Genomic DNA, 144,179 nt, shown 5'->3' with positions numbered 1-144,179 from the left:
ATTATTGTTGTTGTTGTTGTTGTTGTTGTTGTTGTTGTTGTATTAAATCTGTTGCTGTATTCTGCTGAATGTGCTTGGTGTTTTATTGTTACTTTTCGCTGCTGTGATTAAAGCTGGGTTTTACTGCTTTCATTTCTCAGGGGTAGACAACCTAAGGCCCGGGGGCTGGATGCGGCCCAATCGCCTTCTCAGTCCGGCCTGCGGACGGTCTGGGAATCAGCGTGTTTGTACATGAGTAGAATGTGTCATTTTATTTAAAATGCATCTCTGGGTTGTTTGTGGGGCCTGCCTGGTATTTTTACATGAACAGAATGTGTGCTTTTATTTAAAATGCATCTCAGGGTTATTTGTGGGGCATAGGAATTCGTTCATTTTTTTCCTCAAAATATAGTCTAGCCACCACATAATCTGAGGGACAGTGGACCGGCCCACATCTGAAAAAGGTTGCTGACCCCTGTAATTTCTACTACATTGTCCTCACATTTTCCCTTCTTGAATTATCTTCTCTCCCCTTGAGTTTTCTCTTTCTTCAGCCCAACAAGGCACACTTAATGACAGCAATTATGCCTCAGTCACCACAAAGTCTTTGTGATGATATCACCTTGGAATTAAACCCAGCAGGTGGCAGGGCATCCATGAATGACTGCTTTCTTCCCTGGGTGTCATCCCTTTGTTTTATTAATATCATTGAATGAAACAGGAAACTGTGAAAATGGAGTGCCAGTCCTCAGGGGAATCAAATTCTTCTCTTCTCTTCACTTTAGATGGTTTTGATGCAAGCAGCAAAACAAAACAAAGCTGAAATGTTGACTCCATATAAAAACCACCTGTCAACAGTATAAAGTAAATTTATACTAGGTAGACTATTACCCTCTATAGGCAGTCTAATCATTCAGATTAGTCATAATGCAGTAACATAGAGTTGTTTGTAAAAGCTACTACTGAGCTCCATAGCTCATAAAAGTTTTCAAATGCTTTTGGAGATTTATGGAATGCTGTAAATAAAAGAGTGTTAGCCATTCTTGTTTTGTAGTCTATCCTTACATTTTGAACGATCAACAAAAAGCAGTCTAGAAAATAGGGTTGCACACAGCCCACCCATCCCTGATCTATCCTGTAGCTACAGCCCAGGGGGTTTAACCTGACCTGCGATGACATGTGGACCATTCCTGCCTCTAGATCCTGTTCTAAGTTCCTTCCTGAATAAGACCATGGGTGCTACCACCACTCCACCTGCTTGCTCAACAGGTGTTGAGAGAGGGTGTTCTATGGAGGGGGGGGTGCTCTGCAAAAGCTAAAGGAAAGAAACATGCAGAGCACAACTCACATGCTACAGGATCGCTCCCTCCTCTCAATGGCTGTTGAGTGGACAGAGTGATCCTGTGGGCAGGCAGATATTAGGCAGGAAAGTGAGCACCAGACAGATAATAAGTTAAGCCTATCTTCTCCTGGAAGGTGCAGCTAGCAATCAGAGGTACGTCTCAGCTTTCTCATGGGGTTATTCCACCCTGCCTGCCTCTCTATCCTGTCTGATCCTCCATCGCATAATAGCCACAGATTGCTCTGGGTCATACAACCTGACCTGTAGGCAATCCATGGCTGCCTAAATCCGATTCCTCCTTTGCCCTAAGCACAATTTGTTTCAAGACTCTACTGCAGCAGATGTACAGCTCAACAACTAGCAACCACTACAGCCTTCAAAATACACTTTGTGCTTCCTTCTGCAGGCGGGTAAATCTTGTCTAAAATCAAGAAGATGAAAAGGTACTTTGACATTTGTGATGGACGAAGTTGCTTGCACAGTGATTTTCCAAAATGCTTGAGCTCTGTCACTTGGCCATCTCATGTGGAAGAAATCTGCTATCTTGTTGTACAGTTCTTTCTCAGCAATGATCACAGAGTGAATTGACTCTCAGTTCCAAAAAAAGGAAAGACCAAACTAATGGAAAATCTCCCCTTTGTAGAATGTATTGTGAAAACAGTAAAAGCATACTACTGTGTTGCTTATGACAGCTTTAATTTGTCAGAGAAATAGCATTCACTGCGTAACCCACAAAAGTGGAGTCTACATGCCTGTACATTACACAGGCTTATATAGAGGTATTCTTCATCTTACCTTTACAAACTCTAATGAAAATTCTTCCTTATGTTTAATTGCAATCTCCTTTCTTGTCACTTGAATCCACTGGTTTGGGTTCTACCCTCCAGAGAAGGAGAAAACAAGCTTGCTCCATCTTCCATGTGAAAGCCTTTTGGCTATATGAAGATGGCTATCATATCTCCTCTCAGTCTCCTCTTATCCAGGCTGAACATGCCCAGCTCTCTCCACCATTCCTCAAAAGGCTGGTTTTCCAGAGTCTTTATCATCTTGGTCACCCTTCTCTGCACACATTCCAGCTTGTCAATATCCTTCTTAAACTGTAGTATCCAGAACAGGATGCAGTACTTTAGGTGTGGTCTAACCAAGGCAGAATACAGCAGGACTATAACTTCCCTTGATCAGGACACTAGACTTCTGTTGATGCAGCCTAGAAAAGCATTAGCCCTTTTTTGCTGCTGCAGCAGCATCACACTGTTGACACCAGTTTATGACAGAGCAGGCCCATCACTTTTTAGCTCTTTGCATAAGGTGCAGACCTGCCTTTGCCTCCCTTGGGGTGGTTCAACTATTATACGCACCCCTGAGAAACACTTGGTTTACCCCTTAAAACCAACTACAAATCTATGCTTGCAACTGACTCTCAGTAAGAAAGCTCAGTAAGAGACGCGGGTGGTGCTGTGGACTAAACCACAGAGGCTAGGGCTTGCTGTTCAGAAAGTCAGCAGTTCGAATCCTCACGATGGGGTGAGCTCCCGTTGTTCGGTCCCTGTTCCTGCCCACCTAGCAGTTTGAAAGCATGTAAAAGTGCAAGTAGATAAATAGGTACCGCTCCGGCAGGAGGGTAAACGGCGTTTCTGTGCACTGCTCTGGTTTGCCAGAAGCGGCTTAGTCATGCTGGCCACATGACCCGGAAGCTGTACACCGGCTCCCTCAGCCAATAAAGTGAGATGAGCGCCGCAACCCCAGAGTCGGTCATGACTGGACCTAATGGTCAGGGGTCCTTTGCCTTTACCTTTAAGAAAGCTGAAGAATTTCACTCAAGCTAACCAAAACTCCATTTCCCACATGAAGACACAGATTTGAACATGGCTATCCTTTGATCTGAAGACTGAGATGTACTGGGCCTACCTTGATCCACCCACCTTGAGTGGTTGAACTCCTGCAGAGTCCTTTGGGCAATAAGCAGCATGGAGTCAGAAACAAGCAAAAGAATTGTGAGACTCTGACCAGCAAGCCCTGGTGATGAGGCACTGATAATACCTATATATTGTGACAAGATGAGGAGGAAAATTCATTCAGCAAACAAGGAAATGTCAAAGGCAATAACATCTGTGGGATTTTTTGATGCAGCTCCTGCTGTCTAACACCTGGTTTGTCTGTTTTTCTGATTTCAGGTTCTGTTAAAATCCTCTCAAGGTAAAAAAAAACCAATGCAACTAGTACCATACACTGGGATATCAACATTCACAGGTTTTAAACCAAAGTGTTTTGTTGTAAATCTGAGAAGAGCTTCTGATCATGGCACCTGGAAAGTCTAGAGGTGTTTAAATGCCTCCAGCTGAGTTGAATCGTAGAAGCAAATTAAGATGCAAATCCTACTCCTCAATTGAATTAAGGAAGGAAGGAATATTCATTATGATCACAGACCAAGAAAATTAAATACATGGGCCCATCCAGTCCAGCTTCCTGTTCACACAGTGCCCAACCACATGCCTGTGGGAAAACCACAAGCAGGATTCAAGTGCAAGAGCAACACTCTCCCCTCCTGTGGTTTCCAGCAACTGGTATTCAGAAGTATTGCTGCCTCCATCTGTGGAGGCAGAGCATAGCCTTCAACAGCCCTCTCCTCCATGAATTTGTTTAATTCTGCTTTTTTAAAGCCATCCAAGTTGGTGGCCATCACTGCCTCCTGGGGGAGTGAGTTCCTATTCTGAACCACAAGCCCAAAGGAGGTTGAGTGCAGGGATACCAAAGAAGGTTGTCAAAACATCAGAGTGATCAGTTCCAGTGCTTTATTAAAGAAAGATGTAAAGCAGGGGTCAGCAACCTTTTTCAGCAGGGGGCTGGTCCACTGTCCCTCAGACCTTGGGGGGGCAGGACTATATGGGGGGTGAACGAATTCCTATGCCCCACAAATAACCCTGAGATGCATTTTAAATAAAAGTACACATTCTACTCATGTAAAAACACACTGATCCCTGGACCGTCCGCAGGCCAGATTGAGAAGGCAATTGGGCCAGATCCGGCCCCTGGGCCTTAGTTTGCCTACCCATGGTGTAGACTTACAGCAAATTAGCCTACCCATGGTGTAGACTTACAGCAAATTAGCCTGCCAGTTTGCCTACCCATGGTGTAGACTTACAGCAAATTAGCCTACAGCAAATTAGCCAGCCTTTCCAGATGTGAGATGGACAGCAAGGAGATGACTTGTCCACACCCAAGCAAGTGTGCATGCATTCTTTATACACAAAGCAGCATACATCACTTTGGCCAGGGCTTCCCATAACTCCACCTGGCCAGCTGACGGCATAGGTGGCAAATACCCACATCTTACAGATATTTCTTCTTTCTGAGCTCAGAGCCCCAAGCCCACAGATGAGGATAACATCAAAACAAGTAGGTATAAACATATATGAGCTCATTGCTACAACAACTACCACTTAATCTTGGGGTTATCTTGACTACCAAAATGACAGTTTGTAGAGCTTCCAAAACAGTTCACCTTTGGTTCAACACAGTTCCATAGTTTAAAAATATGCTGTGTGAAGAACTAATTGAAATGGGCACACACACACACACACACACACACACACACACGAAACTGACAGCAAATTTCTCCTCATCTGCACTGATTTCAAATCTAATTTTTGCAATGCTCTCAGTAATGTGGAAATAAATGTGCCTTAATCAAAACAATACCTAATCTATAGTAGACCTTCCCAGGAGACTTTGTTTATTTTTTGTTTGGTTTGGTTTTGGTTTTCAAAAGCTTATTTCTCAATTGGCAAATTAAAATAAAACCAGCAAAACATCAGCATATACATATGCAAATAAGATTAGTAAGATTAGCCACATCCTGCAGCAGACACAGTAAATATAAGGAAGGGTTCTTAATAGCGGGGACATCAAAATCCAGCTGCACTTACTATTTATTTAAACAATTTACGGTATATACCACTTACCTACAATAGTCTCCAGTGGTTTACAATGCAAAAGAACATGATCAACATATTCTGTCACTCCAGCCCCACACAGACACTAATGTTTGTTGTCCAGCTCTTGTTAAATTGTCCATTTATCAATGCAGAAGGCAACACAGAGAGACAAGTGAGCATAACTGCTTTCTAGTGTTTGGAGACCCTTTGGAAACAGTTTCACTGTAGAGTTTACAACTTTATTTAAAAGTAAGTTTAATAAGCACAGTGGAGCTTATTCTGTAGTTAGCTTTCTTCCAGCAGCTTCTGGGGAAATTTCAGTCAAGGGTTGGAAGGCCCCTATTACTGTATTAGCACCACAGGCTGCCGTCAAACTGCAAAATTAAGATTGACAGGCATTCCATTTTGATCACTCCTGTGCACATTACTTGTGAATACCATGGGACTTACCGGTACTGTACATCTAAGCAAACACTAGCTGGATTTTTCTGTGATTTGAGGATCAACTTTCTATTCTGAGGTGTTGCCCACCAACCCAATCTCCAAGCAGTGCTTGGAGGATTCCAGGTGCTTCTCTGGGGTTGTTTCCTTGGAATGAGGGACAGTGGAGAGTGTGGTGTCTTTAGGATATATGGTTAATTTACACACATATACAACTTGAGTCTATGATGAGGAGCTTGCAGGATTAGCAACCAAAAAAGGTCTTGCTTCTCCCATAGTCACAGTCTTGGATTCCAGCAAAAATGAAGCATGGCTATCACTCTCAGGCTTCTACCTGCAGCCTGCTTCTAGCCCAGCTCTCACACAGTACACAAACACACACACACGTGTGTGTGGATTGGGTTGAGTGGGGAAGAATTGTAAACTGTGAGTTGAAAGGGAAATGAGATTCAGTTTTCACTGTGGTTTAAAAACAACCCTTGGATTTCTCCCTCTTCTGCACTGAGTGATCAGAACCACCATCCCTTTTTATCCTCTTGTAGTAAAAAGCATTACTGTAAGTGTCACTCATCATCCTGTAAATGACAGAAGGAACTCAAGCACTTTACTACTAGCAAGCTCCCTCCCACCTCACCCACTTTCCTGCCTATCTCTGATTGGCCAGTCAGTTAAGGCACATGTACCCAGTGATTAGAAGGGATTGTGTGTGTTTGGTGTTCTGCAGGACTAGAGGAAGAGCAGGCAGAACAGGGCGTCCTGCAAGAAGGCACAGTGAGAGATTGGGAAGTAGTTCATCTGCAGAGGAGGGAAAGAGTGCTCAACATTTTCCTTTGGGCCATAGGTTTGGGTGGCTGTGAAAAGCCAGCAGGATCAACCGAAGCAGTTCCCCAAAGGGTGAGTAAAGTGAAAAGGACAAGTAGAATTGTTTTCATTGCCTGTCACCCATGCATCAATATTCCTGTGCTGCTGCAGATTTCCTCGGCTTTTGCACAATTTTGTATTCATGTGTTCGGATGTTTCTGGTGAGTTAAATCAAAAGGATGCGGCTCGACTGCAGAGTTGGTTTGATACTACGTTGAACATGTAACACCAGAAGATAATGTATTGTGGTTTCTGAAGTAGCACAGATCTTGCCTTGAATGTGTAATAAAGACAATAATAGCTGTATTACTACAGTGATACCTCGGGTTAAGAACTTAATTCATTCTGGAGGTCCGTTCTTAACCTGAAACTGTTCTTAACCTGAGGTACCACTTTAGCTAATGGAGCCTCCTGCTGCCGCCGTGCCACCGGAGCACGATTTCTGTTCTCACCCTGAAGCAAAGTTCTTAACCCGAGGTACTATTTCTAGGTTAGCGGAGTCTGTAACCTGAAGCATCTGTAACCCAAGGTACCACTGTACTATTATAGTAGTAGTAGTAAGCACTATTTGAAGGTTCTTTAGACTATACTATGTGTCTAGCTGTGTATGAATTCATTGCGACCCTCTGCAATGAATATATTCTGTTATATTGGGATGCTATCATGGGCATCACCAGAGGGAGAGAAGACAGCAGACACACACACCCAGCAAGGGGCTCCCACACACACTCCCCCCCCCAATTGCTGGACTCCTGCCACAAACATATACCCTTATTTTTCATTCAGAGATCTTAACATGTGGAATACAACTCACCCATCTAGACGTATATCGGTACTTTGCCCCTTCTGTATGCACCCTCAAAAAAAAAAAAATGTCTGGTGCTGCCACTGGACTTCTTTTCTTATAGACACACATTCAAAGGCTGTTTGTGAAATGTATGACTTTCCATGCTTTATATGTTTTAAGGCATTCTTAAAAGTTTTTTAATGTTTCAGAAGCTTAAAATAGTTTCCAAGTGTTTTAAATATTCTTTTGTTTTTGGGTTTTTTATAGTGCTGTTTGGTGTTTGCCACCCTGGGCTCCTTTGGGAGAAAGGGCATGACATAAAAATTGTAATAAATAGTAACATTGCCATTCCATCTCCAGGTTTGCACTGGCAATTCTGAATCAGACTCTTACTCACATTGAAATCTAACTTTTTCTGCTAGACCGCAGTACACTAAAGCTTTCTTTCGGCTTTATTTCTGAGGAGACAAACTGAATGATAATTCTTAGGCATGGAAATATACAGTGGCAAGGCATTTAGTAGACTGAGTACAAAAAAGCCTGTCATATTAATCTTTGCTCTGGTTCCAGTGCTTTCCCTCGACTGGTTTCTGAAGCTGAGTACAAACAGCATTAGCCATGATCCAGAGACATCCTGCCGTGTTTTATAAAATATTGCTGGTTGGTGCACTTTCCCTCAAACCAGCTTCCCTCTGATTTTAAAATGCAAGCCACAATTAAGCTGAGGTATGTACACTTGAGAGAGCTGTTGCATGTGTGCAAATGACAACCTCTGCTTCCCTCTGGGGAAAACTGCCCTTTAGCACTCAATCGGAGCAAACACCAATTGGATTCTCTCTGGATTGACATTTGCACTGATTTTAACACTAAAAAGTGGGTTTTCCCTGGGAAAGGAGCCAGACAAAGGGGAAAACGCTTGGGCCCTTGCTTTCTAGGCACAGGGCAAGCAGAAGTGTGGGTGAGCCCTTAGCTTAATCTACCTCACAGGGTTGTTGTGGGGATTAAATGAGGAGCGCGAGAGAACTGTGCATGCCATCTTGAGTTCCTTGGATAGAAAGGTGGGATATAAATGCACTTGAGCATAGATTGCTTTTGTTTTGTAATATTGAATTTATTCTGTGTTTGCCAGATTGTTGATTTTTGCCGCTTTTGAATTTACTGACGTTCTGCATTTGCCTTTCCCATGCTCTGTGTTTTGAATGTTTGCTGTAAAATGCCTTGGGCACAGCTCATTATGGAAATAAACTCAACCAATAAATCAAAGCCAGACTGAAGTGATCCAGAGAATCTGTTTCTTCCGTAAAGAGGCACTGGCACCCCCTTCTCAAGTACCTTGCCCAATAAGGAGATATTTGTGATTGGGCAGTAGTGGTCAGAACTCCTGGCCCAGGGAGGGCCCCTTCTCACTTAGGAGTCAATGGCCTTGTCCATCTCCCCATTCCATGTGAGACCAGAGCCCTTAGATGAGCACCAGCACTGCAACTAGAATGCTACCCCACCTCACTGGCCCCCAGAATATTCAGGAATCCCTCAAATTCCATAGGTCACTCAATGTCCTCAAGTTTAATTTGGACCTCATTCACCTGGGTTAGCAGTTTCAAACTCAAACATCAAATCAAATATAATTTATTTACAGTAGACAGGCTACAAGTGCAGTATAAAAGTTACAGAATATAGAAGGTTAAGGGGAAGGGCGCAAAAAGCAACAATAGCTTGTCAAAGGTCACATCCGCACCATATATTTCAAATGATATGATACCACTTTAAATACCCATGGGTTCTGGGAGCTGTAGTTTGTCAAGGGTGCAGAGAGACACCTATTAGGAGGCCCCTATTATATAAATAGGGACGGTTGTACTGAGGGAAATAATTCCAGAGCTGGGGCACCAACACAGAGAAGGCCCCTTCTCTGTTCACCATCCATCAGATCTCTAATGGCACAGAGACCTGGGAAAGGGCAGGCTTCTGGGGCAGATGGTCCCTGAAGTATCTGTTGGAAGTGCAACAGCAGCGATCGTTCAGTTTGTAACTTAGTAGTAAATTCTTTTACTGTTACAGTCTGTTAAAGCCAAGAGGTGGGTGGGTGGAGGTCTCACATAGCAACCAGGCAGAGTGGCATGATCTACCCTGAGGTGGCATGCATTCTGATTGGCTCTGTAGTTCTGAGGGAGTTTTTTTAATTTGTGTGTTTGGCTGAATGTCTCTCTGCTATGTACAAGGCCTGAACTAAGAAACACAAAACCTCTCTATTCCTTTCTCTTCACATTACACACTGTCTCTGTTCAGTTTGCTCAGTAAAGTGTTATCTGGACTTTTCTTTCTGGAACTGCATTTGGGTTATTTAAGTGACTTTGCTTACAATATCTGGGTCCAATGTGTTAGTACAGAAGACAGGTACATTGCAATGCTGCAAGATGCAATTTTTTAAAAAGGTGGGCAGGTAATGGCAAAACCAGGTCTAACATGTTATTGGAGGGCCCTGTGTAAAAGGAGCCGCCCCCTCCGGATGCCCAATAACTCTCTGCACCACACATGGGGGTCTTGGTTGATGCAGCTTACTGCGAAAGGGAGAGGCCTTATTGCGAAAGGGAGAGGCACAAGTGGAAAAATAAGTGGGGGTTCTCAACAAAAAAATAAATCACAGTGGAAACTGCTCCTTGAGGATAAACAGTTTGAAAACAAGTCCCAGGCAATTAGATTTTGTATGTGCATAACTTTCAGTTTTAATAATTGTGCAGCGAATAGAGAATGTTATTGCCTTCAGCTGACAAACAATGGCCGGAAGTATTATGTACTGTGCAATCATATGCCTGCCTGCTTTGAAGTAAACTCTGCTATCTTCAATGGGGCTTGTTGCCAGGTAATGATATATAGGATTGCTGCCTTAGGGTAGCTTCACCCAAGACAATTTCCTGCATGAATTATCATTCCTATGTAAGAAAACCACTCACTTGTGCACCATAATGTGTGCATTCCTACCCATGTTTCATTGTATTGCATTGCCAAATTGATTTCCAAGTACCCAGGAACAGCTATGGGCAAGATTCCTGTATTAAAGGGGGTTGGACTAGATGACCCTTGGGGTCACTTCCAACTCTACAATTCTACGATTCTATTCTATGTATGTACACACAGTTGCTTCGTGTTTGTTGCATAGAATCTTACTCTTACTGCTGATTCATGAATGGTAAAAAAAATGTTACCTATAGGTATGCGGTTATTAGTTTTATAACACAATTTAAAACAGATTATGTGAGTATTTTAAAAAATATAACTGGGAAAATTCACAGCAGAAATGCACTTCAACAGACAAAAGGGGTGATTTGCTGAACCAATTTAATGTCTGAACTGTCAGTATTTTGCAGTACTGATTCAAGTACGGTAGATCATTTAAAGTAAATAGGTGCTGTTTTGTGCCAGGATATGCAAATCTACCGTACTTTATTTCTTCTTTGAGAAAAGGACTTTGGTTTGGAAACTGACAGGGAAATTCACAGTAAAACGTGGGATGAATGAATGACTAACATGAAGATGCTTAAAGACACCTCAAGTGAATTAGGATGGATTCCAGACAAATTCTCATTGTCATTGTCATCCCACAAGCAAATCACAATGAATGCTTGATAAAGACCAGATATAATCTAGCCTCTGAGGAAGCTTTGTGCAAGCAGTCAGAATGAATACCCAATAAATAGCTAGTTTGTAAGGGCTCCTGAAGTAGATTTAACACACAAGCCACATATTTAAGACACAAGAAATGTAATCTAGAAACATGCACCTTTTAAATAAGTGGGAATTTTTGTTCCATTCATTTCATAAAAATGTACCAGGCAAAGCCAATAAGGTGCAGTGGTCACTTAAAACATAATTCCTGGTGCCCAAATTTTGGGGTTTGTAGTTAAGTGTGAACCCCATGTTTGATGTATCAATTGCTCAGTTTGTGGGGTGCTACAAGACACAAGGTTTTCACTGCAAAAAAAACCTCCTAAACTTTGGTACAGGTTTGGAGAGGTCTCCCAAATTTAGGGGTTCGTAGTTAATGGGGCTGATTTTCAGCAGTAGTTTGTTAAACTATAGGCCTAAACACACTTACCCCCAGGTAAGTAAGTAAAACCCATTGAGCTTAGTGGGATTTGGATCTGAGCAACCTTGTGTGGGCTTGTACTGTGCCATTGCATCTCCTTCTGGAAAGACATAAAAGCTGACTCTCCAAACATGATTGCTGGCTTTGTCTGCTGTGTTATTTCTGGGTTTTAACTAAATGTTGGTGAGCATTGCCTCCCAATCGTAACAATTTAGGTGGGTGGAAAAGGAAAGCACTGTTCTCCTGGGACTGCAGACTGGAAGGGCAGCACTCTCTGAAGAGCCTCTCGGCCCTATCCACTGGGTAGAGAAGGAACAACTGCAGAGAGCTTGCTTTGTGCCTCTCTGTCAGGAAAAGCACTTTAAAAAATATTATATCCAGGGCTTTTGTTCCCCCAGCCAGAACTCACTGGAACTCAGTTCTGGCACCTCTCAAGTGGGCACCATTGCTATTCTAAAAGAATAAGGGAGGCATTCATGGTGAGTTCTGCTTTTTCTAGAAAAATAGCACGTATTGTACCTGAGAACTGGTGTCTGAGTTTGCCTTTTTTCCCATCTCCAGTCCAACCTCTTTTCCTTTTGTGTTGTGTCTTTTAGATTGTAAACCTGAGGGGCAGGGACTATGGTAGCTTACTACAGATTGATGAAAGCTGCTTCGGAGACTTGGTTCTCCCCACACACCTGAAGGGCCAAGAATTAATGAATGAATAGTATATAAACAACTTTTGAAGGATTATTTGTTCTCCCTTTAGCATCCTGGATTATGAGTACTCTGGTAGACAAAAGGGAGCACAGGTAGTACTTTTTAAAGTTAGGTTTGTTTCTCTATGTCTACATAGCACTACAGTATGATTGCATCTTACACATTTTTAATTTGTGTGGTTTCAAGCTTGTGTAGTCCAATGTGGCCGGTTGAAATTGAGCAAATTGGCACAAAAAGAACTTTTGAGCTCTCTGCCAGGGAGATCTCATGAGGACTTGGATGGCTCCATGATATCTCGTGAGAACATATCAGAGCTGGGGGGGGCCAGAGTTGATGGGCATTATCATTCAAATGGTGTGCATGCACCACATCTTGTGATCAATTATGTGGGGCAGAGCTTGCCAATATTTTATTCAAGTTGGCACCCCTGAAACCCCTGAAACCATGGCAACTGTCTGAACAACCCTAACCACAGAGTTTTAGAAGGGGGGGGTTGCTTACTTTATGGACTTTTGCTTCAGAACTAGGTTGCCTGTTCACTCTGAGCTAGTAATGTTGACTGTTGGGAGGAACATGTTCTGGAAATGGACATTTTATTTTCACAGTCTAGTCACAAGAACTCTTTGTTATCAAACCTTGCTCAGTTTGTACAGAGTTACAATCGTGCCTCATCTGTTCATCTGGCTGCCTGCTGATTGAAAAATGTAATTGAAAGCAAAAGACTAAATAAAGAACCCTTCATTTTATACTGTACTGAAGAAGAACACGGAATGCAGGAAGAAAAGAAAACAGAGGTGAACTTATGGTGCCAGAAGCCAGCTTGTTCCCTGTTTAGGACACTGTTCCAAGCACATCTCTGAATATGTCAGGAGACCTGTTATCAAGGCAATTTGCATAGTCACTTTCTATTGTACAGAAAAGAAAAAATCAAATCTATCAGCATAATGTTAATGTTTTCCCCTGATATCATTCACATGTTCTGCAGGACAATCCCGCTGGGAAGAGAATTATAAAGAAGGGAGGGGAAAATACACATTTTAGAAGAATTGTGCTCCAAAAAAATTGACAAAGCAAATAGGAGGGTAAAGTGCTTTGAAAAAAGGAAGGGGGGAGAACAAAACACTGTAGGGCACTCTCAGAAGTTGGAAGACTGAATGCCTCAATAACGGGTAGCACAAAACAACCCAAGATGACCAATTAAAGCTGCACACCTGATCTTTCTCCATGATTTGTGTGTGCTCTGCCGTATGCCATTTTTCTTTATTTTTGTGCACATATGTGCTGCCCTTCAGCATGCAAAAGAAAAATGAACACACCAGATTTTCCCAGCTCCACTTTTACTGTCCACATTTTTTGTCAAATGACACACTAGTGTGCTACAAAACAGTGTGCTACAAAACATATTTAATGCACCTCAAGACTTCTTTCTACTTGGACATTTAAATGCTGCCTTTGACCTGACAGCTGCTCCCAACCTGAGTTGGCTAAAAAGCTTCCCTCTCTCTCTCTCTCTCTCTCTCTCTCTCTCTCTCTCTCTCTCTCTGCTATTTAGTCCCACTCGCTGGAACAAACGCCTCCTGCTAACTTAGCCTGTCTCCATGCAAGGCTCCAGCTGGCTGGAAGACCACCTCTCTCACATGCTCCTCTTCCCTCTATCCCATTCACCTCACTTCCCATGTCCTCCTCAGGAGTCCAAATGCAATTTTTCTCTGGCCAAGTTTATGTTACTCTACCAAGCCAAGAATGGCACACCCTTCAACTGGACAGAGAGCCAGATCATTGAGTGGGAGAAGTTTGCTAAGCTGGCTAAATACGAGCCAGAGTCGCAGAAGCCCACCATGAAAGCTCTCCTCATTGTGGCCTACACAATCATCATCATCGTATCTCTCTTTGGTAACTTGCTGGTGTGCCATGTGGTGATGAAGAAGAGGAGGAGGAGGAGGAGGATGCATTCAGCCACCAGCCTCTTCATTGCCAACCTGGCCCTGTCTGATATCATGATCACCTTGCTCAACACACCTTTCACTTTGGTAAGTCCTTTGCCAAACTGCCATGCCCCCAGGCCAGAAAGGTAGGAGGTCACTGCCTGGATTAAGTCATTGCCTTGCATTTGCATTTGGTGTGCTGGACACGCAGGGCCTTGTTCACACCATACATTTAAAGCACTGTGATCCCACTTTAAATGTTCATGGGAGAGCTAGAGGAGGTCAGCAAATCCATCTGCCCACCCCTGCCTGGCCGAACTGCTGACCTTGAGGCTCATATTTCATTAAATTGGAAATATTAGTTTATGTTGCAGTGATTTTGCTTGTTTGCCTTATGATAGAATTGTTTGGTTACAGTATTTATTGGTCCTGTTTATATGATTTTGTAATTTTGGTGGACATTTTTCTATGTTTATTTTTATAAACTTTGTTCCCCTTTCTGAGATTCAAAACATTCAATGACAAGTGGACTATAAATACTGTAATCTTTTAAATTAATAAATAAATGGCTCTCCCAAAGAATTCTGGGAGACGTAGTTTGCTAAAGGTGCTGAGAGTTGTTAGGAGAGTTGTTAGCCACCTGGCAAGCTAACAGTCAGAACAAGTAAAAAATTGACAGAAGTCCCTATTTTAATCTTTGCGAACTTTCACAAATGGACAGAGGTCCTCCTGACCCCATGTGCCGATGGAAACCCCATGTGCTTGACTGTACCAAATGAATCCTAGTTGTTAGCCACAAATCTTCTGCTGGCCCCATTATTCTTGTCAGTCTCTTCCGCAGGTTCGGTTCGTGAACAGCACGTGGGTCTTTGGGGAAAGCATGTGCCATGTCAGCCGCTTTGCGCAGTATTGCTCTCTCCACGTCTCCACCCTGACCCTGACAGCTATAGCCCTGGACCGGCATCAGGTATGAAACCCCACCCCATCCCCCACCTCCCCCTGCAAAAGGTATCCTGAAACCAGGGGTGCCAACTTGAATAAAATATGGGGGGAGGAGGTATAATTGATCCCTGTCAATTATCCCTGTCCTGCATAATTGATCACAAGGTGTAGCACATGCACACCATTTGAATTGCACTACTCATCAACTTTGGGGAACCCTGGCCCCCTCAAATATTTTATTGGGGAGTGGCTGAAGGGACCATGGGCCCTAGAGGTTGGCTCCTATGCCTGAAACTAACGCTATTTTGCCTTTAGTCTTGACTACACAAAGTTGTGGAGTGGGCAGTGGGAGAATGGGTGCCCTAAGGACACAAGGAAATTGAAATTGCCCACCATAATAAACAGCCAGTGTATGTATGTATTTGTTAGGAGTGGTCACTTGGGTGTATAAGCAGCTTCTTATACGAAGTCAGGACATTGGTGTATCTAGTTCAATACTGTCTACACTGACTGCCCATGGCTTCCTAGGGTTTCAGACACGAATCTCTCTCCGCACTAAGTGGAGATGCCATTGGAGATTCTACCTGGGACCTCCCTGCATGCAAAGCAGATGGTCTATCACTGAGCTATGGCCCTTTCCCATAATGGTCAGAGAAGGGTACTGCAGCTCATCCATCCAATCTGATCAGGTGAAAAACAGCCCGGGCAGTGGTTATTTTGCGCACGTTTAATTATTGCGTGACCACTGACATGCAGGTCATTTGGACCTGGAAGAGGGCAGGGCATAACAGGGCATGACGGGGTGGGGTGGGCTTGGCTTATGCGTGCTCTGCCAACGCGCAAGAATGCTCAGAAATGGGGGTGCAAAATGGGGGGTTGCCTGTATTACAGAGAAAACCAACTGTCATGATATATAAGTAACTTTATTTCAGAGGGAGAAAGGAATGCAACAAATCACACAAAGAGAGACTTCCAAATAACATTTTTAAAGGCAATCTAATTTAGCTAATTACATTTTGCCTATTTGAGTATTGTCTTGGGTGTCAGAAAACATGCAGAGCTCCTGGAAAGAAGGCAGCCTAGGAAAGTGCTAGTCCCTTGCAGAATATCTCTGGTTTTCATGGTTCCAAAGGAGACAAAGGACTAAAGAATATGTCACACATTTGTTATAGTTTGGGTCCAGAAAAAGCTGCCTGCCTGGACTGTAGTTTGAACCAATGGTGAAATAAGCTCCATCTCTCATGTAAGTGGTTAGGTATCAATCAGAAGCGGTGTCTGGGGTGTTAGGGGAGGGGTTGTACCTCTGGTGGATGACGTGTTGTACATTTTCTGAGGTAGTTTGTCCACCTGGGTCCCCACCCTGCACTCAGCTTTCACCTGTGGGTCCTAGAAGCTGTCAGCATAGGTCAGCGGCTACACCCCAGGAACAGCTTTGACTGGCAAGCTAAACCAGGTGAGGGGCAGCCAATGGGTCTCAAATCCTTGATGAGTTGGGGACTTCCCCTGCATGTGAAAACAGGCTGTTGTGGACTGAGTGGACCCAGTAGACCTCAAGAAGGCAGTTTCTGCATGTGTTGTAGATGGAAGTGAGGGGCAGATGGGACTCATCTACCTGAGAAGGTAGTGCATCCAGGGGAAGGAAAACTCTGACACTAAACCTCTGCTGGACCCAACACAAATCCAGAGTGCAGTCCCTAAGACAGTTGGACAGCGCCTTGTACGCCTCCTTTCAGCAACTCCTGGGATGCCAAACATATTGCTCTGATTTCCTTTGGACCGCATCAGTGACACCAAGGGGTGGGGCGGGTCTTGTCATCCAGGCAGCCCAGGACCTCTATGCACACTGCCTAGACTTGCACCCCAGGGAGGTCAGTTTGGTGTTGCTAACACAGCAGTTTGACTTCACCCCCAAAGGTACACTGCATTGTCTCTCAAGACAGATAGATGCCAACAACCACTAATCAGAAATGTGCCTAGAGGATGGTTCGACTTCCTAATGGTGTTGAACTTCCATTACAAAAGAACTAGTCAATTCAGACCAGTTTGCTATTATAGGAAAGAAAGGATTAAATGAAATGAAACCAAGGATATTGTTTCCATACAGTGTTCTTAGCTCTAGATGGCACTATTGATCTATATTAGAATAAAGAGGTTCAGCATTCACACATACTCATGTACAATAACTGACCGTTGTTTTGCACTTCTTGATAAATGTCCTGCAGCAAAATTACATGGTTTATCAAGGATCTGGTAGATTGTTTACACAGGTGCCATGATTATTAAGGACTCATGGAGTTGGAAAGGACCTAGGACATCATCAAGTGCACCTCCCTCCCCCATCAGGGCAGAATCAGCAATGCAGGATGATAGACTGATAGGCGTTGTGTCACATAGTGGGTATCTGAAGAAGTGTGCATGCACACGAAAGCTCATACCAAGAACTGACTTAGTTGGTCTTTAAGGTGCTACTGGAAGGAATTTGTTTTGTTTTGACTATGGCAGACCAACACGGCTACCTATCTGTATAGTGGGTTTTGTTTAACTCCTGGAGAATATACTCACATAAAGATGAAACAGTTAAAAAAAAAGTTAGAACTAAAGGTTGGAGTGTGTCTTAGGAGCTTCTTTCATTAACTGAGGTACTGTGTTCATCAGTAAGCTAACAATGTGTATTATAATATCAGCTCAGTAGGGAAAATGATTAATAGAACATTGTGACACTAAAATAAGGTAGAAAGAAATTGCAGGCTTAGGAAGTGAATACTGAAATATTCCCCTGAGTGTTCAGAGAAAGTGTTCTATTATTATTGAGGCCATCTCCCTAATAAGTCAAGCACTGGCAGCATTAAAAGCACCAGATTGTCATGTGCTGGTAGCAGTGAGGTAAGCTTTGCAGATTGTTTGCAGCAGGGATGACTGCCTTTCTTCAGCCTGATATTAGCCACTCCTCTGAGTTACATGGCTTTTGCCCACACAGGCAGACCACTAGAAACACAGCACTCCCTTTTATGTGCTGAGCATTAACTGGAAACCACGGACTTGCAGGTAACTCTACTGCCTTTCTTCAGCCAAGTCTGTGCATCTCCCATGGATTGCAAACTTCAGCCAACAGGTTTCCATTAGCAAGAAGCTGATAACGGTGGTTGCTTATGCCAATATTCTTGCATGATCACCCAGCCCTTTTATGTCTGATGCAGTAAGAAGAGGCAGGACTTCAGAACTCAAAGCACTGTCTCTGATTCAAGATTCACACCAGCACGATAATGAAGGTCAAGAGCCTCCATTGTCAAGACTGATTGGATGAGTGGGTCTGAATTGCATCTCCCATGGCTGCCTGGCCCTGGTCACAGAGATGTGGGTTAAATCTCTCCAACCACATAAGTGCAGTAATGGGGTTAAACAGCGCCACGCTCTGCTTGGTAGTGGGAGTGGAAAGTGGGAGGTTTTAAAAACATCCGCACTATATATTTAAAGCAGTATCATGACTGTTTAGACCAGTGGTTCCCAAAGTGGGCAGTACTGCCCCCTAGAGGGCAGTGGAAGTACCTAGCGGATGCTCAGAGGCAAGGGGGCAGTAGCGGTTGTGGGAGGTGCAAATGACTATCGGACTTTGAAAAGCTGGTACCACTGGATCAAGTCCATCACTAACTTAGATGCAGCCATGGTCGCCAACTTAGAATTGTAGAGTTGGAAGGGACCCTGAGGATCATCTAGTCCAACCCACTGCAATGCAGGAATATGCAGGTGTTTCATTTGGAACCTGCAATCATGGTGTTATCAGCACCACGCTCTTACCAATTGAACTATCCGCATCAGCTTTGTTGAATTAATTCAACTAAATAGTTTTAATTGGCTTTTGAATAAATGCCAATTTATTAACTGGTACTGTTTTGATTTTTATGCTGTTCCTATCTTCCTTAGTGGGCTGTGCAAACCACTATTCTGAAAAATGCCCTTTGTAGGGAGCACTGGGGTGAGTTTATGGAATGAGGGGGTGGCCCAAAAAAAGGAGTCACTGCTTTTGGCAGTCATGGTTTTCCCCGAAGAATCATGGGAAGTGGTTTGTCAAGGGTGCTGAGAGTTCTTAGGAGGCCCCTTTATTCCTATCGCAAAGCTGCAATCCCCAGAGTTCCCTGGGAAGACAGACTAGTTGTTAACTGCTTTGGGAAATGTTGGGGGTGGGGGGAGGTGGTCTCCAAACAACTGTGAGAACCCTTAACAAACTATAACTCCCAGTATTCTTTGGGGGGAGCTGTGGCCATTTAAAATGGGGTCACAGTGCTTTAAATGCATGGTGCAGGTAGTGCCCAGCATGGCAATTAAATTTATGGGGAGCTTTTTATGGGTATGGGTGTGGGTATGGCCTGCACTTTACCCACCCCTGGTCTGCAGAGATGAGAATCACTGTGAGGCATCCTTTCTTCCAGGTCATCCTCAACCCACTCAAGCCAAGGATGTCACTGACCAAAGGAGCACTGGCCATTTCCAGCATCTGGATGATGGCAGCCTGCTTTTCATTACCCCATGCTATCTACCAAAAGCTCTTCATTTATAATTATAGGTGAGTATTTTAACCTACTCTTTTCTTTTCTCACCTGTCAAACTATGTGTTACTTTAAAAAATAAAAAATAAAAAGCAAGCTTCACCTCCTACCAAAGATGGCCACAGGAGTGGATTTCCTACATTGGCAGGAGGCTGGACTAGGCAACTTCCATTCTGTAGGTGGAATACAGGAAGGTGTGTTATACTGAGTCAGGCCATGCACCCATCCAGCTAAATACTGCCTACACCAGTGATTCCCAAAGTAGGTGGCAATGTCCCCTGGGAGGTGGGGAGTTGCTAAGGGGCAAAGGGGCAGCAGGGGGCTCTGGAGGTGGGCACCTCTGAGTGCGTTGATCGCTTATTTACAATTAGTCAGACTCCAGCCTAAAGCAGCACACCTTCCTCGCTTCATATTTTAAGTGTTACTGCTTTTGTGGCTTTCAAAGCCATTTCCTTTGGTCATTTGCATTTTTGATTCTGAGTTGCTGCAAGTCACAAGGCAGCCAATTATTGGTAATAACAGCTATCAGTTTTCTTACAAATCAGTTACCGTACAGAGGTGAGTGAATGGGAGAAAGCCCCACCCATTAGCACCGAGGGTCCCATCACACCTAGTTGTAGTTCTTGCAACCCAGCTTATACTTTTGGGGTGCTGATGAGGACACTTGAGTGAGCAGCTAAGGTCATTATCTTACAAAGAAAAGGTCTGACCAGTTTAGCAACTTCCTCCTCTGTTAGATTCCAACCTTCACTGGGCAGGACCCCCCAAATGGGAAAGGACTCACCAAACCCACAACAGTATGTTGCTGTGCTACACAACTCCCATCATCCCCAACCTTGGACTGTGTTGTCTGGGGCTGATGGGAGCTCAGTATGACACCTGGATGGCACCAACTCAGCCACCCCTTCCTTGAGATTAGCCCCCTACCCTTTTTAAATCGAGTAACCAATATTCATATGGCAAGGAACAACAGAATGGGAGCAGTGGTTCTGGGGAATCAATTGTCATTCCATTCTTGCTTCCCACTTTGGGACAACAGCCAGTGTGTGTGAAACTTCCCTTTGCAGCACAGCATCACTGCAGTTCAGGAGGCTGAAAACAGGATATTAAAGATGTGAATCAAGCCATGAAAAAAAAAATGCAGTGACAATATCTGTAAGACAAGAATGGATGAGAAGAGAGGTGAAATGGGAAGAAGGATCTCAGAGTATTCTGAGCTTGCATATTGCATACGGTTTAATTTCAGTGGGACCAAGCAGTGGTTCAAAACACAGGGTTTGGCAGCAACATGGGGGGTGGGGGTGGGGAGGTGAGGCACAAGGAGTTCTGCAAGGGACCTGGCGGAGGTCAGGTGTCAGGAGGCACCTTCGGATGAGCAGAGAGAGTCCAAATAAGGAGAAAGGATGGAGGGGGGAAGGAGCTCCCAGTAAGAAGTCCATAGCATCTCCCTCAGCCACCTACCAGCCTGGCCCCTGAGCTTAAAAACAAGAAGCTCATGGCGTCACTATTACTGAGGAAAGTTCCCAGGCAGGCTGCTTTCTTCAGCGCCTGTTCTTGTGGTTCCCTGCCATCTGCACGAGGCAGCGGAGAGCTGAGGCGGCAGACCAACAAGGAATAATGCAGCAGGAATAATGAGAAAATCGCTGACCAGCTTCACGGTTTTCCCCACATCGTAATTTTGTACGTAGTTCACACACACATTGTGATTCAGGATATATTGCCATGTCAGCTGTTATGAAACCATTACCATGATGTGAACTTCAAACCAGTTTTGGACAATGTATCAATACATCGCCCAGCCCTAGTGCAGAGTGCCTTCTACCAGCTCTGCTTGGTGGCCCAACTGCACCCCTGTCTGGACGAAGATAGCCTGACTTCTGTTGTCTATGCCTCTAGGTTAGATTACTGCAATGCATTATACTTCGGGCTGCATCGAGATGGTTCAAAAATTTCAGCTGGTGCAGAATTTGGCGGCCAGGTTGCTCACCACAACAAGATGGTTTGAGAATATTACACTGATCCTGGTCCGACTGCACTGGCTGCCAGTCAGTTTCTGGGCCCAATACAAAGTGCTGGTTTTGACCTATAAAGCCTTAAATGGCTGCAATACCTCACAGACTACCTCTCCTCATATGAACCGACCCAGAACCTACAATCGTCATTTGAGGCCCTTCTTCATGTGCCTCCTCCACAAGAGGCCTGGGGGGGTGACAACACGTGTATGGGTCTTTTCTGTGGTGGTTCCACATTTGTGGAATGCTCTCCCCATGGAGGCTTGCGTGGCACCTTCCTTACATTTATTCAGGCAGAAAACAGAGGCAGTAAAACCTGGCATAGTTACTGTGGTAAAAGTTCCAAAATTATTCATATAGGAACACAAGAATGGCTTGCAAGAGTCATGCAGTCTGAACTGTAGCAACCAGCTCAAAACTGAGCTTCTCTGGTAGCAATAGGCTTGATTACCCTTTTCCCAAAGTGCGGGTGGGTGAACTAGCTAAGCCTGGCAGGACAGCTAACTCTATAGAATTAACCCCTTAATGCATTAATTAGACTTAAGCATGTTGGTTACAGGATAGGGTTGCCATATTTTAAACAGGAAAAATATGGACAGAAAAGTTATTGAGCTTTTTGGGCAAAATTGCATTTATTATTTTTGTGGCTTTTGAGCTTTTTGAATGGAAAATCAGCAAAAAGTGCACTGCCAACATGAGCTGCCATACAACCGGATTTCCCCCAACATTTTATTGATTTCCACTCACACACTGCTAGAGGCAGCAGTATTCCAGATATGTTGGAGGAAATCCGGATGTATGGCAACGCCAGATGAGGCTCGTTATCCCACAGATTGAAGAGATGTACTTTTGGTATTAATGAAATTCTATCAATCCAGAATTATAAAACGGACTCTATGGCAACAGAGCAACCTCTTAGGATGCAGTAAATAGCACTTAAATTGGCCAGCAAAGGAGCTAAGATTCTAAGCAGGCCCTTGAAGGGACCCACAAATATCATCCAGACTGCATCCCTCCCCCCAACCCCCCCCCATAACAGTATGCTCATCTATTTTAAGCTACATAAAAATTTCCGAAGTTTTCTTGACTACATATCCAGAATAAATGTTTATTTATTTTCAAAGGGAAACTACTATTCGTAGCTTGTGCCTCCCCGATTTTCCTGAGCCAGCAGAGGTGGTGCAGAAATATGTGGACCTTTCCACTTTCCTCCTCCTTTACCTCTTGCCCCTCCTCATCATTTCCGTCACCTACACACGGCTGGCCAAGAAGCTCTGGCTGCGCAATGCCGTGGGGGATGTCACCACGCAGCAGTACATCGTCCATCACAACAACAAGAAGAGAAGCATTAAAATGCTTGTGCTGGTGGTGGTGGTTTTTGCCCTCTGTTGGTTCCCGCTCAACTGCTACGTGCTGCTCATCTCCACCATGAACATCAGAACCAAAAACTCCCTCTATTTCGTCCTTCATTGGTTTGCCATGAGCAGCACTTGCTACAATCCTTTCATCTACTGCTGGCTGAATGACAGCTTCCGTTCCGAGCTCAAGTCCTTGTTCACCATGTTCCTGAAGGCGCAGCAGACGAGAGACAACCTCATTCCAGGGGCAACCTTGCCGTGTGGGGAGGCATGGGTGCAGCAAATCAAATGCAAGCAAAGGTTTTCTTTACAGAGCATCCGCTCAACCACAAACGTGCAGACTTTCAAAACGGATTTGTGAGCTGGGCCCGATCAAGGTGAGTTGACGAAACGTTTGGCAAATATGTAAAATATCTCATTCAGATGATGGCAGGTTTAATACAGGATTGTTCATTTGCTGAAACAGACCTAGCACTGGGTTTCTCATACCTTCCTAGTCTGTTTTTGTTGCTAGTATCATACATAACACTTATGAATTCTTCCAGAAAGAAAAACAATTGCATCCATAACCACTGCCTCAGTCAGTTCCTACTTTCCAGCCTCCAAAGCAGTGGCTCCATACTTTTGGGCCACCAGCCCCTTGGTTCTGGGTGTCACCTTCCCTGTCCTGTAAAAAACATTATTCAGAACAGCAGTCTTCACAACCCACTGAGGAAGGTAGGAGCACCATAAAATTCAAAACTGTAACAATTAATTGCACTTATTCAAAATGCAATTAAAACTATTTAGTTTAATCAATTCAACAAAACTAATAGACTTGATCCACTGGTACCAGCTTTCCAAAGCCTGATAGTCATTTGAACCTTCAACAACTACTACTGCCCCCTGCCTCTTAGCGCCCCCTAAGTAACTGACCACCCTCTAGGGGGCAGGACCACCCACTATGGGAACCACTGGTCTAAACGGTCATGATACTGCTTTAAATATTCATCGTATTTACTCGAATATAATACACACTTTTTTTGCCCAAATAACATTGCAAAAATTAGAGTGTGCATTAGATTTGATTGCACCAGCAAATACCATATTTTTCTGTGTATAAGACAATGCTTTTTGCTTTAAAAAATTAGGCAAAAATTGGGTGTCATCTTATACACGGATAGTGAATGCAGAGGGGGGGTGCGATTAATGGCAGCAGCAAGCAGGAGATTGGCAGTGGTGATTGAGTGGGTGATTGGTGGCTGCTGGCGATTGGATGTAGCTGCAGCAATTGGGCAGGTGCTTAGCGGCTGTGGCGAGGTGGACAGGTGATTAGCAGCTGTGGCAAGGGGGCAGGTGGGCTGTCGGTGGCGGCAAGCAGGCAGACAATTGGTGGCTGTGGCGAGGTGTGCGATCGGCAGTAGCTGTGGCAAGTGATCAGCAGTAGCAGGCTCCCCCCCCCCCCAAAAAAGCTAAACAAGTTAATTTCTTAATTTGGGGTTTAAAAAAATAGGGGGCGTATTATACATGGAGGCACGTTTTGCACAGAAAAATGCAGTACATTTTTGTTTCAAGGTTTTGAAAATATAGGTACGAGTTAGATTTGATGTCGCATAAATATGGTAGTGGTGATGTGTTTTTTAAAAACAAACAAGCAAACAAACTCCCACTACCAAGCAGCAGGTGGCGCTATTTAACCACATCATTGCACTTTTGTTGTTGGAAATATTTATTTTTTCTTTTTAAAACTTTTTTATTCATTTTCCTTTTTCATTCATTACATACATCTCATATTCATAACATTTACTATACATTCCTTCCTCCCTCCCCTCTTGGGCTTCCCCCAACTTCCGCTTCTGATTTGTTTCTTCTTTCACCCTTTTTTGCTACCTCCTAACTCTCATCTTCTGAGAACAATGGAAGATGCAATCCAGTCCTGCTCATCCAATTAGAAAATAGTAACACATTAAAATTAAAAACGGTAACAGTTAAGAACACAATAAAAGTTTAAAACAGTAGCAAATAATTATACAGAATCCAATTAAAACTATTTGGCTTCATTAATTCAACAAAGCTGATCTACTGATACCAGCTTTTCGAAGACTGATAGCAATTTACACCTCCAGCACCACCCCCTTGCATGTTAAGTGTCCCCAAGGTAATCCCATGTCCCCCAGGGGGCACCACCACCCACTCTGGGAAGCATTGCTCCAAAGGATTTGAGGTTCATAGAATTATAGAACTGTAGAGTTGGAAGGGACCCCAAGTATTGTATATTCTACTCCAACCCTCTGCAATGCAGGAATCTCAACTAAAGCATCGATGACCGATGGCCATCCAACCTCTGCTTTAAAATCTCCAAAGAAGGAGAGTCCACCACTTCCTGAGGGACTCTGCTCCACGGTCAGAAACTCTTATTGTCATAAAGTTCTTCCTTCATAGAATCATAGAGTTGGAAGAGACCACAAGGGCCATCGAGTCCAACCCCCTGCCAAGCAGGAAACACCATCAGAGCACTCCTGACATATGGTTGTCAAGCCTCTGCTTAAAGACCTCCAAAGAAGGAGACTCCACCACACTCCTTGGCAGCAAATTCCACTGTCGAACAGCTCTTACTGTCAGGAAGTTCTTCCAAATGTTTAGGTGGAATCTTTTTTCTTGTAGTTTGGAACCATTGCTCCGTGTCCGCTTCTCTGGAGCAGTAGAAAACAACCTTTCTCCCTCCTCTATGTGACATCCTTTTATATATTTGAACATGGCTATCATATCACCCCTTAACCTCCTCTTCTCCAGGCTAAACATGCCCAGCTCCCTTAGCCATTCTTCATAAGGCATCGTTTCCAGGCCTTTGACCATTTTGGTTGCCCTCCTCTGGACACGTTCCAGTTTGTCAGTGTCCTTCTTGAACTGTGGTGCCCAGAACTGGACACAGTACTCCAATCCTTGAACGTATTGGTTTGGGTTCTACCCTCCAGAGCAGGACAAAACAAGCATGCTCCATCTTCCACCTTCCTTACATGCATGAAGCTGGCTGTCTTCTTCTTTGTCTCCCCCTTCCTGAGGGTAAACATACCCAACTCCCTCAACCATTCCTCATAAGGCTTTCCTGACCCTTGATCATCTTGGTCACCCTTCTCCGCACACATCCCCCGCTTGTCAATATTCTTCTTGAACTAAGGTGCCCATGTGGCTCCAGCAGCTCCCTTGTCCTTCATGTCTCTTGGTCCTACATACACTGTGAAACAGTACTCTGGCCATCCCCATCAAAATGCCCTCACAAACACCCCAGTTTACAAGTCCTGGCCATAAGCTCCCAGAGGCTGCAATCGACTCATTAGAACTGCTCCTAGCAGCTAACTCCTCCTGCAACTCACTTCCTCCTCATAGTGTGGAGGTACAGTGTCAGCCCCTGGAATAGATACTTTGTGGTGAAGGGAGGGCAATACTAATAATATTAGTAATCTGCCATATCCAAAGTTAGACCACTAGTCCATCTAACTTACTATTATCTGCACTGACTGGCAGCAGTTCTCCAGGGTTTCAGATGTGGGGGCACACACACAGTCCCAGCCCTACCTGGGACCTTATGCAAGCAAAGCAGTATGGATGCTTCAGCCCATATAGGGGAAGTACTAACAAACCTATGCTTGAATAAGGCATATGTTAGGGACGCGGGTGGCACTGTGGGTTAAACCACAGAGCCTAGGACTTGCCGATCAGAAGGTCAGCGGTTCGAATCCCTGCGACAGGGTGAGCTCCCGTTGCTCGGTCCCTGCTCCTGCCAACCTAGCAGTTCAAAAGCACATCAAAGTGCAAGTAGATAAATAGGTACCGCTCCGGCGGGAAAGTAAACAGCGTTTCCGTGCGCTGCTCTGGTTTGCCAGAAGCGGCTTAGTCATGCTGGCCGCATAACCCGGAAGCTGTACACCAGCTCCCTCGACCAGTAAAGCGAGATGAATGCCACAACCCCAGAGTCGGTCACGACTGGACCTAATGGTCAGGGGTCCCTTTACCTTTTATGGTATTACATACTTCCCAGAGGTTTGGCTCAATACTGAAGCACTGAACCAGGAAGCCTAAGGGCACCTCTACACACTCGTCTTTGGTTGCTCATTTCTTTCATTTTGCAGGTGCCAAGTCAACCAGCAGACTGTGTACAGGATTTCTCTAGAATTCTCATGTTCCAGTGCCATGGCTTTATTACAGGAAAAAGTTGTGCCAGAGTAAGAAAGATGCCCATATCAACTCCAACAAAGATTGTTTTTATTTTGTGTTCACACAGGTAGGGTGAAGTGGACCTAGATGAAGACGTCAGCAGGAACAAGCTAAAACACACATTTGATCACGACAAGGAAGAAAGGGGAGAGAGTCTCTCAAAATTACACCCATTCCGTGGAAAATTATGGAAGTGGAAATTCAAAATGTTTATTTACTTATATTTATATTTAATTAAATTTCTATACCACTTTTCCTCTGAAGATCACAGGGCAGTTTAAAAACGATATAAAAATGCTTTGTATTATTATTAGAGTCCCCAATCAGGTACTAATGACAGCATTCAAAAATGCAGTTTGGCTGTAGGGACTTTCTCCCCCCCCCCCAAAAAAAAATCCATATTTCCCCTGTGTTATACTTGACACTTAATCTGGTATACCTACAGAAAATGTACTTAATAGAAAAAATTACAGGCACACCTTGTGGTAATTGACATAAAAGCTAATTAGGGATGTTAAGACCACTCAAAATCAACTGTGGAAATAATGCTGCATTTTCCAGCTATAGAACCTTCATTCAAGCAGCGTATTAGACTCTCCTGACTGGAGGGTCTAGAACAGGGGTCAGCAAGGTTTATCTTGCCTGGGCCAGATCGGTCCCGTGGAGATCCCTCCATGGGCCAGATTGTGTGTGTGTGTGACTGCGCACGCCCGTGATTTCCAGCATCTGCGCATGCGCAGACGCAATTTCTGGCGCCACAGAAGCAAGTCCCTGTGCCGCACTGCGCCAGTTTAGCACAGCACGCGAGCGGGCAGCTTAGTTCAGGAGCAGCTCGTGGGCCGGTCAAATGATCTCCGCAGGCCGCTTCCAGCCCATGGCCCTTAGGTTGATGACCCCTGGTCTAGAAGAACGGAGAGCAGCTGGCTGGGAGGGAGAGAGAGTGAACCTCTCTTTTGAGATGTGGCTATACCCGTTTCATATGTCCTTGGAAACAGACATTACATTTACATGAATAATGATTTTTCAGCTCTGGGGCATCTCACTTTACATTTGGAGGTTGTGTTATAAGGAAAATTGGGGTTAGCCTTTACAGCCAAAATCCCCATCAAGTGACCTAGTATCCTCAAAGTCCATGATCGGTCAGAGAAGAATGGGTGGAGGCAGAAACCAGTAGAGGAAAGCAAGGGATATCTTTATTTTCTGTTGCAACAGAGTTCCCTCTCCCCTTGCAAGAAGGTGAGGACCTGGGACAAAGGTGTGTAACAACTTCAGAAATTCCCCAACCCCTTAGCCAAAGACCACCCACAAGCATCCTTCAAGCCTAACAAAAGAAGCAATTTATAACAGAAATTTGAGACTATGACTTGTCTCCTGTCTGTCAGGATACCTAATAATGCTTGCTGATTGCCTTTTCCTGGCAACTGGGGCCATTATGTATTCTGAAATTGTAAATACCTTAGTTCTTGAATCCATTGTTACAAAGCTACCCTTATTCATACACAGAATATGCCCTTTTGACAGTTCTGCTCTGCTTTTAACGGATACTTGCCATATCATTTTACCAATTGTGTGAGAAGTTTATCTATTTACAGGATTCAAAAGATTGCACATGAAAAGAACTATTAGAAAAGGTTTTACCAAGATACTTTCTTCCTCTGCAGAGAAGATATTTGGGGTCTTTAAGAGAGTCAAGGTGACTTCCAGATTGCTCTGTGAACTCAAATAGAGTGTATTCCTCCCCCCAAAAAAATATTTCCTAATTTTTAAGGGTGAAGGATTGGTTTTCTGTGAAGTGTGTGTCCACTATGTGTGCCTAAAATCCGTTTAACAGTTGGCCAGCATGGTTCTCTCTTCAAAGGCCCTACTTCGTTGTTCACTGAACAGCTTTCCAGAAACAAAACAATTAACCTCTTGTTCCTCTGCTACCCAAACCAAAATGATGCCAATGGGTGCCTAAGTGAGTCTGAATCTATTCTTCAAGTAATCCCTGCTTTTCCTCCTCTCTCCCTTGTTTCCTGTTATTCTGAAAACAGTCTTCTAGTGTCTGAGGGTGCCACAGAAAGCTATTTTTACCTTTCAAAGGATATCATTTCCTGGTCTTCTTGACCATTTCCTGCACCAGAGTCCTTCCATGCTGAGCCTTGATAGAAAGAGATGCTACAAATAAAAGCATCATTGCTGCTCTGTAAATAATGGCTTTAGCCAAGGATGGGGAACCTCTGGCCAACCAGCAATTGCTGGCCACCAGGCTTTCCAAGGCATGAGGCAAATATCTACAACACCTAGCGTAGGTATTTACAAAGGTATTCAAAAACTCATTTATTACCCCCTCCCTCACTTTCAAAGCCAATACATCCCAGTTTCTTCAACAACCAATTGCTGTTTCAACAGTTGTGACAGGGAGCAATAGGACAGCCCCGTGCAGGGCCAGCCTGAAACATTTTGGCACCTGAGGAAAACTGCAAAATGGCGGTCCCCCTGGGACAAGGGAGGAGTGAAGACCTACATTGGCAAAAAGGGGGAGAATCAAATCAACCGGGTTGAAGTGGGAATCAAAGTCTGTTGCGGGGTTGAAAGGGGGTGAAAGGGGCCCACCCTGAATCATGCCGGTGAGGAGATTTCACCCCTCCCATACCCAAGAATCTCCTGAGAATCTCCTGAGGTCTCTGCTGACTCTACAGAGAGGAGGAGCAATGTACTGCTCTCTACTTAATTAGTCAAGTGAGTGAGTCAGTCTCTCTGTGAGAGAGAGAGTCAGTCAGTGTGTCGGAGAGAGAGCGCAAGAGATCGTGTTTATAGATAAGATTGCTGCTAGGAGCAGCTGCAGGCACTCAGAGTATAGCATTGATGTATGCTCAGAATATTTAGCTCTGTATATAGTTTTGTATTATAGCTGTAGTTACAGAATAAAAGGAAGATATTCTACAGAGCTGCTCTCCGAGTGGTTTATACTCTGCAAGACTCTGCAAAACGCTGCTGCGCAACGGCTGTATTATTGAGACAGAAATATTGTAAAATTAATGAATGTTAGAAAAATGATGGAATGAAGTTATATGGCTTTGGCAGAAATGTTATAAGGAACTAGGTACAGATAGACTGTTAATGTATTAAAGGGAAAAAACAAGGTTAGAATATGTTAAGATTAATTACAGGACAGAAAACAGAGGAAGATGGAAAGGAGTTGCTGAAACAGTTAATAGAAGTGGAATACAAAGAGGGAGGCGTGAGGAAGTCAATGAAACAAGTGAATGAAAGATAAGCTTGAAAATACTGGAAGTGTTTTTAATTGTTCTTGTTTTGTTTTGTTAATTCAATGTTTTATGTAGTGTTTTTGTTTCTGTTTCTGTATTGTATTATATTGATTTGTTTAATTCTTTTTCTTTCTTTTTGTAATTTTTAAACTCTTAATAAATATTATTTTTTAAAAAACACAAAATTTAAGCATCTGATTTTTAAAAATGAATGATCGGGATGAGATGACAGCTTTATGTATGTGTTGCTCCCACTGATCAGCATTGGCCAGGTAAAGAATGGGCAGGCACAGACATTGGCTGTCAATAAGTGCTTTAAAAAACAGGACATCCCCCTTCCAGAATGTGCCTGTTTAGCAATGAATATAGGAAACCATGACTACAGCTCCCTCACAGAAATTAAATATTAATGCATCTTCAAGCAACTTGTGGCAGTGGCACCATGAAAAAGATAGGGTTGCCATACGTCTGATATTTCCTGGACATAGCCGGAATATAGTAGTTGAAAACAGTATCCGGGCAGAAATCGCTTGAGAGTCTGGGAAAATCCAGGCATATGGCATCCCATGTCAGAAGTCTAGATTTTGGTGAATTTCCTTAAAAATAGCACAAAAACTCAAATTTTGGGCAAAACAAAAACAAAACAAACCTCAAACAACTTTGGCAGCAACAACTTTTGTGTCCGGATTTTCACTTTTTGCAGTGCTTTTCCCCCCTAAAAACATTTTTAGGGGTACTCTCATTTTGACTCAATAAAATCACAATTTTATAGTTCAAATTGGCAAAAATAAATACAGTAAATGGACAAAAGTACAAAGATTCACAAAATGTTTAGGGGTATAAGTACCCCCAGAAAAAAGCACTGCCTTTTTGAAATATGACAACCCTAAAATAAACCCTTACTAAAGACACATGAGTTTCTTTTTAGACCAGTGATTCCCAAAGTGGGTGGTACTGCCCTGGGTGCAGTAGGATTACCTACTAACACCCCCTGCTAAGAGACAAGGGGGTGGCAGGGACAGTGGAGGGACGTTGGGGCAGTTGGGAGTCGTTGGGGGTGCAAATGATTATCAGACCTTGAAATCCTGGTATCACTGGTTGAAGTTTACCAGTTTTGTTGACTTGAACTAAATAGTTTTATTTTGATTTTGAATAAACATGCAATTCTGCTACTCTGAATAATTCTTTTTATAGAGTAGAGGGTACTGTGGGTGGGTTTATGGAACCAAGGGTGGGGGTGCCCCAAAAGCTTGGGAACCGCTGTTCTAGGCTGCTTTTCCTGCCCGGTCTTTTGCTTTCTTGACAAATCAGGACCTGTCAAAGAAATGGTTTTAAATTTCATAGTGGTAATGAAATCCTTTTTGTAAACCCCTTCACCACAGACCAGCAAAAGCTGCATCAATTCAAAATGAAAAGCTGGTCTTCACCTTTCTCTCTGCAGCCAACTCAGTGACTTATACACAACCCAATATGCTTGACTGGGGGGCCCAGGTAAGCTCCTCTCCTCATAATCACAGGTCACAGTGCACACACACCATTAGAATAGCAATGCCCTTCAACTTTGAGGTGGCACAGCTCCCTCAAATATTTTATTGTCAGGGGGTTGGACCCCTTAGCCCCTAGGAGTTGGCTCTGTGATGCTTGATAATATTCTCTCAACAGACGCTGATTTTCTCTCTCAGCCAGCTAGTTCCCATTACACTCCTTCCAGCACCTTTCCTATTTCCTTTTTTTTTATTATTATTATGGCTATTTTGTCTGAGAGTGAAGTTGGTGTTGTTCCATTTCCTCAAGTCTCTCTTCATTTGTTGCCACAGGGGCTCGTAATCACGGACGTATCATTTGCTGAGGTTTCTGGTTATTTGAACCCTATGTACCTGATTGTTTTATATTTAATTTTTTAGTAGAAATTTAAACAAAACATATTATCGAAAAGCATGTCATTCTTCGTTTTTTAACCATTTCCCTCCCTCCCCCCACCCTCCCATACAAGACCCACCCCCCACCCCACCTGACTTCCCTCAGTTCCAATCTTTGGTTTCTCTGTGAATGCTATTCTCTGCATGTTACAAAGTTGTATAGATCCGCAAACTATTTAGCTGATTATTATCAATAAAAGGTTTGTGAATGTTTGTTCAAAACCAGCCAAGGAGTCCAGTTCGCTTTGTTGCGTCTTCAAATACTTTGTAAAGGGTTCCCATTCATCTTTAAAGTCACAGTTATCCTTGTCCTGTAGCTTGTGTGTCAGTTTTGCCAGTTCTGCATAGTCCATCAATTTTTCTTGCCATGATTCTTTAGTTGGGGTTTCTTCAGTCTTCCATCCTTGTGCTATTAGAAATCTTGCGGCCGTTGTCGCATACATGAAGATGTTTTTCAACTTTTTTGGCAGGCCTTTCCCTACAATCCCTAACAAAAATGCTTCAGGTTTTTAAACAAATGTTAAGTGGAACATTTTCTTCAATTCATTGTATATCATTTCCCAAAATTTTTTAATTACATTACAATCCCACCACATATGATAAAATGTCCCCTCCTTTTCCTTACACTTCCAACATATATTTGAACTAATTTTGTACATTTTCCCTAACTGCACTGGTGTCATAAACCATCTATACATCCTCTTCATATAATTCTTCTTCAACAGGGAACAGTCTGTAAATTTTTCCGTAACTTTTCCCAATCTTCCATCATAATATTATGGCCTACATCTTGTGCCCATTTAATCATGACTGATTTTACCTCTTCATCTTTCGTCTCCCATTCTAATAGTATGCTGTATGCCGCCTTCAGTAATTTCACTTTCCCTTCAATCACTTCCGTTTGGAACCTAGATCTTGTATAGCTAAATCCTTTCTTACTGTCTTCTTTATACATTTTGTATACAGTGGTACCTCGAGTTACATACGCTTCAGGTTATATACGCTTCAGGTTACAGACTCCGCTAACCCAGAAATAGTACCTTGGGTTAAGAACTTTGCTTCAGGATGAGAACAGAAATCGTGCTCCGGCAGCGCAGCGGCAGCAGGAGGCCCCATTAGCTAAAGTGGTGCTTCAGGTTAAGAACAGTTTCAGGTTAAGAACGGACCTCTGGAACGAATTAAGTACTTAACCCGAGGTACCACTGTAATTGTCAATAGTCCAACCAACTTTGAAAATGATCTTTGATCTCATCGTAATCTCTTAATTTCCATTTTCCGTCATGATCCTTTAATAGATCAACATATGTGAGCCATTATCCTTTCTTTCCGAGTGGTTTGAGCTGTAATGCTTCATATGGTGAAAGCCACCAAGGGGTCTTTTGTTCCAATAAATCTTTATATTTCTCCCATACTCTCATTAATGATTTCCTAATTATATGGTTATAAAAACTTCTGTGGACCTTTCCTTTCCCATACCATAGATATATCCATGCCAGCCAAATCTATTGTCGTGTCCTTCTAATTCTAATGCCTCTTCCTTATCCAACCTCATCTAGTCCCTGACCCATACCAGACAAGCAGATTCGTAATACAGTTTAAGGTCTGGGAGGGCAAACCCGCCTCTATCTTTTATATCTGTAAGTATTTTATGTTTTATCTTTGGCCTTTTGCTCCCCCCCCCCCCCCGATAAATTTTGAGATCTCTTTCTGCCATTTTTTAAAACATTCATCTTTTACGATGACTGGTATTGATTGAAAAAGAAATAGCATTTTTGGCAACACATTCATTTTCATCGCCAATATTTTGCCTAACAGTGAGAGATTCATTCTGCTCCAAATTTCTAGATTTCTTTTTACCTCAAGCCAATTTTTTTCATAGTTATTTTAAAATAGGTTTATATTTCTTGATGTTAACCAAATCCCTAAATACTTAACCTTTTTATGGACTTCAGTCTCAATGTTTTGTTCTAACTCTGCCTAGGTATCTGAATTTAGTGAAGCAGAGTTTTATCTTTGTGATGTTGGTGAATTCCTTTTGGGTATGCAAGACGTGTATGTGTATTGTTATGTATTGAAGTTCTCACCCTGGCCACCAGGAGTATCGTGTAGATAATTTTCACTCAGATCCGTCAGTTATTTTAGGCGGGAAATCCTGGGTTGTTGTTGCTACAATGTTGATAGCCGGCTGCCTATAAAATCAGGCCGGCTGAGCTGTTTGCTGTTCAGTTCTGTTCTGGCCTCTGAATAAACAAGAGCCGTTTGAAGAATAGCTGTGTCATCTGATATGTTCACCCACAACTTAACACTGGAGATGAGGATGGGATGGATGGACATCAGAGCACAGCCAGATGCAGCCACCCTCTGGGCTGAGCTGAATCACTGAGCTGAATCACAGAGCGAAATCACTGGACAGATCCAATTCAGAGCTGACTGTTCTGGCTAGAGCACGGTGTTCCATCCATCGCCTTTCTCGCCGGCATCGGAATCATGGCTTCACTTGTGCCTCTACCGCCGTTTGCGCCAGCCTCTGAATCATGGGACTCCTACCTCGCTCGGTTCAACTGCTACCTCCAAGCCAATGAGCTGACAGATGTATCACAGGAGCGGAAGCAGGGCCTATTCCTCAGCCTCTGTGGGCCTGAGGTGTTTGAGACAGCCCAAGCATTGGTTGCACCTGTAGCAGTCCAGGCAGCACCGTGGGACACGATTCAAGAGAAGCTCCACAACCACTACGCACCAAAGCTGTCCAAGATTGTTGCCCGCCATGCATTCTACCACCGGAACCATGCAAAGGGGAGTTAGACGATGCCCTGATGGATCAAATCGTCTGCGGGGTCCGGGACATCCGTCTGCAATGGCATCTCCTCGCCAAGCCAGACCTCACACTGCAGAAAGCCACTGAGGAGGCCGTGGCCTCAGAAGCTGCTGAACTCTCTGCCCAGGAAATCCGCAAGGCCACCCAGACTCTGGTACTGGCCCTCAGCGATCCAGCAGAGTTTCCAAGCGCCCAACTTATTTAAAGGACTATGTTCACATAATGCTTATGTGCCTTACTGAAACCGCTATGATTGTAACTAATGCCTTATCTCAGTGGGGAGGGGTATTATGTACTGAAGTTCTCACCCTGGCCACCAGGAGTATCGTGTAGATAGTTTTCACTCAGGTCCACGTCAGTTATTTTAGGCGGGAAATCCTGGGTTGCTGCTACAATGCTGACAGCCGGCTGCCTATAAAAGCAGGCCGGCTGAGCTGTTTGCTGTTTAGTTCTGCTCTGGCCTCTGAATAAACAAGAGCTGTTTGAAGAATTGCTGTGTCGTCTGATATGTTCACCCACAACTTAATGTGTGTGTTTTGAAGCACATAGCCTCAGATTTTGCAAAGTTTACTTGTAGGCCCGACAACATTGTGAATATCTTGAGTTCTTTAGTTAGGGTGGTTGCTGTGTTTATGGGGTCTGGGGTTTGTTATTTTAATAAATTTTATTTTTTTGTGTTTTCTATTTTACATAAATGAGTTAAAAACATAAATATATAATCCCCATTGACTTCCCCCACCCTTTTGGATCTTAATATAATGTTTTCCCCCTCTGCATCTCTTTCGTAACTATTCTTATAAATCCTTTTCAATCCTGTTCAAATTTTTACTACAGGTTTTCTGTCAATCCTACCAATGTATGGTATGTATCTGTTTACTATAGTTTTTCCAGTAAATTATAAACTTTCCCCAATCTTTATTAAAGACCTCCTCTTCTTGTTTTCAGTTTCTTCCTATGCCATCTCTGCATAGTTCATCAGTTTTGCCTGCTGTTCTTCTTTGGTCAGAGTTGTACCATCTTTCCATTTCTGGGCTAAGAGAGCCCGTGAAGCAGTGGTCACATGCATAAATAGTTTCGTCTGGTCCTTCAGGATCTCTGGTCCCATAACGCAGGCTAAGACCCTACCTGCCCGCGGACTGTCTTGCGAGAGTAGTGCATGCTCTAGTTATCTCCCGCTTGGACTACTGCAATGCGCTCTACGTGGGGCTACCTTTGAAGGTGACTCGGAAACTACAACTAATCCAGAATGCGGCAGCTAGACTGGTGACGGGGCGGCCGCCGAGACCACATAACACCGGTCTTGAAAGACCTACATTGGCTCCCAGTACGTTTCCGAGCACAATTCAAAGTGCTGGTGTTGACCTTTAAAGCCCTAAACGGCCTCGGCCCAGTATACCTGAAGGAGCGTCTCCACCCCCATCGTTCTGCCCGGACGCTGAGGTCCAGCGCCGAGGGCCTTCTGGCAGTTCCCTCATTGCGAGAAGCAAAACTACAGGGAACCAGGCAGAGGGCCTTCTCGGTAGTGGTGCCCGCCCTGTGGAACACCCTCGCACCAGATGTCAAAACGATAAATAACTACCTGACATTCAGAAGACATCTTAAGGCAGCCCTGTTCAGGGAAGTTTTTAATGTGTGATATTTTAGTGTATTTCTGGTTTCTATGGAAGCCGCCCAGAGTGGCTGGGGAAACCCAGCCAGATGGGCGGGGTACAAATAATAAATTATTATTATTATTATACCTAAAAGAAAAGCTTCTGGTTTCTTAGGAAAAGTTATTTTCAGCATCCCCCCCCCCATTCATTATGGGGTCTGGTGTTGTGAACATCAGGTCATCTGTGATGACCCCTAGTTTATAGGTTTTGATTGATTGATTGATTGATTGACTGACTGACTGAATGTTAGTGACTACCATTTACCCCAGCAGGCCCTGCCATGCCTTATTGTCAACCTATCTGCTGATGGGGGGCTTGTTTCACAGCTGCCCCCTCTCAGGGTCACCTTGGATCTTCTTGGGGTGTATAGGGTTGCCATCTGTCCTGTACAACACAGGCTTGTCCCATACAGTCATACCTCATGTTACGTTTGCTTCATGATACGTTTTTTCAGGCTGCGTCCCGCAGTGACCCAGAAGTACCATAAAGGGTTACTTCCGGGTTTCACTGCTTGCGCATGCACAGAAGCGCCAAATCACGCTTTGTGCATGCACAGAAGCATCAAATCACATCTTGCACCTGTGCAGATATGGTGCTCAGGTTGCAAGCTTTTCATGTTGCGAATGGGCCTCTGGAACAGATCCTGTTCACAACTGTATTTAAATGTAAAATGCTGCATCCTGGATTAATACAGTTTTGTCTTGTATTTCAGGCCTTTCTCTCCCCCCCACCCCCGCCGCCAAATTAGGGGTCCTCTCCAAATGCATGTGTTTGAAAAGGTGTGTGAAAGGTCATGCATTTAAGCTCTGGGTAGCCAAGGGCAGACAGATTTACAAATTCATGCGTATGTGTGTGTGCGCCTGCGCGCGTGACACAATTCAGAGAGGACCTCCTTTTGGGCTGCAATAAATTGTCATGGGTCGCTTTGAAGTCACTTCAGCAGCAAAAACCGTTCCCCAACCGCCCCGCTTTTTGCAGGAACGAAGGTGGCAAACCTCGGTGCGGGGCTCCAAGACCCAAACCCACTCTCATCCCTCCGAGGAGGGGAATTAAGGACCCGGCAAGTAGCCCGTCTAGTACAGTACACTCCTCTTCCATTGCCTAACGGGATGCCTGTGGGAAACCCGCAAGCAGGACTTTGAGCACAGCTTCCAGCAACTGGCATTCAGAAGCATTGCTTGCCTCCGTCGTGACCAGTAGCCGCCGACAACTTATTTATCCCCCGTGAATTTCCCCAACCCTCTTCTAAAGCCATCCAGGTTGGTGGCCATCACTACCTCCTGAGGGAGTTTAGCTGCTTCTTTTTCTCCCCACATTCAGTTTTCTTGAGTGTCCCAGAGATCCAGTGTGAGGAGCGAGGGAAGAAACACTTCCTCTGTCGATTCCCCTCTGTCAACTCTTCTCTGAACCTTTCAATTATATACACGTGTGTATGTTTGTGCTTGTATAACGTGGCAGGGGGAACACTTTGGGTACCCCGCGAGGGCAGTCAGTCCCCTCAGGCGACGAGCAGGACCAGATACCCAACCGCTCTTCTCCCCTCAGGGGCTTCCCGCCCTTTCTGAGCCATTGCTGCGTGCGAGACGTGACCACCGCGCCGCCAGCCTGTGCCCCGGTTCCCCCACCCACTCCGAGATTGACGCGACCCTCTGAGCCAATCCTCGGCGCGGGTGACGCTGCCCGGCCAATCCGGAAGCCGGTGGCAGGCGGGGCTCCAGTCGACGCGCTCCGGTCGCCACAGCGCTAGCTCGTCCTCCCTCCGCCTCTTTCTCTTGCTGCCGGTGAACGAGGAAGAGGTTGCAGTTTGTTTGCTCCTGCTGCGAAAATGTCTCTCTCCAACAAGCTCACCCTGGACAAAGTGGACGTGAAGGGCAAGCGCGTGGTCATGCGGTGAGCTGCTTTCGCTGCTTCTTTTTCGTCGTAGGCCTGCACCGCAGGGCTGGGTGCAAAACTGGGTAGCCTGGGGTGGTGGGCTGGTGGGAGCGGAAGGAAAAGCAATGCATCTTCAAGAGGGTTTGGCTGAGGGGGGGGGAGAGGTTGGCTTACCTGTTCGCATTTATATATGTGCAATGTGTATTGAGGTTTTCAGTTAAGTAGTGGCAAAGCAAGTGATGTAAGAATTAGAACGTAAATGAACATAAACCGTTATGGGTTGAGGGTTTTTTTATGGTAACGTTCACTGAGGCTTTCAATTAAGTACTGGCGAAGCAGATAATGTTAGGGGGAGAAACAAACAGTTGTATTTATATCCCACCTTCCCCAGGCCCCTCCGAAGAGATCTAGGTAGTTTTCTCTAATCTCATTTTATCCCCCCAACACCCCTGCGAGGTAGGTTAGGCCGAGAGGCAGCGACTGGCTCAAGGTCACCCAGTGATCTTTATGGCTGAGCAGGGAGTTCAACTCTGGCCTGCCAGAGGGCCTACCTAGTGCAACACTTCAAACACTACAACACAGTGACTTGCATCTGCTGCTGAACTTTTCAGCCATCACAGAATATTTACATGGCATATCAGTTCCCCCCCATTTGCAATGGCATATATCTACTTTGGGGTCAAAATAGCCTTAAGGCCCATAGTTACCTACGTGGGAAGGAGCAGTATTGTGGAATGATTAGCACAAACCCATTACAGTATAGAAAAGTAGTAAAGCGCTGTCCTTTAGGTGCTAACCATAAAGCCACAGGAACAGAAAACCATAAAAACTCTAGTTTCTGTTTTAATTGAGATGTTACACATCTTATGCTGTGTATTCTGAACATGGTTACTTATAAATAATTGAACACAGTGGGGACAAGATTATGCTGTTTGATTCCAAATCTGGGAGAACTGGACTGTGATTTTGTTTTGTAGGACTTATAAAAGGAAAGTATTAACTTATACTAACAGTGCTTAATAATCAAAGTACAAATCACTATACAAGTTGCTAATACAGGATGCACATAGTTAACCTTTTTCCACTTGCAGGTGCATATTTTATTCATAGCTTGTTGGCTTCTGTGGCTTGTGTCACTAATTTCAATCACGCCCTCAGCAATAAGACTGAGAATTGCAGTGATTCCTATCAGGCACAGGAAAGGAGTTGTAGGTGGTTCCGTTATCCAGAAGTAATACTGAGCTCTCTTATAGTCAATTAAACGAAGGACAACTTCGAAGCAAGATCTTAATTTTTATTTCAGCATCCCTTTGGGTGTTGCAAACTGCATAGAACTATATTTTCATGCATAGTATATTATAATTCCAGAAATGTGCTTTAATTAAGCTGTTTATTTCAACTAATATTAAAGAGGGCTTTTCATTTAGTCCAGCATTTGATTGACAGGGAAGGTTGTAAATGCCAAACTATTCCAAGCCTGGCAAGAGATCATAGGTGGGGGCTGGAGTCTAAAATCCAAGCTAAGGAATTATATGCCTACAGAGCATAATCAAAATTAGAAGAGGGAAAATCAGTTGCATCTAAACTTTGTAGTACTACCTTATTATAAGCAGAAGTCAGTCAAACCAGAATTTTGAACTGGGGGGAAGTACTTTAATTTCAGGTATTGAGTTCTAAGCCTCAGAAAGAGTTTAAACTGCCATGAAAAATTTGTTACGAAATAGTTTGCTGCTCATACCACATGTGTGTGAGTTTTTTGTCTCCAAACCTTGTATATGTGTATTATAAAAGTCTCCAGTATTATTTTTTTTCAAGGTCATTGAGGTTTAGCAAAGGCATTTCATTTTGTTATTCATATTTCAGTTTCTTCCTTGAAGATATTGACAGTTTCTCTCTTAAACTTTTGTGAAACTTTCAGTGGAACACTTTCACTTTTCTACATTTTTTATACGTCTATCCCAAAGACTTGCATTACCAAGTGACCTTAATGTCATGGGCACTTTTTCATTCATACCCTGCTTTTCTAAGCATCTTCCATTATGGTAATAGTTGCCAGCTTGCAGTCTGATCACTGACTCCACCTTTATTCACTGTGAAGACACTTGTGCTGCACACAAACTAAGGAGATTGGTGAGCAGGGTCTCCTACTTGATACCCTGAGTAGAGATGTCCAGTGGCCTGTTTGTGTTTATGCAGGCCAATGGATACAACTATATAGGTGCAAAGTTCAGGCAGGGAAACTCTGGCTTTTATCATTATCTCCATTGGTTCAGTGTTGTGCAATAAATTGCCGCCTGATTTATAGCTGGATGACTAGAGCATCAAAAGCATGGAGCTTTTTATTTATTCAATTTGCATGCCACCCTTCATCCAAAGATATCAGGGCAGTCCACAGCATATAAATACAAAATAAAAACATACAATACATAATAAAAGCTTACCCATTATATGCTGTGGCCATCAGTCCAGTTCTCCCATCTGTCCTCCACATTTACCATCTAACTTAATGATAGCAGAATGTTACATACCAAAGCATGTTATTTATGGAGAAGCCTAGAAAAGAAATGATTTGCTCCTGCATTTCTTTTGTGCCTTTGAAACTTGGGGAATGTTATTCTAAAAATCTTACATTGAGTAGAGTCAGCATGTTTCCTGGCACTACCTTTTCCTGTGTTAATTGCTTAAAACAAAATCTAGTCCTGTTAATCGTAATGTGTTCTGTTCTGCCAGTTGGTATATTATGCAACGAGACTTCCTGTCTCCTTCAGCTTTGGGGCACAGCATTCTTTGTAGAAATGGCTTCTGAGGCTCTTCCTGCTCTTCTGTGTTGGGCAGGCTACATCATGCGGGCCTTTGCTGAGTAATCTCCCTGCGTAGGCATGTGAGATGAGTGTTTCTGGAAGCACCGTTTGCTATTGAATCTACGTTTTTGTACAGTGCTGGCTGAATCAAGCAGGCCTCTTATAAAACCCAAACCTTGTACGTGGTTGCTAAATGCTTGAGACAAATGCTTCCTAAATGTTATGTGCTTGTTTTTGACATCCCAGATGATGAGAGCCCTAAAGTTTTGTTAGAATTATCTTTTTTAATATAAGTTTTATTTTATAATATTTTGCTAGAATTGCCAAGCATCTGTGATCAGGGAGATTGTATACAGCACTTAAAATAGTAGTTTACACAAAAGTGGGGCAGTAGTTAAATAAATAAATAATTAAATGGTAATTGCAACATCCCAGAGTATTTAAGTTGGAGAGAGAAACAGTGGTTGACCCAAGGAAATCATACAAGCTTGAGAAGTGACTTGATCCTAGATTTTCTGTATAAAAGTCCATTGCTTTAGTCACAGCCAAGCCTCTGGTGGTGGTCTTTGATCTGCAAGTACTTCAGATGCAGTATATGCTGCATCCTTCCTGGATCATTATTATTTTACAACAGTATAGCTAAAGCAGTTTGTGAAGGAAAATAAGGAATTATAACAGATATTGAAGATGATTGCACTCTGTGTTTACCTTGCCTGTAAAACTCATATTGTGTCTAGGTGGCTTTTGTGCCTCTCAAACCCCTACCCTTCCTGGTTATGGAATGGGTATTAGAACATTTTTCTCCTATTCACTGCCTTACTCTTTGAATTCAACCTTTGCTTTCTAGTCAAGGGCATCTCTGTTAATACTTTTGATAACTTAGATATTCATAACTGGTCACTTTTATTTTAGGCCAGGGGTGGCCAACCTGTGACATACCCACAGGTATTGTTGGACTGCAGCCTTCATCATCATTGGCCGTGCTGACTGGAGTTGATGGAACTTGGGGCCCAACAACATTCTGGTGTTCTAATTCGCATAGTAATGAATTTCTAAACTTTTGCCTGCCTAGAGGTTGAACAGTGGCAGAAGCCTCCAGCAGGAAATATATCTGGCTTATATAGCCTTGTTCATGAGTGTTGAAGCTGTCTCAGCATGATTTACTCATTTGCAAAATTTCCTTTCTTTCCAAGGAGCTCTTTGTTGTGTACATGGTTCTCCCCCTCATTTTATCCCCAAAACAATCCCGCAATGTGAATTAGACTGAGATTGAGTGACTGGCCCAAGCTCACATAGTGAGTTTCATGGCGAAGTGGAGACTTGAGCCCTGGTCTCCTAGGTCCTAGTCAGACACACTGATGATTATGCCATGCTGGCCCAAGTGGATTAATTCACTCAAGCAGCCTCTGAAACAGGACAGCTCTTGCAAAACCCTTTTGCAAGCTTTCTCCTTTTTTGCAACAGTTTTACCTAAAGTGATTCAGCACAGTTAGGCTTTTCCCTTCGCATGGTCTCTTTGCTCCACCACTGCCCCCTGGTTTTGAAATTTATATTCCTGGTATAGAGAAGGGAGGTTGCATGGATTTGAGAGCCTTTGAGTGCTGTACCAACCAACACAGCAGGGGAAGGGAGTAGTACAGTAATACTATGACAGCTGTCCTTCTGCACTCACCCCACCCAAGTGCAACTTTTGCTGCAGCTCCTTTTTGAGTATCTTGCCTGTTTTGCGACATTAACAACAGCGTCCAGTAATTAATGGTGTTTGTGTGAACAACTACTTGCACTGAAACATTTCTGTCCCTTTTTTTAGGGTTGACTTCAATGTTCCAATGAAGGACAACAAAATAACCAACAACCAAAGGTAAGAGTCCCCGCAAATTTCAAGTAGGACATATGCTTAGTCATTCCTTGCTTAGTGATTCTAGTAGACTGTGACTCAGTAAAAGAAAAAAGTAATTTACTCCTATGAGGTTTCAGGACTGATGCCCTGGCATTTCCAGGTAAGATACTGAGGTACTGATGATGTGAAACATGTCTTGGGCTCATTCTGTCCTGCCAAGCTAGATTTAGGGCCATGGCTCAGTGGTAGAGCATACCGTCTGAACAGTATCTCCAAGTGGGGTTGGGAGAGACTCCCTTCCTACAATCCTGGAGAGTTGCTGCTAGTTAGCATAGACAATACTGAATTAGATGTACCATTTGGCTGGCTTTGTATAAGGCAGCTTTCTATTTGAATCTACTGCTAGTCAAAGTTGATATCAAGATAGCTTCTGATTAAAGGCAGCTCATCATACCAGCTTCATGTTTCCTGCTAATGCTGTGCTAGGCTTGAGGGGGCTTGAGCAGGAGAGGTGTGTTCAAGACCATTGGTCTCCTAGCAGCTCACACTTGCATTGTACTTTAGGAGGAGAGGCCTCTCCGCACACCTTTTTGAATTTGACCACTGCTGGTGTATTGTTTTGACTTCTGTTGGCTGGGAGGAAAGAAAGGGGCAAGACAGGGCCAAACAGGGAGAAAAACTTGAGGCAGGATCTGTACTTAGGAGCTTTGTGACCTGTCTCCCTTGAAGCAGGTCCCCTCTTGCAAGCTGTGGTTCCAGTAGCAAGAAGCCCTCCTGACCTCTGTAACTGTTGGATGTGCCTCTTTTTCTCTGGATAGATATTTTAAAACAGGATTAGAAATTATTTTATTGAGAATGAGGATAAAAAAGACTTATCCACTGCAGAACATTCATTCCAGAGCAGCTAACTAGGCATTGCCACAGCCTTTTCTTTTTAACACAACCACCCAAAAGGGGCTATATATTATTTCGACTTGCATATTCAGCCTTTCTGCATTTTGAGTAGTTATTGCACCAAACGGATAGTCTGTGCACCAAGCAAGTTAATGGCTGCAAAGATTTTAATGGTATCAAACTGATCCATCTTTAACAGGACTAGTGAAACATTTGTTACAGTCCCACACATGGTAAAGTGATAGTGACCAAGGCAGTTTGTATTGTAGGGAACAGTTAGTGTGGTATAGCAGCTGATGAGGGAGAATATTTCTACCTTGGTGAGGTAGGAATGAAGAGGTTAATGGGATCTATTACTTCCTGATTCTAATAACCCTTGATTCTGTAGCTGATGTGCATAATCTCTCCTTTAAAACCATGATCTGTTGATGTAGCTTAGATGCCGCAGGAACTGCTGTGGGAACCTTCTCTTCTTCTATTTTTGTTGCAGAATCAAGGCAGCTGTCCCAAGCATCAAGCATTGCTTAGACAATGGAGCCAAATCTGTGGTGCTGATGAGTCACCTGGGCCGGCCTGATGGGGTTCCTATGCCCGACAAATACTCCTTGAAACCAGTAGCAGCAGAGCTCAAAGCTTTGCTAAGCAGGTATGGCACAATGACATTACAGACTGACTAGAAAGAGGTGCTTTGAATGATAATTTGTTGTGAAGCGTTCTTATAATTGGTAAACTGAGGCTATACATTTATCTGGGAATTGTCTCCAGGGATGTCATGTTCCTGAATGAGTGCGTGGGTGCAGAGGTGGAAGCTGCTTGCGCTAATCCTGCAACTGGCTCAGTCATTCTTCTGGAAAACCTCCGATTCCATGTAGAAGAGGAAGGGAAGGGAAAGGACGCTTCAGGGAACAAGGTGAGACATCTTGTCTTGTGTTCTGCTTTCTCTACTGCATCACTTCTGGGTGCTTAAATTGTGCCACTCTCATGTAGATGTTTCCACAAAGTTACTAATAGTTCATGCTCTCAGATGGCGTTAGAGTTAGAAATTGATACATGCCACCCCAATCTCCCAAGTGGTGAGAGAATCCAGGGGTTCTAGGTGATTCTCCAAGGTTCAATTTTATTGGAATGAAGGCCAGCAGTGACTGTGGTGTCTTTGGGATATATGGTTTTATTTGCACCAATATAGGTATCATTCATTTTATGCAGGGGTTATGTTCAGGGGGTGACATGTATACACCAAAGCATATGTATACCAACCACCCGCTTGGAGTTGCCCCCACACAAGCAATCTATTATCTATTATCTGTAACCCTTTTCCTTGATATGGTTACAAAGACAACTCGGAGCAACTAGCATGAAGAGATGCTCAGCTGAGCATTTAAGCCTGATATGTAAATAATTCACAGGAGATTGATGATATGCATATAAGTATAGAGCAGTGCATGAGTGCTGATTAACCATCTTGTGCCCAGAGAATGAAGGAAGAATGCTGGCTAAATAACTAAAATCACTGTTTAAGGCTGTGGTACCCAAAGCGGGTGGCACTGTGGGTTAAACCACAGAGCCTAGGACTTGCCCATCAGAAGGTCGGCGATTCAAATCCCCGCAATGGGGTGAGCTCCTGTTGCTCAGTCCCTGCTCCTGCCAACCTAGCAGTTCAAAAGCACGTCAAAGTGCAAGTAGATAAATAGGTACTGCTCCAGCGGGAAGGTAAACTACATTTCCGTGCGCTGCTCTGGTTTACCAGAAGCGGCTTAGTCATGCTGGCCACATGACCCAGAAGCTGTACGCTGGCTCCCTTGGCCAATAAAGCGAGATGAGCGCCGCAACCCCAGAGTCTGCCACGACTGGACCTAATGGTCAGGGGTCCCTTTACCTTTACCTTTTACCCAAAGTGGATGGTACTTGGGGTGGGGGTGCTAATAGGCAGTGGACTGCTGGAGGTGTAAATGACTATCAGACTTTGAAAAAACTAGTATCACTGGATCAAGATCATCAATTTGAATTAACTACACTAAATAATTTTAATTGGATTTTGAATACATCTGCAATTAATTGTTACCGTTTTGAATGTTACTGGGTGATTGTCTTCCTTAGTGGGTTGTGCAAACCACTATTTTGAGTACTGCTTTTTATAGGTTAGGGTGGGGAGTTACTGGAACCATAGGGTTGGCGGTCTGAAATGGTTTGGGAAACACAGGTTTAAGGGTATGTTTTTGCAGGAAATATCTTCAGCAAGAGCATGTGAGAAGCATGTTTCCCTTCTCCGCTCAGTTAATGCTGTGATTTGTTCATAGGCTGTTTGAACCCTGTTAACTGGGACTGGCAAAACCTTTGAATCCAGGTGCCACACTCTGCTTGGGCAGCCGCTTGGGTATCCATACCTCTTGACATTTTAATGAAGGTCGCCATGACCATTTGGTTTCTTTTCTTAGCACCTCTGACCCTATTAAGACTTGAGTCTTGGCTCCCTTTCGATGCAGCCACAGTGATATATAGTACAGTGTCCTTTTTTAGGTTGATACAGAACACCACACTGTGCTATAAAAGCACATGCAAATTAACTTCTCAAGATGAAGAGCTTGAATTTAGAGATTCCAGCTTCAGCCTCTTGGCACAATCCTTTCGTCCTCATCTCCAGTCGAAAGTAACTGTCAAGTTACCTTGCATTTACACTTTTAACACTTGTTCCCATGGTCCCATTTTTTTCTTAAGACCCTGGCTTCCCTTTTTGTTGTCTACCTCTCTTCTATTCTTGAAATATTGGGATAGTATTGCCTATATCACTGAAATGTAATTATTTACTTGCAAAATTTTCTATGCTGCCAATATTAAGAAAAAAGATTGTGTTGTGAACAGCATAAAATAAGTTATAGAACTACTTATCGGGAGGAACAATCCTCAGTGAATGTAGAATATTTGGAATTGCCCATTTGGGTACAGTTCATCTTTTGAGAGGATGTCCATCTTAAATTACAGAAAAGCTAAGTATTTGCTCTTGTTGTGCATTTTAAGTATGGCTTGTTTCTCATTGTTTGCCAGCTTTAGTATGTTACCTTGGAGAAGCAACAGGAAAGGTGGCTGCCTCAACAAGCCTGAGCTGAATAAACGGTAGATGCCTTAGAAATGCTGCAGCAAACACTTAAGATGCATTGCGCCTATGTGCTGTGCTGGTGACTTAATCAGGAGCTAAAGGAGAATGGATTGCACATACTTCCTATTCTGCTAGCTGCCAATGGCTGTAGTAGAGGCAGTTAAACTAAGTACATAAAGCTGATCAGCTGAGGAGATGAAGCAGCAATTGATTGTATTAGTTTAAACCAATAATAATAATAGATTTTTTCCCTCCTCAGGGTTAGAGGAATGCTACAGATCTGTACTGCCTATAAGCAACTGTTAGTTGGCAGTGTTTCCTGCTGCTTCCGAGTCTTGAGACAGGATTATTTTTAAGATCCCTACCTCCACTGCCATATGAGCAGAGGCTTTGTCAGGTTGAACTGCACAACTCAGCCAAAACCGTACTAGATAGATATTTAATTATTTATTTCATTTATATCCCACCTTTTTCTCCAAGGAGCTCATTTAATCCCTGCAACAATGCTGTGAGGTACGCTAGGCCTAGTAGGGATTTGAACCCAGGTATCCCAGTTCCTAGTCTAACCACTACACCACACTGCTTCTCAGTGTGTTGCCGGCCAAGAAGGCTGAAGAGAGCTTGCTTATTTATTTATTAAACTAATTGGTTGCTTAACAAGATAACTCAAAAGCATAGTACCTACATTGAGACCAGCATAAAAGAAAAAACCAAGAAAAATCTAAAAGACAATCCTATTTTTAAAAGGCAAGATTAAAACATCCCACTCTCTGAAGGAGGCTATAGTTAATTAAAAGCCAGAAAAGAAAAACTTTCTTTGTGTGAAGCTAGCAGTTCAAAAGCACATCAAAGTGCAAGTATATAAATAGGTACCACTCCGGCGGGAAGGTAAACGGCGTTTCCATGCGCTGCTCTGGTTCACCAGAAGCGGCTTAGTCATGTTGGCCGCATGACCCGGAAGCTATACGCCGGCTCCCTCGGCCAATAAAGCGAGATGAGCACCGCAACCCCAGAGTCAGTCACGACTGGACCTAATGGTCAGGGGTCCCTTTACCTTTTATGTTATGGTGCCGGACAAGTCTCAGGGAGAGCATCCCACAAGCACAGAGCCACCACTGAAAAGGTCTGTTCTCATGTTGCCACCCTCTGAACCTCCTCTGGAGGGGGCACCTAAAAAGGGCTTCAGATTATCATTGCAAGGTCCAAATCGGTTCATGTGGAGAGAGGTGGTCCTTGAGATACTGAGTCACATAAGACTTTAAGAGCTTTGCCCCGTTTTTAATGGGAGAGTTAGCAGGCAGAGTCTGTTTGCCTTTGACTAGTTCAAAATGTGATTGTGGTGTTGTTGTTGTTGTTTAAGTTGCAAATATACTGTGTGCATTCATTCCGGTTCATTAATAAACTTTTTTGCTCTTTCAAGAGGCAGAGGCATCCTTTATTAATTTTTTTATAATGAACATTTATCAGAGTAGAATCTGCACCCCTTCCAGAATGGCTTTCACTAGCGCAGAAAAGAGAAGAGCTCTGATCTTTGCATTGAATGAGAACCACCTTGTGGTGGAAGCAATATGACGAGCTGTTCTGCTGTACATAGTTCAGAAACAGCACAGAAATGTGGCCCATTCTCCTAGTGAACTGTTTTGAGGTTTCATTGCAGTCAACCTGTATAAAGTTTGCTACATAAAATAAATGAAACAACCTGTACAAGAAGTGCTTAATGATGATGGCATTTTAAAGAAGCTTAAAACCCACCTGTCTTCCTTATTTTTTTGTACTTTTCATATGTACTGCATTCACTTTCCATTTTTTAAATACTGCTGTCAAGATGAGAGTTTACATGTGTGCTCAGAGGCATTTAAATCTTATACCAGGAGATCAACTGTTGTGATTACTGGATGAAAAGGTTCCCTACCCTGCCCAGGAAAAGCTCTTAACAATTCTATTTAAACAGTGATTTGGTGGCTTCTAATGCCCATTGATAGAGTAACTAAAACTGGTGAGTTTTTAATTCTCTTTCTCTTCCCAGATCAAGGCTGATCAAGCAAAGGTTGATGCTTTCAGAGTGTCACTTTCTAAACTCGGAGATGTTTACATCAATGATGCTTTCGGAACTGCACACAGAGCTCACAGGTATGTAAGCCTCTGCCTTTTATTTTGTCATGGCTGGGCTTCTGTCTGTTTCAGAGACTGGCTTTTAACAAAACGCACATGCTGCTTGAGTGTTATGAATCCTCAAAGTGCTTTACAAAGAAAAACGCATTAACATTATCAATAAAAGACAGTAAAAACAGGTAAATAATAAACTAAAAACAGATTGAAACACATGTAACTTCTGCAGGACTAGATGGGCTCACCTAAACAAAAATGTTAAGATGAGCTGGAAAGAGTATAGCGAAGGTACCTGCCTGATATGAGTAGGCAGGGAGTACCAGGATATAGGTTTTGCCACACTTAAAAGGTAAATTTCTTACGACAGCAGAACCTTAAAACACAGAATTATGTGGCACCTGTAACAGCACCCATTCCACAGAACTTTAGGTTTGGATTCTCACCATTATCACAGAATCCTTTCGATCTTTTATGAAATACACAGTGATATTTGCTTTATTAACAGTGTAGTATTGTTTGCTTTATGCACTGAAAACAGCTTTATATGGGCTCAGTTTTCCTCAGACTGCTGAGTTGTATATTCTACTAAGCAGCTGCATTACATTGACACCCAGTGGGATGGAAAATTTTGACTGCCATAGGCCTTAGGTAAAGGTAAAGGTACCCCTGCCCGTATGGTCCAGTTGTGTCCGACTCTAGGGTTGTGCGCCCATCTCTGGCGCTGTCCGGAGACACTTCCGGGTCACGTGGCCAGCATGACGAAGCTGCTCTGGCGAGCCTGAACCAGCACAGCACACGGAAATGCCATTTACCTTCCCGCTATAAAGCGGTACCTATTTATCTACTTGCACTTAAGGATGCTTTCGAACTGCTAGGTGGGCAGGAGCTGGGACCAAAAGACGGGAGCTCACCCCGCCGCGGGGATTCGAACCGCCGACCATGCGATCGGCAAGCCCTAGGCGCTGAGGTTTTACCCACAGCGCCACCCGCGTCCCTCGCCATAGGCCTTGGATCCTTAATTTGGTTTTGAAAACTAAGTTTGCCAAGGTATGAGAAGTGTGTTTCTGTCATGCAAATGTTTTAAATCTATATCCTTTGTCAAATTGCAGAAATAACTTTCAGGTTTTGCCATGCAGCCTCTAAAAACCACCCTTCATTTAACAAAGCAAAACTCTGGTGATGGATCTTTTCACTTCCCTTTTCCCAGAATTTCACCCAGTAGCATAAAATAGGTATTCCATATTGAAAATGTTTTTTTTAAAAAAACAGTTCCTTACAGAATCTGCAGGTCATGTGCCTGTTAGATCTTGAAAAAAGATCTGGACTTCTGTTATCTCATAACCTAAAAGTATCTAGATGGAAGAGCTCAACTATTTTTGTGATACAAGCCATGGTTTAATTTCTGAGGTCACACAGTGCCACCAGCATATGCAAATGCATGGCTCATTTAAGACTATATAGAACCTATATTCTCAATAGTGATGGAGCTCACCAGGTGGAGAAGGCTTCTGTGGTGTATCTTTGTGTTTTATGTTTGCACTTTTATTTGTTAACAAATCAATTTTTTTATGTGGACTTCTGAAGTAACATGCCTTTTACACAGTTGTTTATTTGTTGCTAAATATTTGCACAGTTGTGGACTTGAAGGGTTTTGTAGCATCCATACATATAGCATCAAAAACAACAGTGGAACTCATTTTTATTGGCTGATTTGTATATTTTCTCTCCAATGTAACAGTTCCATGGTAGGTGTCAATCTGCCTCACAAAGCTGCTGGTTTCCTGATGAAGAAAGAACTGGAGTATTTTGCAAGAGCTCTAGAGAATCCAGAGCGACCCTTCCTAGCAATCCTGGGAGGGTAAGGACAAAATATATTTGCCTTTATTGTTGTTTGCTTCTACCTTTATGTGAACTTGTAACTAATTGGTTTACTGTGCAAATAGTTTTACCTTCCATATTTTCAACACTATGTCTATTTCAGTAATTCTTTTAAAAAATAATATTTTAAAATTTTATTAAATGTGTAACAAACAAGCCTGAAGTACCCCCAACAATCCAACAAAGGGTGATGGTGGTAAGAAAAAACATTTGAGCATGATTAGGTATAAGATAAGGAGAAAATATTAAAAGAAATTTGTGCAAAAAAGGCAATATGGCAGTATTCCAAGATAAGACACAGCAGATCAGAAACTCATATATTGTAATCAAAAACTACACCACATGAAATCACATTTGGATAAGATTTGCCTGAATGTGTTTTTAAACTACAAAAATGGGCCCACGTCTCCTCCAAGAACCTGAAGTTGGTGGGTCAGTTTCTCTGATGTGGCTATAAATAAGGTATTTTCAAACCAGTTCATAATAGAGTACATAAAAGTGTAGAGTACAGTCAGTGCATATTGTGTCATGGGCCAAATCAGCATGTCTGTGTGTCTGCCTGTGGCTGACCTTTCCACCAAAGTTTAAAGTACAAACATAGTCCTTATTCAGCAGTGCTGTGTGTAAATTGACACTGCCTGTCGTTATGCAACTATGAGGAACTGTAGCTGGATACATGTCAGCTCCTACAGCTTCCAAGAGGCATAGTTTGATGATGTAGATATAGATGTACAGTCTCAGAACATGTGGTCAGATGCCAGAATTCTATATGTTAAGCCTAAAATGCTGTTTTTGTCTGGAATATTCCCCCCCCCCCGGCTTTGCTTAGAAAAATGAAATTGGGGTTTTAAAAAGCATTTTTCAGGGTTTTGTTTTTTTAAGAATGCAGATTGTCACAAATGTAGTTATACAAAATCATAATCCTCATGCAAATCTCAAGGACTGCATTGCAATTAAGATTTCATTCTTATTGTGCACTGCTTTGAATCTTCCTGATTGCCCCAATTACAGCTTTCAAATGTGTATGATAAAGTACAAAGACCTGAGCTGCTTTGATGGCAAAATCTTTCTGTTCCTTTCTTCCCTGCAAAAACAAAGCAAGCTTTTGACGCTGAGTAAAGGCCCCCCTGTGGGGGCAAGCATGCAACCATGAATAATAGGGAACACAGTAGCCTTGCAGCTCTTGACTTGACCTATCTCTGTTCATTTGCTGTGCTGCTGCTACCAGAAGTCCATTAAATTTCTCAGTGGCGTTTCCAAAGGCCAGCCTTCCCTGTTCTGACTGGGAATGACCAGTTTTAAACATGTGCCAACTCAATTCATAATGTTAAAAACAGTAGGTGTGCTGTTTTAATCTCTTACCAAAAACTGCAGTGTGTACTGTTGTACCTTGGCTCCTGAACGCCTTGGGAATCAAACGTTCTGGCTCCCGAATGATCAAAAACAGGAAGTGAGTGGGGGTTTTTTTGGAAGCCGAACATTCAGTGTGGCTTCCGCTATTGTTTCCAGCATGTCTGCACAATCGGAAACCAATCAGAAGCTACGCCTTGGCTTCCGAACATTTTGGAAGTCGAACAGAGGTAGGATTGTAGACACTACATATGGTCAGCCCATTATTGTGGGTGTCAAATGAAACCAGCTGGTGAGAAGATGCGTGATAAATTCAATAATTTATAGAGCACTTGCTTTGCATAATAAAAGTCCAGTCTATTCCCTATCATCTCCAAGTAGGGCTGAGAGAGAACGCTGTTTGAAATCCTGGAGAATTCCTGCCAGTCCTTGGAGAGTATACTTTGCTAGATTGACCAGTGAATATGACTACTCTGACATTAATGAATCCATGCTAATCATTTCCTGTGTTCCTATTAACCAGTGCTACCAGTACAGTTGTACCTTGGTACTTGTTGAACGGCTTGGTACTCTTGCGTTTTGGCTCCTGAACGATCGAAACCTGGAAGTGAGTGTTCCGGGTTTCAAACTTTTTTTGGAAGCCAAACATCCAATGCAGCTTCCACTGTTGTTTCCGACACACCTGCACAATTGGAAGCCAGTAGGAAGCCGCGCCTTGGTTTCTGAATGCTTCGGAAGTCAAATAGACTTTCGGAACACATTCTGTTCGAAAACCAAGGTATGATTGTAGTGCATAATGTCTTTTAGAAATAACTATTTAGAGCATTTTCAGCCAAAAAGGTTCCCAGAGTGGCTTACATACAATCAATAAAAACAAGACAGTGCCTTGTTCAGAATCCGTTTTTTGGGGGGGGGCGAGGGAGCAGCACACTAGAGTGCCCAGCTTTGGAGACCCTGGGTATTTTCCTTCCCACTTTGCTGCAACTTTTCCTGTTTCGCTTTGAGTTAAATTGCTTCATGCTTCTGTAAAATGAGATGAAAGCCTAGTAACATCCAATGCAGTGGAAGAAGTTGGAACAAGAGTCCAACCATACCACATACTTAATAAATGTTGGATACCTCCTGTAGTTCTAGTGTTTATAGATACACATTCAAATCATTAGCCAAACCTCGATTTTTCCCCTGGCAGGGGTGGAGAGTGGGCTTCTAACAGTTGTAACTTTATCCCCTTTTTTGCTTTAAGAGAATTATTAGATTATCATGCATATGTATCAATACATGTGACTTCCTCGTTGATCAATAATTATGTATTTGTTCTCTGTATTTATTTTTCTGTATTAGGTACTGATAACAAAACAAGTGAAACTTGGCAATAGTAGGCTTGTCTACAACCCTGCTAATAAAGTGGTGCATCAACTCACATTTTTTTCTTCTTCCCCTAACCTCTCTCTGTTCATCAGTGCTAAAGTTCAGGATAAGATTCAGCTGATCAAAAACCTGCTGGATCAAGTCAATGAGATGATTATCGGTGGTGGAATGGCTTTTACCTTCCTTAAAGTGCTCAAAAACATGAAGGTATGCAACCTGCAGTGTCTGCTATATATAATTTGGGTGATAAAGATGCTTATTATGTTTCCTTGACTGTTTCTTTATAACCTTTCCCCAAGCTGGTGTCTTCCATGTGTTGTGGACTGCAACTCTCATCCGCCCCAGCATCATATGGCTGTGATGGCTGAGGCTGATGGGAATTGTAGTTTGAAACTTCCAGAGAACACAAGCTTGGGGAAGACTGTTCCATATGTGCAATCTTAATTGACAATAGTTTTTGAACTGCATTCTATGGCTTAAAATTTGCTAAACAGATCTGGATGCAAATTCATCAGCAAAATACCGGTAAATCATGTATAACAGGACATTGGATTTGGGGGCATGCTAGGCTGCTGGTAAAATCTCTGGCTGTAACTTTAACGCTCAGAGGACAAGCTGAAAATGTTTTTCCTGCAGCTTCAGGTAGTTTATCTGGTGTTTTCTTATTTATATATATTTAACATAATAAAGTTATGGGATGCGGGTGGCGCTGTGGGTTAAACCACAGAGTCTAGGAATTGCCAATCAGAAGGTCGGTGGTTCGAATCCCCGCCACGGGGTAAGCTCCCATTGTTCAGTCCCTGCTCCTGCCAACCTAGCAGTTCTAAAGCACGTCAAAAGTGCAAGTAGATAAATAGGTAAGTAGATAAATGTGTTATGGTAGGGGGGATTTTTGTTTTTTTTTCTTATATTTTTAAAGTATTTTGTGGGTTTCATGTTGTAGCTTTATGTTGTGAACCACCCTGAGATTTACAGGTGTCAGTATACAAATTTAATAAATAATAATAGTACTAGGTCCTAGGTTTTAGTTATCAATTTCCTCAGGGTTGATTTTCTTGATATCTTTCCCCCCGCCCCACCCCCTTCTGACAAATAATAATCCTGGCAGCAGTTAAGAGGTTGCATTAATTCTCTGTCCTCTGTTAGTTACAGTTTCTTTAACATACCCATATTATCTGTTGATGTTACTTGGATTTAATAATAAAAAATACCTTGCTTTCGAGATTCTGATTTGCTTTGTAGCAGTCTACGCAAACATCTGTAGATAGCTACATAGTGCATTGTCTTCTGCTTCCAGATTGGCAACTCTCTGTATGATGAAGAAGGATCAAAAATAGTCAAGGACCTGATGGCTAAAGCAGAGAAGAATGGTGTACGCATCACTTTGCCTGTTGACTTCGTCACTGCAGATAAATTTGATGAGAATGCTAACACTGGAGAAGCCACTGTGGCCTCTGGGATACCTGATGGATGGATGGTAGGTTTAACTCTTGATTTCCTGCAGATGTTTTGGATTGCAGCTCCCATCATCTCCAGATAGCATAGGGTTGATGGGAGCTGCAGTCAAAAGCATCAAAGAGACCCACATGGAGAATTCTGGTTTAAAGACTGGGGAGAGGTTGGGGGGGTGGGTTGAGGAGCTCTTCTACTTGTTTGATCTTTCTGGTGCAATGGCTGAACAGCTACCACCCTCCCCTTTTTGATTCTAGGGTTTGGATTGTGGTCCTGAAAGTGTTAAGCTGTTTGTGGAAGCAGTGGGCAGGGCCAAGCTGATTGTATGGAACGGTCCAGTTGGTGTCTTTGAGTGGGACAAGTTTTCTAAAGGAACTAAAGCTGTGATGGATAAAGTTGTGGAAGTTACATCCAAAGGCACCATCACCATCATTGGTAAGAGCCACCATTCGTTGTCTTCTCCAGTTCAAATGAATAGTTTTTCAGTCTTTTGGAATACTTGATTTATTTATTTTCTCTTCATAAGAAGGGCCTTATGCATGGTCATACTCTGGGACCGAGCTTTTAAGCCAGTGGTTCCCAAACATTTTGGGGCCACTGCCCCCTTGGTTTCACAAACTCATCCCCAGTACCCCCTGTCCTACCCTAACTGATTAAACATTATTCAGAAAAGCAGATTCTACAATCCAATAACAAAGATAGTAACAATGGAATTCAAAAAAGTAACAAATAATTGTGCATTTATTCAGAATCCAACTAAAACTATTTAACTGATGAACTTGCTCCAGTGATACCAGCCTTTCAAAGTCTCATAGTCATTTTAATCTCCAGTGACCCCCTTGCCTCTTAGCACACACCCCAGCAATCCCTTTAGTGCAGTGGTTTTCAGCCAGTGTGCCCCTGGGGTGCCTTGAATGATAGTCAGGGGTGCTGCAGGCAGCTCTGGCCTCTGTCCCTCTTTCCTTCCCTCTGATGCCCTCTTGCTTTTATGCCTCCCAAAGGCTTGCACACCTGTTTATTGCAGCAGCCCTGCCCATAAGTTCCACAGGTGAACTTGGCATTTTTGGCAGGCGCCAAAAAGAGTATGGCAATGGCTCCTGCCTGATGTCTATAGGCAGGGAGTTCCAAAGTATAGGTCCTGCCACACTAAAATACCAGTTTCTTACAAATGCAAAAAGTATTATGTGGCACCTATCACCATGCCAGTGTATGGGGTAAGGCGACCTCGCAGTTAAGCTTCCAAATTATGCTTCCAAAACCATTTTCAGGTTCCTTGACTGTGTTTTCTTGAACAGGTGGTGGAGACACTGCTACATGCTGTGCCAAATGGAACACCGAGGATAAAGTTAGTCATGTTAGCACTGGAGGTGGTGCCAGCTTGGAACTCCTAGAAGGTAGTGTGTGTTTTCCTCCCTCTTCCTTAAAGATGTCCAGGGGATTAATTTTGTTTGTATGCTTTTTTGTACCTAAGTCATGCTTACAGCTACCCACACACATGATTACTCTTCAAAGACCAGGGCCAGGTGGCTAAAGAAAATCAATGTCATGTTATACTACTGTTTGTTTCTTTAGAATTGTAAAGTTGGAAGGGACCTCAAGAGTCATCTAATCCAATCCCCTGCAATGCAGGAATCTCAGCTAAAGCATCCATGACAGATGGCCACCCAACCTCCCCTTTCAGCCCAAAGGCTCTCAAGAATAAACAGATGCATACAAATACAATAATATAAAATAATGCAAATACAATACAAATGCATATACAATACAATAAAAATAAATATTAATATTTCAAAAGTATTGATACATTCATTTTCCTGACAAAAAGGCAGCAGATTATTCCCAGTGAAAGACTTGAAAGCAAGAGAGAGCAGGATGAGCAGCTCCTCCTAAGGTTCTTGAGCAGGGACGTGGGGCAAGACAAGTAGAGTAGCTGGTGCCTGTGATGGTTCCAGCAGACCCCACATAGGGACCATTTTCATGACAGCTGCAGTTTTGCATAATGATGGTGACCAGAAAAAGGTCTACATCTCTCAAGCGCTCGGACTGAGGCCTCCATAAAACCCAGACCCAGGACATAATTTCTGGCCACATGCCTTGACTAAACAAAGGGGTGAAACTAATGTTTACTATGTGCCCCCGCCTCCGCCGCCAAAAAAAAAAGGCTTATGCACTTAACCAAATTCATTGCCTACTCTTTCACCAGGCTTGCAATTCCAGGACTAAAGAGTTGCCCTCATATTTGCAGCTCTTTAAAAGAGCTGTATAATAGAAACAGTTTAGAAAATTGCTTTATATTGAGTCAGACCCTTGATCCATCTTAGCAATGTTTACACTCACTGGCAGTGGCTCCCCAAGATCCCAGCCCCACCTGGAGATGCCACTGGGGGAACAAACATGGGGCCTTTTCAATGCAAAGCAGATTGTTCACCACTGAGCTGGATTACTGTCCCGTGTTGATTTACTCAGTGTTCAATCAGCATTGTCAATGGAAGTTTTTTGTGGGTGCTGTTGTTTCATGAATGACTCTTGGGAGCATCCTCTGGTAATTAGCTGTTTCTTAATACATGTACATTTTCCAAACCCTAGTGCCTTCCCCCTAAAAAAGAAAGAGGCGGCACTGGACTCGTCAGCTGTTGTTACCAAAAGTTATGTTCTGAAAGGGCTTTGTTTCTGTTGCCTAGGAAGTAGTGGAGAAAGGAAAAATGCAGACCAATAAAAGGAGATCTGCAATGGTATACACACCAAAGGAAGACATTTTGGGAAATGTAGGCTTTGCTAAGTGGCACTAAATTTCAGAGTTTTAAATTGCACCAAACTCCTTTTCCTTAACTGTAGAAGAATTGTTAGGCAGCTTCAGACTGGGGAGAAAGGAATTGGATAAAAAGTCACAGATTGCAGAATTCATTTAAAAAATAATTTTTTATTGAAGTACATCAAGCAATACAATAAAAATAATGGGTTTTGCAAATACAAAAAAAGCAGTGCAGTATATCTGGAGGAGACTTAGGTAAATAGAGTACTTAAGGCCATTTGGAAAGCCAAATTTCACAATGTACCATGGAGAGGGAGTTGTGTGTGTCTGTATTCATTGTAAATAAGATAAAAGTGAGTCTAACCTACCTCACAGGGTGGTTGTGAGGATAAAATGGAGAGGGAGGAGAACCATGGAGGACAGAGGGGATAGAAAGGCAATAAATGATAGCAGTAACCTGAGTTTGTCAAAAGGCCTTGCTCAAAATCTCACTAAGTGGCTTTTAGACCGGCTACTGCTGCCTCATTCTTACCCCCAGCCTGCCCCAGAATGATAATAGGCCTCTTTAAAAGCTTACTCAGAGGGTCTCATGGAGAGCTTTCAGCACTTGAGGCAATTTTAATACTTTATTATCTGTCCACCTTCAGGACTGTGACTGTGCTTTCTATACAGATCAGCATTTAAAGTTTTTCACAATCCTGACTAATACCCCAGCAGCAAACTGATATTAACTAAGTTGCACAGTGCAAGATGTGTATCAGAAATTCAGAGAAAAAATAAAATAATCTTAGGGTTTTAAGATGCAGCCCCAAGCATATTTATCTGGGAATATGTTTAATTGAATTAAAAGAGGCTTACCTCTGAGAAGTCTGGCACTGGACTACTCCGCTGTTCTGAAAAGAACTGTTTCTGATTCTATGTGAAAGCACCTGTCAATTAAGCTTTTAAACCTATTTTAGTAGAAAGGTGAAAGTGTTGGCAGAATTATGGCACGATCCTAACCACATTTACTCAGAAGTAAATCCTGTTGAACTATGTGGGGATTAGACTGCTGATGGGTTTCAGGCTTTGTAGATGTAACATCTCTGTTAACCTTTATTGGGTACCAGTTAATTTCTGGGCAGAATTCAATGTGTGGGTATTTTTCCTTTTCATTAAAAAAAACACTCGTATTTGTTCTGGGTCTTTTGTTCAGCTCAAGAGCTGCATTCTCCTGGACAGCCTTCCAAGGGCCACATGGAAATCATGGGCAGCACCTGAGGCAAAACTGGGTGGAGATATTCATAGAAATTTTGCTTCCGTGCCTTAGGCTAGTTGCTCTACACACACACACACACACACACACACACACACACACACACACCTTTCTATCCTCCTTCCAAGAAAACAGACTGCATTATCAGAGCTCAAAGATACATTAAAGTCAGGCAAAAACTCTGAAGGAGGGTGTGAAGCAGAGGAGTGTAGGTGTGTGGCCTGGGGGGGGGGATTCCCAAGAGTGAGACGGAGGCTGGGCAGAATGACATTGGGCCCCCTGTCATGTATAATACTATTATTTGTATGCTGCCCTTTCACAAAAAGAATCATGCGCAGATCTACAACCACAAAAAATATGTCCCAAAATCAACCATCATGAAAATAATCTCAGCAACATAATAGCAAATATCTATTGATAGCTAAAATAACAAGGGAGCTTGGCAGTTTCACCTTGGTCCTATGAAGACTCCTGTGATGTTGCTTAAGGCTTCCAAAGGTGCAGGGGTGTGTGATTCCTTGACCACCAAAACACACACACACACACACACACACACACACACACACACACACACACACTGCAAGTCTCGAATCTGAAGGAAAGGTGGGGTACAGAGACTCTAAAATAAATTATTAAAAATAAACTATATTTTATGCCATAAAATTTAAATATCGCTTGACTATAAAAAAGGTCAAAAATCTGAAGGCTGTGTACAAAAAAATAAAAACAATTATCAACAATTTTTTTCCATTTAAAACCTTCCACATTAAAATAATAGACTGAAGACAGGTTAAAATACACATCAACTTTCTGAGCATCTGGACAGGCTTGTCTAAACAAGAATGTTTTTAGCAGATGCCAAAAAAAAGTACAGCAAAGACACCTGTCTGATACAAGGCAGTCATGAAAGTGTCAGCCAAAGCCTGTTTCCATGTACCATCCTTTATAGATTCTTTATAAATGTGTTAAAAGATGTTCCATGATGCATCATCTTTATATGTCTTTTTCTCTCTTACGCTGTGCAGGTAAAGTTCTTCCTGGTGTGGCTGCTCTGAGCAACGTGTAGCAGTAGATGAGAGCGTGGGATGAATAAGAGCTCCCCCCGACATGTTCCTGTGCACAGCCCTTAAAGCAACCACTGCAGCGCTTCTGTATTCGTACTGGCAGCAGAGTCAGATAAAAGTAACCTGGAAGATTTACAGCAGCGTTAAAATGGCTCTTGTCTGCAGTTTACCTGATGTTGACTGTTGCCCCACCTGAATTTAGTGTTAAATGGTTTTTGTGATATTTAGAGTGGATATATTTATATATTTTTGCCTTCTTACCAAGGCCAAGTTCCCCTACTAGTTGTCAGTACCTCAAAGCAAGTTTCTTTATTCAATCTCAACAGCTTGTTTAGCTACTGCTACTTCTCACCTTTGCACAGTACCACAAGGTGGAGGGAAAATACAGATGTCAACTGCAATGTTAGCTTCTAAATAAATGTTTTGAGATGCAAACAGAGTTGAAAGTGTGTTTCTTCTCCCCCCGCCCCCAACCCCTGGGCTATCATGCACATTATCTTCGCACTGTTTTGTGCATCTGGTTATTCTTGTATACTTCTATAGTCTTGCTTATATTTCTTACCCTTTGGAGGACATGGTGGGGACGTATGTTAACAACAGGCAAATTATCTAGCACTTGTTTATTTAAGCCTGGCAGATAGATAAAAGACAACCAAAAAAGATGATCTTATTAGTACTGGGAAATTGCAGGTTGGACCCGTTTCTAGGACAGCTTGTGCCCTCCAGATATTTGAGACTGCAGAAATCCTGCTGCCACATATTTGCTGGATGCAGGTGCTGGCTTTGGCTGAGGGAAGTTGAAACCTTAAAACATCAGGAGAGCACCAGGTTGGGTGCAACTATTTAAAAAGGACTCTTACGTCTGCTGTTTGGAGTCTGAATGAATTACATAGGTACAGTTTTCTGTTTTAGACTGGGATGAACTAGAAGAAATATATTTTTATTAGTTTTTCAGTTGTATAGAGAGCAAACCAGAACATAAAGTCTACATAAATAATTCCCCTCCTCCAAAGCAGAACGGGAGAGCAGGAGCATTAGCACTGTATATAAGATAATCATATATCAATGAGAGGCAAAAATAAATACCAATGCAATAATAAAAGCTGGACCTTGATAGAAGACCTGAAGTCAAGTTATCCTGGTGGTTTCCAACAGGTGTTGTAACAAAATGTGGACTGGATGAGCTTAACTTTTAGGTGAATTTGTAGCTGGTTAACTGGCCAAACCCAAAGATTGTTCACTAATGGTTCCTCATCCTGGAAAAAAAGGACAAGTGGGATGCTGCAGGGTTCTGTCCTGGGCCTGGTGTTCAGCATTTTTATAAACAACTTAGATTGCAGGTAATGAAGCGATGCTCATACAATTTGCAGATGGCACCAAACTGGAAGGGGTAGCAAATGCCACTGAAGACAGAATCTGGATTCAATATGACCTTAGCAGGTTTGAGAGCTGGACGCAAACTAACACAATTTCAGTAGGGACAGATGTAAGGTGCTTCACTTAGGCAGGAAGAACCAACTGCAGAAATATAAGATGGGGAACACATTGTTTACCAGTAGTACATGTGAAAAGGATTTAGGGGTCTTACTAGACCACAAATTGAACATGAATGGGATGCAGCAGCAAAAAAAGCTAATGCTACCTTCAACAGTGTCCCAATCAAGGGAAGTAAATAGATCTACAGTGGTACCTCGGGTTACATACGCTACAGGTTACAGACTCCGCTAACACAGAAATAGTACCTTGGGTTAAGAACTTTGCTTCAGGATGAGAACAGAAATCGTGCAGCAGCGGCAGCAGGAGGCCCCATTAGCTAAAAGTGGTGCTTCAGTTTAAGAACGGACCTCCGGAACGAATTAAGTACTTAATCCGAGGTACCACTGTATTCTACCTTGGTTAGATCACACCGAGAGTACTGTGTGCAGGTCAGGGTATGACCATTTAAGAAATAAATATTTAAGTCTGGTGTTTAAGAAGGATATTGACAAGATGGAACATGTGCAGAGGAGAGGTTCAGGAAAGCAAGCCTTATGAGGAATGGTTGAGGGCGCTGGGTATGTTTAGCCTGGAGAAGAAACTGAGAAGAGATGATAACCACATTCAGATATCTCAAGGGCTGGCTGCTACATGGAAGAGGGAATAAGGTTGTTTGCTCTGGAGGGTAGGACCCAAACCAATGGATTCAAATTACAAGAAAGGAGATTTTGACCAAACATTGGGAAGAACTTTCTGACGATAAGTGCTGTTTGATAGTGTCTTAAGCCAAGGTTGGACGGCCATCTGTCATGGATGCTTTTGTTGAGATATCTGCATTTCATCCCTTGAAGTCCCTTTCAACTCTACAATTATATGATTAAAATAAAGTCCCAGCATATCACAGTAAAAGATTCTGGCCCCACAGCAAACTTAAAAGGTAAAGTTACCCCTGACCGTTAGGTCCAGTCGCAGACAACTCGGGTTGTGGCACTCATCTGACTCATCTCTGGAGGGAAGGGAGCCGGCATTTGTCCGCAGACAGCTTCCAGTTCATGTGGCCAGCATGACTAAGCCACTTCTGGTGAACCAGAGCAGCGCACGGAAACACCGTTTAGTTCCTGCCAGAGTGGTACCTGTTTATCTCATTGCACTTTGGCGTGCTTTTGAACTGCTAGGTGGGCAGGAGCCGGGACTGAACAATGGGAGCTCACCCAGTCGTGGGGATTCAAACCGCCGACCTTCTGATCGGCAAGCCCAAGAGTGGTTTAGACCACAGTGCCACCCGCTCTTAATCTCTTAGTCCTAATCTTTTAAGATTGCCTTGAGGTTACCCAAAATTTTAGAGTAAAGATCTCAGATAAGTAGGTGGTGTTTTGCACAGTTTAGAATTATTCAGAATTAACAGTTTTCCTAATACTTTAATATTAGTTTTACTTGTATGAGTTTTATTGTTTTGGATATGATCATTGAACCAGACTTGCACAGCCTCTGCAATAATGCCCCCCTTTTAAATTTAGTACAGTATAGTATGTATTGTAAATCTTTCAAAGTGCTCCTAAGTGAGCATGTGACATTTTTTAAACTCCCTATAACAATTATAAGTAGTGGACTGCAATTTTTAATGCTTATTCAGAGACAAATTATTTAATTTCTTGTTTATGGTAGGAAACAAATTGCTTCTATTCCTTCCTTCCCTGAATTCCCTAAATTTAAATTTATCTGAAATACCATACATGTACTCCTGAATTTGCTTCAAGTCTGAGGGTGTAATTCTCCATGTATTATATTGCATTAGCTTTCCTGATTATAATCTTCTGTCCAGTTGCTCCATGATTCACCCAGAAAATGGCAGGAAAGGACTATATACCTATATTCTGCCTCAAATTTTATCACTTTACTCCTATTTTCTGGGTTAGGGTTGCAAATAGATTGTTTCTGGAACCAATTAACACAGAAATGAGTGCCAAGTTTTCACTATATTCCACTAGATTTCCAGAAGTGCCTTTTATGACACATGAAAGTTCAAATATAATACAGTTAGGGAAACTGAATAAACTGCCATACTAATGTAGCATGAGTTGGAGGATAAAGAAGAACATGCTATTCATTACTTCAGAGAAAGGCTAAAACATGAAGAGTGCTGATATGATAACAATGTTTTTGGGGGAAGCAATAGATTGAGAGGAGACAATAATCCCTTGGGGATACAGGATAAATTCTACACTTTACCAATAACAGGATATAGCTACTGAGAAGTTTGAAGATATTTTCCTGTTACGGGAAATCCAATTATACTCTTTCGGAGGGGGGGGTTAATCTTTGCAGGAGCAGCATAGCTGATTTTTAGTCCGAAGCATGAGCTTTGGACTTAAATGCAAATACATGGCTGAAGTTCAAATAACTGGTCTAGCAGTGGAGGTGGCAGTTGGAGAGAAGGCAGAGGAGAGCAAACATTTGGAGTACATTTAATAAGTAACCGAAGATAAAAGGGTTAAAGCAAAGAGTGTTGCACCTTAAAGGCAAACATTACAGAAGCTTTTTGAAAGTTTAAGCCATTGTAAATGTTTTGGTCTATAAGCTGCCTCAAGTCTTAGTCTGTGGCAGCAGAAACAATATATGATGCTACTCTTACAATGTATAAAGGCTAAGCTTTGAGAACATGAAGTTGTTTGAACAGAACAGAGGAACCTGCCTGTGCCAAATAAGCACATGGGTCCACCAAGCTCAGAATTGTCAACACAGACTACTAGCAGATACCCCCTCGCCAACATTTCACACAGGGTATTTATTCCTCTGCTTTGCTTGGGGAATCTGGAGTTTGTTTTGAAGCCAGGCCTTTCTCTGCGCAAAGCCACAGGTTCTACTTTTAGAGCTGATTTGTTAACTGTTTGCATTTCCATCCCACCTTCTTCTTTTCTCCAAGGAGCTCAGTGTGGCATACAGGCAGACCCCCGTTTATGCATCATGTTCAATATGTGTGTGACCATGTATACGCACATCGCACTGAACCCAAAAGGGACCTTGAAACATCACTAAAGGGGCAGAACTGGGTGTTTGCAGGCTTTTCCAATCGGTTTCAATTACATGCGATTTCACTGATGTGCATGGTGCCTCAGAACATAACCCCCACATAAATGGGTGGGGGGGAGCTGTACATAGTTCTTTCTCCCTCCTCACTTAATTCCCACAACAACCCTGTTGAGGTAGGTTAAGCTGAGGGTGAGTGCCTGGCCCAAGGTCACCCAGTGGGCTTCCTGGCTGATGGTCGGGATCTGAACCCATCTCCCAGGTCCTAGTCTGACACTCACTACTATACTGGCTCTCAAGACCGAAAGGGGAGACAGATGAGAGCTTGCATTGCAGCCAAATACTGTATTCAGGTTTTGAGTTTTGAAATGCACTTTAGGCATCAATAACTGCTGAGAGAGTGAAAGAGCATAACTGCCCTTATAATTTCATCTCCTTTCACCAAACTTTCCATAAATGTTGCAGAAAAGCTGGTGTAGCCAGCAGGAGCTGCTGCGCAATCAATTTCTGCCCTTGCAGCCCTGCTGCAAGACAGCCACCACTTTCTAGGCTATGAAGTGTGAGATGGTGGTAAGAAACTATGTCTGCTGGGAGAGCATACATGTCCGGGCTGCAAAACAAGAAAAACCCTTAACCACCTACAGTTATCGCAATTCACAGGTGCAAACTCAAAAGGGTACGTTTGGGCTGGTTACCTCATACTGGCATCTCCCACTGGGACCTTCTGCATACAAACAGATGATCTGCCACTGGGATAAGACCCTTCCCAACTATGTTTGAATCTTCAGCTCTTTAGAGCAGTGCTTCCCAAACTTGGGTCTCTCTCTCTCTCTCTCTTTCTCTGTTTTGGGACTACAATTCCCATCACTGCTAGTTAGAGGTGATGGGAGTTGTAGTCCAAAAACAGCTGGAGACCAAAGTTTGAGAAATACTGCTTTAGAGGAAAAGTGGGATAGAAATTTAATAATAAACGCTCTGCAGAAGAAATGCCTCTTACTTTTGTTCTTGAGTGACAGCATTATGCATGTCTGTTCACAAGCAAGTCTTACTGGGTTCAATGATGCTTACTCCCAAATGTGCACAGGATCACACACACTCCATGTGTGCTTAGAGCAGTCTTGTAACAAGAGCCTTCTAGAGACCCTGTGGTGTGGTGTGCCAGCTAGAACTAGGCCTCAGAGTGACCTTGGGCCCGTCACTGCCTCTCAGCCTAACCTACCTCACAGGGTTGTTGTGAGGATAAAATAGAGAGGGAGGAGGCGACCACGTACACCACCTTGAGCTCCTCGGAGGAAAGGTGGCATGCAAATGCAATGAAATTAATAATCATTATCATCATTCTACTGCCCTCCAGATGTTTTGGGTTACAACACCCACAGGCTGATGTGCTTGCTGACAGGGTCTGGTGGGAGTTGTAGTCCACCCAAGACGTCCGAAAGACACCTGGGTTGGTGAAATCTGCTTTAGAATGCACTTCTGGTAAATCAGAAGTGGGTCCTGGTGGAGGTGCCGCTGCGATGCACCCACTGCCTTGCCATAATCGACGAGACAGCAAAGGTTGTTCGGGGCAATGAACTACATTTCCCAAGAGCCTTTGCTGCTCACCGTATCTTCTAGCTGCACGCTGAGGATCGTAGCTGAAGTTGGCTGGTAAAAGTTAACGAGAGGAAGAGGGCGGCTGCCTGCCCTTGTTAACCATGGGGGCTTCCGAGGGCGAAGGCGCACGGTAAGGTGGATAGGAGGGAGCGAGGCGCCGCGTGGTGGGGGGTTTTGTCCAGCTACTGCCCTTGCAACAGCCAGTTTCCTGGAAGGGGGAGCTTGTGAGAGTGGGTGAGCTGCGGTGCGTGGCTGCTTTGCAAGCCCCGATGCAAGCGGGGTCTGGGGCATCTGCGGCGGAAAGGGAGCAGGGAGGTTGAACCCGCCGCCTCTAATCCGCCCTCGGAGCGGCTTCGTAGCTGCTGACGAGTAAAACAGAACGAGCCTTTGTGGGAGTTGGAGAAGGAAGGCTTGCCTGCCTGCTGCGGGGAGAAGTGTTTGGATGGGGCGCAACTTAATGGCAGAGCGTGCGCAGGTGGAAAGTCCCAGCTTCTGTCCCTGGACTTTCTCCAGGTAGGTCTGGGCCTCTGGGGGGCAGCCTTTGTCTGAAACCCTGGAGAGTTGCTGCCGGCCAGTGTATACAATACTGAGCTAGGTGGACAGATTTGATAAAAGGCAGCTCGGGGGTAGGGTTAGCTTAGCGCAAGAAGGTCTCGTTTGCATGCAGAAGGCCCCAGATTCAGTCCTTGGCAGCTTCAGGTAGGATTGGGAGAAAAACTCCGGAGAGCCGCTGCCAGTCAGTGCAGGCAATACTGAGTTGGATGGATTAATGGCAGTGCCCGATATCATTCCCATTCCAACACCTGCTGCATCAAGGCTGGCTGCAAGATCTGCCCGTAAATTATATCTGTAAACCATTTCCTTCAAAACCAAGAAAGGAACGCCCACTTTGCTTTAGCTTTATATTACACCATTAGTGAACGTAGTGTAATATTACACCATTAGTGAACATGAAATTTGTATATACACACACACACATAAACATATGGTTGCAAGGTCCCTAGGGTTGGAGCAGGTCTGTAGCCAGATATTATTAGTAATATTTTGCAAGGGTAATTGCAGAGCTTTGTTTTTTGTTTTCATTTAAAACTGGCCCATAATGGCTTTTCAAAAAGGCCTGTGGAGCCACATACCACCAGTAGGGGGTGCTACATTTCTATTTGCATTTACCTTTTCCAAGGCATAAAAGTGACAGGATGAGAAGAACCACCTTTAGGTTTGCTTGCCTGCAGTTTGTATGTAGGGTTGGATACATGACAGAAGTTTATAAAATCATGCATGGCATGGGGGAAATGGATAGAGAGAAGTTTTCCTCCGTCTCTTGTAATAACCCTGGTGGACATACAATGAAGATTCAGGGGAGTTTAAAGAAAGCACCTCTTCATGCAGCACATAGTGTTAAATTATAGAACTTGCTCCCACAGGAGGCAGTGGTGGCCGCCCGCCAACCTAGATGGCTTTAAAACAGGATTAGACCGACTTATAAAGGAGAAGGCCACAATGGCTGTGCTCTGCCTCCACAGATGGGAATTGCTTCTGAATACCAGTTGCTGGAAACCACCAGAGTGGGGAATGGCTCATAGGGTTGAATCCTGCTTGTGGGTTTTGCCTTGGGGCATCTGGTTGGTCCCTGTGAGGAGAGGGTCCTGGACTAGATGGGTCATAGGCCTGACCCAGCAGGGTTCTTCTTTTGTGTTGTTATAAATGCTGTGTTTCTGATCACAATAAGCATCTGCATAACTGGGTCATTCTCTCGGCTTGAATGGGGTTTGAATTCAGCAGAGACTCTCCAAACTTGTTCAAGGAGGCTTCCCTTGTGTTAGCAGCACTTTCTGTAGAACCAATAACATCTAGCATGGCCTGTACATGGCCAAAGCAAATTTATGCCTCCTCTGAATTCCTTGTTACAGTACTTTCTCTGATTCCAAGAAAGTGACTCTCAAAAGAATCAAGAGCCACTTCATGGTATTAATCGTAGGCATCATTATAGCATAATAGTAGCATCATAGCACCATCAATGTACATGGCATGTTCTGGGGAAGAGCCATAGCTTAGTGGAAGAGCTTTTCCAATGTGTGCAGAAGGTCCTGCTATATTAGATCAAATATCTATGTAGCATTCTGTTCCTAAAAGTGCCAGCCAGGCATTTCTGAGAAGCTTACAAGTCTGGCACAAACAACCACCACCGTTTTGTGCGGTTTGTCCCCAGGATCATGCCTAGAAATCGTTGATTTGATCCTGCCATGCTGGCTAAGGTAGATGGGAGCTGACGACCAAAATATCTGGAGGGTATCAAGTTGGAGAAGATCAGTCCAAATCTCCAATAAAGCCATACAAACTGCTGAATTTGTTTTCCTTGGACCTAACACAAGGGTGTGTGGAAGGTAGATTGGGATCTGGTGATGGATCTCTTGAGTGATTTATCGTGACACCCAATCATTTTATAAGAGCAACAATGAAACAACTTTTCCCACCTAAGATGCAGACGACCACATTTATTTTTTATTTATTTCACTGCATTGCTATCCCGCTTTTTTCTCCAAGGAGCTCAGTGTGGCATCCATTGTTCTCACCTTCTTCATATAATACCCACAACAGCCCTGTGAGGTGGATTAGGCTGAGAGGCAGCGACAGACATGCTCTCCCCCCCCCCCCCCCGGCAAGGTCTCCCAGGTCCACTGGGAGATTTAAACCCTGGTCTCCAAGGTCTTAGTCCAACATTCTAGCCACGACACCATGCTGGTGTAATGAGGAATGCTAACAAGGGGTGGCCTTTTGTGTCAAAGGGCTGTATAAGTTCAGTTCAGTTCTGGTGCATAAAAATTCTTCAACTCAGAATATGTATTATTCTGCTTATTTATTAGTTGCTTTTCTGGCCAAGAACTCACGAAGCTCAGAGAAGGGAGATAAAGCAACAGAGCATTAGGCAGAACATGAAGTATGGATACAGACAAAGATGTGTATGAGAGAAACTGAACTGGATCACCTAAACTCTCTTTAAGGTAATAGTAACAAATGCACGTGTTTAAGGCTTTGTTGAATGTTAGAGCTGGAGGGGCCAATGAATGGTAACATAAAGAGAGTTCCATTACTGCAGGGCCGCCACCAAGAAGGCCTTGTGTGCTTGCCAGCCTAACTGACTTCAGCACTGTTTTTTCAATTCTAACTGTGTTTTTTTACACCTGGCTCCAGCTGGTAGATTGTGAGGTTCTAGTATAGGGTGCACATCTATATGGAGAAGTATTCATTGAACTGCTGGGTATTTGAATGGCTCTAGAGATGCAAGCAGGTCATAGGTCTCAGACTACTTTAATCCCCACCAAGAACCTTGAAGGTAGCACCCAGATGTGCTACAAGATTTTGCAGCTATGTATATTAAAGCCACCTGATAACTGTCTTCACCCACTGGGGAGACAGGAATAAGAGAATGTAAAAGTGCTTCCCGATGACCTGTATGTGGAGCCTTTATCCTGATTTTTTTGCAGGGAGGTTAGACTGTGTGGTGCTAAGTAAGTGTAGTCCCACACTCTCCAGTGCATTTTTCTGCCACCTTCCTAATCACAAAATGTCTGATCTTTTAGAGAAGTGGATTTGTTGCACAAGACCTCCCAATCAACTGTAAATGCACATCCTTAATTTGCTGGTATGTGTTTGCATCCTACCTGAAAATAGTAGTGTCCTATTATTATCCTGGTTGTCTTTGATATAGACAAATAGGGAGTGGCTTATTGGGAATTTATGGGTTATTTCTGTGACTTTTAATCCATTTTAAGAAATGAGCTTGAGTTAATCTCTTGTGGCATGTTTTTGAACTAGTGAAGATTCCTGCGCACTTTGCAGCTCCAGAGTTTTTAAGGAGAAAAATTCTGCAGATTCTCTTTTCAGTGGTCTTCACTGTGCAACAAACATCCTTCTATGGAAATTTAATACCGATGGCTGCAGTCTCCTGTTCTTTCACTGACAGAAGACCTTTAGGGTACCCTTTTGTTCAGCACCATCCCTGTTGCACAGCTTCTTAATAACCTGAGATAGAGCTCTTTCCAGCCGCATTCCTATGGGAGGCAATGGCAACAAAAAAGGCATTTTGGAGCCTTCCAATTTGTTTGCAGAGTAGCCCTTGTGTTCTCTGTTCTTTCCGTGGACCAGAGGTAACCTTTTGCTCAGTTGTGTAACTTGGCTTGAGAAATGCACTACAATTTAGTGGCTTTTACTAGCTCCTTTCCTGCGCTGTTTCCTGTATTCTGACATTGTAGTGTGATCTATTCATGGAAAATCGCAAGCTTCCTTTATCTGGCAGGCCCTCAAGAGTGTGCTGCTGCAGCTCACGGAGTGGGGGGAGGGAAGGAGGAACATTTGGCAAAGGGAACCTGGGATGTCCTGCTCCTTTCCTTGCTCCTTTCCTGTTCAGCTCAAGTTGTCGTGTCTGGCTTTGTTTGGTTAGAAAGCGCAGTGCATTCCTGCTCTCCTGAAATTAAAGGAAACTGGTCACACAAGAGCTATTACAGTACAGTACAAGAGAACTGTTTCTGAAAGGGTAAAGGAACCAGCGTGCCTCTTTTCCAGAACTTCCTAGAGCTGTCTTTCAGTCAGGGCTTTCCTGACCACCACCACCATCATTTTAACCTAATAATATCTTTACACTACCAGTGGATAGCGAAAAGTTTTTCTCCCTCTCTCATAGCGCTAGAACTCATAGACATCTAATGAAGCTGGATATGAGAAGATTCAGGACACGGATGAAAGAGAGTCATTCTTCGTACAGAGCAGAATTAAACTATAGAGCTCTCTCCCAAAGGAGGCAGTGGTGGCCACCCACTTAGATGGCTTTAAAAGAGGCTTAGGCACATTCATGGGGGAGCATAAGGCTATAGACCATGAAGACTATGCTCTGCCTCCATGGTCAGAAGCAACAAATGCTTATGAATACCAGTTGCTGGAAATCACAGAAGGGTAGAGGGCTTTCTTGTGGGCTTCCTTTTGGGGAATCTGGTTGGCCACAGTGAGAACAGGATGCTGGACCAGATGCTGGCTGGGCCATTGTTGGCTTGATCCAGGAGGCTCTTCTTATGTTCAGAGTTCCCAATTTAAGACCAGGGTATGCATTGCAATGATATCGGATTCAACATTCAAATGATCAAAGCTCACAGATTTCCCACCAATCTTCACCAGTGCCTGCATGACTAAGCCAACCAGTTCCCAAAGGCCAAGCAGAACAAGTACATCTTCAGTGATTGTTGAGGAAACATTGGTGGGGGAGTCAAGTGTCCCTTCAATGGAAAGGATTTCTACAGCCATAGTGCCTATATAAGCAAGAAGGCCCTGCTGTGAGCCGCTGCAGAATAAGCTGAAGCAGCCCTCCCAGCAGATCTCAAGGCATGGGTTGACAAATGCTGGTTAGAAACACTCCTTGAAATACCTTGTTCCCCCAGGTTTATCCCAAATTTCATTTTTTCCAGAAAATATGCAAAACACTTTGTACAAAGTTTTGATTGTGCTATTGGCTAACTGTAACCACTCTGGAATGGTCAACCGCTGGAGGTTGTGGACTCTCTTTGCTTGGAAGTTTTAAAGTAGAGGTTAGGTGGCCCTCTGTCACGGATGCTTTAGTTGAGATTCCTGCATTGCATGGGGTTGGACTAGATGACCCTTGGGATCTCTTCCAACACTACAATTCTGTGATTCTACAATTCCATGGAAGTTGCGCACCACTGGAGGCCTCATGCCCATTTTTCTTTGGCCGGGTGGTGGAACGGGGTATGGCAAAGGGCAGTGGCCAAGAAACTTACAGGACATAGTCCACAAATCTGGGGACTTAAAGGCAAGTCACCTTTTTCAGTAACAAGGTTTTCATTTGTGTTACATTAACAAGGAGCCCCCCCCCCCCCCGCCTCCAGATTCTCGCTGTACTTTGCAGTGTGGGATTATTCCCAAACTATTTCGGTCCTTCATGTGAGTTTGTCAAATGCTTTGGTTCTAAGCAACTACCTAAACACTGAATGTGTCATTACTTGCCTCTTCCCTGAGGTGACCCTTTCCCCCCACACACCTCCAATTCTTGATCCTCTGTCCTTTGTTGATTTACCTGCTGAAATGTATCCCAGTTGTGGTTGTTGATGTGTTATATGTACTTTAATTTTTTTCTTTATTTAAAACATATCTCAATAAAAAACTAAATTACCAACAAACATATCAGCCTGGATTCCTAGCCAGTCAGGGATGGGGAACCTGTGGCCCTTTAGATGTTGGTTGGAATTCAACCCCGATCAGCCTCAGCCACCATGATAAATGGTTAGAGAGGATGTAATCTAGCCCAGCAACATGTGGTGAGTCAGAGGTTTCCCACCCCAGGATCAGGCAGAGTGAAGTTGAGGGTCAGGGAAGTGGTGTGCCTAAGCTAGACAGCTGTCCTTGGGTGGAGGAGAGGGGCAGACCATGCTGAAGTCTGATACAGCTGCCAGGCAAATTGGCTTCTGCATATGGAATGAGAAGGGCTGGCATCCTGTCGCTCAACACAGAGCAAAATGTCTTCAACCAGTCCTGGTTTTTTGTTAAGAGCAACATCCAAAACTGTCCCATTGGTACATCTCACTAGATCAGTGGTTCCCAAACCTTTTCAGGCCACTCCTTGCCCTTGGTTCCTTAAACCTCGTTCCCAGTGGCCCTTGCATTATTGCCTTGATGGCTGTGGAGGAAGTAAGTGGCGGAGCGTGAAAGGTGTTGAAAAGCAAACTTTTTGAGTTTCTTGTCCATGGTCTCTCCCAGCTTCAGAGGCACCATTACAGTTCTTTGCCAAGGGCACAAAGGAACCTAGGTACACCTCTGATTCTAGTATACTCAGGACTGTAGCTCTGGGAGGGGAATTGGCGGGGAGGGTCTTCTAACAACTCAGTGCCCTTTATAAACTCCATCTCTCAGAATTCTTTGGGGGAAGCCATGGTGGTTTAAAGTGGCTTCCTAGTGCTTTAAATGTATGGTGGGAATGTGCCCTTTGTTTCCTTGGGATTGAAAAGGGCATCTCATGGGAGCTTGACAGGACATGGCAGTGAAGTACTGTGCTGAAAAGTCCTAATTGCAACTCCAACCTTTGCCAGGACTTCACTGTGTGGCCTCGACTGCACTTGGCCACAAGGGGCCTGTCAGTACGATGCAGGTAATGCTTGCCTACCCGGCAGGGTTGTTTGTAAGAATTGCTGAACTTAATGTGTGTGAATCCGTGCGAGGAAGATGGCTTTGGGTCTTCTGTGTGAGATCGTCCTTGTGGAACTTAACTCTGCGTTAACGCGGCACAAGATCCTGCAGCAAAATCAGGAGCCTTTTGCAAAGCCTACTCCGGAGGGGCGCTGCCTGAGACCGGGCTCTTTTGCAACTCTTTCTGCTGCAGAAGCCAGAGATGACAAAAGAACCGTGTCTCGCCTCCCTCCCTCTCCCTCTTTGTCAATGAGCGCGACTGGCAGGCCGGGCAGCCAACGGAAATCTGCAGCTGGGCCGGCTCGGGCCAGTGAGCAGGCGGCGTGTGGCTTTGGGCAGACCTTCCTGCCTGCCTCTCCTCCCAAGCCTTTGGTTTCCAAAGCGGCTGCTGTTGCTTTAAAGTCTTCGGGAGGAGGGCGCGTCCGGAGCGCGCAAAGGCGATGGAGATGGGGCGCTTGGCAAGGCTGCGGCGGCGCTGAGCGCGTTCTCCCTCCTTGGTTGAGGCTCCCCTAGGCAAGCGAGGGGCTGAGTCTCTCCGCTTCCCGGAGGCACTCCGCTCCCACTGCTCCCTCCCTCCCCCCCCCTCCCCGGCCATGTTTCCTCGTTAGCGGGCGGAGCGCTGAACGCCTGCGCGCAAGGGGAGAGCGGCGCTCTGGAGTTTGGCACCAGCAGCAGACAAGCGAATCTTTCTTGCCGCCCCGGGAACGCGGGGATGGGCCGCCTGCACGCTTCTGCCTGTCCCCCGGGCAGTGGCAGCAGCTCCCGCTGAGACTGTGCAGAAGAAGCGCCCCTTTTCCAGCCTTTTCGCACGCGACAAACTGAGTCGTCGGGACGGACGCCCCTACCACCCCACCCTTGCTTTTCTCCAGCGGCACCGTTTCCGCCCCTTTGGACCTCCGCCTCCTGTGATGCTGGGACGCGCACAGGTTTGGTTTCTTGGGCAATATATATATTATATCTATCAACCCAACTTTTTGAAAACAAAAGTATATAATTCCTGCATGTTGAAGGCAAAAGGCTGGTGAAGGGGTTTTGCAACTGGGAAATCAAGTTCCTTCCAGTATTCCTTCTCTCTCAGGGGCCTGTGTGTGTGCCAGGAATGAAAAGTTATGCACTTTTGTTTCCCTGCGACAGCAACACCCTTAAGACGAAAGTGGCTTCTCTGGCAATTCGTAATTTTACTTAACATGGGGGAAGATTTGCAGGAGCTACCTGGTGTGGAACCTGATGGATTTTTAAAGTTTTAGCCCAGTTAGATTTATCAAGTTATTCTCCAAGTGGGCTTGTCAGTCTTCGCTGCCAAATGACAACAATGACAACTAATACTTTATTTTGCCACTCTTAACTTTTTTTGTATTATTTATTTTATTGCATTTACATCCCCCACTTATTTATCCAAGGAGCCAAAGGTGGTACACATAATTCATCCCTTCCTCATTTAATTCCCACAGCAACCCTAGATTAGACTGAGACTGGCCCCCAGGGGGTCAACCCCAAAGAACTTCATGGGCAAGTGGAGATTTGAACCCTGGTCTCTCCCAGGTCATGATCCAAGACACTAACCACTACACCACACTGGCCAATATGTAAACTGAACCATAACAGCATCCTTTCTTGCAATAATATTGGGGTGGAAAGTAACATTAGTTAAAGGGGCAACTGGATAGTAGAACTTGAGTACTGATTTTTTATTTGAATTGTTTATCATTAATTCCTGGCTTCCTTTGTTCCAAATTAGTTCCTTCTATGCTTAAGCAGAGGGCCCAGTTGTTCTTGCCTCTTACACTTCTTCAGAAACTGCTTTCTGTGCTTTGCTGTCAAGCAAACATAAGTGAGCAGTATGACTTTTCAGTACCTTTTTTAATGGGCATTCTTTAAGTGGGTGGAAATAGACCCAAGCATATATTTTGGTAGTACTGTGTGTCTGGTCAATACAGGAGCAGAGCAACCACATTCCTTGCAATTATGTATTATTTCGTCTTCAGTTTTTCCAGTTCGTTTTTGTCAACTGTTTTCAAGTACAGATGAAATTAAAGTACAACTGAACCAATTAACAAATAACCAAACACTTCAGGCTTTTCTCCAGAAACATTGATCTAAAGAGTGCACCAAGCCTAAGAGCATTAAACCACATTCACTTGCAATTAGATGTTTTATTTCTTTTGCTAACAGAAGTGATCAGCCACAACTCAGTGTTTACCTGAAATAGCACCAATACATTACTTGGCTGTGTATATAGCACACATGGTGCCTGCATACACCATGCTCAGGCAAAGCATGTCTGCCTGTACGTCCTGTGGTTCCATCTCTTATTGCTCCCAGGCTGTGTCACAGGGCAGAGGAGGAATGCCGTGGAACGGGTGCTCCACCCCTCCAGTTAGCTTCTCAGTTTCCCACGGTGGGGTGTGACACAAGCTGGCTCCTTCCAGTGCTGTGCTTCTGGGATTCTTGGACAAGATGGGATTGGAAGGGTCTGGCTGGATGGGCGGGATGGAGGCATGAGCATCCTCATTTGTTACATGTGGTTTGCGTGCAAATCATTGCGGTTGCAGAATCCAGACTGTTGACACTTTGCAGAGCCAGTAAACTCTCCCAGGTCAAGTCTATGTGGTCACTTGCCTCTTCCCATTGATGGTGAAACAGTGATGGTACCACCTAACTTATACCAGCACTAAGGGTGAAGCATTTTACAACTTAAGTCACTGGTTTCCAAAGTGAGTGGTACTGCCCCCAGGAGGTGGTGGGATTACTTAGGGGGCAGCAGGGAGGCACTGGAGGTGTAAATGACTATCAGACTTTGAAAAGATGGCATCACTTGCTCAAGTTCATCAGTTTTATTGAATTAGTTAAACTCAATAGATTTAACTGGATTTTGAATCATTGTGTAATTAGTTGTTATTGTTTGGGATTTCATTGTGTTGCTATCTTCCTTAGTGGCTGCTGTAAACCGCTATTCTGAATAATGCTTTTTATAGGGTAAGAAGCGCTGGGGATGAGCTTATGGAATCAAGGGGGCAGTGGCCCAAATTAATCAGTTTTAAACTATGGAAGGTTTCCCCAATCAACTGGGCAGCAAAGAAGAAACAAAATGGGTAAAGAGACTGGGTTGTATCTGAAGGCAGCTCTGTTTACGGAAGTTTTTAATGTTTTTAATACTTTGGGCTGGGTTGTCATCAATATGCTGATGACACCCAGCTTTATCTGTTGATGGATGGCTGCCCTGACTCGGCCCTGGACACACTGACCAGATGCTTGGAAGCTGTGGCTGGATGGCTGCGTGGGAGCTGGTTGAAGTTAAATCCTTCGCAGACAGAGGTCCTCTGGCTGGGTCAGGATGACATAGGGTTGGGGGGCCAACTCCCATCTCTTGCGGGGGCTCAATTAGTGCCAGCGCCTTCTGTCAAGAGCTTGGGTATAACCTTCGACGCCTCCTTTCCATGGAGGCACAGGTTGCAGCCACAGCAAAGGTGGCATTTTCCCATCTCCGCCATATTAAGCAGTTGGCCCCTTACTTTCTCTCCCTGATCTGGCCACAGTGATCCATGTGACGGTCACCTCCAGGCTTGCTTGTTGTAATGCGCTCTACGCGGGGCTGCCCTTGAAGCTGACCCAGAAACTCCAGCAGGTGCAGAATGCCGCGGCGAGGCTCCTTAAGGGGTCCTTGTCGCGGGATCACATTCACCCAGTGCTTTACCAACTGCACTGGCTTCTGGTGGCGTACAGGGTCAGGTTTAAGGTGCTGGTTTTGACCTTTAAAGCCCTACGCAACCTAGGACCCACGTACCTACAGGACCGCCTCTCCTGGTATGCCCCGCAGAGGACCTTAAGGTCCACAAATGACAACACTTTGAAGGTCCCAAATCACAAGGTGGTTAGATGGGTATCAACTGGGACCAGGGCCTTTTCAGTACTCGCCCTGACTTGGTGGAACGCTCTGTCACAAGAGACTAGGGCCCTGCGGGACTTGATATCTTTCCAGAGGGCCTGCAAGACAGAGCTGTTCCGCCTGGCCTTTGGTTTGGACTCAGTCTGACCCTTATGTTTTCCCTCCCCTTATGGTTTTGATCCATGGGCTACTTTTAAAATGAGGCTGCATTTTAAATTGCATTTTAACCTGTATTTTAAATTTCCCCTCCCCCCCATTATGTTTTTATTGTAATTCTACTGGTGTTAGCCGTCCTGAGCCCGGCTCTGACTGGGGAGGGCGGGGTATAAATAAATTATTATTATTATTATTATTATTATTATTATTATTATTATTATTATTATTTTAATATTATGTTGGGAGCCGCCCAGAGTCGCTGGGGAAGCCCAGCCAGATGGGCAGGGTATAAATATATGATGATGACGATGATGATGATCAGTTATACTCAAAGTAGACCCATTAAAAATAAGAGGCAGGACTAACTTAAGTGCATTATTTCCGCTGGGATTATTCTGAGTAGAACTTGGTTCGATATAACTCATAATTTTTAATGCAGATATTAAAAAATAGAGAGTGGAAGTATCATTGAGAGAACCATTATCCCTTTTCTCTCCCAGAGGAGGAAATACCTTATCCAAAAAGATCATTGCTACAACCTGCTTGTATGATCAAAAGCAAAGTATGTAGGCAGAAATATTTTTACACATGCAGATTTGTGTAAACATTTTTTTAAATGGTGCAAAATTAGCCCTACTTAGGCATTGTTAACTGTGTTAAAATCTTTGGTTGGGGCGAGTTCTGCTCCCTGCCCCCAATGTCTCTTCAGCCTCACTTTGATTTTTTCTGATCTATTGTATTCCACTGAAGTTTACAGCAGCACTGATACTTCCCTCCCATATCACCCCACATAGGTTAATTTTTAGTACGGAACGGATAACAGAATGATCTGGTTTGTGTATCGTGATAAGCCAAACCATGACTTATTTCGTGTGCAGGCTCCCATAGAAGAGGCTGTGGCCTCCCTGATCTTTTTGCTGCTGTCTTGAATTATAGAATTGGAAGTTGGAAGGAGTTAAGCTATGGTTCCGCTTAGTGTGCCACTTAAATCTGGGCTTTTGGTTAGCTTCCTTAGGTAAAGGTAAAGGTACCCCTGACCGTTAGGTCCAGTTGTGGACGACTCTGGGGTTGCGCGCTCATCTTGCTCTTTAGGCCGAGGGAGCCGGCGTACAGCTTCCGGGTCATGTGGCCAACATGACTAAGCTGCTTCTGGTGAACCAGAGCAGTGCATGGAAACACCCTTTCCCTTCCTGCCGGAGCAGTACCTATTTATCTACTTGCACTTGATGTGCTTTTGAACTTCTAGGTGGGCAGGAGCAGGGACCGAACAATGGGAGCTCACTCCGTGGTGGGGATTCGAACTGCTGACCTTCTGATTGGCAAGCCCTAGGCTCAGTGGTTTAGACCACAGCGCCACCCACCTGGTGCAACCAAAGCTTATCCTATTGTTTGTAGCTCATGGTTTGTTTTGGAGAACTATATCATAAGTTCAAAGTAAGACAACATGCTATAATAATAATAATAATAATTTATTATTTGTACCCCGCCCATCTGGCTGGGTTTCCCCAGCCACTCTGGGCGGCTTCCATAAAAACCAGAAATACACTAAAATATCACAGATTAAAAACTTCCCTGAACAGGGCTGCCTTAAGATGTCTTCTGAATGTCAGGTAGTTATTTATCGCTTTGACATCTGATGGGAGGGCGTTCCACAGGGCGGGTGCCACTACCGAGAAGGCCCTCTGCCTGGTTCCCTGTAGCTTTGCTTCTCGTAATGAGGGAACCGCCAGAAGGCCCTCGGCGCTGGACCTCAGCGTCCGGGCAGAACGATGGGGGTGGAGACGCTCCTTCAGGTATACTGGGCCGAGGCCGTTTAGGGCTTTAAAGGTCAACACCAGCACTTTGAATTGTGCTCGGAAACGTACTGGGAGCCAATGTAGGTCTTTCAGGACCGGTGCTATGTGGTCTCGGCGGCTGCCCCCAGTCACCAGTCTAGCTGCCGCATTCTGGATTAGTTGTAGTTTCCGAGTCACCTTCAAAGGTAGCCCCACGTAGAGCGCATTGCAGTAGTCCAAGCGGGAGATATGTTTGGCAAACCATGGCTTAGCTCAGTGAGGCATAGTGGCAGAACAACCAGAAAGGAATGAAGTGACTGCAGTCTCCTCTCCCTGAGTCCATATACTCATGCTAAACTTATGGTTTGACTTGGTGTGGTGTCTGAATACCAAGTGTGTTTATGACCCTTATATTGTTACGTAGCAGCATGGTAGGCCCTGCAAAGGGATTGGTCTGGGCGTAATACATACTAAATTTGTTTTATTTCATAAAATTTACATGCCACTTGATTGTAAACAGCAACAGCAACCCTCAGAGTGGCTGTTGCATCCAAGGTATTTGAGAACTGATGTTAACATCTCACTCTTGCTTACAATACTAAAATGAAACTGCATTGGAATGAACAGATCTTATTCCACCTTTGCAGTTCAGTGTAACCCATAAAAGACTTAAACACTGCATGTTCCTGTGAGTTACAAGGCAGGTTGTGCTCTGAGTTTGACCCATTATTTTTTCTCCCTTCTTTCAGGACAAACAAGTGAAGAACTACTCCAGTGGTTCCCCAACTTCTTTGCACCCCCACCCTGTTGGTTCCATAAACACATCCCCAGAACCCACTACGCAACACATAAAAAGCATTATTCTCCTTGCACAACCCACTAAGGAAGATAATAAATGAAATTCAAAACAATAACCACTAATTGCACTTTAATTCACAATCCTGTTGAAACTGTTTAGTTTAATTAATTCAAGAAAACTGATGAACATGATCCAACGATACCAGCTTTTCAAAGTCGGATATTCATTTATGCTTCTAATGGCCCCCCTTTAGCCCCCTTGCCTCTTAGAGCCCCCTGGGTTATCCTCCCCAGGGGGCAGTGCTACCTACTTTGGAAACCACTGAGCTAGAGTGCTAGGTTTCGTTGCTGCAAAGACCTCTGATTAAGACAGAAATTAGTTCCTCCTGTTCCATGGTTATGCTAGCATGTGTCTAATCAGATCTCCAGAACTGGTGCCATCAGTCCAATCTAATCCTAGCTTAAGGACTTGTTAGATTCAAGTGATGGGGAATAGAAAGTTTGACTCTTTAAAAAATGTAGTTTACCCTCCAAGAAAAATTCACGAAGGGAAAATTGCCCTGAGCAGTACACATGGGAAATCTCTGGCCCTCCAGTTGTGGTTGGGCTCCAACCCCCTTTCTCCTGGGCAGTGCTATGGGATAATGGTAGTTAACTACCATTATGTTGTTGAACTACATTTGGAGCGATGCATGTTCCCCATCTCTGGCCTGCAGTGAGGCTTGAAGGGTGTGTTTGTGTCTACTGTAACATTGAAGTCTGCCAACTGGAGCCAGATATAATATGGTGACTCAAAAGGTAGAACTAATTGCTTCTTGGCCTGCCTGATCCGCATGCTGGGATGACCTGTATACTTCAAGTCCTGTACAACATTTTAATTACTACTGATTTGAACGTAGGAACATAACAAGAACCCTGCTGGATCAGGCCAGTTGCCCATCTAGTCTACCATCCTGTCCAACCAGATGCCCATGGGATACCTGCAAACAGGACCTGAGCACAAGAGCACTGTCTCCTCTCCTGTGGTGTCCAACAACTGGCAGTCAGAAACATTGCTGCCCCCAACTGTGGAGGCAGAGCAGAGCCATCCCGGCTGGTAGCCGTCAGTAGTCCTCTCCTCCATGTATTTATCTAATCCTCTTTTAAAGCCATCCCAAGTTGGTGGCCCATCACTGCCTCCGGTGGAAGTGAGTTCCCTAGTTTAACTATGCACTGCATGAAGAAGAACTTCCTCTTATTTTTTCTGAATCTTCCAATATTCAGTTTCATTGGAGGTCAGTGAGCTCTAGATTAAGATTGAGAGAGGACTGGGATCCCAATCTCCCAGATCTTAGTCCACCACTCTGAATCGCTACACCACATTGGCTCTCTCTATAAGCATAACTACTTGATCCTGATAAGAACAGGAGTGCACACCCAGACCATATTAGTATTCCTCCTAGACTCAGGAGACTCGGAGGTGTCAACTGGTGAAACATCCCAGGGCAAGCAGGTCGACTCCCAGTATTTGATAGTGCTGGGGTGGGCATGGCAAGAGAGTAGGGCCGGGCAATATATCGTCCAAAACTGGTATGAAGTCCATATCATGACATCAGTTTCATAATTTTTGACTTGGCAGTCATGAGGCAGGGAAAACCGTGAAGCCAGTCAATGCCTCTACATAGCTCCATCCTTATTTCAGACATAGTGATATATCAGTGTATCACAATGTTTAGCTGGTGATATATCACAATGTTGAAAACCAGATATCGCCCAGCCCTATCGGAGAGAGGTAGGTGGGGATGGAGCAGGAGGAGGAACTCCCAGCGCCCATTGTGCAGATGGAGGAAGCTAGACAGCATTTGGAGTGTCCTGACTCAGTCGGTCCCTTTTGAGAGTTTAGTCTTACTGCCATGCCTCTTCTTAGGTGATAGTTTTAATAATACAGTGGTACATCGGTTTTCGAACAGCTTAGTTCACAAACAACTTGGAACCCAAACGCTGAAAAACCGAAAGTAGGTGTTCCGGTTTTCGAACTTTTTTCGGAAGCTGAACATGCTCCGTTTTGAGTCTCCCTGTTGCGCTGCTATTTTGGATCCCCCCCCCCATTGTAATTCATGCCTTCCGTTTCTGTGATTTCCTGTTGTGCTGCTAATTTGTGCCCCCTCCCATTGTAATTCAAGCCTTCCATTCCCAATTGCAGTGTTCTGTGGTGATATTTGGAGGTTATATTTGGTGCTTTTGCTTTTGCTATTTATTTTGCATTTTTTTGTTTTGAGGCTTTTTCAGTTAATTTGTTTTTGGGACTGCGTGGATTCCAGTTCAGCTACTGATTGATTGATTGATTGATTGATTGATTGTGTGACTGTGGAAATGGATAAAAGCCCTCATCCAAACAATCACTATAACCAGTTAAATAAATTGTTTAAATGGTTAGTAAAGAAATGATTATTTTTCTCTTTCCAAAAAAGTACAGCAGAAAGATTGTCCAAATATAAACAGTTAACTTATTAAACCTCACCATAATTTCATAATTATCTGTCTATGTATTTCTAATAGTATATCAAATCAATAATTTTTGATATAGCTGTAAAAACTACTCTGAAAATTTATTATTCCAAAAATGAAACCTTCATATGGTTGTAAATATTAAGATTATACCAGAAAGAATGAGTCTTTCTGTAAAAAAAATGATTTAAATCAAGCCTTACTGACTAGTGATTTAAATCGTGATTTAAATCAATTTGATTTAAATCAAATCCACCCTGTACAGTACATTGATTATTGCTTTCATTTTATGGATCAATGGTCTCGTTAGATAATAAAATTCATGTTAAATTGCTCTTTTAGGGGTTGTTTTTAAAAGTCTGGAACGGATTAATCCGTTTTGCATTACTTTCTATGGGAAAGTGCACCTTGGTTTTGGAACAGACTAAATTTGAGAACCAAGGTACCACTGAATTGTTTTATCTAGACCGGACCAATTACAATATGTGGCATCAATTCATTAGTATATAATAAAGAGTTATACTATGATAAAGTAAAATTAAAAAGTGGGCAAGGGATACGCACACTGCTAATGGGGAAACACCGCAACAAGTAATTGATTACTTGAGACAGGGTGTGTATCCTGCTCTTCAGTTCAACAACTTCACGGTGGTGTTAGTGCTGAGTAAAAAGTAGGTCACAAATATAAATTTGAAAATTGAGAGTTCTGTGACCAAATCCAGCAGAGCCATCAAAGAATCCATTCACCACATTAGGGCCAACCTAAATGCCACCCTGTGCTAATAGTGGCTGAGAACTTGTGTCCCCTGTTCAAACCTTGCCTTTGCCGTCCACTCATTGGGGGCCTTAGTTAAGGCTAGGCTCCTGCCCTGTCTCTGACTCACCCGATAGAGCAGCCGGGTGTCTTACTTTACAGAGGTCAGTTCTCTACAAACAGTTTGTGTGTGTCTGAAAGGCTATCCACTGCGAATCCAGTTTAAAGATCCCCAAAAGGAGAGATCAGGGAGGCCTGATCCCTAGTTTGCAGCTGGGCATCAGGCTGAGTAAGCAACACAGGTCACCTGTTCACAGCAGCACTAAGGTGTGTTGCTGTTCAGATCATAGCTATTATTACAAAAATTGTGGGTTTTTTGTAATTAGCACATGCAAATTTTATGTAAATCTGCACCCTCTTCTCTTTTTCCCTTTTTGGCAATGTACAAAGGGCCACCCTATCAGCAGGTCATCTACAATAATTATAATATTGGTCTCCCTTACAGAGCAGTTGTCAGGATTAGTGAGATAATATACTGCGAAGCACTTTGGCCATAATAAAAGGGCTTTCAGTGCTAAGCACAATTATAATCTCAGCTGGCATTTCTTCAAAAGTATATTACAGTGGCCGGGACAGGGGAGAGGGGGCATGGATAGGTGGGTAAATTTGTGCGCTTATCTGATCTCTCTGTGCGCACTGCAGCTTGACATTTTTGATCCTTGTTAAAAACGATATGCTAAAAAATGCTCCCCCCCCCCATTAATGCAGATGACATTGATTTGAGCACTAGGCAAACTCACGTTGTGATCTCATGTGGTTTTCATTAACTGGGACCCCAGAGCAGAAAGAGAGGCCTGGGCTAAATAAGCAGAGGAATGGCAAAAACCACTCAAATAAATGAAGATGACGTTGAAGCATTCTTGGGATATTTGTGGGATGGGGCTTCTAACAACAGAGAGGAAAGAGCAGGACCCGGATCACTAAGGAGCAAAGCAAAGGGAATGGAGCTGAACTATCTCCTAAATTCCTGCTTGTGTTGGGTCACTGGCTCTTGCGATAGGAGTAGAACTGTACTGGGTAGGCTTTTTGGCCTGCCTAGCACTTTCACAATGGGTGTGTAAATATTATATAGGTTTCCCAAGTGGGCAGTGCTGTCAACCTTCCCTTTTTTTGCGGGAAATTCCCTTATTCCAGCACCGTTTCCCGCTGCTATCCCAGATTGTTAGATATCCCGTAGACTGACCCTGGGACAGGTGAGGCTGCTGATCCTTTATTTTCAAATCTGAAAGTTGACATCTATGCACTGGGGAGGCAGTAGGATTAGGAAGGCGGGGGCACTAAGAGGCAAGGGTGTGACAGGAGGGTCCCTGGAGGTGTAAATGACTACCAGAAGTTCATCCGTTTTGTTGAATTATTTTAACGAAATAGTTTTAATTGCATTTTGAATTAAGGTGCAGTTCATTGTCTCGGTTTTGAATTTTATTCCTTAGTGGGTTGCTTAGTGAGAACTGCTATTATGAATAATAGGGCAGAGGACACTGGAGGCGAGTTTATGCAACTGAGTGGGTGGTTGCCTGAAAAGCTTTTGGGACCACTAGGAATCTTTTGCCCAACATGGGGCCCGAACCCATGGCCCAGAGATGAATGGTCTCATGCTCTAGAGACTGAGCTATCTCAAGTCCACTTGGGGTTTCTGGCTTGGAAAGAGCTTTTAAGCTCTCTGCTTTGCTTGTTGGGCAAGGCCCACTTAGCATACAGGGTCTAGGAGTGCTGGGGAAAATCTCTCTTCCCATCACATGCTAGCCACAGGGGTGGCTCAAAGAGTTTGGGTATACATGAATTTCATGTATATGCAGAACTCTTGGAATTGAACTCCCCATGTAACATGTGATCATACTGTGTTTGGTTCACTTTGGAGAATTTGGCCCAGCAAATTATTATTATAATATTATTTCGGTCTGAATGTATTCTGGTGCTCCAGTTTTGAACTTTAATTGATTGGGAAACGCTCAGATCACATGGGCTGTGGTTACAGCTTAAACTCCTTTCTTAAAATGGCAAGTGATTGCTGAAAATGAGCTTTTGCCTTGCATCACCGGGTCATAGGAGCAATTTCCATTATGCCTTTCGCCTGTATGACTCCGTTGCCTTAGGAGCTGGGAAGCTGAGCTCATGCTAAGAATATGTGTATGTCTCCCGCAGTGAGACTCTCTCTCACTTCTTGTTTCTAATTAACAGGAGGTGGTGGTGAGGGTGACTCTCACTCTCTGGAATGAGGATGTGTAATACTGGCCCTTGTCCATGCACCTGCTTGGTGCCACACCTGTGTGATCACCTGAGACACAGTTGGTAGGCACCTGGGATAGGGGTAGCTGAAGCAGCATAATTGTCAATGCGGCCCATTTCTTTGTCACTGTATTTACTTAATTGGGACCAATTGTGTACACTTCAGTATAATTGACTTTTAACTCTAGTTATACAGAAAGCTGAAAAGTCGTTGTTTTGTAAACATTCTTCTTAGACAAGCTTTCCATTCCATGCCTTCCTCCTGGTCATTTCACTCTCCTGTCAACATGCTCCTATTTTTTTCTGCTCTACCTCAAGGGTCTTAGTTACTTGAAGAAACCCCTAAGAGTTCCATAGGCTCTGAGTTGGGTCCTTTAGGATTTCTGTCCACTCTGCTTTGGATCTCTGTTGTTTGCTTATGGGAATTTTTAGTTCTGGGCAGAAGCCACCTTTTGAAGTTTTCATTATGTACTGCACAGCCTGATGACAGTGATGCCTCAGGCTGAACAGGACACTGAGCATTTGTCCTTTTTGCCCAGCCCTTTTCTAATGGATTCACTTTCACAACTCTTCCCCATTTTACTAAAGGGGGGTTCTTTCAGGAATAGCTTTGAGTGTGGTGTACACTCAGAGGTTTACTGCTGGGTTGAGGGCAGAGAAATGCTTCTGATTCTCAGAGACTTCTCATAAGACAGTCAACACAGTTTCCTTCCTCTTGTAACTCAGGTGGATGCTTGTGTTGTGCTTGCATTTTTCAAACATAATGAGAGCCTTCTGAAAATAGTATGAACCTTCCACTGTGAAATAATAGTCTACTAACCTAAGCCTTTGAGCCCTCTAGTTTTATTTATTATGGCTAACATTGGATTACTCATAGGGGCAGGCCTGCCCTGGTGCCCTGCCCACAAAGGGAGGTGAACTTGTTCCTTCCAGTTACAGATAGGTAGCCGTGTTGGTCTGCCATAGTCAAAACAAAACAAATTCCTTCCAGTAGCACCTTAAAGACCAACTAAGTCAGTTCTTGGTATGAGCTTTCGTGTGCATGCACACTTCTTCTGTGCGTGTATCTGAAGAAGTGTGCATGCACACGAAAGCTCATACCAAGAACTGACTTAGTTGGTCTTTAAGGTGCTACTGGAAGGAATTTGTTTTGTTTTGTTCCTTCCAATTAGGAATATTTCCCTATTAATTTCTTGGCTGGGCTCTTTCCAGGGCAGGTTATTGCAGGTTACACCAAATCTTGTGGCCCACTTTTCTTAGTTTTGCAAGCAGAGGAGAAGCACTTGTATGTGCCTGTTACTGTTTCAGTTGCAGCAGACAATCTGACAAATACCGTATTTTTCGCTCTATAAGACACACTTTTTCCCTCCTAAAAAGTAAGTGGAATGGTGTGTGCGTCTTATGGAGCGAATGCAGGCTGCGCAGCTATCCCAGAAGCCAGAACAGCAAGAGGGATCTCTGCGCAGCGCTCCCTCTTGCTGTTCTAGCATCTGGCTCAGCCCCTCAGTCCCTTCCCCCACCTCCCGGAAAAGCCCCCAAGAGCTGCGCTCCCTTTAAAGAGCTGCGTGGAGCTCTTGGGGGCTTTTCCCCGAGGAGTGAGAAGGGCAGCCGGTCAGTGACAGACTGCCCTTCTCCCTCCTCGGGGAAAAGCCTGCAACTCCATTCCACGCGGCTTGTGAAAGGGAGTGCTGAGCAGAGCCTGGGATGCATATAGGCTCTGCTCAGCGCTTCCTTTAAAGAATATTTTTTTTCTTGCATTCCCCCTCTGAAAACTAGGTGCGTCTTATGGTCAAGTGTGTCTTATGGAGCAAAAAATACGGTAGCTTGCAGCACTCTCTGGAAGTACTATGTGGCATAATTTGCAAGTACTTCATCCCCCATGTGATCACTTACATCTTGCTTATTTCATTCCATATTTTTTAAGTGGCCTTTTTGACATTTGAAGTGTGCACTGCATGGAATTAGGATAATTGAAGCGGTTGCAGGATGAGTTTGTAGCCCTCTCCAGAGAGTACCCCCGAGGCACTGCGCTCCATTAACAACACCTTTGCTTCAAAAACATGAAACCATTCCTCAAATGTCCTTGATACCCTTCCAGTCCCATGGCAATGGATCGTGTCTTCTGGTTTCCATTCCCTAGCTCTGGTTGATGTGACCATCAGACACTCTCTCCCTGGTGATGAGGCAGCACTGCAGGTCTAAGCAGGGTGAGATGCCTGCAGGTCTCTGATGTGAGGTGAAAGTGCTGTGTCCTGCTTCTTGAGGGCCCCAGCCAGGAAATAACCGTGCAAAATGGAGGAAATGAGGTGACGATAAATATAAGGAGAAATAAAGGAAAACACTGTATCGGTGAAATGAACAAGTGAGCAAAAATAAGTAAATAAGAATGAAAGAATAGGATGGTGAATAAAATGGAGGAGAGATAAGATCAGGTTGGGGACTACAAGCTTGTGTGAGGGCATGACGTTTAAGCATGTGGGTCATTACACTAAGGCGTACCTTGGACTGATGCAGGCAGGTAAAATTGTGCTGTTGCTGTCGATCGATTGAATATTGCTGGAATTTAGGCCTGCAGAAAATGGTGATGACTTTGGAGGTAATTGATTTTGAACTTGGTCACACAATCAGGAGCCAGTCTTTGTCATCTTAATCATCCCAGTCAGCATGAGAGAGGAATTCCTGGGCATTGTGGCTTATTCGTAAATATTCATTGATCCCACCCAATGAAGTAATCTCCTCTACCACCACCCCTTAAATAGATTTTTAAGATTGAAAACTAGGATCTGTGGAATGTTTTTGGCGACCAAAGTGTACTCTGGAGAACAGAGAAATGTGTGTCTGTCTGTTTAAAACAACAGCATGTGAAACAAGTAAATGGGATTATCCAGTTGACACTGAGAGAATATGGCAGTGAAGAGGCAGGAATAGACTTTCACGTTGTCTAATACAAATAAAGCCGCTCTTTCTTTCTAATAAAAAAAAAAATGATTTGGGCTGCTTACAGCATGGCAGAAGCAATTAACAGTAAGACTTAGGAGCCTTCACTTTAGGATTTGTGGTACCTCAGCAGGCTAGGGTGAGGAAGGTTGGAAAGGTGGAGTCAGATTAGAATCATAGAATCACCGAGTTGGAAGAGACTACAAGGGCCATCGAGTCCAACCCCCTGCCAAGCAGGAAACACCATCAGAGCACTCCTGACATATGGTTGTCAAGCCTCTGCTTAAAGATCTCCAAAGAAGGAGACTCCACCACAATCCTTGGCAGCAAATTCCACTGTCGAACAGCTCTTACTGTCAGGAAGTTCTTCCTAATGTATAGGTGGAATCTTCTTTCTTGTAGTTTGGATCCATTGCTCCTTGTCCGCTTCTCTGGAGCAGCTGAAAACAACCTTTTCCTCCCTCCTCTATGTGACATCCTTTTATATATTTGAACATGGCTATCATATCACCCCTTAACCTCCTCTTCTCCAGGCTAAACATGCCCAGCTCCCTTAGCCATTCCTCATAAGGCATCGTTTCCAGGCCTTTGACCATTTTGGTTGCCCTCCTCTGGACACGTTCCAGTTTGCCAGTGTCCTTCTTGAACTGTGGTGCCCAGAACTGGACACAGTACTCCAGGTGAGGTCTGACCAGAGCAGAATACAGTGGCACTATTACTTCCCTTGATCTAGATGCTATACTCCTATTGATGCAGCCCAGAATTGCATTGGCTTTTTTAGCTGCCGCGTCACACTGTTGGCTCATGTCAAGTTTGTGGTCAACCAAGACTCCTAGATCCTTTTCACATGTACTGCTCTCAAGCCAGGTGTCACCCATCTTGTATTTGTGCCTCTCATTTTTTTTGCCCAAGTGCAATACTTTACATTTCTCCCTGTTAAAATTCATCTTGTTTGTTTTGGCCCAGTTCTCTAATCTGTCAAGGTCGTTTTGAAGTGTGATCCTGCCCTCTGGGATGTTAGCCACCCCTCCCAGTTCATAAAAGTTATTGCATTACATTCTTCATTAAATTTTCTTTCCATTGATATATAATTTTATGGTATAACTCAGTTCTATTTTTCTAAAAAAATGTTTAGGGATACTCTCATATTGACTCAAGAAAATCACCACTGGGGGGGGGGGTAAATACAGTTCAAATTGGGAAAAATAAATACAGTGGTACCTCAGTTTTTGAACAGCTTAGTTCTCAAACTACTTGGAACCTGAGCACTTCAAACCCAGAAATGAGTGTTCCGGTTTTGGAATATTTTTCAGAAGCCGAACATGCTCTGTTCTGAGTATAACTTCCATTTTGAGTGCCACACTTAATTTTCCTAGTGAGTGAAGGCAGGCCGGGCAGCAAGCAAGCAAGCACCTGCCGCCCACCAGCGCTGGGTCCCTCCGCTGCCGCTGCCACAACAGCAACCACCCCCTCCTCCAGCTCTGGCGGCCCGGTGCTGAGTGAGGGAAGTCTGGTTCGGCCCTGCTGCGGCAACTGCGCGCGTGCCCACTGAGAGGGCTCTGAGTGCCCTCTCTGGCATGCGTGTCATAGGTTCGCCACCACTCTCCTAGTGGGTCCTGCCTGGCCCTCCTTTCTTGTGGTCCTCTGTTGCAAGAGGAGGACTTTTCTTTTACAGCAGATATTTGACCAGCTGCTCTGTTAAGGTTTTAGTCTTTGTATTTCAGTCTGTATCTGTCCCCCCCGCCCCCCGTTTCCCTTGTATTTCCCTTCACTGCTTGTTATTTTAACTATGTTTGTGTTGTGAGTGGCTTTGGGCATTTTTTTTTAAAAAAATGGACAGCTGAAGTAAGAATGGTTTTAGTAAGCTCCTTGTAAAACGTGCCAGAAAGGTTCTGCTTCTCTGTTGTTCTAAGACTTGGATTTACCTTTGCTGGAATGTTTGTTGGCAGATGTCTTTAGGAAGCCTTTTCCCGGCAGTTGTGCTGGCTGCGGCTGATGGTAACTGCAGTCCAAAACATCCGGGGGGGGGGGCAGCAGAGTGCCAAACACTGGTACATCCTTCTGAATCTAGCAGGAGGATATTTGTTTTAGGAAAATAAGAAGAACCTTCGGGTTCAAGGCAGTTCCCATCTACAGCATCCTTCTCTCACAGTGGCCAACCAAATGCCCCAATGGGAAGCCCACAAGCAAGATTTGAGTGCAAGAGCTCTCCCTCCTGTGGTTTCCAGCAACTGGTATTCAGAAGCATAGCTGCCTCCAGCTGTGGAGGCAGAGCAGAGCCATCATGGCTAGGAGCCACCCACAGCCCTCTCCTCCATGAATTTGTCTCGTTACCGAATTTCTCATGGCATGCATAATTTCATAAACTTCTGTCATGTCGCTTCTTATTTAACCAGTTTAAATTTGATTATCTTCTTGGGTTTAGCCACAGAATCCATACAATCAGTGGCTCAATAGAGATTCTCTGTGTGTTTAATCACAAATAAAGACTTGAACTTGGGTGAAATAATAATTGTTATTGCAATATCTACTTTTTATATCTGCTTTTAAAAAAACATTCCAAGATGCTATTTGGCACTCTCCCTCAGTTCCTCTGCCAACTCATCTTGCTTTATAACATATCTATAGTTCAGAGTTCCATCATTATTCAGAACAGTTTCTGTAAAGTCTTAAATGAGCCAAGCATTTGCATATACTGGTGGTGCTGAGTGACTGTCTCCCTCAATATCTGAATAAGAAACAAAACAATGGCATATTGTCATTCAACCTATGTCCTTTAGTTACTGATTTTGTTCCTCACAATTTGCTAGAATGTAGAGAAGGGGTGTCCAATTCAAATGGGTTATGGAACCAAATTACACTCACCCACCCCACCCCACCCCACACAGAGAGAGTTTTGTAATAAATCCTTGATCAATTTTGGCAGAAGAGTAGGGTGTTAGGAGGATTGGTGAATTAAAGCACATCTCCTCTACTCACCCCCCCCCCGAATACCAGCTCTTCCTCCAAAGACCAAATGCATACAAACAACATGCTCCAAAATCCTTTCACGTTGCAGAAACAGCTGCTGTTATCACACGCTTGCATACACACATGCACACACTCCTGCCAGCCAAAACAAACTCTGTCACACAAGGCTCGGCTGCCTGTTCCCATAGCTTTAATTTTTGGTTGCAAGTGACAAATACATAAGAACAGAGGGAGAGCCTGTGGGATCAGACCAATAGCCCATCTAGCCCAGCGACCTTTTATCACAGTGGCCAACCAAATGCCCCAATGAGAAGTCCACAATCAGGATCTGAGGATAAGAGCACTCTCTGGTGGCTTCTGTAATTATGTAAGAAGAGCCCCTGCTGAATACCCGGTGGCCCATCTAGTCCTGCATCCTCTTCTCACATGGCCAACAAGATGCCTTGTGGGATCCTCTCTAGCAGGACCCGAGTCACTGGTGAGACTCTGTTCTTTCTGCTGGACTGTTAATAATTTAAGTGCAATGGAGAGAGGCTAATGTAGTTATCATTGGGAGACCAGCCCCCTTGCCCTACAGATAACGTGCCTCTCTAGTGTTGAAGTCAGCTCTTTTATCGTCTGGGGTGCTATGGGCCACTGGGGGGGGGTCCGGAAAGGCTCTTGTGCCTTAAAGTGGACACTCAGGTTGCAAACGTGATCCCTGCGGGATGCACGTTCGCAACCCGCAGTGTTCGCAACCCATGTCTGCGCACGCGCGGGTTGCAATTTGGCACATGTGCAAAGCGCGGTTTAGCTCTTTTGTGCATGCGTGACCACTGAAACCTGGAAGTAACCCATTCCGGTACTTCCAGGTTTCGGCGGTCCGTAACGTGAAGAAACGCAACCTGAAGCGTTTGTATTTGTGTCAGCACTGACATTGGCAGCATTCAACTTACTTAGATTGTAATTTTAACTGATTCTGATCTGCTCAGTTTTATTTCGCTTAGGGTCGGAACTTAAGAAGAAAATGTGCTTCTTTACCTAGAAATAGGTGCTGTTTACTGCACTTCCTTTTGCTTAAAGTAATATCTTTTTAATGCATCATTTTAATCAAGCATGTCAAAACTGGATGCAGTGTTATCAAATGCCGCAGATGAAAGTAGGAATGTTTCCTTAAAAAAAATCCCAACAATTCTTAACTTTATTTTTCAGTTTCTAAAAGGACACGTAACAAACATAAACATGTTATCCCTAACCCCCAATAAACATTCCATGCGTATACATAGGCGCCGACTCCATGGGGCCTGAGGGGGCCCGAGCCCCCTCAAAAATTCGTTTGGGGGGCCTCTGCCCCCCCAATAATTTAAAAAAATTATTAGTTATATTATGCTTTGTAAAATCACAAAATTATGTTGGTATTTTTTATTTTCCTTGTTTGACGATAGTTACCTTTTAAAATACATTCAGTAATGAGTTAAAACAAAGCCACTCCCGATCTAGAGAGGGGGTGGGGTTGCGGGCTCTCGACCCATCAACAATCTCGCTGTCAGCCCCACGAGAAGCGGGGATTCCACCTAGCTCATTAATATTCACCGCCCATGGCGGCAGCCAATCGGCTGCCGCAAAGGGCGGGCCCTCACAGGTTCACTTAAGGTCGGGGCAGCCCGGGGCTCGCCCCTTTCGTTCCTCCAGCAGCAGCGGTTTGGAGGTCTTGGGCCCCCCAATATTTTTTATAAGTCGGTATGGGCCCCCGCCCCCCCAATATTTTTTATAAGTCGGCGCCCCTGTGCGTATACCATGTAAGAAATGCAGCCAAACATTAAATTTTTAAATAGTTTAGAGTGGATCACATCAGTTAAATGTCTCCGTTGTCTAGAGTGATGATAATGCCAAGGTTTCATATTTGATCCCCTATGGGACAGCTTCATATACCTGCATTGCAGGGGGTTGGACTAGATGATCCTCAGGGTCCCTTGCAACTCTACAGTTCTACTCTCTGTCTTAACAGATTTGCCCAGAGGAAGCTGTGGGCAGCTGTGGGTGGGGGGCAGCACTGCACTTTCCAGCACACTGAATATACATGGGCCAGGGGCCATACAGTTTCAAAATCACCGTTGGCCTTTGTGTTCCTGAGCACGCTAAGATGCTTCATTCATTTCTCTATAAGGGCTGTGTTGCATAGCCTATCTCACCATGCCTCCAGAGTTAAGTTAGTAGCTGCTTTCTAATACTGTACTGCCTTATTTAATCAGTTTCCACCATTTCTTGTTTTTCAGAATTTTCTAAAGTGTCAAGGAATTGCCAAGCTAACCCAAATTTCAAGGGACCCAAAAATACGCTGCCACTCTTGACTAAGGAAGAAAAGAGGGACTATCGTCATCTCTCATACCAGAACTCCCACTTCATGCTGCAAGAGCCAAGGCTGGAGTCGCCAATTTAAGTTTGTTTTCTAAGGTACATCAAAGGCGTCCACAATCTTTTCCAAGCAAGAAGATAACTGTGGGCAGCTTTCATGTGGCTGTATAAATCTCTGTTGGAAAATGCTTGTATCTTAGTTTGCCAACCGCAGTAAGATAGGTTTGACCGCAGGCAGAAGGAGCAGTGGTGAGCAAGGAGCTCTTCACTGCCCTCCCTTACCAGGTTTCAGAGTGAGCTTTTAAAATGCATTCTTTTTTATGTATCGCAAAGCTTTATTGCAGTGACACATTTTTAATATCACATTTTTCATAGCAATTGTTAATTGGACAAACATAAATGGGATTCAGCCTTAGGTGCCGACCACAAGTCATTTGAATAATTAATATTTATAAATACTGGTGTGGGTGTAACATATTGTTCTAGATTAGTAAGAAACACTACTTGATATGACAATGATATTTTATGTATTACTTGTGCTAAATCCATAAACCGATTATAAGAAGGTAGCACTATTATCATTACAGTAGTGTGTAATACTAATTTATTTGCTAAATGGACTGCAATTTGTTTTCTAATACTCCCCCTAGCAACAGATCCAGGAGTTGGTTCTTAAAATATTTTCAGGAGCAGAGTCACACATTCAGCCTATTCATTTTTGACAATATTGTTTTGAAATCTTTCCTAAGATATCCCAACAGTGTTTTGGCTTTCTTGTGATGATGGTGGCACGGTCCTGTTTGATAAAATTTCGATGGAGGTCAATCCATGAGATCTCTCAATTATCCCTGTATATATGAAAGATCCAAGGATACTTTGCTGGAGAAGCTGGATAATGTGATAAACCTACACATAGTTTTGGACAGCTAAGTCGCAGTTGAACTCAGTGACAGAGGCATGTCGAGGGTTGTTTGCACCCTTGGCAAGGAGCTGTATCGTTCTCCGCAACCCAAAAACCCCCACTTCTCCCATGTTTGATCTCACCGCTTATTGAACATACAATTAAGCTGTAATTATCACTGGCCGTATTTTTTGCATTTCATTCCCATTCAGCTACCATCTTATAAATTTCTCCTTTGTATGCCTTGGGAGGGGAGGGGAGAGAAGATGAATATTTCAATCCATGCCTTCTGGAAATGTGATATTCAAGAGTAACGACAACAGAATTGAGGTTTTATGCCCTTTTCTAAATTTTTCCAGCATTATGATATCCTTTAAGAGATGTGGTGACCAGAATTATAAACAGTATTTCTAGAGCAGTTGTTCCATAGACTTGTATAAAGTGGTTATGATATTGCCAGTTCCGTTTTCAATCCTTTTCAAAATGATCCCTAAACTTTAATTCCCCCCCTTTTTTTTTTACCGCTGCCACAACTGGATCAACATCTTAATTGATCCATCCACTATGACCATAAGATGCCATTCTTGGTCAGTCACCACCAGCTCAGACCTCAGTAACATATGTAATGTTAGAATCAGCAGGCATCACTTTACACTTGTTAACATTGAACCAGTTTTGTGATTTTAATTCTCATTCACCCCGTTTGGAGAGATCCTTTTGGTCGCCTCATAGCCTCTTATAGTTCAACAACAACAACAACCCTGTACAACTTAGTGTCATCAGCAAACTTTGCTGGACTAGATGATCCCATAGCTGTCAACTTTCCCCTTTTTTTAAGGGAAATCCTATTCGGAATAAGGGAATTTCCCTTTAAAATGGGGATACGTTGACAACTATGGATGATCCTCAGGGTCCCTTCCAACTCTATGATTCTGTGATCTCCAGAAAGGACTAGAAAGATGCTGTGTCTCATGCTGCAAACCTAGGTTCAAAAAGCAGACAACATGCATCCAGTAAATTTAACTCACTATCACAGATGGATAGGACCGGAACGATGAATTAAACCAGAATGGTTTTCTTATCTATTTCAAGATATAAGAATATTTACCCTGCTTTCACTCCCTGCTCCATACCAAACACACCATCAGATACACAAAATAAAACTTCAGAATGGGTAGGTACACAGAAAGGGTAAAGGTAAATGACTCCTGGACAGTTAAGTCCAGTCAAAAGTGACTATTGGATCAGGAAAGGAAACCCAAAGGAAATCTTCCTTTTTTGTCATAATTTTCAGTCTGCTCTCCCCAGCCCTGCATTCCTAGGGGAAAAAAGAGAGATGCAGCAGAACCCAAATAAAGGGGGAAAACCGTTTTCTGCAGGGAAGCCAGCAAAAATATTATTATTAGAAGAAATGAAAGCCAAAGCAAGAGAAGAGAGGCACTGCTTTGCTGCTAGAGCCGTTTTGAGAAGCAAAACCAGAACCAATTAGAAACCCCTTAAATAACCAGCCAGCACAGCAAGAAGTCCACAAGTAAAACTTGCAAGCATCAATGGGTCTCACACTGAGAGACTATCTGAAATTCCCCAGAAGATACCATCAGTTGCTACCTGCAAAGTTAGTGATTTAAGGGGTGAAAATCAGCCAGATCTCACCTCCTGCTCCTGGCCCAAGAGAGAAGTAGTCCATTTTACTGCGTGCAAGCAGTTTGTTTGTTTGCTTGCTTATGCAAATCGTACAACAATTGAAAGTTTTCCTCTTCAGCACATCAAAAGGCTTTCTGGAGAGTGGGCTGAAAGGCTGTCTTCGGCTCTTCTACCCAACCAGAGGAGAGTCCCAAATCTCGCAGCAGGAAATCTCAACTTGGTTGCAAGGGGGTGCTCCTGAGTTGCAGAAAACAGCTAGAAACTGGGGACTTTTTAGTGGCCATGACCTCTGGATCTTTGAAGATTTAATCTTGGATACAAACTCTTAGAAATAATTGCATCCTCTGGAGAGTGTGGATGATTGGTATATTACTTTAAAAAAAATATTTTTACTGTGTTAGGCATTATTCCCTCTCCTGCTTAGTTTTAAGCTGTTAAATTAGACTGGTTTATTTGTATTGTTTTATACAACCATATAACATTTTTTTGGTATTGATTGATTGATGACATTTCTAATTGTTTCTAGCATACGATCCCAGAAATTGCATATAGGCAAGCCTTTGGAACTGCCCCACAAATAGTGAATGAGGGTTAGAAAGAGAGAATTCCCTGTTCTCCCAGAGCCTGTGTACAAATTAAGTCTTGCCCAGCAAGCAAGGGGGAGCTTAGAATCCGTTTTCACTCTGGTTCCTCATGGGTTACCCAGTGCAAAACAAAGTGTTAAGCTCTCCACCTTGTTTACATTTAACAATCATTTCTGTGCTCCTTCTCTACTCCTGCTGCTGCCAGGAAACAAGTCAGAGTCTAGTTCAGTGGTTCCCAAAGGGGCAGTAGCACTACCTGGTAGAGGTGGGATTATGTAAGGGGGTTCTAAGAGGCAAGGGGACAGCAGGAGGCGCTGAGGGTGTAAATGACACTCAGACTTTGAAAAGCTGCTGTCACTGGATCAAGTTCATCAGTTTGGTTCAGGGGTCAGCAACCTTTTTCAGTCGTGGGCCAGTCCACCGTCCCTCAGACCTTGTGGTGGGCCGGACTATATTTTGAAAAAATAAATAAATGAGTGAATTCCTATGCCCCACAAATAACCCAGAGAAGCATTTTAAATAAAAGCACACATTCTACTCATGTAAAAACACCAGGCAGGTCCCACAAATAACCCAGAGAAGCATTTTAAATAAAAGGACACATTCTACTCATGTAAAAACACGCTGATTCCCGGACCATCCATGGGCCGGATTGAGAAGGCGATTGGGCCACATCTGGCCCCCAGGCCTTAGGTTGCCTACCCCTGGTCGGGTTGGATCAATTAAACGGAACAATTTTTGTTGGATTTTGAATAAATGTGCAAGTAACTGATACTGTTCCAAATTTTATTATCTTATTACATTCCTTAGTGGATCATGAAAACCGCTATTCTAAATAACATTCTTTATAAGGTAAGATTGGTGGGGAATGGGCACCAGCTTATTGGAACCAAGGGGCTGATGGGCCAAAACTGTTAGGGAACCAGTGGACTAGCTTGTTGCGATGTCCAAACTTGGACAGCATTCTTCATGTCTGTGCAGGTAGGTCTAAACAAAAATGTTTTTAGCAGGCACTGGAAAGAGTGCATTGAAGGTGCCTTGCCTGATGTCAATAAGCAGGGAGTTCCAGACTATAGGTCCAGCAACACTAAAAGATTGATTTCTTGCAAATGTGGAACAGGCAGCGCCCGTAATAGTGCTAATGCCACATATTGAAGCAGTCAGGGTAAGGCTCATAGACAAACTGGTCCCAAGGTGCTAATGGCAATCTTTTTGTTAAGCCCCACTCGCTGAATAAGGAAAGGTATGGGGTTTTCTGCCTTCTCCCTCCGAACTTCCACCTTTCTCACTCAACATGTAGGCCAACAATCCCCTCTTTTCTTTCCCTCCTTTCCAGGTCACGGGCAGCCTGCGTGCCCCCTTTCGCATTCCACCCCTGAGGCCTCGCAGTTGAGATGAGGAATTCAGACGAGCAAACGGCCACGACAGTTTTACAGCGCCTGCTGCAGGAGCAGCTGCGATATGGGAACCCAAACGACAGCCGCAACCTCCTCGCTTTGCACCACCAAGCTACGGGCAACGCACCCACTTTTGCCAGCAACGGGAGCCCAGGGGCTCCAAGCGAAGGGCTGAGCCCTCAGGACCACCAGGCCGGAGCCCATGTTGCCCGCCAGGAGCCCCAGGGCCAGGAAATACAAATGGACAACAGTGTCATGGAGAAGCAGCTCTCCCCAAGGCTCCAGAACAGCGAAGACCTCCCAACCTATGAGGAAGCGAAAGTCCAGTCCCAGTACTTCAGGGGCCAACAGCACGCCAGCGTTGGGGCGGCATTTTATGTGACGGGGGTCTCCAACCAGAAGATGAGGACTGAGGGGCGCCCGACAGTCCAGCGTGTGAGCCCTGGGAAGGTCCACCAGGACGAAGGACTCAAGGACCTAAAGCAAGGGCACGTCCGCTCCCTGAGCGAGAGGCTGATGCAGCTGTCTCTGGCCACCAGTGGTGTGAAGGCCCACGCACCCGTCACAAGCGCCCCGCTCTCCCCGCTCTCTTCCCAGCAGACCAACGACTTCTACAAGAACTCTGTGACAGCCCCACCCCAGCCAAATATGAAAGGGATGGAGCACAGGGGGCCTCCTCCCGAGTACCCCTACAAAAACATGCCCACCCCTCCGATGAGCTGTAAGCAGATGGACCCCGGGCATTTCTACAGCGACCACCGCCTGGGTCAGCAAGGCCGAGCTGACGGGCCACTGATGAGGTACCAGCATCCTCCTGAATATGGATCTTTCAGGTAAGCAGCCTGCCTTTCATGCACGAAACCAAAGAAAGGGAGCAAATCAGCCCAAGGTCCTCAAAGGGCCCAGAATGAGCTACAGTAAGCCCGCTACATACACAGGGCTTATGTTCCAAGGACAACGCCCAAAGCTAAAATCGCTTATAGTCAAGAGACATTGGGTTCAGTGGCACGCCAGATTGCCAAAGTCATTTTTCCTGGAACCCTGCACCCTGTCAACCCCCTTTTAATTTTTCTTGCAACACACATAACTGCTGATTGCACACAAGTTAAATGCACATAAGTTGTGGGCTTACTGTATTTTGCTGGCGCTTTTGAGAATTTCTTCTCAGCTTTTTCCTTACCTGTCTGCACAAACCATCCTTGGGAACTTGTGGTGTTTTCAGGTGATGTCTCGGTTTTGTACTTCGCTAATGGGAATCAAGAGAAAATAAGGAGCCTGCAGGATGCAGGCCAATGGCCCATCTAGTCCAGCATTCTGTTCTCACAGTGGCCAACCAGATGCTCAAGAGCCCTTTTCCTTACTGTGGTTTCCAGGAACTAGTATTCAGAAGCATTTCTGTCTCTGACACTGGAGGCAAAACATGGCCCTCATGGTGGCCAGTAGCCGTCCTAATGTGAAACTGGCTTTCCTTAAAAACAGCTGGAGGAACAAGAGGACTTCCTGATAGCTGCACCTGTCACTGAAAAGTGCTGTAGGCAGAAAGGGATGTGAGAGGCCTGACCCTTCCAGGATAGAGGTTACTAGAGTGGTAATTCTCCCGCTGGTGGTTTTACATAGCAGTTACTGGGTCATCACTCAGGCTAGCAGCAGTCAGCTCAGTCAAGCTTCCTATTCACTTAGATCTGTGCATCATTCCTTCTTGGTTGCTCCTATTGACTACCAGTGTAGATCTTGTGGCAACCAGAGAAAGATATTTTGCTGGTGTAGCACATTTGTTACTCCGGCTCCCTGCTGGAGTATGTTTTAGTGTTTGTTAGAGACTGATCTATATAAACAAACACTTGCTCATCTTTTTACCAGCCTCTTGAGTGACATGTTTTCTGTTTGGCATTGTTGCAGGGAGGTTACTATGGGAATGTTGTACAGTATTTGTGATTTTTGCTTACTACTGTTTCAGTGGGTTTCTTCTTTGTAAACCATCCTGGAATTTGATAACAAAGAGCAGTTATATTTGTAAGTTAAGCAGATAACTAAAATAATAGACTGTAGAAAGCTGTAATAGTCAGAGCTGTTGCTCTGTCTATCTCAGTATGGTCTATACTGAGTGGCAGCGGTTCTCCTGGGTGTTGCGCATAAGATACCTAGGGATCCCATTGAGAATTGAATTGGCACCTTCTTCATGCAGAGCAGACGCTGTACTCAGTTAGCTATGGCTCCTGCTGTGGACGTCTGTGGCTTTCAAACTTACTTCCCCCAGGGCACAAGTGCCACATCAATTTATTCACTACAGAATGCTTGCGCATTGCAGAGGATTCTGGGAAATGTTCCAGGGTACCCTCTTCCATGCCTTTCCCTTTTGCTCTCCATGAACAGAAACCACACTCTGCAGCAGGATGCTGTCAGCTCTCTGTGGCTGCTCTTGTGGTGTACTGCATGGTTGAGCAAGGGTTTCGTTGAATATAGTCTGAATTAGAACCTGGTGGTTCTACAGCATTCTCATTAGACAGTGTGAGGCAGATTCTCAGGGGCAGCTGCAGCTCACAGTTATTGCTCCAGAGCCTCTAGCAACTCCCCTCTGTTGCCAAATAGCCTCCCTTTGTCCCGCCACTGCAATTTGGCCTGCTGCCTCAGGGTTGGTGGAGGATGCTCTCCCATTGCTAGTGTTCAAGTAAGATCCATTTGCCAGTTCGGTGGGATTCCAGGACCTGGAAGAGAGCTCCATCTGGCCCAACCTTCAAACCTTTAAGAGCCAGTGTGGCGTAGTGGTTAAAGTTTTGGACTAGGACCTGGGAGGCCAGAGTTCAAATCCCCACTTGGCCATGGAGCCCCGGTCACTGCCTCTTATAGCCTAACCTACCTCACAAGATTGTAGTGGGCGTTAAATGAGGAGGGGGGATAAACCATGTGTGCCACCTTTCGCTCCTTGGAGGAAAAAAGAAGGGATCTAAATGTGATATATAAATAAACAAACTATCCTTTCTGTCTTCAAATCTTTATTGTTATGATCAATGTAAGAAGCACACAAAACACATTGTCCAGATATGCTGAGTAGGGTTTAAAATAAAACAATCAGTTCAGTCATTTATTCATTGCATTTCCATCCTACCTTTTCCTCTTAAAAAGCTCAAGGTGTGGTGTGCATGGCTCTGCCCCTCATTTAATGAGATTCACGGCCAAGTGGGTCGATGGGTGAGATTTGAGTCCTGGTCTCTTCGAGGTCCTCATCCCCACGCTGGCTCTTGCCTTCTTGACAGCAAATAGAATCTCTAAGCATTCTACAGGAGAACAAAGCATTAAAACAATGGACAAGGGACAAAGTTGCAAGCATCTGTCTGTCTGTCTGTCTGTTTGTTTGTTTACAAAAATAATAATTCAAAATACAGTTAAAATCGACAATTGAGCTGAAATATAACTAAATTGCATTTCAGCATTCCACATATCTAGATAGGCTTGCCTAAACAAAAATGCTTCTAGCCTTCGCCAAAAGGAGTACAGGGAAGGCGCATGCCTGATGTCAGTTGTTGCCTTGACCGTGTACATCCCCCTTGGTATGTGTTCTTGGAGAGGCACTGAGATATCTCTCTCTGTCTGTCTGTCTCTCTCTTGTATGGACGCATAGGCGTTTTCCTTCCACATTGGTTCCACACTTGCCTCACTTGCTGAGGGAAGAGTCTGGTGTTCTTGAGTCTATAGGATTCTTGCTGTGCTTTTGGCTCAGGCATTGATGATGGAGCGTTTTTTTTCCAAATCTGGTGCCTCCAAAGATTGGAAATGTAAGCCTAGGCTTACCGGCTGCTTTGTTTCACTGAAGAAACGTGTTCTCCCATCCAGGAGTGACTCTGTTACCTTCTACACTTCACGATACGACATGTGAGTTGTCCCAAATATCAACAAAAGTTCTGTGCATTTTTCAGATTGCAGGTAGACCATTGATGGGGTTTTGCTGGATGAATTCTGCACTGGTTCTCTGTTTTAAGCTTTGGTTTGCATGCATGATTTGAAATTAGTTGTATAATACCTCTGAATAGAGATTGAAGAGCAGCAGGAAAGGACCCCCCCCTTTCTGATGGTTGGTTGATGTATTCTAAATTTTGTCTTTGCAGAAAAGTTTGCATTGCAGAGGGGGTTCAACTGGTAATCCTTTGAGGGCCTTCCAACTCTTCAATTCTGTGACTCTATGAAATGAGAAATATGATTGCTGCCCAGCTTGGACCAGAATTTATTTATTTGTCCCAGTCAGCAAATTGTGTCCAATATTCTAGCCAGTGGGAATATTAAAAGAGTTTACCTGAGCACATGCAGAGTGCCTTTTCCTCCCATTGAGCAAGGGAGCCACCAGCTGCTGCTACTGCTGCTGCTGCACTGACAGTCAGCTTTATTGAACACAGCCAAAGGCATTTCCAGTACAAAAATTATATAGTTTCTAAAGCAATGCGTGAATTAAAGGAGATGCATGTTGCAGAAAGTCACAGGACAGCCATTAGTAGCCATGTGTGCCAGCAAGGGTAACGAAACATTGTGTTAAGATTTATAATACATGATAATTCTTGACAGTGCAAGTTTAGCTACTGAATGTGTAATGTGTTTATCAGCTAGACATTCTGAATACAGCTGAAGAATAGGGGATAAATATCTCTCTTTGGGCTCCAAATGGAAAGGGCAGAACAGCAAATTTTATTTCTTATGCAAATTTTATTCCTAAAGACTATATATAATCTTTATTCTCAATAATGAGAATAATATTATTATCCATAGGTGCATAATACTTTTATTTTTATAAATCTTTATTATTTGTAAAAGGAATATTTGTATAAGTTAATACTTTATTATTTCTTTGGACCTGTACTATAGCTTTGTACTTTTGTCCTTCCATGCTGCGGCACTTAATGGCTTAAATTTTTGATTCTTTGTTATGTCTGCACTTCGTTGCAGTTATCAAATCAATAAAAGAAAAGCAGATATGCATGGAGATATGCATAATATTTTAGATCTGATTACAACTGAATATCCATATCCATTCTGCAACTGAGATTCCAAGGTGTCTCCTGTCCAAATATGCTGAGGGCATCTGCCGAAACCTAGGTTTTGTAAAAGCTCCAAGGAGCTGTGAATAGAAATAACGGCGCCTTGAATGATTGATCTTGATTCTAGGTGTACCAGATGGGGGAAAAAAGCATCAACCACAGATGCTTTGTCTTGATCAACATCATGATCCAAAATCCAGTTCCTGAGAACATGGGGACTAAGATATTTCCGCATGGGGAGATTACAAATCCTTTGTCTATCTTTTATTTAGGGCTGCCATTTATCTGGGGGGGAATTTTGGATTCTGAGGTTTTCCGTAAAAGAGAAAAGCTCAACAACTTTTTTATTATTATTTTCATGAATTATTTTATTTTATTTTATTTATTGCCTACCCATCATCCTAAGGTCCTGGGGGGGTTGCAATAGGAGTACTATTTAATAGATCTCTTACATGGAAGAACACAAAAATTATAACAGTGAAATAGCGTTTCAAATGCTCCAACCAGCAAAGCTTAGCGTTCTAGGCTGTTTAGTCTATGACAATATCTGATGTACGCTAAACAGATTCTAGCTGCAGTCAATGAAGGACCAAGCTCAAGGCTCCCCGTGTCTGCTTCATAAACTTATTCTGCAGAATTTCCAGCTCAGATTTGGCTCCTATTCCCCAAGCTTATGCCCCACGTAACATTTGTGCTATGATTTTAGCCACAAAGATCTCAAGAGCAGTATCGATTAATTAGCCACCTTTTGTATGGACCTGGCATACAGTAATTTAATTGCACCCATAAGAGTTTCTCATCATGTGGATCTGTTCAAGGGCATGCCCATCTAATGACCACCTGAACTTAGGTGCCTTCTTCCTATGTCTAATGGCCTTAGTTTTCCTATTGTTTACTGCCAGCTGATCTTCTTTTACAGAGTTGCCCAAATTTGGTTAATGTTCCTTTAAAGCCTGTTCTGTTCAAGGAGAGCAAGACCAGGTCATCAGCCCAAAGCATTTCTGACAAAATACGATTTCCAATTGAAGGGGGAAAGTAGGAAGGGGAAAGCCGTACAGTCATACCTCGGGTTGAATGTGCTTCGGGATGAGCGTGTTCGAGTTGCACTCCGCGGCAACCCGGAAGTAACGGAGTGTGTTACTTGCGGGTTTCACCGCTTGCGCATGTGCAGACGCTCAAAATGATGTCATGCGCAGAAGCACCGAAACGTGACCCGTGCAGATGTGCGGACACGGGTTACGTTTGCTTCTAAATGCGAACGGGGCTCCGGAACGGATCCCGTTCTCATCTAGAGGTACCACTGTACCTGGATTTAAATAGTTAATAGTTACTAGAAATTACGCCAAAATATAGCTTTGTTTCATTCCTTGCTTGATAAGAAATGCTCGTGATAAGGCAAATAATTCTCTTGATGTTGTAACTGAATAACCAGAGTATTATTTTATCAATGTTTATGCTATAATCACTCTCTGTTAAATTAAAGGCTGATGAACATGAACAGTGGCTATAAAAATGAACTTGTTTGGATTGTTGGTGTATTCACAAATTTGCTGATAAGTCTGGTCTACAGTACTCCTGCCCTGCATGAAACCTGCTTGTTTTTCACAGATTATTTCCTATCCCATTCTTGTAACTTATTTAGTTAACTTATATAGTTTAGAGACTACATCTTATATAGTTTAGAGACTACATCTAAAAGACTGGTAGGTCTGTAGCTCCAAGGCTCTGAGTGATCACTTTTCTTAAGGATTGGCATGGCACAACTATACAGGAACGCCATCTTGAAGGAAAGTGACCAGTTGTGTTGCTAAGTTCGCCAGAATTGGAGACCACCAACTAACAGCTAAAGTCATGTCTTCCCCTCTGCTCTGAAAGTCAGCCCTATGAATAATTGCCTAAACCAGATGCCTAACTCTGTGTGAGATCAGGCAGTGAGCCTTCCCGATGCACAGGGTCATCAGAGCTTGAGGCATTCAAACCCACAAAGATGAAAAACATCCTCTCCCCTGGTATGTAGTTGAGCAGCTTTGTAGAAGTCTAGGTCTGCTTGCCAAGAAGGTGGCGTCCAGCCCTGAGGAGGATAAAAACGCTATTTTGCATGGTGTCTTTCAAAAGTGGTGAGCCCTTTGCTCTTAGTTCTTTTTTTGCGTTAAAACATAAATTGGGTTTGTGCTAAGTCAGGGTAGTGCTAAGTCAGTAGTTCTGTTGGCGCAAAGATTTCTCCTTGCACAGTGGAACTTTCCCACTTCTTCTCTCCCCCCTCACCTCCTAAATCTATTCTGGGGTTCCTCTAGTCCTCTGGAGCCAGTGTGGCGTAATGGTTAGGGTGTGAGACTGTGACTTGAGAGAGCAGGGTTCAAATCCCCACTCAGCCATGAAGCTCACTGGGTGACTTTGGGCCAGTCAGCATCTCTTGGCCTAACCTACCTCACAGGGTTGTTGTGAGGATGAAATGAGGAGGAGGAGAACCATCTACACCACCCTGAGCTCCTTGGAAGGTAAAGGGAGTTTATAAATGTAATAAAGAAAGAAATAAAATAAAGATGCAGGGCAGGGAACATGAGACATAGAGAGGGAGATGCCTTGTTGTGCTAACAGTAGTCCTTGAGCTGATTGGACACTTTAGTTCAGTGGTTCCCCAAGTGGGCAATAGCACATACCCACACACCAGGGAGTGCTAACAGGCAGGGAGGCGCTGGAGGTTTCAGTGACTGTCAGACTTCAAAAAACTGGTATCACCAGATCAAGTTCATCAGTTTTGTTAAATTAATTAAACTGAATAGTTTCAATTGCATTTTGAATAAATGTGCGATTAATCATTGCTGTTCTGAATTTTCATTGTCTTGTTACCTTCCTTAGTGGAATGTGCAAACCGCTATTCTGAATCATGCTTTTTATAGGGCAGGGGGCATTGGGGCTGAGTTTACGGAACCAACCTTCAGAAACAGTTCAGGAAGCCTTTGGTTTCTTTCATGCAGGAAAACCAATCTCTGCGTTTTCCTAAATACTCTGCTTTTTGGTTCCTGTTTAGGACCCTTAAATCAGGCCAACCTGTGACTCTCAGTGCTGGCTGGAGCTGATGGAGGTTGGAAGGCAACAACTTCAGGAGGGCCACAGGCTCCCCACCCTTCCTTTGATTATTCAAAGACCTGAACCTCTCATGTATTATTTAATCTTTACCCATCTCATCCCAATACAGTATTTTTCTGCCCTAACCACCGGAAGACAGGGTGATTAATACATCCTGCACTTCACTTGCAAATAGCATCCCTACGGAATAGCATCCCTGTAATCGCCAACTGCCTGCACTTTCTATAAACAATCAAAAGATATCGTTGATTCGAAAGGTTTTCTGTTAGGGTTTTAGTCTTGTTCTAAATGCACTTGCTGTTTTTAACTTGTTTAAATCACTTTGAGATGGTGGTTTAGAAACTGACAGATTGCTCATGATTATGATAATAAAATATACTACTACCACTACTATTAATGTTAATAATGTCCTTTCCTTGAGGCTCATTTTCTATGGGAACTTCAACCAACAGACAGCCTTTGGGTGTTAAAGTGTATTAGAGTTATTTCTTGTCTTGGGGCATTTTTTTCTGCATTGGGGTAGCACAGTCTCCTCCACTCCCCATGGTCAGATTCACCATATTTTTATTAAATCATAGCAATCAATTCTAAATCTGTCTCTATGCTTATAAATCAGCACACCGATTTAATGCAAAATCTGTATCTTCTGGTGATGCATTTCTTCCTTTTGGGCTGTGAATCCCGTTCTGCATATTTGAATTTAAATATTCACATGACTTCATTTCCCTCTTTTTAGGAGAACTTTAGAATGCTTTTTTTGCCAGAAGCAGCTAAAATTTCACCTCTATAATATGTACAAGGATTCCCTCCTCCCTTCTTTTTAACCTGAATAACTCCCATTGTGAAGACAGTTGTAACAGAAGAACAGTAAGAAGACTTAAACACATAGTTCCTAACTTGTAATTTGTGGAGGGAGGCAATAGCAGCAGCAATGGGGGTGTGGAAGTGACTCAGGTGGCAATTAATTAATTCAGGTAATATTATGCAATGGAAGCAGGGCAGCAGCGGACTAAGAACACCTAAAACTTAAAAATAAATTCCTTGCCCTCCAACCAAGAGCTCAGAGCAACTGAGAGCACTTGTAGGCTGCATACTTTTTGCCATTCAGTTCATTTTCATTGTTAATTATTACTGTACTAGAGGTTATTTACAACCAAAATATTTTTTTAAAAAACCACCCCATATTTCCACCCTATAACTACAGTACAGTTGTATTTTATGCTGTGGTTTGGTTCCAGGGGTTCAATATGTGCACAAAAATGTGTACAGTTGTACCTTGGTTTTCAAACAGCTTAGTTCTCAAACATTTTGGCTCCCGAACGCCGCAAACCCAGACGTGACTGTTCCGGTTTGCGAACTATTTTTGGAAGCCGAATGTCCGACCCTGGTTCCGATTGGCTGCAGGAGCTTCCTGTAGCTAATTGGAAGCTGAGCTTTGGTTTTGGAAGTCGAAAGGGCTTCCGGAACAGATTCTGTTCAACTTCCAAGGTATGACTGTATACTCAACCTTCCTCCATACGAGCATCTCAACTTTCCAGAGTGACTGTGCTGAGAGGGCCCTGCTAATGTGAAATCTCCTGGGATCTCAAGACAGCCCTGTGAGATCTCGTGAGTGCATCCCAGAACCAACGTGACAAGGAGGGCCTTGTCCCCCCAAACAAGGCTGAGAGCTGAAAGGATATTTTTGCTCCAGGAAAACCTAGTGCAAAAAGAGCTTTGAAGCTCTCCACCTTTATCTTGCAGAATTTCAACCCGTCAGTCTTCAGCTGCGTATGATTGAAGTTACATTAGTTCAGTGCCCATAAGATGTACACAAAGCATAGCTAAAAGTGAACAGAATCCAAAATGAACCAGTAATTAATTTTGCATAGGGTACTTTGAAATAATACTGTGCTCACAAAATATCAGCAAATGTTAACGTTACTGTCCCCCAAAGCAACTCCTTAGCATTAATAATAATAATAATAATAATAATAATAAGTATCTGACTTCAGACTAAGAAGACAAAGCTTGCAAAATATGTAGGACAGGGTTCAACTGTTCAAGACTGCAATGAACTGCTAAGCTATAATGTATTTATATTTGGTTCAGGTCAAGCTGATCTTCTCTCGCCGATCTTGCCTAATAAACAGCTGGCTAGTGGTTGTTGTTCCTTCGGCCAATGGACAGGGCAAGACTGTCCTTTCGCCTCCTTTCTGCAGTCCCAGGCCATCTGTCACGGCTATGAATTCAGCAGGGTTGAGTTTGCATATAACACTTAATGTGGTTCCTGACAAATTTAAGGGGAAACACGGACCCTTTTCTCTTTTCTGAAACCACACCCACATCTTCCTCGTTTACTGTTTGGAGGAGATATTGAGCCAGTTGTGATGTGGTAGCTGGAGTGTCGGACTAGGACCTTGGAGACCAGAGTTCAAATCACCAGTTAGCCACGAAGCTTACTGGGTGATCTTGGGCCAGTCACTACTTGTCAGCTGGACCTACCTTGCAGGGTTGCTCTGAGGATAAAATGGGGAGGAGAAAGACTATGCATGTCACCTTGAACTCCTTGCAGGAAAGGTGAGTTATAAATGAGATAATTAGATCAATAATGAATACCATAAACTGTGTCTCGTTCTCCCTCCCTTTTTTGGAGTCGGAGGAGTAGCGTCCACAGACCAGACCAGGCACTATATGGTTTTGTGGAATCCATTAAGTTTTTCTGACTAGAACCCTGTGGTCCACTAACTGGAACCAGGTCCCATATAGTGGCTTATGCCTGATGTGCTTTTATGTGATGCGTGTGCTTTGTGTGTGTGCAGGTGCAGAACATAGATTTAAGGACCAGGGTTCCTCTAGGCATTTGCTTAGCCCACGAATCATGACTAGGTCACAGAATCCACTACTCCTGCTTAGTCTTTAGATGGTTTGGGCAGGATTTTTGTCAATTGGTCAGTCATTAATGGTTGAGGGTGTTGGGTTTGTTTAGCCTGGAGGAGAAAAGACTGATGTTCTAAGACATGATAGCCATATTCAATTATCTGAACGGCCGTCACATAGGAGATGGAGCCAGCTTGTTTTCTACTGCTACAGGGGGTAGGACACAAACCAGTGGCTTCAAGTTACAAGAAAGGAGATTCCAGCTAAACATCAGGAAGAACTTTCTGACAGTCAGAGCTATTTGATAGTGGGGTGGACTTACCTTGGAAAGTAGTAGGCTCCTCTTCTTTGAAGGCTTTCAAGCAGAGGTTGGATGGCCATCTTGTTAGAGATTCTTTAGCTAGATTCTTGCATTGCAGAGGGTACGACTGGATGACCTTGTGGTCTCTTCTGTCTTTGCATGATTCTGTGATTTATTATCCCGTCACAGACCCAGAGCATACAAAGAATAGAAATGTTGAAGATTAATTAAAACATTTCCTTGTTTAAAATTCAGTATGATGCAAAAGATAAGATATGCACATATTTAAAATATTATATGATATGGAAAATAAAAACATGAGATACAATTTGCAATTAACGTGAAAGTTTCATCTTCGGAGACCTTTCAGCTGAGAAGCAAAACTTGGTCATTAACGTTGTTATTCTTTTTATCCGCCAAGAAATATTCCATTCCTGGGTCTTGCCAGAGTGTTTCTTCATAAGGGACAAAAGCTTTTTGTTGCTTGGAGATCTGCTGGTAGATCCCAGTCTACCTTCTGTCCTGTCCTGCCATATATAGTGGCCATTTGCATGTGTTCTATTCGCATCTTGGGGTATTAGGGATAATCCTTGTTAAAGGTACCTCCGTTGTTAATCCTCTTCTTGTTCTTAAGGGAAATTCAAATATCTCTTTTTGTAATGTTTATTTCCCAATAAACCGAGTCCCTTCCTCCAACTCCTTAGAATCTGCATCTCGGAGTGGCAGATGTCTGTCATATCTCTCTGGCATGCATAGGTGTATGTAAATGGACATGCATGATCTCAGAATGTCAGATTGCTATTTGCTGTGGACTAGCATACCCAGCCCCCCGCCCCCACCTGGACAACTGTCTGTCCAGATAAGTAAATTTATTAGACAGACAGGCAGTCTTTGAGTAGCATCTCTTCTAGACGTAGTATCTCTGTTATGAGATTCAAACCCTCTTGCATGTGATTTTTTAAAGATTTTTTCAAAGAACAAACTTAACAGCACACATTGCTTCAAATGCCACGGTAGGACAGACTGTTCTAAGATAAAATGGAAACCCTCTTAGAATCATAGAGTTGGAAGGGATCCTGAGGGTCATCTAGTCCAACCCCCTGCAATGCAGGAATATGCAGCTGTCCCATGCAGGGATCAAACCTGCAACATTGCTATTATTAGCACCACAATCTTGTCAGCTCTAACCAACTGAGCTATCCTGTCTTGCAAGGTCTCTGTTTCCGATGCTGTTTAAAATCTCCAAGGGCTCGCAACGCCTCAGACGTGAATTCTGGTGCTCCATGAGGCACCGGAAGTTGTGTCGGGGGTCCAGCAATGTGGGTTCTGAGCAAGCACAACAAAATTTTTGTGGGTGCTCAGGCCCCTGGGGCCCCCTATAGTTGGCACCCCTGACCTGATACAGCAGGGCTGTTCTTGTGTTAAGCAGACAATGTGTTAGCAGGTGATTTCTGGTGTTGGTGACAGAGAGCATCTAACATGTGGGCTGGTGTGCGCTGCTCTTGCTAACCAGTTTGTTACCAGGTAAAATTCAAGGTGGTGAGGCTCTGCTTTTAACCTGAGCATTGATTGCTGAAGGTGTGTCTTCTTCCATATGAGACCTTCCCATTCTTTAAGAACTTGCTTAGATTATTTTCTTTGTGTGCTGGTGGTCATTGTGGAAAGGGCTTCCTTGATGGCGGCCTACAGATTACAGAACCAGTGGCCTATTCATTCATTCATTCATAGCATTTGTACCCTGTTCTTTAGCTGAAAGGGCTTCCAGAACTGCTAACGAAAATGAGTAGTAAGGCAGTATTTGTCCTTAGGATTACATTCTTAAAGTTAAGGTTCTTGTAATGGACAGCTGGTATGGAGAGTTCAGGAAGCCTGATGGAATGATTGCTGCTGGGTAGCAATTGAGGGAGCACATATGTCTTTTTCGGTACCCTAACGGAACAGCATCCGGCAGATTCAGGGCTGTGTCTCTTCAAAGGAAACTGTAAACAAGCTTTTAATGTTTGCCACATCTTTTGGGAGAGGGAATGCTCACTGTTCCTTTACATAGTTGCATTGATGTTTTCACTGCATTAAAAAAAAAAATTATTATTCTCCATCTGGAGAACAGCAGGCAAAATATTTTTCACAAATAAATATAAATGCAGAATGCAGCAGGTAAGAAATTTTTGGGAGGTTCAGACAGTAAACCTTAACATGAAACAAAGGTTTTGGCAGTGGGGCACTTTGATCACTCTTCTTTTTCCCTTTGGCATGCTAGAAGGGATTTTCTTAAGCCAGCCTCAAAATTTTTTACTTGCTTCTGAAATGGTTATGCTTTTGTATTTGATGGAAGATTGATATACAGTAGCTGGGCCAAACAAGCATCTAGTTCTCACTGAGGTTGTCAGTCAGTACCAACTGACCCTACCAATTCAGACTGCACATGGGGGCCCATGTGACTGACAGTTCCTGCATGTCAGGAAAAAAGGACAAAGTCTTACACATTAAAAATGAGTTCTCTGGGTTGAAGACTTTTTACCTGACCTGCTAACTCTTCATACGTAGGAACCATTTTTGGTTGGGTACCATTCCATGGTCAAAACCATCACCTGCAATCTGAAGCGGTACAGTGCAGGTTCTAGGTCAGACTACAATGCCCACCAGCCCCTGCAGGTCAGACTACAACTCCCAGCAACCCCTGTGGGCTGGACTACAACTCCCATCACCCCCTGCATCATATGGCCAGGCTGTAGAGGCCTTGGCCACACACCCATCTCTGTTCATATGACTTTGTCTCTTTGCCAGATCAGCCCAAGTGAGCCACTGGTGTTTGTTGGTCTTTGCAGGCAGAACCCGGAGCACCAGCTGCAGCAGAGGCCTCCTCACCACCACAGCCCAACGTCTTCACTCACCTCCTTGGGCTCCATGACGCTCCTGCAGTCGTTGCCTCCCTCCAGGGTGTCTCCTTCCCAGCCTCCAAACACCCCTGTCCAAGGAGACCCTTTCTCCCAGCAACGGACCCAGCAGCTCTTTCTGCCCAGCCATGTCCACCAGGGAGAGCTTTACCGGCTGTGCCAGCCTGTGGTTGGGCAGCCGCAGCAGCATTTCCAGCAGCAGCAGCAGATGCAGATGCAGATGCAAATGCAGCAGCAACATCATCAGCATCAGCAAGGGGACTCCTACTCGGCCCTCAGCAGGCCCCAGCCAACCCCTTCCCCATACCAGCAGATGCCTGTCGACCCTTTCGCCATTGTCTCCAGGGCCCAGCAGATGGTGGAGATCCTCTCTGATGAGAACAGAGCTTTGCGCCAGGAGCTGGAAGGGTGCTATGAGAAAGTAGCCAGGCTCCAAAAGGTAAGAACTGGTGGAACCTCCCCATCCCACCCCCATTTAGTATTTCATTATTAGCAGTGTAAGAAGCGCCCTTCAGACCGCTGCCCTTCCAAGTCCAGCATCCTGTTCTCACAGCGGCCAACCAGATGCCTGTATGGAATCTGCAGGCCGGGCCTGAGCACAAGAGCCCTCTCCTGTCCTGCAGTTTCCATCAACAGCATTGTTGCCTCTGACGCGGAGGCCAAGTGCAGCCTCCATCATGGCTAGTAGCCGTTGATAGCTTTATCCTCCATTAATTTGCCCACTCCTCTTTCTAAGCCATCCAAGTTGTTGGCCCTCACTGCCTCCTGTGGGAGGGAGTTCCACAGTTTAACTGTGTGCTGAGTAAAGAAGTACTTTCTTTTATCTTTCCAACATTCTTCCAACATTCAGCTTCATCAGATATCAGCAAGTTCTAGTTTTATGAGACAGGGAGGAAAACAATTCTCTATCCACTTTCTCCAGGCCATGCATAATTTTATGAACTCCTATTGTTTGGCCTCTTATCCGCCTTTGCTCTGAACTGAGAAGTCCCAAACGTTGCCACCTTTCCTCATAGGGGAGTGATGGCATTCCCTTCATTACTTTGATTGCCCTTTTCTGAAGCCGGAGAACACCACAGTTGTTGTGTGCAAGCATCTACTGGGAGCACCTTTTTATGTCTTGGTTTAGCCTGCATGTATACTGTTGGACCACATTTGCTTTTGCGTACATCTGCTGCTGTCTTGCTTATCGCTTCACAAGACCCTTGCACAGTGGCTGAGACCTGCTTTGTACAGAGAGAGTCCTGGCTTCAGTCCCCAGCAGCATCTCTAGAGAGGGCTGGGCAAGTCTGGCCTGAATCCTTGGAGAACATCTTCCGGTCAACGTGCATAACACTTGAGCCATGTTGACCAAGAAGGCAGCTTCCTGTGCACATGTCCTAGAAACTGTGGCTTTTGTGAGGGTGTTGAAACATCTCTCGTTGACCCACAAAACTTTGCGTTTTTTGGAAAGGTGGAGGAGACTCATTTCATAGAATCATAGAACTGTAGAGTTGGAAGGGTCCCTGGGGTCATCTAGTCCAAGCCCTTGCAATGCAGAATCTCAGCTAAAGCCTCCATGACAGATGCCCATCCAACCTCTGCTTAAAAATCTCCAAGGAAGGAGAGTCCGCTACATTCTGAGGGAGTCTGTTTCACTATTGAGCAGCTCCTACCACTAGAAAGTTCTTCCTGATGTTTAGTCAGAATCTTGAAGCCATTGGTTCAGGTCCTACGCTCTGGAGCAGGAGAAAACAAGCTTGCTCCATCTTCCATGGGACACCCTTTTAGATGGCTTGTGGGCATCCAGTGAAGCTGAATGTTGGCAGATTCAGGGCAGACAAAAGAAAAGACTTCTACACAGCATAGAGTTAAACTATGGAACTTGCTCCCACAGGAGACAGTGATAGACACCAACTTGGATGGCTTTAACAGAGATTTAGACAAATGGATGGCTTTAACTTGGATGGCTTTAACAGAGATTTAGACAAATGGATGGAGGAGAGGGCAATTGATGGCTACTAGCCAGGGTGCCCTCCACAGTTGGAGGCAGTAATGCTTCTGAATACCAGTTGCTGGAAACCACAGAAGGGGAGAGGGCTCTTGCTTGTGGGCTTCCTTTTGAGGCATCTGGTTGACCACTGTGAGAACAGGATGCTGAACTAGATGGGCCACTGGTCTGATCCATTGGTCAACCTAACCCAGTATTGTCCACACTGACTGACAGCAACTCTCCAGGATTTCAGACACGGTGTCTCTACCTGTCCTACCTGGAGATGCTGGGGCTTGAACCTGGGACCTTTTGCATGCAAAGCAGATGCTCTGATCATTGAGCTATGGCCCTCCTCCTCCCATCCAATTTTCTCAGGACCAGACCTGCTTGCTTCACTACCAGAACAGTATCGTGTGCCTTTGGTTCACTGAGTGAAAGGTGTTCTGTTTGCAACATGGTTGTGATCTGCGTTCTTTTGCATGAGGTCTAGTCATTCATTCCCCCACTACCACCACAAAGCCTATATATGTTCATGCTAAATACTGTTATATAGTGGATAGGTAGGTAGGTACATGATGATAGATAGATGATATAGATAGATAGATAGATAGATAGATAGATAGATAGATAGATGATAGATAGAGAGATAGATGATGGATAGAAAATGCATGCATAGTTTTGTTTTCTTGTTTGCTCCAGCTGGAAACAGAAATTCAGCAAGTTTCAGAAGCCTACAATAACCTGGAAAAGTCTTCCACAAAGCGGGAGACTCTGGAGAAGACCATGAGGAACAAGCTGGAAGGAGAGATACGAAGGCTGCATGACTTCAATAGAGACCTCAGAGGTAAATTTCTGTTTGTACACGAGTTTAAAGCAGGCTTCCCTGGGCTTGGAGTTGCTGGGCTCCAGCTCCCATCAACCCCTGCCAGCAAAGCCAGTGGTCAAGGATGATAGAAGTTGCAGTCCAGGAACACATTATGCCAATGTCATTTTCTTCCAGGTACAGGTGTTCCAGTTAGAGCCATGGCTACTGTGCAGGCTAATAAAAATCACCTTTGGCCACTAAGGCTACCAGCATTTCTCTAAACAGATGGTTCCAGGAGTGCAGACACAGGCATTAAAAAGACATTTAAAATACTCTACGTGTTAGCACTGATAACTGATGACTGACTAATGTATGTCATTAAGATTAGTACTATGATAGAAAGATTTTTGATTCTAATACTACACTATTTATTTCCCTTGTAAATAATTTTTATTGGCTTACAAGTCTTAGCACGCCTCCCCTTACAACAGCTCTGTGTAGTAACTTGGACTGGGAAAACATTGGTATCCTGCTTGCCTGCGAAACTTGCTGTATGGCAACTCTGAGGTCTCTGAGAACTCACCCATTCATTCATTTTATATCCCACCTTCTTTCCCCCACAAGGAGCTCAAGGTGCTATACATAGTTCTTCCCTGGCTCATTTAATCCACATGACAACCCTGTGAGGTTGGTTAGATTGAGAGGCAATGACTAGCCCAAAGTCATCCAGTGAGCTTCATGGTTGAGCGGGGATTTGAACGCTGGTCTCCTAGGTCCTAGTCCGACACTCTAACCCCTACTCCACACAGGCACTCTGTTCTGCTGAGAGCGTGTGACGAACTCCAGGTTGCCTGATAGGCTTCACAGCTCAAGGGAGATTTCTACCCAAGTGCATCATTCTCTGTCTTCTGACTCTGTTGTAGCGACACAGATGTTGAATTGTGCCATTGTGGCAGTTTGCCATACCTAAAAGCTCTCTAGCCTATTTTGAGAAATTCTATGCTTAAAACTTTTATTTATTTATAGCTTTTTCTAACTACACCCTTCAGCCAGGAAAGAAGTCTTGGAGGGTGTTTTCAGATCAGTTTTTGAAAGAAAGAAAGAAAGAAAGAAAGAAAGAAAGAAAGAAAGAAAGACTGTCACTGTCCTCAGGCACACCATCTAAAAGACATAGCAGAAAAGGCAAATGAGTGGGGAAGGAGGAGAAAATAAGCAAACTCAGATACCAGAAGATATCTTCTAATGAGCAGCTGAGATATAAACAGTTCAAGGGGGAGGAAGGGCTAATAACAGCTGGTTTCTCAGGTGCTCCAGTAAAGTGACCCTGCACCTCTCCTTCTCTCCCACTGCCCCCTCACCACCCCTGATTGCCTAACAGAGTCTTCTTGAAATGCTGTTGCACTTATTTCTTCAGCCATGAGAACTAGCCTCCATTGTGGCCAGTAGCCATTGATAGCTTTACCATCCGTTAATTTATCCAGTAATCTTTTATTGCTATCCACTTCACTGCAATTTGGTATCAGCTCCAGCCGGAGCACCAGATTGATTGAGGAAGCTTGGTGTTAGAAAAACGTACAGTATGCTAACTGCAATTAGCTGTGCGGATTCTGTAAAATGTATTTATCTTCTCTTCTGCAGAGCGTATGGAAACAGCCAACAAGCAGCTTGCGGAGAAGGAAGGCTCTGAGGATAACAAGAAAACCATCTGCCAGCTCTTTGCACAAAGTGAGTCTGAATTTCTCCTTTAATATGGTTGAGGCCTGTTGCAAAGTTGGGCTTGAGGTGACAGCTGTTCAGAAATCACTAAGGCAAGCAGTGGGTGGGCTTGGGAATGGCTCAGCATAGCATAAGATGGTGAGATGCTGGCGGTGTCTTAAAAAAAAATTAGGCGCAATCAGTGCTGCTCATAGTGATGAGCAGTTTCACTTTCCCACCCTTTACTCACTACAGTTCTTGACTTCCACACGTTCACACTTCCCCTGAACATTTATTTGTCTACCCCTTGGTTCTCCCCCACATTACCACTACCTTTCCTAAATTGCACTGGATGTAGTTCTATAGTGCAGAACAAAGTGAGAGATTATAGAATTCTCCCAGCTCTTCCTGGAGATGCCAGCAGGGATTTCTTTTCTGGCTCATTGAACTGATGCAAAGGGAGCAATTTACTAAGCCTTCCCTACATGAGCGAACCCATTTTTTTTTTTGCTGCAAAGAAGCATTAAAATTGAGCTACAAACCACAGACAAGCACACACAACCTGCTTTCTCCCAAGGTAGAACACTGGCCCATCTAGCTCAGTATTGTCAACACTGGCTGATAGTGGCCCTCCAGGCTTCCAGGCGTGGAGCATGCCCAGACCTTGCAGGAGATGCTGGGGACTGAACCACGCTCAGAGCAGATGCTGTACCACTGAGCTATAGTGTTAACTCCACTTGTCTTCCTCTAGGCACTTCTGAAGTGCAGGGTCCTTGAGACTGAATATAAATCCACCGTGTAGCCACTTGGGTGAAACTAGGCCAATCCAGACAAGAGAGCAGGATGGATGGTGGTGCTGGTGTTTCCTCTGAGGAAGAACTATACTATGCCGCTTCTTTGCTAGTGTGTGTAGAGTTAGCCTTGGGTTACAAACCCTGCCTGGAGGAGCAGATGGATTATAGTAAAAACCAATGTTACAGGTTCTTACGACATTTCCGCTGGGCTGAAATGTCTCAGGACTTAAGCAAGGTAAATGCTGATTTACTGTCCTCAGAGCTCCACCCAGTAGACAGCACTTAACTGTGTTGCCATTGCATTAAAATTAAAATTGCAATTTTAAAAAATGTTATTTCATGATAGGATTACTAGAATGTGGTCTATATGGGGCTTGATCCAAAAGCTGCAGTTAGTGCAGAATGCTGTGGCACAATTGGTGATGGGAGTGAGACCCTGTCAGCATATAACATTTATAAACAGAGCCCAACCACTAAAATCTCAATGTGAATACAGTGTAAAATTCTGTGTGTGATTATCTTCTGCTTCCATTCTCTCCGCACCTGCAAGACTGGCACTGCTTAGCCTGTCTGCTGGCTGGATAAAATCTGGTTCTGTTAACAAAATGACTTGGTGTGATTCCTTAGGCATGGGATGATGCCGCAGCTTGGAATGTGCTTTCTCCTGTGTTGTCAGGGCTGGATGTATTTTATTCAAGAGGTGTGTATTCTGCAGCTGAGTCAGTGTTGGCATCCAACTGGTAGAAAGCTGAGAACCACAGCAGCTCCACAAAAAGCAGCACCCTTCATTTCTGCCGCGCCACCTCATGCCTTAGGCATGCCTGGATTATCCTGTTTGTTTTGTTTTGTTTTTTAACATAGTAACCCGTAAAATGGGTCTTGTTTGGACACCTCACTGCAGAGGTTCCAGATAGTTCATTCTTCGTAGAACACGTCTTGTTGGATTAAAGCAAGCCGCGAATCCATTCCATTTGGGATTCATCTCGTGTGTGTGTGTGTGTGTGTGTGTGTGTGTGTGTGCTTGCTTCAGCCAAATCAAATGTCCTTAGTTGAAGTCTAATTTACACAATTCCCTTGTGTGGGGGTAGACTCACTTCTCTCCCTCTAATCACCCAACCCAAATCACACTAGGCATATTGTGTGGAAGTCATCCAAATCCTTAATCACTAGCACAAAATGTTGTTTTTGCACACCAGAATTGACTTTCCTTCACACGAACAAGGAATTGCACAGTTAGGATCTGTGTTTGCATGGGTGTTGTCTGTCTCATTTGTAGCAAACTCCACTGTGGAGTTCATGTAGCTAAGGAATGGGGCGAAGGCTGGACTTGACCAAAGCAGTCAGATAATCTTCCTGGAATTAGGTGTGCGAAATCACTCCTGCTAGCCGTATATTATCCTTTTCTGTACACGGTGAGGCACTGAATTCGACATCTGCAAGAGCTATGATTTTTGAGGCTGTTAATATATAAAACACAGGTGGACAAACATCAGGCTTGCAGAATCGTAATTTGTTTTTTTACTAGAACTTGAGATCCACCAGTATCATGGCCTGTCACATGGTTGTAGTAGGGATAAAAGTGTCAGGGGGGAACCATGCCAACTGCCTTGCACTCCTTGGAGGAAAGGTAAAATGAAGAAGGGTGATACGCATTTTAAAAGAAACAGATTTTAAATGGATTTCCCAGAAGACGACTCAATCTTTCTCCTTGCCCTTCTGCCCATTTTCTTAAAAAGTTTTCCTTCCACTCCCCTTTTATTCGGACAGACAAAGAAACCCAGAGGGAGAAGGAGAAGCTAGAGGTCGAGCTGGCTGGAGTTCGCTCTGCTAATGAGGAACAGAGGAGGCACATTGAAATTCGCGACCAGGCTTTGAACAATGCTCAGGCCAAAGTGGTGAAACTGGAAGAAGAGGTAAGGCCCATTCCCCAGCTCAGAGGAGCTGCTGGAGGTTCTCGTCACATGTTCAGTCTGTTTCTTGTTTCACACTTTTGTGTTTGCATTCTGTCATCTACATTCACTTTTAACAGAAAAGCAAAGAAAGTCATATCAAGTTGCGCAGTAGCATAAATGATTCTTATTAATCCATACAAATTATCCAGATGCCCATCATATAATGTCCTGGGGGCAGCACAAAAGCTTTTTTCATCTATCTCAAGAGAGTCATGAAAGAATATAGTTAAAGCTGTATTTCTCGGTTTAGTCATATCTGCAAAGGTCCCTTGGAGAGTTTAGAAAGTGTGGAAATTGGTCTTAAAAACAAAACATTTTGAAAAGGAAAACCTCCACTGCTTTCATCTCAAATGAGTGAGATCCCAACCAGCATTTGTGCTTAAAGCTCTTGCGAAGGGCCAGGTTGGTGCTTTTCATTCCTCTTGCAAATTAATGTGGATGCTTTTCCATGAATGAGCATCAGTTAAACTTATAGGATCTGCACTGCTAAAAGGCAGTAAGAATGGAATGTCCTTAAGGATGCCAGCTTGACTGCCGGACCCCCTTTCTTCAAACACTCACTGAGCATTATTAAGGAAACTAAAATCCCTAAAAGACTTGCCCTTTTCTTTTTTACTGTAATTTTCCAAAACACCATTGTGTGAAGGGTGTTTGAGTTCTGAAAAGGAGAACTAGGCCTATGATTTTAGCACCGACTGGTTATCAAGCTGTTATAGGTGGTTTGGCCAGATCCTTTGTGTGCTTAGTCCACATTTCTGAGCCCGTAATTGTAAATAATTTCCAATCTAGCCTTACAAAAGAGGAAGGATTTTGCCAAGTGGTGTTCTTGGCACATGTAGATAATTGGGGTGTGTGTGTGTGTGTGTGTGTGTGTGTGTTGTGCACGCTGCTTCTTCACTTTTCTTGGTCCCTTGACTCTCCTCCGCTTGCTTAACCTTTTCCAGACTCCTTTTTAAGAAGATGATTGGGCATAGTGAAGGCTGTTTTTATGCAAGTCCAGTTGGGCCTCTGAGCTCGCTTTTGGAAATAAAGTAGGGTGGGGTGGCTTCATTCCTGATGCCCAGATAACAAAATTGGACGGTGGCATGCTTATTCTTCAGTGCGTCTGAGACAGCGGGATTTCAGTCTTTGCGCAGCTGGGTATGTGGGGAATAAAATGGGGAACTGTGCTCTCCTCCTTTCTCTGTTTTTTTCTTTCCATGCTTCCAAAAGTAGCAATGGGGGGCGGGGGGCTTGTAGATGGGGTGGGCTACATGAGCTCATTGTGCAGATGGGGGAACTGGGCTGGCCAGGGACTGGTGGCTGTTGTGGTCCAGGGTATCTTGGGGTCACCAGGGTGACCAAGGCTGTAAAAGAAAAGAAAGAAACCCTCATGCAATGGAATGCTGGTGCTATTGTGTTTTCAGTACAAATGTTGGAGGATGGTCGCAGCTGCTAGATTATCTGATTTCAGAGCAGCTGCATTAAAAACGTAAAAACCTGCTGGATCAGACCCGTGGCCCACCTAGTACAGCATCCTGTTCTCCTAAACAGTTGCCTGCGGGAAACCAGCACACAGGATTCAGGCACAAGACCACTCCCTACTCCTGCAGTTTCCAGCAACTCAGAAGCATTCCAGATACTCAGAAGCATTGCTGCCTCCAGCTGTAGAGGCAGAGCACAGCCATTGTTGCTGGTAGCCCTCTCCTCCTTCATGAATTTGCCCTAATCCCCTTTTAAAGCTGCCTTGGTTGTCTTCCCATCTCCTTTGAAGAGAGGGGCTGTTTTCTGTGTCTCCGCCCTGGAAGTCTTCTCTCACCCAGATTTTAATAGGAGCTGGAGAAGGATTCATCTCTGTTACGAGACAAACATTGCCAAGCGTCTTGGGACTCATTCCCAAACTGTGGCAGCTCTAGAGTTATGGCTGAATGATTGCTTGGAATTTTTGACCCGCTGGGAAGACATCTTGTGCTTTGGGTCACTATGCAGAATATACACCAAAAGAATTTTTGAAAATAAGGGAAGGTTCCTTGATCAGCATCAACAGGGATAATATGGCCATGGTTTTCTAATTTGCTTTCTTTCCGCCGAATAACTATTGTGGTGATCAAATCCAAGCTGCTAATAGTATTTGTTTCAAAGTATACTTTTCAAATTTTGGTTTTCTCCAATAGTCTGCAGTTGTTGTAGCCAAGCTTTTCCCTTTGTTATATGGGAAGATAGGAATTCCGTTTCTTTCATCAAATTCCTTAAAATAAAAAAGAAGATTTTTATTAAAGTTTTTCACAATACAATAAGATAGCCGCTACTATAACTACAAGCAGAACAAGTAGAATATAGATTCCTCTCCCAAAGGCAATTATCAGCCCCCCCCCCCAACATATCAGTCCCTCCCATCTCTCACCTGGGATCCTTCCTTTCTCCTCCCAGCCACTCACCCTGGGAGGAGGGACAACACTTCCCTGCCTCCCACCCAGGGTCCTCCATGAACCATCCACCACCCACATGAATACTTAATTCCCTGGACCTTAACAAAGGCCCCAAGCATAGGATTCTAAAGAAAAAATAAAAAGAAGAAACAGAGAGAGAGAGAGAGAGAGAGAGAGAGGGAGAGGGAGAGGGAGAGGGAGAGAGGGAGGAAGGAAGGAAGGAAGGAAGGAAGGAAGGAAGGAAGGAAGGAAGGGGAGGGGAGGGGAAGGGAAGGGAAGGGAAGGGAAGGGAAGGGAAGATAAAAGATTGATAAAACGGGCTTCCAATTTTCCATTTGCCAATTACATTTAAAAGAAATAATCAGTCAGTCCATAACTTCCATCTTCTCCACTTTCTGTTAAACAGTATTTCTTTTAAGTCAAAGCCTCTCAGAATCATTCTTTTCTTTTCCCCCACCAAAGTCCAAGTTGGGTTCCCAGATTATTATTATTGGTAAATATCAACCAAGTTTTTTCTTTAATATTAACTTTACCTCCATTAATTCCCACCACCAGTTTCTCCTTTGTTCTTAGAGACAGGAAGCGGCTGTTACAAGTTTTCTGATTGTAAATTTTAATCAGCAGAGAAATCTCTGTAATTTGCATTTTTCTTGTCCCAGAAGTATTTAAGAAAGAGAGGATGCGGGTTTTCTTACCCACAGAGGGTTGTTACGTGGCGTTTGGGCACAGTGTCAGCTTCTCAGCTTGCTGTCTCATTCTGTCACCCATCCAAGCCCCCAGGTGCAGGAAGCAGAGAACAGCCTTGATCAAAGCATTTGAGGTTTCTCCTATTTGATCGCTCTTATCTCCCAAAATGATTTAATAGTCAGACCATCTGTCTTACTATCATCAATCACCGCATAGTTATCTTCTGTCAGCGGAACTGATAGAGAAGGTCAGCCCGCTATTCCTTCTCTCGGAAGTGCGGGGTGGTGGTGGGGGATATCACCAAATCAAATTCCAGTTTCTGTGAAGGCTTTGGGGTTTTTTGTGGGGTTTTTTGCAGTGTGTGTGTGTGATTATTTTACTCCCCGCCTCAAGTGCAATATGGTTGATGTGCTCACCCAAGAATATTCATTTTACAGTGGTGCCCCGCAAGACGAACGCCTCGCAAGACGGAAAACCCGCTAGACGAAAGGGTTTTCCGTTTTGGAGGCGCTTCGCAAAACGAATTTCCCTATGGGCTTGCTTCGCAAGACAAAATGTCTTGCGAGTTTTTCCGACTTATTTTTCCTCCCCCCCCCCTTTTTCTAAGCCGCTAAGCCGCTTATCAGCTGATCCGATAAGCCGCTAAAAGCCGCTAAACCGCTAATAGCGCTAAGCCGCTAAGCCGTCAATGGGCTTGCTTCGCAAGACGAAAAAACCGCTAGACGAAGAGAATCGCAGAACGGATTCTTTTCGTCTTGCGAGGCACCACTGTACTCATCTTTTCCACCATTTATTGCATTTCTATCCCAACGTTCCCTCCAAGGAGCTCAAGGTGGCATACACGGCTCTCCCCCATTTAATCTACCCCATTTAATCTGCACAACAACCCTGTGAGGTAGGTTAGGCTGAAAGGAGTGATTTGCCCCAAGGTCACCCAGTGAGCTTCATAGCTAATTGTGGGGAGCTGAACCCTGGATTCCCAGGTCTTAGTGCAACACTCTATGACTAGGACACCATAGATATAACATGTCTGTCTATAGTCTGTGTGTGTGTTTCAAGGGTCCATGCATATGCAGTGCCACAGAAATTGCTGGGTTGTTTTTAAACTGTTTTAAAAAAACAAAAACGCTCCATTTTGGTCTGTGAGTAATTTTCCAGAGGTGCTCTTTGAGGGTTATAACATATTTTAAAATAAGCAAACAGAAAGTGGGAAAGAACTGACCAGATGGGTTTGGCTTGAGTTGCTGTTGAGGCACGGTGGCGCTTCGTGACGTCTGGTTCTCAAAGGTTCTGTGCAACAACTCAGCAATGCTCAAAACCCTCCCATTCAGAATACAGGTTTATTCTCTAATCAAAAGATAAGGAAGTACATACGTACAAGAGAAGGAACATATAAGAGAAATAAGAGTGTATGGAGAATAGCACTTGCAGGGAAAATAACTCAAGATGTAGCATTATTGAAAGGGGAAAAGAAACCGGAAACTTTCTATGCCAGTTGGTGGCTATTCATTGCGTATGTATCCAGAATGCGTTGGCTGCATCAGTACAGATCTGACTTCCTGATTGCTTTCCCTTTGTTAAAGTTATGTTTGTGCGTGTCCTTTCTCCTTCAGGTTTCGGAGACTATAATGATTTGATGCATAAGATCCCTGTTGTAGAAATGGCAAAAATAGATACTAAACAAACACGAGTGATGATCATGCAATAGAATATAAAGGAGGCAGTGGGAGACTTTAGCATTTTTTCTTTGTATGGATATTATCGTGTCCATTTAATGTACATTAATGCAAAATCAATAAAAAGATTAGGAATGAGGAGAGAGAAGTAATGCTGGACCAAAGCACTTGGCTGATGAAATACTTTTCAGCCATAGCAGGCATCTCCTTGAAGCAAAATTATTTCTGCTCTTGGAGAGGCCTGTGATGTTTAGCTGGCTCGAATCAGTTACTTTAGTTGGTTTAAGAAGGGTTTGATCAATTAAAAGTGTGTCTGCAATGAACACCAGTTTACAAAAAAGATAAAACAATTAAATTAGCAATACAAAAAATCAACACCCATAATTTAGAATTTTCAGAAAGTTAAAATAACAATAGACTAACAACAGATTAAAACTTGTCAAGTTTTAATGTCAAGTTTCTAAGCAGTTGGGTAGGCCTATCTGAATAATAATGTTTAGCACGTGCCAAAAAGCACTGTGAAGGTGCCTGCCTGATGTCAATAGGCAGGGAGTTCCAAAGTGCAGGTGCTGCCATACTAAATTGTTTGAATTGTTGTCATCTGCTCTGGGACCTCTTGGTGGTGGTGGTGGTGATCATCATTATTAATGATGTTTTGGACTGCAATTCTCATCAGCCCCAGATAGGATAGCTGTGTTCCCATCACCAACCCCACCAACATAGGACTGTCCTGGCTGGGGGTGATGGGAACTGTAGTCCAAACCAGCTTGCAAACTCTCCAACTGGTCAGTGGGTGTGAGAACAGAGTCCTGGGCCTTTGACCTGACCCAGCTGGCTCTTCTTATGTTCTTATAATGTCCTGCATGCAGTTCCTTACCACTGCACTACAGCCCTTCCCCTGATTTGGGGAGACAGCAAAAGGGTGGTTGTTGCCCTCCCCCTGCTGTGCTTTTGGGATGACTGGGGGAAGGGGGAATCTGGGTTGCTGCTCTTGACGAAGGCTTGCTGGAGCTAGCAGGTGCTGTGATGCTTCTGGATGCTGAAGGAGCTTCACCACCTACACTCCCCCCACCCTTTTTTTCTTTTAGTTGAAGAAGAAGCAGGTTTATGTTGAGAAGGTGGAGAAAATGCAGCAGGCCTTGGTTCAGCTGCAGGCAGCCTGCGAGAAGCGCGAACAGCTGGAACACCGACTGCGGACACGGCTGGAGAGGGAACTCGAATCCCTCCGGATGCAGCAGGTAAGAGGATCTTAAGCAGAACTCCACCTTCCAACTGAGTATTGAAAGTGTTGGTGCTGCCCTTTAAAGCCCTAAACAGCCTTGGCCCAGTAAACCTGAAGGAGCGTCTCCACCTCCATCATTCAGCCCAGACACCAGCTCCGAGGGCCTTCTGGCAGTTCCCTCACTGCGAGAAGCAAAGTTACAGGGAACCAGGCAGAGGGCCTTCTCAGTAGTGGCGCCCGCCCTGTGGAACGCCCCCCCACCCACCCATCAGATGTCAAGGAAATAAACAACTATCTGACTTTCAGAGCACATCTGAAGGCAGCCCTGTTTAGGGAAGTTTTTAATGTTTGATCTTTTATCATGTTTTTAATATTCTGCTGGGAGCCACCTAGAGTGGCTGGGGCAACCCAGCCAAATGGGCAGGGTATAAATACTAGGAGGAGGAGGAGCTGGGCTTCTGGTTTTTAAAAAGCCCTAGTGAAACTTATTTAACTGACTGCTTTTTTGAAAGGAGGTGAACACACACAGGAACCTAACCCTAACACCACGTCAGCTGCTTTGTCCCTCTAGCTCAGTATTGTTTACACAGACTGGCAGCAGCTCTCCAGCATTTCAGGCAGGGAATCTTTCCCAGCCCTACCTGGAAATGGGATTAAACCCAGGACCTTCTGCATGTGGAGCAGACGCTGTGCCACTGGCCCTAGTTAGCGACTCAAGAGTGAGCGTTTGTTTTCTGTTAGGAGACACATCACAGGCGCCTTTCCTTCTGCTGCTTCCTGCACTGTTCATAAAGTGCCTCTGTTATGTAATGAATTTAGTGTGTGTCAAAGCAGAGCTTCCAGCTGAACAGTTGTCAGGTTGTCCCACTGCATGGTTTTCAGCCCATGGTGAGATGTGTGCATTTTTCTTACTAGGGGATAAAAACTGTTCTGTCCAAGTGACCCACAGAACGGCTTGGTCCCACAACTGATAATTAGCACACTTCAAACTTGCCAAGCAATCCAACATTTGGCTGACTTAGGTGAATCAGACTTTATTCTCCAGGAAGCCACAGAGTTAGCAAGTGTAATAATAATGTGATCAGTGGGACAGTCGCTCAGTGTCCCCAGTGTAGGCGCACCTACAATTTTATAGAACCTTTATTTTCAGTATTGACGGAGCTTGCAGGTGGAGAACACTTTTATTTTTGCATTTCTTTGGTACTTATAAATGGAATATTTGTATGAATCAATGCCTTGTTACCCCTTCTGAAGCTGCACTGTACAGGCTATGATGTCCTATGGTTTATCTTTATCTTTATCTTTATTTATAACCCACCTTTTCCCCAGACTGGAAAAGCCAGCTTACACGAATTAAAACAACTCTGATAAAATGCAGAAGGCTAAAAACATGAAAGATGATAGTTTAAAAATAATTAAACTGTAATACAATTAAAGCAATATAAAAACAGGTCTATTAATAAAAACAGCACAGTCAGTCCCCAAGAGACTGTCAGAATAAAACAGTTTTCACCTGCCAGTGGAAAGACAACAAGGAGGGAGCCAGTTTGCCTTCTCTAGGGAGGGAGTTCCAGAGTCTGGGAGCAGCCACCAATAAGGCCCTCTAGGTTTACATTTTCAATTCATTGTATTCTTTCCCTTTGTATTATGTTTGCACTTTTCAACTAATATTTATCCTGAAACAAAAAAATAATAATGTGTTCAGTGGGGATTTCTGATATGGCAGCAGCCTTCGTTCTAAGCAGCTTATTGGCTCGTTTCATCATCAGCGCCAGGGGACGTCTCAGCCGGCCAGTGTCTCTGAATACAATGCCACAGCACTTATGGAGCTCCTGCGGGAAAAAGAGGAGCGGATTCTTGCCCTGGAAGCAGACATGACTAAGTGGGAACAGAAGTACCTGGAAGAAAGCGTCATGAGGCAGTTTGCGTTGGATGCTGCAGCTACAGTTGCTGCCCAGAGGTAGGAAGCAGAGCTGAAAGTACAGAAACCGGGGGAGAGGAAATAGTATCTATAGAGCCCATGTCCCCACAGTGTTTTTATTTATTCATTTCATTTCATTCATGGAGTATGGCTCCATAGACTGATGTGCAAGTAAGGTGTGTCTGTTTCAAGGGCCGAAGCATATTCTGATGGAAGCCACTGAGGTCACCTGAGCCTCAGACGACAGCAAAGGATGCAGAAGCTGTGTACCCACTCCTTTAGAAGAGAGTGTTGTTTTCCTCTGCTTTTAAAAATGTTTTTAATTTTTTTTGCCCCTTTTGTTCTTATTTACTTTAATTCACTGTTCTATTCTTAGTAAAACTTATTTAAAAAGAAGAAAGTAAGAAAAAGAAAAAAGAGCGGTCAACCTCCAGGATCTCATTATTATGAACCTGGCTTCTAATAAAAGTTTGTGTGCTTTTTCATACAACCACAAGGGCTAGAATTTATAAATTTCTCAATAAAACTCAGTCCGGCAGCCACCCAAACCTTGCGTTGTGTGGCAACATGGGATTCTTTCGACACAGGAGTTTGGCTAGCATTTGGATGAGGTTGAGGTCCACTGGTTACACGCAGGAGCTCCGCTGCAATGGGTTCTGTTGGGTAGGGATCCTGCTAACACGCTGCCCAGCTACTAGTCCTGCTTGTTTTTCAGGGACACCACTGTCATCAGCCACTCGCCCAATGCCAGTTATGACACCTCTCTTGAAGCCCGCATCCAGAAGGAAGAGGAGGAAATCCTGATGGCTAACAGGAGATGCCTAGACATGGAGGGAAGGTAAACTGCAGCTTGATCATTTTTCTTGTGCTGTTCTTTCATATCAGTTTTTAAATACATAATTAATTAGGATAGGAAACGTTTCTTCTCTTCACACACCCACACCCTTTTTCCTGGAGTCAAAACTGATATGCTGCACAATCCATAGGATTGCAGAAAACCCTTTTTGTGGGAATGATACTTAACACAAGCAGGCTTAGTAGTACAACACCAGAGGAAGAGATTCTGGCTAGCCAGAATCCCAGGATTGGATAACTTGGTCCATGGAAGAGGAGCGTAACTTCTTTGACATGTGTGCACATACCCAACTCCCCTCCCTCCCATAAAGTTTCTATACTAAATTGTAAAAACAAACAAATCTCAAACCAGTTTACAAAAAGAACAAAAAACAATAAGATTGTCAGTTAAAAACAGGTGTTCAAACCATTTAAAAACACAATTAAAATAAATGATAAGCCAGTTTAAATCACATTTTAGCATTCTGCATATCTGGATAGGCTTACCTAAACAAAAATCTTTTAGCAGGTGCTGAAAAAAATACAAAAATGCACCCGCCTGATGTCAAGAGGCAGGGAGTTCCAAAGTGTGAGTTTTTACAAATGTGGAACAAATGCTATGTTGCAACTATAACAGTGTAAAAGCTAGATTTTTCTTGGTTCCTCCTTCCATGTAAACATCTTTTGTGTCCAGCATCAAATTGAATTGCTTTGAACCACTTCTGAACACTGCCCAGCAAGTCTCCTCTTGGAATGTGATTTTTTTAGTATTAAAAAATGCTTCATTTTCAAGAACCTTTATCTTTTCTCTGGCTCTTCTTTCTCTTGCCCCTGATTAGAAACCCTATTGAGCTTCAGACATGTCTTGCCAATTATATTTATACCAGCGTTAATTAAATTCAGCCACCTTCACATTATGTATAAATTTGTAACATGTGAAATTTAAGCGTTAGTTGATGAATGCTTATATTAATTTAAAATGATAATCTGATTATTCCTGTTCCTATTTGTTCTCTCATCTGTTTATTTATCTCTTATCTTTTTGGCTTATTAATAATCAGTTCTTTAACATACAATTGTTGTTTTAATATTCCTTTTTCCTAGGAATTAAGTGATTGGTTGTTGTTGTTTTACGATTTTCATACACATATTAATAAACTGATATTTTGTAGTTATTTATCTCTGTGGATTAATAAAGGACATTGAGAGTAGTTAACATACCATTTCAGGATCAAGAACGTTTATGTTATTTGGAAAGGGGGATTGAATTTCTGTTTCCACATTGGTTAGATTTTTCTTGTTTGTAGTGATAAAATTGTAACTTTTATATTTACAAAACAATAAAAATTATTTAAAGAAAAGTCTTGCCAACCTGGTGCCCTCCTGATGGTTTCTTGGACCTCAAGTCCCATCAACACCAGGACAAATTATCTGGGGTCTTCTTGAGTGTAGCAGGACATCCCTCAGCTCAATTGCGAGAGCCCATGCGCTGTCAAGCATCCTATTGACAGATCCATGAACTCTGCCCAGTTTTCTTAATATTTGGGAAGAGGGATGCAGTCAGAAAAAGCCCCAGGATCACTGATACATTGATGACTGTCCTTTTGCCCTGTCCTAGGATCAAGACACTCCATGCTCAAATCATTGAGAAGGATGCCATGATTAAGGTGCTCCAGCAGCGGTCCAGGAAAGAGGCCAGCAAGACTGACCAGCTGTCTTCCATGAGGCCAGCGAAATCCCTGATGTCCATCTCCAACACTGGCTCAGGCTTGCTCTCCCATTCTTCAACACTGAGCAGCACACCCATTCTGGAAGATAAGAGAGAGGACAAGAGCTGGAAGGGCAGCTTAGGTGATTTACACATGTGTTTGTGTGTATGTGTGTTTTCACATATCATACATGGGCTCTGAGCAGTCCAGTTGACCAAAGATCAAATCCTGCCTTGGAGGACTGGCCCTATCCATAGGTAGAATTTAATTTTGACATCGGGGGCATGTGTTTTTAGAACTTGTCCCCATGGAAGTGACGGAGAGTCAACTCAAACTGCCATCTTGATATGATGATGTCACCACCACCACCCCTTGATTTATCACTGTATTCAACCAATCACTGGAATTTTCTCTCTCTGGTGCCAATATGTTGACACCAGGCTCAAATACTACACACCTGCGGCAGGGGGTGGGGTGGACACATCTTCCTGCTTTGGGCAGTGAGGAACACGACAGCCATCAGTGAAACACATACACAGCAGCACAAACGCATCTTTTCCCACTCTGTACCTCTGGCTGTGCCATTATAATCACTTGCCTAAGGTTGTACTGTTGGAAGTGTGTGTTTGTGTTGTGACCCTCTGGAATGCATACTTTAGTAAGGCTTTTGGCTCTTTTTTATTATTAAAAAACTCTACATTGCCTTAACAGACTGGGTGCTGTGGGATGCTCCCAGGGAGCAGAATATAAGACGAAGCTGGCAAAATGCATCTGGTGTGCAACTGCCTTGTCCTTTTTCTCCCCTTCAGGTGTTCTGCTGGGAACAGAATGCCGCTCCGAATCCATTCCTTCCACTCCTTCGCCCATCCTCCCCTCCCCTCCGCTGCTGTTTGCGCACTCCAAGACTGGCAGCCGAGACTGTAGCACTCAGACGGACCGGGGAAGTGAGCAAAGCAAGGTCTCCGCCTCCTCTTCCTCCTCTGCCTTGCCTCCTGTGCAGGGGAGGCTCCCTGCTATGAATCTGACCTACACTTCGGACAAAGCAGGTAATGAGGACTTTCCCCTTGGCTGAGCCAGGACTTAAGAATAATGAACAACAATAATTTAAAAGCTTTCAGTGAGTTAAAGTGACATTCTGCCCAGGGGCCATACTGGCTGGGGATGATGGGAGTTGCCGTCTAAAATATTTGGAGGGCATCAGGTTGGGGAACAGCTGATCTCACCAATTAAATCTCTTAAAGATTGCGGCCCTAGATGGAAGGCATTTTGCTAAATGGAAACAAGAGCTGGAAAAGTATATAGTTGTCAGTTGGCTACCACCCCTAGAAACTTACCGTCACACACCCACCGCCACCTTTTAAACTTATTTCCTTTTCTTGCTTTATAGATACACCAGTTTTCCATTCCAACACTCTAGAAAGGAAGAACCCAGCTCAGAATTTGGGGCAGGACCTCAACGATGCGGAAATGGTGGAGTATCTCATCTGAAGAAATCGAAAGCTGAAGCAGACTAGCAAGAAGTGTCTCCGTACCCCTCCCCCTGTGAAATCTTTTTTTTTTTTAAGCAGATCATAGTAAAGGAAGCCAGAGCTTTCTGCTGTTTTGTATATATATATATTTTCTCAAAGGTATGGGCAGGTTAACTTATATTTTGTTCCAAAATTATTAAAGTAGTTCTGGTGTTTTTTTTAAAGAAGGTTCTTTCCCATACCTTCTTTCTGTTTCTTTAAAAATACTGGATCTGATAGCATCTGGATAAAAATTAAATCAAGCTCCTAAATGCACTAAATTTTTGAAATGTCAGTATTTTTTTTGTTATTAAAAACAACAACCCTGTGTTGTAAGGAAAGTAAGGACCTTATTTAGACGTTGACGTCCATAATGCCTTTTTACAAAGCCTGTTACTTCCCAGGTTTCTCTTTTTGCCAGATGATTACATGGTGCTGTCACTTTTGAGTGTCGTTTAAGTGTCCCAAATATTCAGGGGTCCCTGAGAACCATTGTACGTATGGGACGCCAAAGGGTGGGACGATATTTTTTCACGTTCCTTGCCCTCCTTATGAGAGTGTCAGTTTTCACAGAACATTCCAGGACTAGAAAAAAATAAGTTGATTTCCACAATGTGCCTGCACTCGTTTTTTTGTTTTTTAAAAAATACATCTTATTGTTCATATCATTCTGTCCTTTTGTTAGATACCCCAAGATGTAAGGGGAGTTTTCGGTTTATCTCATATATGTCAAAGGGCTTCCTACCGTTGCAGCAGGATGAGGAATAATGCATCCCATTCAGGATTTCAGTGAACAAGCTGTGAGCCTTTTCTCCATGTTGTTCTGCTGTTCTGTTCCGTTTAAACTGCAGCCATTCAGCTGGCTTGACTGGAGTTACTGCTAAACTAAGCAAGTGGCAGGGTGTGTCACCAGACAGAAACTTGATTTTCTGTGTGGCCATGCTGGGGAGTTTTCCCTAAACCATATTTTTGCCTCTTCCACATGCCTTCTTCGACTATAATCGATTCATTCCAGAAGTTAGCAGCTTTTTCTCTTAAAATAATTGTATATTTTGATGTAAGAATGTAGTGCCTTACTCAAGATAATAGTTACACTGGGGTCCTTTTCTAAATAAAGTAAAGCAACCCTGCAGGTTGAAAACCTTGTATTTTCCTGGAAACTCTCATTAATCTTCTGCACGAATTTAGAATTTATAATAGATTCATACCTAAGGTTTCAGGTTTTCATACCCATACATATAGACACACACCTGTAACTTGCATTATTTTGTTTCTTGGGAGCTGACATAAATATTGCAGCACTAGGTAGCAAACTTTGCAGGGATCGATTTCAAACATGCATTTAAAAGTTTGAAAAATGAATGTGTTTCTGTCGTACGTGTTTTTAACAACTGCCAGCACAGATCCCAAAGTTACGTATATTAGAGAAATGAGCAAAAGTGGAGGAGTAACTAGATTATGTCATTCAGAGGCAACAGAAGGAACCCTTGAACAAAATGTAAACTGTGAGTTAAGTTGGAAGTTGACACTACTTAGAAGAAGTTATGCTGCGCAACGCTCCTTCTTCTGCTTCTCTTTTCCTCTGTGAAATTTATTGGTACTGGACATGAGGCAAGACAATATAAAACTGATAACCTTTGTGCTTGAACCAAACGTTAGACTAAGAGTTTTAACACAAACTCGGGTAATAGAAGCTATGCTGTAGATGAGTCTTCCCCAGCTGGGAACACCACATCTCCCATCTTCCCCAGCCTTCATGGCCAGTGGGGAGGGGGGACAGTAGTAGTTCTAAACATCTTGAAGGCACCAGTGGGGAAGACTATGTGTAGATTGTATAGAGGAAGGCTTTGTAGTTTTTCTTACGTGTTGCAGGGGGGTTGGACTAGATGACCCTTACGGTCACGTCCAAGCCTGTGATTCTGAAAGCAAACCAACAGGTATTGCATTCCCCCCAACCCTGTCGCAACACTCCAGGGGTCTTTCCTGCAACTTCTTCCCACTGGGAACAGACCCATTAGACCAGATGATTCAGGAACTGGTTGTAGGGGTGATGCCAACATCTTGTGTCTCCAGTCTGTTGGAAGGAGGGAATTTGCAGAGCTCTGAACATGTTGAATGTCTTCGCTTGGTGCCTCTCTCTCTATATATATTTCTTCTCCTGCACCAGTATAGGAACGTGTGTATTATTATTTTTTATGTCTAGACTGTAAACCTCATGACAAAGTGTACCTGTACTGTATTTATGGAGAAAATAAAATTGTTTCTGCAAATATGTTTGCTTCAGACTGTTTTTATCGCTTCTACTTTTTCAGTATCCACATCAGTGTTTAGATGGTGGAAACACAGTGGTACCTCTGGTTACATACTTAATTCATTCTGGAGGTCCGTTCTTAACCTGAAACTGTTCTTAACCTGAAGCACCACTTTAGCTAATGGAGCCTTCCGCTGCTGCTGCCGCCACACGATTTCTGTTCTCATCCTAAAGCAAAGTTCTTCTTCTTTTTTTTAATAATATTTATTAAAGTTTCAAAAAAGTTACAAGAAGAAAAGAAGAAAAAACAAAAAAAGAAGCAAAAAATACAAAATACAAAAAAGTAAAAACAATTAAAAACAAATCAACCTTTCCATGTCTTGACTTTCATTTACTTGTTTCCCTGACCTCCTCACACCTCCCTTTTTTGTATTCTAGTTCAATTAGTTGTTTCAGCAAATCCTTTCCATTTTTGCTTTTATCTTAATAATTTATCTTAATATAACTTTACATTCTCACCTGTTAACAATCTGTCTTTAGATACTCCTTTATAACATTACTGCTAAAACCACATAACTTCATTCCAACATCCTTCTAACATTCCTTAATTTTACAATATTTTTGTAAATAGTCTTTAAATTTCTTCCAATCTTCTTCTACCTACTCTTCTCCCAGGTCTCGGATTCTGCCAGTCATTTCCGCCAGCTCCATGAACTCCATCACCTTCATCTGCCATTCTTCCCAGGTGGGTAGATCTTGTGTCTTCCAATACTTTGCGATGAGTATTCTTGCTGCTGTTGTGGCATACATAAAAAAAGTTCTATCCTTCTTTAACACCAATTGGCCGACCATGCCCAGGAGAAAGGCCTCTGGTTTCTTCAGGAAGGTATATTTAAATACCTTTTTCATTTCATTATAGATCATCTCCCAGAAAGCCTTAATCCTTGGGCACGTCCACCAAAGGTGAAAGAATGTACCTTCAGTTTCTTTACATTTCCAACATTTATTATCGGGCAAATGATATATTTTTGCAAGCTTGACTGGTGTCATGTACCACCTGTATATCATTTTCATAATATTCTCTCTTAAGGCATTACATGCCGTAAACTTCATACCTGTGGTCCATAACTGTTCCCAGTCAGCCAGCATAATGTTGTGTCCCACATCTTGTGCCCATTTTATCATAACAGATTTCACCATTTCATCCTGAGTGTTCCATTTCAACAGCAAGTTATACATTCTTGACAGAGTCTTAGTTTTAGGATCTAACAGTTCAGTTTCCAATTTTGATTTTTCCACCTGGAAGCCAATTTTCTTGTCCAATTTGTATGCCTCCATTATTTGATAATAGTGAAGCCAGTCTCGCACTTTGTCTTTTAGTTTTTCAAAGCTCTGCAATTTCAATTTATCTCCCCTAAAGCAAAGTTCTTAACCTGAGGTACTATTTCTGGGTTAGCGGAGTCTGTAACCTGAAGCGTATGTAACCCGAGGTACCACTGCATTTGCAACAGGGGTGGCTAACTTGAGGCTCTCAGGATTTGAACAGAGGACTGCAAGGGCCTAGTCCAGTGTTTCCCAAACTTTTTGGACTACAACTCCCATCATCCCTAGCTAGCAGGACCAGGAGTCAGGGATGATGGGAATTGTAGTCCAAAAACCAGCTGGAGACCCAGGTTTAGGAAACACTGGCCTAGTCCAGTGTTCTAACCCAGGGGTAGGCCATGTGGTGGCCTGCACATGTTTTGACTACACCTAACATATAGAGGGGCCATTACTGCTCTCACCACTACACCACAGTGGTTCTTAACTCCAGTTGTTGTACTTCAGCTCCCAGCCGCCATGCCCATTGGTCTGCCCAACATATCTACAAAGGTTAGTCACATACAAATCTCAGAGTGTTCTCAGGGATCAATGCAAAAGGTCCACTCTGTCCCGTCCCCCCCCCCCCAAGCAGGCATTGTTGTTTGTGTTTTTCCTGACAGGGCTGTTGTGCCTTTAGTAGTGCCCTGCCCAAATTGTGTCAGATGACACTTTCGCCTCTTCATGCATTTTAGTCTCAGGAAATCTCGCCTTTTTAATTTCTAGCTATTTGCCTAAAATCAAAGGAGAAAAAACGTTCGCAAGCCTAACCACTGACACAGAAAATTGGCAGTGGGGTGACCACCACCCCTCTTGTGTTGATTAATGGTGGCCAACAGAGCAAGGCTCTTAACTGCTAGAAATTGGTCACCTTTTATGTTGCCTGGTTGATTCTTACCCACTTCGACTTCACTCTTGTGGCCTGACTTGGGTAAGTTGGCAACCTAGATTGCCCTGGTTGCTGCTCACCCCAGTCCAATAATCTCTCCCCTTTTGCTGGCAGAGCAAGCGGGGCTTAAGCTCTGACCCACAGCAGGTCAGGATAAACAATGATTTATCTTTCGTTTCATTAATTTTTTTTTACACCATTTGATTGTAAGGGGGAGGGGAAGCCCTCAAATCCATTTACAAAAAAAGATAAAATAATAAACTTTATCAACAGGAAGAACCAGTGCTATTTTCCTAGAAAAGAGGTGCTGGAACTCACCATGAACACCTCGCTTGTTCTCTTATAATGGCAATGGTGCCCACCTGATTTGAGCTCCGGCTGGTGGGGAAACCCGGGGAATAATGAATAACAATGTAAGACTTTTAAAAAGTTAAAATAATAATAGACTAAAAACAGATTAAAGCTTGCACCAACTTTCTAAGCTTGTCTAAAAAATGTTTTTAGCAGATGTCAAAAGGAATACAGTGAAGCCTGATGTCAACAGGCAGGGAGTTCCAAAGTGTAGGGGCTGCCACACGAAAGGACTTGAGTTCCTACAAATGTGGAATGGGTGCTATGGTACCTATAGTAGCTGCAGAAGTGGGCCAGAGCAAACTACAATTTTTAGCCATTTAAATTATAAGAACAGAATTTCGCTGACTTACAATTGCACCAACTTCCTGCCAGTTGATGTATTTGTTTGTCATTAGAGAATGTCTAAATCAGCTTTTCATTATGTGGTGCCTTCTAGATGATTGGACTACAACTTCCATCAATCACTAAATCACTACAGCTAGATAGTCAAGGGTGATGGGAATTGTTGTTCAAATAATCGGTGACATGCCAGGATTTCTGGAAGGCTGGTCTCAATAGTAGCTTTGTAGAGGGATGCGGGTGGCGCTGTGGTCTAAACCACTGAGCTTCTTGGGCTTGCCGATCAGAAGGTCGGCAGTTCGAATCCCCGCAACAGTAGGTACCACTCCAACGGGAAGGTAAACAGCTTAGTCATGCTGGCCACATGACCCGGAAAAACGCCAGCTCCCTTGGCCTGTAAAGTGAGATGAGCGCCGCAAACCCAGAGTCTGACTGGACTTAATTGTCAGGGGTCCTTTACTAGAGCACTTTAATTGTGCAAGTGGCACAATAGAAGAGCTAACTTCCTTTTCCTTGCTGACATGGGCTAAAGAGAGACCACACAGCTCACCTTGCCTCTACATCTCTTTGGCTGCGGGGGTGATCACTACACAAAGCATTTTGCATTGGAATGGGGGCAAAATGAACATGCACACAGCATAAATAGTTATAACGGAGCAGGCTGACCCAATGTGTGGTTTACCGAAATAAGCTCTAACTCCCAAGATGACAGTGGACCTTCAACTTTTGCAGCTCCTGCAAAAACAGGCTGTCAAGATGTAGGGCAGGTGAGTCCCACACAGCTTTGTGGCTCACATATTGCCCTGGGCCAAAGCTCTGAAACAGGATCCCTTTTCCTCTCAAGGATGCAGCTGCTGCTTAGGGAAATGTTTGCTGACTCCTTTTTGGCAGAGATGAGAAACCTAAATCTAAATCTTTCCTGAAACATTCATGGGGCAACCAAAACATCCTGTGCATTAGATTCCATCTTGCAGCTAGAGGAAAGTCCACCACCACAATACTGATGATAAGAAGAAACATAACTTTGGGGTGGAATAACATTCTGTACACATCTGTCATTGAAATTCTCTGCAATAAAACATGAGCCATGAAAGGATTTTGGCTGTTTAAAAAGGTAAGCTACTTTAAAAGTCTAGGCAATTTCTAGTGCCTTGTCTTATCCATGTAAACCTATTTTAAAATTGAACTTGGCTATGATGGAAGCTGCTGTATAGTGAATCAGAGGTTCATCTATCTCAGTATTGTCTACACTGACTGGCAGCTGCTATTTTCCACAGTCTGAAGTCTTGCCCAGCCTCATGGAGATTGAACCGCTAAGCTTTCAGCCACATGTATTTATCTGTGATGTATGAACATACACACCTAACCTTTCTACAAAAGTACACAAAGGCACCAAACTGACACACAGTACAAAGCAAGATAAAAGCACAACTAAAGACAGGGCAAAATGCAACCTAAAAACAAAACTCCCAGCAGTGAAGAGCAGCAGGGTTTTGTTGTTGTTGTTGTTGTTGTTGTTGTTTTAAAGCAGATCGCACAACACATTTATGGGACATCCTCTTTGGGCTCTGGGAAAGTCCTCCTCACAAGCCAGAAGAACTTTCCAGGGTGCTCTCCATTTCCAGGTTCCACTTCCAGGCTCCCAGCACCACTTGTGTGCATGGTCATGCACAAATAGAGCATGCATAAATGGGGAGTTGCCTGTATATAAAAAGGAGAATTATTGGGTGCCAAGACCCAAGTTTGGGGCAAGTATTTTTTGGTGTGAGAACTACAGAGATTTAAAGTCAAAAAATATGCAGTATAGTAAGGAAATATAGGATGTTAGACCTTTAAAATATCCCCTTGTGAGTTCCAAGGTTCCCCTCTTCCCCTAGCAAAGAAAATTACCACAAGTTTTGTAAGTTAAAAATAGTTTACTTACAAACTCTCCAAAGGTAAGATTTGTGTGCTTTTCCATACAGCATTCAGAAAAAGTTGCATAGGCAGTGAAACTAGACTTAGTTCCAAAATAGTAACGTTCCTAAATAATCAATATAGGAATTCAAGAGCGGCTTGTGAGAGCCATGAACCTAAGCTGGAACAACCATTTCCATTAATCAAAATCCATTAGAACTATTTTGTTTAAGTAATTCAAAACAATTGACGAACATGATCCAGTGATACCAGCTTTTTAAAATCTTTCGACCTTTTAAGAGTATGATTGCATCTTACACAGGGATTTAGTTCCAAGAGTTCCATGTATCCACAAGAACACATACTTGAACAATCCATATGGGAGCATCTTTACCCTTCTGTAACCTGCATGCTGAGAGGGCCTTTTTGCATTGGGTCTGCTTGGCTTACCAGGTGCAAAATGAGCTTTTGAGCTCTCTGCATTGCTTAAGGGGCAGGGCCCTCTCAGCATCCCAGCCCTGCAATATCTTGTGAGAGCATCTCAGAGTCCACACACTGAGTGGGCCTTGCCTGGTAAGCAAGGCAGAGAGCTGAAAAGCTCTTTCCATACCAGATAAACAAAAAGAGCTCATAAGCTAGGGTTGCCATATGCTAAGGTTACCAGATTTTTTTCAATGAATCCAGGGACACTTTTCAACTCCCTACTAAACAGATGGATTTTGTCAGGGGACTGATCTGGGGACTGTCCCCAGGAAACGGGGACACCTGGTAACCTTACCATATGTCAATATGTCATATCCGGAATACTGCAGTTGGCTTACTGCCAAAGAAAACAGCTGGCTGTAAATTACAAGAATACAAGAAACTGTAGAACCCATAGATGGTATAATCAGTTGATTGAACAAGTTAAAGTCTTTAAATACTTCAGCCTTATTTTCCAGGCAACAGGGTCATGGGGAGCACTTCAGAAATATGCAAAGCAAAAAGCATCCCAAAGTGCCAAAATTCTGACACACTTTTTCCATACAAAAGGTGGCAATCACATACCATCAGCACTTGAAGCCCTTAAAACTAAACCCCTAGCAGAGTTATTATATGGGGCTCAGATTTGAACAGGCCCTCACCTTGGATCTACAGAATATGCTCAATCTAAATTCCTAAGGCAAAAAAAAATTCTGTTCCATCCTGTGTACCAAATGCTTCATTGTGCTTAGAGGGTAACCTCCCCTCTGTTTAATTACAGATTTGGCGTAGTTCATTTAATTATTGGCTTCGCCTAAATTTAAACCCCACTGGTCAACTACCCTTAGTATCACAAGCTTGTTGTGAGAGTGCTTGGACTAAAGTTGTCAACCAAAAGCTTTACTTTTCTGGTTTATCACCACAACAGTTATTAATACTAGACTTCAGTAAAGCAGATAATTTAATTAGACAGTGCATATATGATATTGAGTGACAGAATAATCTGGCCACAATAAGGAAATTTTGTCCATGGTATGATTATTTTCCAATTAGTCATTATGACACTTTGGCACCCTATTTGCAAAATTTAACAATTCCAAAATACAGGTGCGCTTTTCACTTTCACAAGATTGTACTTGAGGATCGATTTCAAAAAATTCCACTGGAAAAATGGTTATGTCCCTGTGGAGACGGCAGTATTGAGTCAGTGGTTCATGTGCTTCTGACTTGCACTCTTTATAAAGATTTGAGGGGTGAGGTTATTACCCCTCTATTATTGTTCTTGCCAGGTCACTCAACCATTGCTACTGTGTTCTTTCTTTTAGCAGATCAAGATGCAGATCAAGATGAGCAGGCGACAGCAAAAACGGCAAGGTTTTTAGCAGGGGCAATTAGAATAAGATCTGCTATTTGATTATTGATGTAAACCCCCAAAATGTATTTTCTATAGTTAAGTTTAACCTGTATCTTCAGTACATTTTATTCAGTTTTATTGCTATGGCTAGTGGCTGATGCAAATAAAGATTCTTCTTCTACTGCAGTCGGCAGCAGTGTCTGTGCGGGAATCGGTAAAATGTCCGGGAAAATTTGGACGTATGGCAGTGCTGTTTTTCCATAAAAATAGCTCAAGGAAGGCATTTTCTAAAGTGATTTTGCGATTTAGAACAACTTTGGGCAAAGCAAAAAAAAAAAAAAAAAAAAAGAAAGAAAGAAAGAAAAGAAAAGAAAGCTGAACAACTTTTCTATTCAGATTTTCGCTGGTTGAAATATGGCAACCCTATTGCAAGCTCCCTGCCTTCCATGTGTGTGTTTGCAACTGCTTAATGTGTAAGTTTAATGTGCATAGTATGCAATCATACTGTACCCCTCCAGTGCTCCCCTGCCAGCCCCTTGCCTCTTAGCAGCCCCCACTCCCAGGGGCAGACAGTGTCATTTGAAACATCATATAAGTATCTGTTGGATTCAGATTTTACTGTAGTAATAAAGTTTGGCTACACTATGGGGACTGGCACATAGGGATATTGGATGGCAGCAGAATTCTGTACCAACTGTTAGGGGATTGCCTTAGGTCAGTGGCGTTGATGATTTGATTTATTAAATCTGCATACCACCCTTTATCTGTAGATCTCAGGGCGGTTCACAACACACAATTACAATATAAAAAACACAAAATATATAATACGAAAACATTGTGTCAATACCAGGATTTGATTTAAGATTCTTGATTGATTTAAGATTATAAGATTGTAATTATAAGATTATTGTAGAATCTTAAACAGTTGTATTATTGTAGAAAATAATAGTGTCTGTGACTATCATGAATGGACCGTGCACTTTTGAATTCACCACTACACGACTGGAGGCTGGTGCATCGGGGCAAATGAGGCACTGCCCCACCTCCCCGAGTCTTGATTCCTACAGCCCACCTCCCTACTTACTTCCAAGCAGTCTCAGGGGTGATTGGTCCTCCCCATTAGTCTCAGGGCTCACCCTGACTTTCTTTTCTTGCTGAGTTACTAGGCACAGGCCCACACTTTAAAGCATTGTGTCCAATCGCTTTTTCTTCCCATTTTGTCCTGCAAAACCTCACTCTTTACCACTGAACTGGAGCAAATGGCAATCCATGTGGAGAATCTAAATCACCTGTTGTTCCAATTCCAGACCCGCCAAGTCTCCCTGGAGCTGGGAGGTGCTTGAATGTGTGCCTCCAGCTCTTAGGACTCTGTGCTCTCAGGCTCCTGGAGAATGTCCTTGGGCAGGTCTGCTTGCTCGTCTGGCTTCTACACCTGATTTGCCTGCCAGTCCTGCTCCTCTCCAAGGCAGCCAGTGTGTCAAGGTGCATAGGAAGCTGCCTTATATGCAATCAGACCATTGGTCCATCTGGCTCAGTATGGACCAACAATGGCTCTTCAAAGTTTCAGGCAGGAGTCTTCTCCTACTCCTACCTGGAGATTCCAGGGATTGAAACTGGGAGTCTCTTCATGCCACGTAGATGCTCTACTGCTGAGCAACGTCTGTCTGCCTTGCCTCCCCATAACAGGCAGAGGCTGCCAGAGTCTTCACCACCCATTCCTGTGCATTACAAACAGCCCAGGCATCCAAGACAGTTTTAGCCTCCCTTCCTTAACAGTGGAACAAGACTGGCCAAGAGCCCAAGGGCTCAGGGTTAAGGTCAGGCTGACCAGTCAGATCCAGAGAAAAATTCCTTTGGCAGCTGGTTTGTGCAAGCCAGAGCAGACTTCAGAGGTGCTCAGTCCGTTCCTGTTTCCCCCCATCTCCCCTCTTGTTGCTACACTGATTGTTGGCTCAATGTTTCAGGAATGTGACTCTTGGCAGAGAGGTTGTGAGGGGATGATCAGCAGGAAGCAGATTGAGGGTGTCCATGTTTGTGTTCTGTGGTTGGCCATGGTGGGCTCAGCTCATCAATCTTTTTGGCAATCTGGTGCAGATCTGGGTGCTGTCTGGAAATGCAAAAAGGAATGAAGCTGTCTTAAATATCTAAGTTGTTTAACATTCTGGAAATCCATAGGGGGTGGGAGCATCCTCCCCTGCTCACTTCCAACCTTTGTCTGGAAGCTTAATGTCTCACCATAGATGGGCAGAGGGACAGACATTTTATTGATCATGGCTTTGCATGGTCTAGGTCTCATCTAGTTCTACAGCGAAATAGTGAGATCCTACATTGAATCACCTACAGCAGGGATCAGCAAACTTATCAGCTGTGGACCGGTCCACCACCCCTCAGACCTTGTGGGAGGCCAGACTATATTTTGGGGGGGAAATGAACAAACTCCTATGCCTCATAAATAATCCAGAGATGCATTTTAAATAAAAGGACACATTCTACTCATGTAAAAACACGCTGATTCCCGGACCGTCCACAGGCCAGATTGAGAAGGCGATTGGGCTGCATCCGGCCGCCAGGCCTTAGGTTGCCTACCCCTGACCTACAGCATAACCTCATTTTTAAACTTGCTACTTTGGTGTGTGTGTGTGTGTGTGTGTATGCCTGCCCAGCTGCAAAAATAGTGTTGAGGTCAACTTAAGATACTGTATTGGCCCGAATATAAGCCACACCTTTAAAATTGGAGAGGGGAAAAGAAAAATTACCGTATTTTTCGCCCTGTAGGACGCACTTTTTCCCCTCCAAAAATGAAGGGGAAATGTGTGTGCGTCCTATGGGGCGAATGCAGGCTTTCGCTGAAGCCTGGAGAGCGAGAGGGGTTGGTGCGCACCGACCCCTGTCGCTCTCCAGGCTTCAGGAAGCTATCCGCAAGCCTTGGGAGCCCGCGGGAGTTCTTGCAGAGAGCTGCCTGCATCCCGAAGTCTAGGGTGCGCGCCCCGGGCTTCGGGCAGATGTCCACAAGCCTGGGGAGATCGGCGCAACTTCCCACCGGGCTCCCTAGGCTTGCGGATAGCAGCCTGTTCTGGGAGCTGGGGTCGAGGGAAGCTCGGGCTTCCCCCGCCCCAGCCCCGCCCCTGGGGGGGAAATTTTTTTTCCTTTATTTCCCCCCCAAAAAAACTAGGTGCGCCCTATGGGGTGAAAAATACAGTACCCGAATATAAGCCACTCCCTTGCTGCTCCTGGCTGCATATCGGGGGGGGGGGAG

The 144,179-nt window shown here is 43.7% G+C and overlaps 3 protein-coding genes across 6 annotated transcripts; all 3 read left to right on the top strand.

Moving 5' to 3' along the window:
* Positions 1 to 13,531: 13,531 nt before the first annotated feature.
* Positions 13,532 to 27,216, top strand: LOC309333520 (G-protein coupled receptor 83-like). Its single transcript, XM_081847168.1, has 5 exons — positions 13,532 to 14,161; positions 14,898 to 15,023; positions 19,426 to 19,559; positions 22,679 to 23,293; positions 27,178 to 27,216. The coding sequence occupies exons 1-4, from the start codon at positions 13,730 to 13,732 to the stop codon at positions 23,271 to 23,273; spliced, it is 1,287 nt and encodes a 428-aa protein (XP_081703294.1). The 5' UTR covers positions 13,532 to 13,729; the 3' UTR covers positions 23,274 to 23,293; positions 27,178 to 27,216.
* Positions 27,217 to 38,453: 11,237 nt separating this feature from the next.
* On the top strand, positions 38,454 to 60,907 carry PGK1 (phosphoglycerate kinase 1). Its single transcript, XM_081847170.1, has 11 exons — positions 38,454 to 38,633; positions 43,227 to 43,277; positions 44,641 to 44,796; positions 44,916 to 45,060; positions 49,271 to 49,374; positions 51,092 to 51,211; positions 54,042 to 54,156; positions 55,247 to 55,426; positions 55,659 to 55,836; positions 56,697 to 56,795; positions 60,434 to 60,907. Exons 1-11 carry the CDS (start codon positions 38,569 to 38,571, stop codon positions 60,472 to 60,474), a joined length of 1,254 nt encoding a protein of 417 aa, XP_081703296.1. The 5' UTR covers positions 38,454 to 38,568; the 3' UTR covers positions 60,475 to 60,907.
* Positions 60,908 to 66,561: 5,654 nt separating this feature from the next.
* AMOT (angiomotin) lies at positions 66,562 to 134,291 on the top strand. 4 transcript variants are annotated; one of them, XM_081846978.1, is made up of 14 exons: positions 66,593 to 66,701; positions 69,436 to 69,573; positions 94,064 to 94,241; positions 98,608 to 99,501; positions 112,768 to 113,275; positions 115,508 to 115,652; positions 117,252 to 117,338; positions 119,870 to 120,015; positions 125,914 to 126,063; positions 127,817 to 128,007; positions 128,684 to 128,806; positions 130,421 to 130,653; positions 131,321 to 131,557; positions 131,899 to 134,291. In XM_081846978.1, exons 4-14 carry the CDS (start codon positions 98,666 to 98,668, stop codon positions 131,997 to 131,999), a joined length of 2,757 nt encoding a protein of 918 aa, XP_081703104.1. In that variant the 5' UTR covers positions 66,593 to 66,701; positions 69,436 to 69,573; positions 94,064 to 94,241; positions 98,608 to 98,665; the 3' UTR covers positions 132,000 to 134,291. The 4 variants fall into 4 exon arrangements, with proteins under 4 accessions (XP_081703105.1, XP_081703104.1, XP_081703103.1 ...); XM_081846979.1 differs by lacking the exon at positions 69,436 to 69,573 and having other exon boundaries at positions 66,562 to 66,701; XM_081846977.1 differs by lacking the exons at positions 66,593 to 66,701; positions 69,436 to 69,573 and adding an exon at positions 74,171 to 74,685.
* Positions 134,292 to 144,179: the final 9,888 nt, after the last annotated feature.

Source organism: Podarcis erhardii (genome assembly GCF_964252035.2).
Source record: "Podarcis erhardii genome assembly, chromosome: Z".
NCBI lineage: Eukaryota > Metazoa > Chordata > Lepidosauria > Squamata > Lacertidae > Podarcis > Podarcis erhardii.
Note: the sequence above shows the minus strand (reverse complement) of the source record. Positions and strands in the feature narration are given on the sequence as shown.

Coding starts and splice junctions, on each gene's coding strand:
- PGK1 (XM_081847170.1), top strand. CDS start 38,569: ATGTCTCTCTCCAACAAGCTCACCCTGGACAAAGTGGACGTGAAGGGC. Junction 51,212..54,041: donor TTCCTAGCAATCCTGGGAGG/GTAAGGACAAAA, acceptor TCTGTTCATCAG/TGCTAAAGTTCAGGATAAGA. Junction 55,837..56,696: donor AGGCACCATCACCATCATTG/GTAAGAGCCACC, acceptor TTTCTTGAACAG/GTGGTGGAGACACTGCTACA.
- AMOT (XM_081846979.1), top strand. CDS start 98,666: ATGAGGAATTCAGACGAGCAAACGGCCACGACAGTTTTACAGCGCCTG. Junction 120,016..125,913: donor TGGTGAAACTGGAAGAAGAG/GTAAGGCCCATT, acceptor TTTTTCTTTTAG/TTGAAGAAGAAGCAGGTTTA. Junction 128,008..128,683: donor GCTACAGTTGCTGCCCAGAG/GTAGGAAGCAGA, acceptor CTTGTTTTTCAG/GGACACCACTGTCATCAGCC.
- LOC309333520 (XM_081847168.1), top strand. CDS start 13,730: ATGCAAGGCTCCAGCTGGCTGGAAGACCACCTCTCTCACATGCTCCTC. Junction 15,024..19,425: donor TAGCCCTGGACCGGCATCAG/GTATGAAACCCC, acceptor CCTTTCTTCCAG/GTCATCCTCAACCCACTCAA. Junction 19,560..22,678: donor CTCTTCATTTATAATTATAG/GTGAGTATTTTA, acceptor TTATTTTCAAAG/GGAAACTACTATTCGTAGCT.